At 36.5% G+C, this 144,179-nt stretch overlaps 6 protein-coding genes across 9 annotated transcripts in view; 3 read left to right on the top strand and 3 right to left on the bottom strand.

Annotated features, from left to right (window-relative positions):
• Atg14 (autophagy related protein 14) overlaps window positions 1–32,452 on the top strand; it is a 246,955-nt gene extending 214,503 nt beyond the window's left edge. The window contains exons 2-9 of the mRNA XM_071597727.1: window positions 15,592–15,697; window positions 16,050–16,131; window positions 18,436–18,736; window positions 21,429–21,691; window positions 23,105–23,264; window positions 26,136–26,312; window positions 27,489–27,633; window positions 29,763–32,452. Of these exons, the coding sequence (XP_071453828.1) occupies window positions 15,592–15,697; window positions 16,050–16,131; window positions 18,436–18,736; window positions 21,429–21,691; window positions 23,105–23,264; window positions 26,136–26,312; window positions 27,489–27,633; window positions 29,763–30,002 (1,474 nt within the window). The 3' untranslated portion in view covers window positions 30,003–32,452. The remainder of the gene's footprint in view (window positions 1–15,591; window positions 15,698–16,049; window positions 16,132–18,435; window positions 18,737–21,428; window positions 21,692–23,104; window positions 23,265–26,135; window positions 26,313–27,488; window positions 27,634–29,762) is intronic.
• A 3,395-nt stretch (window positions 32,453–35,847) lies between these two features.
• Acf (ATP-dependent chromatin assembly factor large subunit) lies at window positions 35,848–85,510 on the top strand. Of its 3 annotated transcripts, none has more exons than XM_071597466.1 (26): window positions 35,848–36,391; window positions 36,619–36,757; window positions 36,841–36,980; window positions 37,105–37,185; window positions 46,430–46,643; window positions 47,278–47,687; window positions 49,431–49,626; window positions 49,986–50,163; window positions 50,363–50,461; window positions 53,030–53,231; window positions 54,673–54,788; window positions 54,960–55,125; window positions 56,997–57,786; window positions 65,006–65,182; window positions 66,481–66,582; window positions 66,687–66,732; window positions 66,823–67,074; window positions 68,057–68,137; window positions 68,809–68,931; window positions 71,991–72,130; window positions 73,464–73,612; window positions 73,720–73,913; window positions 80,839–81,078; window positions 81,533–81,804; window positions 82,129–82,292; window positions 84,904–85,510. In XM_071597466.1, exons 1-26 carry the CDS (start codon window positions 36,279–36,281, stop codon window positions 85,013–85,015), a joined length of 4,896 nt encoding a protein of 1,631 aa, XP_071453567.1. In that variant the 5' UTR covers window positions 35,848–36,278; the 3' UTR covers window positions 85,016–85,510. The 3 variants fall into 3 exon arrangements, with proteins under 3 accessions (XP_071453567.1, XP_071453566.1, XP_071453569.1); XM_071597465.1 differs by having other exon boundaries at window positions 49,428–49,626; XM_071597468.1 differs by lacking the exon at window positions 80,839–81,078 and having other exon boundaries at window positions 49,428–49,626.
• A 9,552-nt stretch (window positions 85,511–95,062) lies between these two features.
• LOC139698818 (cytochrome c oxidase assembly protein COX18, mitochondrial) lies at window positions 95,063–100,145 on the top strand. 2 transcript variants are annotated; one of them, XM_071597743.1, is made up of 6 exons: window positions 95,063–95,599; window positions 95,674–95,811; window positions 95,887–96,034; window positions 96,122–96,246; window positions 97,485–97,595; window positions 99,685–100,145. In XM_071597743.1, exons 1-6 carry the CDS (start codon window positions 95,138–95,140, stop codon window positions 99,973–99,975), a joined length of 1,275 nt encoding a protein of 424 aa, XP_071453844.1. In that variant the 5' UTR covers window positions 95,063–95,137; the 3' UTR covers window positions 99,976–100,145. The 2 variants fall into 2 exon arrangements, with proteins under 2 accessions (XP_071453844.1, XP_071453845.1); XM_071597744.1 differs by having other exon boundaries at window positions 95,419–95,599; window positions 95,687–95,811.
• A 4,598-nt stretch (window positions 100,146–104,743) lies between these two features.
• On the bottom strand, window positions 104,744–113,550 carry LOC139698973 (claspin-like). Its single transcript, XM_071597967.1, has 6 exons — window positions 113,271–113,550; window positions 111,884–112,005; window positions 110,749–110,882; window positions 107,042–107,269; window positions 105,981–106,214; window positions 104,744–104,878 (listed from the first exon to the last, which is right to left on the bottom strand). Exons 1-6 carry the CDS (start codon window positions 113,342–113,344, stop codon window positions 104,783–104,785), a joined length of 888 nt encoding a protein of 295 aa, XP_071454068.1. The 5' UTR covers window positions 113,345–113,550; the 3' UTR covers window positions 104,744–104,782.
• Window positions 113,551–115,295: 1,745 nt separating this feature from the next.
• On the bottom strand, window positions 115,296–123,001 carry LOC139699067 (otolith matrix protein OMM-64-like). The gene is made up of 6 exons (XM_071598068.1): window positions 122,862–123,001; window positions 121,153–122,427; window positions 119,861–120,102; window positions 118,589–118,903; window positions 117,842–118,219; window positions 115,296–115,615 (listed from the first exon to the last, which is right to left on the bottom strand). Exons 1-6 carry the CDS (start codon window positions 122,999–123,001, stop codon window positions 115,296–115,298), a joined length of 2,670 nt encoding a protein of 889 aa, XP_071454169.1.
• A 6,969-nt stretch (window positions 123,002–129,970) lies between these two features.
• On the bottom strand, window positions 129,971–131,705 carry LOC139698830 (PITH domain-containing protein GA19395). The gene is made up of 5 exons (XM_071597763.1): window positions 131,308–131,705; window positions 131,182–131,225; window positions 131,022–131,099; window positions 130,619–130,723; window positions 129,971–130,329 (listed from the first exon to the last, which is right to left on the bottom strand). The coding sequence occupies exons 1-5, from the start codon at window positions 131,500–131,502 to the stop codon at window positions 130,116–130,118; spliced, it is 636 nt and encodes a 211-aa protein (XP_071453864.1). The 5' UTR covers window positions 131,503–131,705; the 3' UTR covers window positions 129,971–130,115.
• Window positions 131,706–144,179: the final 12,474 nt, after the last annotated feature.

Here is a 144,179-nt window from a genome sequence, read left to right as displayed (position 1 = left end):
AGCCCCAGCCAGCGCTGCAAGTTTCCTCCATACAGTGCCAATATATTACCGGTGCATAACTCGCTGATTTCAATACTTTTGTAATCAAATTGATAACACGGTTAAAAAATTAACATCAATTTGAACTTGGAGCATATTTTGTTGACGTTAGGATTTTAACGGTTTTCTCTATGAGTAGTCATGGAGACGACATTTGGCATCCAGTCCTGCATAACAAGTCCTACGTTCAAGTGAACTATAAGTTAATGAGTAGTCATGGAGACGACAGTTAGATGTAGTAATGCACATACAAGAAATGTTTTAATTAAGGCGACGGAGGGGTTTATGACAGGCACCTCAAATGAAGGCGTTAACAAAAGACTATTTAAAAATTTTATATGGAGCGTGGTGTTTAGTGGATCGGAAACTTGGTGATTCAGGCAAGAGGATAAGCCTAATAAATTGGAGGCTTTCGAGAGGATAGAATTAGCCATAACTTTAAGGATAGAACTTTTCCGGTAAGATAAGTCTTACGATGATTCTACAGCGAAGAAACATTATTTCAAAGGAATAGTTCGCTCAAGTGTCGTAGAGATGTGCTTTTGGGATTAGTGTAAAGGTTAGTTCGTTCGTGGGTTTTGTGTTCCGTGGGCTGGCCGAAAAAATGAATTCTTGCCAGCAGCGGAGCTATTTGAGCGCAAGGCGGAACTATTTGAACGCGCTGCGGAAACGTTGTGAAGTGCCCGACTCGGGACGCCATCTGTCGTTGACCATGATAGCTTCGTGAACGTTGGGCCGGGTGGCGGCGTGCCGGTCGCGTGTGCTGCTGCCTTTAGGTCGTTTTGTTTTCCCGTTGCCAGGTTTGTTGGGAAACGTTGCCGAAAAGGACAAACTCGAATGACGAAGTTAGCGAACTATTATCCCTTCTTCCTCGATCGCAAAGGACAATGCGACAATATAAGAGGACGACAGATGTGCGCTTGCGCGGCAGGAATTAATTTTGAGGAATGAACCCGCCTCCTGGTGGAAAATGTGTAATCGCCCTTTTTTTTGGCCGAAGGTCAAGGGCTTAATGAATGCGAGACGCATGTATAGCGAAAAAAAAGAAAAAAAAACTATGTGAATTCGGTGAAACATACTAATGCGGAATACGCGATTATATGAAGCCTGCTGAAGCTGGAACCTTCTAAATCGAATTTAATTAATAATAACCACAACTTAACCTCGAGTTATCACCTCGTAAATACGGAACCTTTGTGATTTGGGAGGAGGGAACTCTCGTTTTGAATCTCCAGTTTCAATAGTTTGTGTTGGACTCGCTTAAGTTGCGTAGATAGGAATTGATTAAAAAAAACGAGTAATTCATTTTTTTCATAATGTCTCTTTTAAATTGGTCGCTGTTTAATTTTTAAGCAACACTTGCGCTTGAGAACTACCCATCTTATTTAAAATTATACTTTTTTACCGGACCAACTTTTTTGAGATAAAAAAACATTTAATCGTAGTAAATTTAGTCTTGCATGTTATTATTATTTTTTAAATTTCTCACCAAAATATCTATCCTTTAATTTACTCTGTATCGTATGAAAATCTGCTCATGCTTGATGCATTAAGTGATATTGTGTAAAGAAACTCATTTTTACCGGTTAAACATTCAAATAGAATCGAACTTTTTTCGTCAAATTCTTTCGCCGATTTCTCAAATCGATGCATTCAAATCCTCACGAGAACTCCCTAGCCTGAACATGAAGAAAGATATCCCCCCTGCCAGACATCCCTTGCCAATCTTAATACAATTTGAAATGATAATTTTAAGTTTTAAAGGTTATTATTATTGGTCCATACGCCAACTTAAGGACTGAGAGTAACTTAAATTTTTGGCAAGAGTCGTGCTATTGATCGTTGACAAAACAACAGCAGCTACACTGCGTGACGTCACTGCCGTGATCTCCTCATCCCCCTAATTCCTCCACGTCACACTTTGACGAACCATCTTCGCCCCCCCCCACCCGTTCACATATCTCCGTGTGTGACGTAATATATGGTCCGTTCCTACTTCATTGTTAATGAAAATGATCGCGGTTGCGAATGCTTCGCCGAATGAGCGGCTCTTGTGCCCCTCCCATTCGCATGCACGTCGGAACGAAATATTTCTATTTCGTCGAGTTATGAAGTCTTTGGAGGTCAAGGTTAATGAGGCATTAAACTCCTCCGCCACCATTCCCAATGAGGTTTTTTCTATATCTCTCTGAGAGTCGTGAATAGTCGGGGTTGACGAATGCACTTGATCAGGGCTATTGAGATAGTTGTGCTTGGCGCTTGCCAAGTATTTCTGACAACTTAAGCAAAGGTGGCGTTGTATTGCGAGGAAAATATCCTGTCGATTGGAAAAACACAGGCCTGGAATCATGGAAACACTTCATTAAAAGATTTATTTGTATTTTTAAGTTAGATGTTAGCATTAATAGCAGCGGAAAAGAGATATTTAGTTGTCCTTCATCCTCATTATAAGATGCTATCTATTCCCAATGTGTCAATCATAAAAGATATTCTACCTAATAAAGTTAGGTTATGGACGAGCCTTTAACCGAATATTTGCTCTACCTATGGAGTGGACTTTTGATATAGTTTATTGCTTTCATCATTCATATGTTGCACGATTCAATGGACATGAAAACATAGGTTGGTACCATGGTTGGTAACACCTGTTCTGAGGTACCGAGGTAATATATACATACATTCATAGCTAGAAAATAGGTACATATCGCATTATAAAAGCTAAGCAAAAGTTCAAGGGATGACATAAAATATTAATTAGGAAGAAAAATGTTTTTTTTTAAATTCGGGGTCTTAGTTGGTCCATATCCAAGATTTTGTCATCTCAAGTGTGGGAAAACGGTTTTCTTTCATGTATTTATTTTTTTATAAATGGAGTTATTTGTGTATTGGTTTATAATGAAGGTTTCCCCAACACATTTTCCCTGAAATTAAGAAATTTACACTGTTAAAAAAATTCGCCTTAACCGGGATTTGAACCCGGATCCCTCAGCCTATCCAGCAATCCAGCTGATTTCCAACCGATGGCTGCAACTCATCGAGCTACCTAGACGGACCACTTACACTTTGAATATCTGAGGATCCGAGTTCGAGTCTCGATTAAATCGAATATTTTTATACTTCGAAATGTTTGAATTTCAGTGCATAGCAGCGGACGGATGACTCCGTTTAAGTAACTGACGAGAAATCTCCCGCAAGTATTTGAATTAGACTCTTTTTCTTCTTTGCCAAACATCATTTCCTATCAGACCTTCGTACCTTACACATGCCTTCGTGTTGTCTAAAATGTCTCCACCTTCCTGTGCTCGGGATATTTACCTTTCTACTTTCTATCATGGCGATAATCAACATCCCTCTAACTTTCAGTATTTCCTCCTACGAGCTTATCTAAAACTTCGCCTTTTGTCCTGTCCAGGTCTGACTTGAATAAGGCTTCAGAGAAGGCCGAAAGCTTAACCTTTTTGGAAAAAAATATATATATATATTTATATATATATGTATATATATATATATATATATATATATATGTATATATATATATGTATATATATATATGTATATATATATGTATATATATATGTATATATGTGTGTGTGTGTATATATATATATATATATATATATATATATATATATATATATATATATATATTTATTTATTTATTTATTTTTCTGTGCGATAGATGTGGGTTGAAAATCAATATAAATAAAACAGAGGTTATGCGATTTTTTAGGAAGAAAAAGGCTAAGCTGAACTTTAAAATAGGAGGGCAAAAACTAGAGCAGGTTGAACAGTTCTGGACCGACACGGTCAAAGTACGAGGGTCATCCGGAAAGTAGTACCCGTTCGTGAAATAAAGACACAAAAGTAAATATTAACAAACATAAAAAATTTTATTTGAAAGAGGATACTTTAAACTACTTCTCAACATAATCTCCAAGCAAATTAAGGCATTTGTCATAACGTGTGACAAGTTTCTGTATTCCTGCTGCATAGTCCTTCGCCGCCAGCTCATTGAGATACGCGAGGGACCCATCTTGCACAAATTTTTGCATAATGCAGATGGTGTTTAACAATTTCATGAACAATTGTTCGAGAAACATTGGGAAAATGCTCACAGATGTCATCAATTGTGACGCGCCGATCGTTCCTCACGAATTCGTCAACTGAGCTCACCAGTTGGTCTGTAATGACAGACGGTCTCCCCGAACGCTCATCGTCGTGTGTGTTCCCCCTCCCCATGTTGAAGTTGCGACACCACCGCCGAACAGACGACTCGTCCATTACATTGTCTCCATACACCTCCTTTAATTGGCGATGAATATCACATGGGCGAACGTTTCTTGCATTGAGGAATTTAATCACTGCCCTCACTTCACAACTGGCGGCGTTCTCAATTTTTTTAAACATTGTAAACAATCACAGAAACAACACAGGCAATGCTAGCGTCACGCAACTTGGCTCAGAGAAGGCAGACAAGCCACTGAAGCTATCTGACCTCGTCCAGCGGCTACTCGCGTCGTCAGCACTTCATGCGGCACGAACGGGTACTACTTTACGGATGACCCTCGTAATAGGGACGTAAGGAGAAGAATTTCGCTAGACTAAGAGGCTTTCACAAGGAGGAGGGAGTTGATGGCAGGGACGTTGAGTTAAGGCGAATGACGAATGTTACCAAAAGACTCGTTAAAACTTTGATATGGAGTGTAGTTATGTACGGCGTAAAAATGTGGTCACTGAAGCAGGATGGTAGAAGCACGTAGATCGGAGGATTTGGAAATGTAGGTGTGGAGAAGAATGGAGAAGGTGAAATGGATCGAAAGGAAAACAAATGAGGAAGTACTAGGTACGGTGGGCGAGAAGGGTTTGTTGGGAGGAACCCTATGGAGGCTGGAAAAGTGGATGAAGGACATATTGATCGGTAGTGGGATGTTGAAGAATGTAATAGAGTGGAGAATGTTAGGTAAACGAGGAAAGGGAAGGAACAGGATAAGGATGTTGGACGGGATGAAGGGAGGAAGAAAGTACTCTGAGATGAAGACGGACTTGTTTTAGAGTAAGGAGTAGGTTGCTGAATTGTTTTGTTAGGTGTCACAAAATATTTATTAGGTAGTTGTGTTCATCCAAAAGCTACCTTAACCGGTATTTTACTAAATAATGTGTGTGTGTGTGTATATATATATATATATATATATATATATATATATATATATATATATGCTTTCGTAGACGTAACACGGAAGTGCCGAATAGTACAATACACAGTAACACACAATATAGAAACACAAAAAAAGAAGAACACTCACACGTTATTTCTTGATATTTCGACGGAAACAATCCGTCTTCCTCTGAAGATATAGAAGTAATGAATGATTTACTTCTATCATCATTACTTCTATATCTTCAGAGGAAGACGGATTGTTTCCGTCGAAATATCAAGAAATAACGTGTGAGTGTTCTTCTTTTTTTGTGTTTCTATAGTGTGTTACTGTGTATTGTACTATATATATATATATATATATATATATATATGTATATATATACATACACACACATACATATACATACACGTACACATATATTATATATATATATATATATACACACACACACATACATATACATACACGTACACATATATTATATATATATATATATATATATATATATTCATCTTTGTTTCGAGTTATTTTATTTTTTTCGGGTTAAGCAAAGCATTGTAACATGCATCAGAACTATTTTTAGTCGAACGAAACAACTTTGGCAACGCCATGCGGAGGAGGGATAAAACTTAAGTGTGTGCCCAGGGATCTATCTTTGTGTAGACCGCACATACCGGTGCAGTTGCAGTCTATTTTGGTGCGATTTTCGCAAACCTAAATTCTGTGTTGATATAAAAGGTCAGTTTCTTTTAAAATTCGAGATTTTTGCGCGAAGATAAACTCGAGATGGCGGAAGAAAGAGCCAGCAAAATGGCGTTGGTTCAGGAATGCATTAAATACGTTACCCACGCCTAAGCTACGATGGAAGTATTGTATTATGTTGGTGTCGAAAAAAAGGTGATTATATTTCCATACATTTAAATTCTTAATATTTCTATTCATGTATGCCGAATGTTGATTGGGTTGGGTTGAGTTGTTGTTTTAATTTTTATCGTGTTAACAATCACTGAGAGTTATAGTAACTGTCATTTCCTTTATGCCCGAATAATTTGAATGTTTCCAATTATATTGTTTGTGTTTTGTTTTTCGTGGCTTTTGTGAACTATTCTAACATCTAATGCATATTTGGTCATTATTAGTACATATTTGCATGCATGAATTCGTATTTAGGAGTTCTGTGAATTTATTGTATGCATTAAGCATTCCTTAGGCCATCCAAATTTATTGATTCGAATTGTTTGTTAGAAACCAGTCAAACAATCATTTTACTCTGGTTCTGTGAATGTTGGGACACAAATGCCTGCTCTGAAGGGATACGTAAACTTTTTTAATCTAGCGTCTCACTTGAAATATTGTAAAATATTCCCAACTCTCGGAGCGAACGTTAAGTACCTGTGTGATTAATCCTTAATCTTCTCCGCGCCCGCCCCACCCCACGCCCTGGCAAATAGACCGAACCTCCTCATCTGAAGTTGAGCGTGCCACTCAAGACATAGGGAAGCACTGTTTTAACCCAACTTTTATCTTAAATGAACCAGTAAATAATGCTGGACAATTTTCTTTCATGAAAATTTATACCTTGGAAAGGTTTATTTTATTTATTGATAAAAAAATGTCCAAATTCAGCATTATTGCCAATTTTTTAGTGGCACATGTAATAAAACACCGAAAAAGGGTCGCGTGCATACAAAAACGTACAAGAACAAAAGTGAAAACATTTTTAAAATGTTCAAATGTAAGATTCTAAAACTCATAGGGGAGATGAGTTGGGCCTTAGGTGGTTAAGGTTCTTGAGAATTAAGAAAAAGGAGCAGTGTACTCAGGGAGTGACTAATGGAGAGAAGAGATGCGGAAGAATGAACCTTCGTTTAGTGAGTGATAATCTTGGAACGAAGGTAGTCTAGAGTGAGTGGTTACAGGTATGTCGATATAGTACTTTCATAGATATCAATTTTCTCTTTTCAAATGTCATTATTTGGTGTAGAACTCTCTGTGAAATAGGCAGACAGAGTGATTTCCATTCATATTTTAGTGGCAGTCTTTCCTCCTTATCGCGTCCACATGAAATGCGACATTTTTAAGTATTTATTAGAAGAGGCGACCCAAAGCTGAGGGACATTAGGGATAGGTAGGTGATTTGATGTAGGTGGGGTGCACTGAGGTTGAGGGAAGGAGAGTGGAAAAAGAGAGAATCCGGTATTCTATATTTAACTAATCTAATAACAAAAGACGCCAAGTGGTCACACATTTCGACGTCCCATCCGACGGACGGTGTACACCACTCGAGGTGCTCTCATTATCCCCCAAGTTAGGATACCGTCGATAAATCCTGACGCGGATGATTTACTTACCCCGGGCCATCTTGTGGTTGGGAAGCCAGTACGCCAACCACTGCGCCATCACGATGAATGAAAGGGACAAAGCTTTTCCTCTCTTCATTCTTTTCCGCCCTCCGCACCCTTCTTTTTGCTCTCGTGCCTCTTCTTATCACGGTTGAAGCGAATCTCGCAAACACTCGTCTCTCCGCCGTAGAACTGCTCTCTGCTTTGTCCCCAACCCTTCGGAAGGCCTTCAAGTCGTGGCTAATCGATCAGAGGCCTCCATAATGGAGTGCCCTCCACTGTCAGCGTAAAGGAGTCAACCTCTCTTACTAGATATATTTTGTGTTTGTTCCTATCCCTTGTGAGTGTGTATATATACAAAAAGAAAAGAAACAAGTTTTCGAATTTTCAGTGGTCAAGCCACCTTTCCAAAGGAAGGAAGGGCTTGAACACCGAAAATCCGAAAACGTGTGAGTTTCTTTTCTTTTTTTTGAGTGTTTTTGTTCGCTAGTGGTGTATATAAATGTATATAAATAATATATAATATATATATATATATATATATATATATATTAATTTTTTCTATATATTTATATATGAAGGGTTCCATAAAGCCCCCGCAGATCTCAGTGTAAATTACGTTTCCATGGTAGCTCAAGTGGTTAGAACGTCGGCTCGGAAAGTCAGAAGATCCGGTGTTCAAGTCCCCGTCAGAGAAATATTTTTGCGCTTGTGATCTGCTCAATTCCACCTTCCCCTCTCCTCCTGTGTTCGTCCTTTAAACGGGTTCCTAACCCTATTCCTTATATCTATTTCAATGTGAATAAATAAATAAATATATTTATATATATATATATATATATATATATATATATATATATATATATATATATATATATATATATAAAGGAGAGTGTTTGTTTGTATGTATGTAATTTGTTTACTTTTTTGCTGTCATAGAAACAGCATTTTTCCAACTATGCCAGCAGGATACTTTTGTAAGAACACTATTGTATTCAGAATTGCCGAGATATTATACGTGGAATACACCAAGGAAAGTCTTTTGTAGAAGAAAAATGGGCAACTTTGATCCTGAGAATAATATTTATTCATGTGACGCATTGGGCCGAGTCTACACAGTCCATCCTAACAACGCCGAATGTTATTTTTAAGAATGCTTCTACATACCATTATAGGACCTCGCTCATTTGCAGAATAAATAACGGTAAACGGAGAAATATGTGAGACATTCAGAGAAGCTTGCCAGAATTAGGGTTGCTAGAAGGAGATCAACACTGGGATGACTCATTGCGAGAGGCCAGTTTGATTTCTCTTCCAGGACAAATCCGAATTTTGTCTGCCATCATAATAACCTCCTGTAATCCATCTAACCCAAGAACATTATGGGAAAAATATAAAGAATCAACGAGTTCGAAGTGAAAACCCTACATTGGATATTACGTTTAACTCCGACATTTTTAATAAAACTTTGATTATTTTGGAGGAAAAGTGTATCACCATGGTTAACAAGACTTTAGTGGAACTCGGTCTTTTTGCACCTGTACAAGATCAACAGGGTGTATTTTATCCAGATTATATACGTGAAACTAGCTACAATGTCTTAGACTTAGAAGCATACATCGCGGATAAAAAGCCACTTCTTAATGAAGATCAGAAATTCGCGTACGAAACAATAATAGATCAAGTAGATAAACAAGAAGGAGGTATCATTGTTCTTGATGCTGCTGGTGGCATGGGAAAAACATTTTTCATTAATTTAGTTCTCGCTGAAATCAGGGTTCATGGAGAAATTGCTCTAGCCGTTGCATCTTCAGGTATTGCAGCGACATTAATGGAAGGAGGAAGAACAGCCCACTCTGCCCTTAAGTTGCCACTTAATATTTCCCGACAAGAAAATCCCACATGTCATATAAATAAAACAAGCGGCCAGGCACAAGTTCTTATAGAATGTAAATTGATAGTATGGGATGAGTGTACGATGGCTCATAAAAAATCTCTTGAGGCCCTCAACGCAACACTTCAAGATCTTAGAGGAAACTGCAGTTTAATGGGAGGAGCTCTGGTACTCCTGTGTGGAGACTTCCGTCAAACTCTGCCTGTCATTCCAAAATCGACTCCAGCCGATGAAATTTATGCCTGTTTAAAACATTCTGTTCTATGGAATCATGTCCAAGAAATAAACCTTAAACAAAACATGCGAATCCTCTTAAGAGATGGGAATGCTCAAAATTTTGCAAATAAACTTTTGGAGATTGGAGAAGATAGATTAGTGGTTGAAGCATCTGGTATGATAAAATTGTCATCAGATTTATGTGTATCGGTGAAAACTGTCCACGATATGATACAAGCAGTCTATCCTATTGTTAATCAAAATTATAAAAATTTAGAATGGTTGCGAGAAAGAGCCATTCTTGCTCCTAAGAACGATGATGTTAATGAAATTAACAAGGAGATACTAGCCATGCTGCCAGGAGACGTGATTGAATATAAATCGGTTGATACCGTAGTGGATGCTGACGAAGCCCGCAATTATCCAACGGAATTCCTAAATTCACTTGATCCAGCTGGATTGCCACAACATCGCCTATTACTTAAAGTAGAATCTCCAATCATTTTATTGCGAAATTTAGATCCACCAAAAATCTGCAATGGGACACGATTGTGTGTGACAAAATTAATGAAAAATATAATCCAGGCAGTCATTTTAACTGGAAAAGGTGAAACAATTTTTATTCCACGGATACCTCTAATCCCAACTGATCTTCCCTTCAACTTTAAAAGATTACAGTTTCCAGTCCGGCTAGCTTTTTCAATTACCATTGATAAATCACAGGGACAGTCTTTAAAGTTTTGTGGTGTTGATCTAAGATCGCCATGATTTAGCCACGGGCAACTTTATGTTACTTCCTCCAGACTAAAAATTTATATATTCTTTCTCCTGGATATGAAACAAAAAGTGTAGTTTATAAACAGGTGTTAAATAAAAAAGATTCTTAAATTTGTATGAAGTAGTGTATTATTGTACTTTATAATTTGTTGTTTTTATTTATGTAGTATATTTATATTATTGTTTCTCCCTAACCCGTGCAAAGCCGGGTATTCAGCTAGTATATAAATATATACATATGTATATTTATATATAAATATATAGACACACACACACACACACACATATATATATATATATATATATAATTTGTAGCCATGGCCTCTCGCTTTATCAAGCCCACTTTCATATATGTGTTATTTCTGTTTTTTAAATGCTCAATTTCCTCCGTGATCTCAAGTGCCGTAAAGCACGCTGACCATCCAAATGGCCGCCTCGGGGACGTTGACAACGGTTCCCGGGGGTTCCATTTTTTACATTGAGTAGCACATTTGCGTGAGCTCAATGTTTTTTTATCATCTGTCACGAATCAATTTTGTGGAGATAAAGGAAGGTATGTCATATATGGCCTACGATAAAGCACTTATATCATAATTCGATGTAAGAAGAATAATTTTCCAACTGTATGAAGACTTTAAATAAACCCCAAATATCAAACATAAATATTACAGCGTAATGAAAACGTTTTTGAAGCATTCAAAAAGACAACTCTGCGGTTTATATGAAGCGGTATAACCAAATGAAAACGGAACTGTATGATAAAGAAGAACCAGACGCACTGTAAGGCGCATTGGATTAGTTAAGAGACGTGGAATGGAATATTGAAGGGAATATACCTCGAGGAAAGTCGAGAGTTAGATACGTGCATATGAAGGACTTAAAACGTAGATGTTATCATTAGGTGAGAGGGAATGAACACGGAATAGAGAAGATTGGATGGTTACAGTTCATCAATTTTACGATCGAAATACTGATGACGGTGTTGAAAACCATAATCTCAATATATAGAAACATTTTTTGATTGAATGACAGTTTCTATTGTTAAATAATAAATGTTGGAAATAAAACAAAATTTTCTGATGGCAAACAGTTTTTAATGATTGCATGTCTCCGCGAAATGCTTCGAAAACATTTTCAATTTATTTTATTTGTTACCCCCGCCTATGATTTTTGTCTCTCTGCCAAATATGTCGGGAGAAAATCATCTGAGGTTCCTTGCATTTTCTTATCGATATTTATTTTTAATTTTAACGATCGCCCATAGTCTTTCGTCCAGTTTTGTTGTTTGATGTCTTGTTCAAACGCGCGCTCATAATTTCATGGAATTGCTTCGTAAACATGTCAATTAGTATAGGGAGGATGTGTTATATTTTTGTGTCTATGTAAACAATGCAACACTATTTCTATAAACAGCGCTGCATGTCAATCATACTCGTATAAGGGAGAATCGTTTCCTGTAGACCAAACACTACTAGATTTCGGCTGTAGATCGCATGCAAACCTTCTTAAGTTCGGACGCATTTTTAATTCGAATACAGTCCTGAAGCTGGAGGAGAGAGAGGAAGAAAATTTGGGTCAAATTCGAAGAAAGCAGGACAAGTGGATGTGGGAGAACCATGAAGGTTGGCTGAGGGATGCTGAAGACTGTGATATACATACTCGTACATAGGAGGGAGAATGCTGGGAAAGTGAAGTTGAAGGAATTCATTCAGATCCCCCATATTGGCCTTGGAAACATACTTTAGGACATGTTCTTATGCCATTTTGAATATCATCCCAACTCTTCAGAAACTCTTTAAATGTATTATGCCTTGCGCCCCGTAGCCATGTATTAAAGTGCTTACTTGTGATCTTGTATCTTTGTAATAAATTATTCCTTGTATTTCGCGTATCGACCGAAATGTTTGTGGAAAAATAACGCGAAAGAAATGAGTTTTGATGGCTCTAATATTACCACAGTATTTCATAATAAGCGAGCACCATGGGAACTTCGTTGTTCTTCAACGTTCGCCCGCGGTGCATAACTGCCGATTTTTATCTGACATAAAGGGATTTGAATTCGGTCATCATTTTTCATTGCTATTGTTCAATAACCAGACCCAAGCGCTGCCAACTGAGCAGTTAAATCAGTTAGCAGTCACCCGTCCTTTCACCAGACCAATTATCTGGACCTTGTTGAATTTTTCATCGAGTATTTGCTTCGGAAAATGATTGCCCGCCACTCATTTCTTCCTGCGGCGCGGTAGCCTAGTGGATAGCCTAGCGTGGCTGCTCGCGAATCCCTGTGATATCTCTCAGGGGAATAAATCCAAACCCTTGCGTGATTATTCGCACAAGCTTTTCGGATAAATTTGTTTCCAATCAGTTATTGGTCCCAGACTGTCCAAACTAAACTCTTTGTTATGGAACTTCAATGAGGGTAATGCCTATTCGAACTGCACAGGATATGGACACTGAGTGTCTTCAATTAATTTCGGTGAACTCCCAACCATTCGTCCTTCCTTTAGACGCATAGAAGTGAAGCAGGAACTTCTATGACAGATCAATTAATACATATGCATAGGACATGAATCGATCGATGAATTGGTCGAATCTTCCATAACAGTGACCACGTTGACCATTTGAATCCGTCGTGAGCAATTTCCGTGCGTTGAATTGAACTCAGGGCCGGCGATTTGAAATGCAAGTTGTTTTTTTTAGTTGACTTTTTTTGTTGGTTTTTTTTTGGCGAATGCGTTCAAAGAGTCCATTTTGAAATCGTGAGTTTTCCAACATAAGTGGAAATTATTTTTGCAGCGAAGGACACGAAAACTTGTAAAAACAAGGCCAAAAAAAGCGGAGGTTTAAACTCTTCACTCGAAGAGGACAAACGGTGGGTCCTCTCTTCCCTCCCTTTTAATTCACAGGCTGCGTAACCCCGAAAGGATTATGAGATTTTCATTGGTCGAATGTCAACTCGATCCCATTTCCTTGAATAATGCACACAGGTTCGTAGCTGACCGGAAATTAACTCCATTCGAGGCCTCATGGATCGTGATGATTTCATGATAATCCATCGATTCCATTCACGTCCTTATCCGTCCCTAGCGCGGTGCTGTTTCAAAATAATGGAATCTTAAGTTGACCAATAACCTCGTTTTGAAAACTTTAAGACATGATTGATTCGGTCTAATGATTATGGGGGAGATCGTATTTTCCTTGATGTGCTTTCATTGAATTCATGGGAATATTTCAAGCTTCTCAATGATGGGGGTTGCTAACTGATCTCGTCCCTCAAATTTACGAACTACCAAAAAAACTCTGTCATCAGTCACATTGAAAACAGGGCAGTGCATTTAAAAGAGTAGTGCCACATTTAAAAAACTATAAAAACTTTCCTACGGGGGATGCTTTCCGGGTCGCGTGCTTGAATTTCAAAGTGATCCTTTGTTCAATTGAAATTCACTCAAATGACTCGTGAATTGCTTGAAAACAAAAATTGCTTAAATATTACGATGCGGTTGTTAGAGAATTCCATTGATGAGTGAGATGAATATTTACATTTTCCAAAACGTTTCGAAGATGCGCTCTTTTTCCCCGTAGAAAAATTTAGAATATTTTAGAAAAAGATTTCGCTCGTAGGATAAAATGTTGATGTTAAAAGTACGCCTCCCTAATTTCGGAATTTTCATATTTGGTCAACCTGATGAGAGTTGATTGTTAACTTAATTCTATTCCTATATTATTTACAATATATTAATGTTGGTACTTTTTATTTCATTCTTGTGTTTTCCCAAATCGGGTGCGGCGATGAGTCGAAAATCATTTACCAACAGTGCTACTCCAGTAGCGTAAAACTTTGATATCAACTATCTGAACCAAGCTGATAACAACGATATCAACGTAAAACGAGCAGGCTAGAATAATTATATTATAGAATAAGTGTTTAATCCACGTTAATTGCATGTGATCGTGCCAATTTAGTCTCCATAGAGATAAAAATAACGAGCCAAATTTTCCGGCCGGCTTCTATAGACATGGACAAGAGAAGTGCCCAACGATATCTGTGAGTTGTGCCTACCGTGTGTGTTGTTTCCTATTGGTTTTCCTTCATGTTCATTGTAAGTATTTGATTTGTTCAAAATTATTCGGTATGTTTTTCGATTTTATATGGTTAATGTCGTAATCGTATCGTATTTGTTGGCGTATAAAATAATGCCGACACGGTTGAAGTAAAACAGTCCGGGTTAAGTGAAATGTCTCTTGAATATTTAACTTTTTTACATACGAAGATTGAAAAAATTAACTTATATTCTTCTTCTTATATTTATTTTTTAATCTCTGGTCTGAGTAAAAGTTTGACGTACATCTTCATATATTATTGCACTGCAGATTGACTACTATGGTTTGGACATGGATTGGATGAGAGACAAAGATTCATCTTGAGTAGATGTTCATCTACATAACACCCCGCCAGCCGCCACAAGGCTGTGTGGCGGGGGGTGTTAGGTCACCACCCGAATAAGAGAACAAAAAATGTTACCTCTTCATATTGCCCAATTATGTAATCTTAATTGATTGTAATTTGGGGATCGGGTTTGTGTGGGGCCTAGCATACTGGCTGCCCGCCCTGAGGGCCCGGGTTCTAATCCTGGAGTCGAAAGATGATTTTCAGTGTAACCCAAACCCTATTTGAGGTGATTTGTGGAGTACCCTTCAAGTGAGTATGCTGTCTGTCGGATGGGGCGTTCAACTGAGGACCCCTTGGCACCTTTTGTTGAGAGTAGGCTAACGTCAAAGCTGGGTTTCTCTCCGCCCTTCATCCTTTCCCATCCATCCCTACTAGCACAAATGACCTTAGCTGTTGGTTGCCTCCCATAAAAACTACTACGACTCGATTGTGATTCAATGATGCCGTGAGATGGATTTTGAGTTTTATGGATTTCTCATGTGGCTATAGCAATTTTTCAGACTTATAGTAGTTGACTTGTAAAGATGCTTCCTGCAATTTTGAGAGTAACTTTTAGCTGCAAATACTTTATATCCTGCAAAACTTAAAAGACACCTTTGCTCAACTATTTTATGTAATTTGAGACCCCATGCATTCACCTAATGAATATGATGAGGGCCATAATGTATGCATGCCTTAATACTTCATGGATTTTGTTTTAATTTATCTTTTCAGGTTTGCCGAAAAGCAGCTCCGATTGTGTCGATTGAAGAAAGAAAGACTTAGAGTTCAAGAATTGTGTGAAACACGAATTAGACGAAAACTGGAAGCTGATCATGTTGTGAGTGGATCTATTCTAATATTTCCATCTTTTTTGAAATGAGGGAGAATCTATACATTTCTTCCAATTTTTTAAAATCCCATCTATTTTCATTCACCATTTGTTATTCTTAAAATGTACTGTTTTTTTTATCAAGTTTCATTCATGTATTGCTGAAATCAAATTTTAAATTTTTTTGAAATGAAAATAACCATAATGTGTCCATGGAAATTCTGTCAAACTATTTTATTAACTTTCTGTCAACTAATGCATTATTTTATTAATGTTATTATATCATAAAAATTTTGATTTCTCTTCAGTCTTAAAAAGAGTATTGTTTTATCTGGTTATAATTTTCCACTTAAATTTACAGCTTTGTGAAATGCAAGCATGCCAAGAGAGAATTCGTCTCCTTAAGTTGCTTATACAGGAAAAAAGGGATTTTGTTTTGCAAGGTAAGAAATGGCAACTGATCTCTTTTGTAACTGGTGTTTAATATATGACTCTCATGAGAGAAAATGGTTGTGGTCTTGCTAGTATTAATTTTTAATGAGATCATGTAGTTGTATAACTACGAGTATTTCATAAGAGACTACTAGGTTGAGCTACCTCATACCTTTATAAATAATGTCGTCACCGCTCGGAATAATCCCTTTGTGCATGAGGTGTTGAAAATTTACTTTTTAAAATAAGTCACCCTCAACCTTCTTGAGACTAAATTGGAATTCAGCAGGAAATCTTTTATTGATCCACCCATCAAATCCCACAGAGGAGTGACTGTTGAGAGGATAATGATCTGTGATTCGATGTTGAACAACAGTGCAATTCAAGGGTACCAGCCTTGGGGATTAATTCCTTAATAACTTCGAGTTAAGTTTTTGGCCAACATTTAGCTCAATAAATTGATTTTATCTTCTTTAAACATTCAAACTCAACCCATTAGGTTTTTTCCATCATTTCACATCAGCGTTTACATGGGCTGAAAATTGGGTTTCATATAAGACAATTTTAAATGTTCCCTGGCTTATGTAAAGTAGATGTGTTAGGGTTGGCAATATTACATTCAAAAAAATGTTCACCCAGATGGGAGAAAGTAAATGTATACTTGATAAAAATTATGAAATGAAATTGTTATTGAATTGCAAGAAATAATTTTCAAAATGAATTATTCTTTATTCATACCTTTTTACTTTGGATTGTTAAAAGTTGTTAATCAATTCTCTTTTAATTAGCTGCAACAATTATTTTATGGTAAAAGTAATAAGTATCGATATTTTTTGCAATGGCACAGGTTTATATCACAAAAGAAGACATATTTTTAGTCTTTGTGTAATTCACATTAAGTATTCAGATTTGAAAGTTTTGGTTGGAAAATATTATAAAGGATGAATTAAGTCATCCTTGGGAACTTTGACAATTAATAGTACTGCATTTGAATTTTACATTGGTAAATATTAGGTTTCTATTGCTTCCGGCTTGTGTGAATTGAATGAGATGTATCAATTGTTTTCCAGAAACTATATATATTGAACAATCAATCATTTAACATAAACAGAAGATGGATTCATCCGCAATTATTATTTTTTGCCGGAACAACGATTTTAACATTCTGCTTACAATGTAGTAATGATAAATTGACTTTTAACTGAACTTAAAAGTTACTTTTGATTAGTGTAACTGATCAAAGCTAGTTTTATATATATGGTCAACTTTTAATTTTACTTCATTGATAATAATTTGGGTACATTTGGCAGTCCAATGGGTAGAGCACTGAACTACTGACTAGAGGGCTCTGGTTTGATTCCCAGTGATGTTTCTGGGAACCCTCAGCTTCATGCAAGCTGTGGGATTTTTTGGGTATCAGATCTTCCTGGGAAACCACAGGTGGCAGAGTGAATAAGGAACTGGCCCTCCTTATTACCCTGATGTATGATATTTAACTTGCCTTATTTGGTTTAGTATCAGCTGAGCTCTATCCTCACCCAGCAATTCAGCTTGTGGGTTGGTGACTGGTTAATAATAGTGATAATGGATGCTACTTAATTGTAAGGTTGACTTAATTGAGTTTGTTATTTAAACAAACTTTCAAAAGTCTGCAGAGAGAAATTATCTTCCGACAATAATGCAGCAGGAAATTTGTTGCATGGGAGTGAATCATATGCTTTGCGAGACAGGTGAAGTTATCTACAAAGGAAGAAAATTTATTGGTTTATCATAACCTGCTAGGGGTGTTTTCCTACTCATGGAAACTTAGCATGAGATGACTCTAGAAATAAATGCCATTAGGCCATAACTTTAAAATATAATTTAACAAATGTAAAACTAAACGGTCATTAAAAAGATTCACTTTTGCTTGGATATCGGTGTCTTTTTTATAAGTTCTGACAGCTACAGAAATTATGCTTCAAATGAGAAGTACTCGTATGTATAAGTCTTGTCTTGATAATATTTTCAAATTATCATTTATGAACTCTCGCATGCCAAAATTTCTAATTTTCCTCATGTAACTATTTCAAAGAACAAATAAATTTATTTTGAAATTACTTTTTAAGTTTGTCCTGAATAATTAAGCCTTCACAAAATTCCCAGCACATTGGAATATTTCATGATATTATCGTATCCCTACATCGCTACCTTTAAAAATACGGCTTTGTAGAATGTTTCCTTTGGGTCAAATGCATCATTAATTAATGCATTGGCATTACTGATATATTCTTTTGTCATGAAAAAATTGACCTTGAAATCGAATTCCTTAATAGGCACAGTGGAGGTGTTGGCATTGCAAGAAGCAAATGGACGTAGATGTTCACGACTGATGGTTGATCACGGCAAGGTTCAACGCAGGGAGAGATGCGTGAGCGAACTTGCACGCAGGACAGAGCGCCAGCGCAAGAAGGTGGAGGAGACGCAAACCCACCTCAAGAAATGGGTGCGCTGCAGTGTACAGCAGTTGGTGCGTTATGTCTTCCCCCTTTCTGAAGAAACAGTTCCGCCTGGGTCACCCAAGAGCAGCTCTCCTCCCTCACCTCCCCCGTCTGGTTTATCAGCGCAGGCTTCTCGGTGAGTTTCTATTTTCGTCAATATTCATCAGTTGTTATGTCCACAGTCATGGACATATTTTTTTATTCCAAAATTTACGTATGATTTTATTCTTATAAAGTTTTTATTACTGCTAGTCTCAATTCATTGCATCATTTTTAAGAAAACGCATTTTTATCAATTTTTTCAATAGCACTAGTCTTAACATTCAAGTTAGTGTGATTATTCAGAGCATGAAATTGACTTCTGTATTCACTGCTGTACTTTTCAGTTAGACGGCTAATTACAATGGGCAAAATAAAGTCAGTGCACAATGTCCTTTGCCCTAATGTATTATTCAATAGTATTCTTTCAGTCAACTTTGATAATTAAAATATCAGGAAACTCCATAAAACTGGTACTGAATGCTCAATAGAAAACTGGAAAACCTTAAGTTTTTCAGCGGTATGTCCAAATGAGGTATCGGAAGGTACAGACAAGTACTCTCGGGTCACAACAATGTCTAACAGAGAAAGAGCAAGTGAGAGATGCCAGAAATAATTCCCCCCCCCCCCATCCCCCTTTACTTCACCATCTCAAAGGCACTGATGTTACCATTGGTGCCGTGGCAACTTTGAATCGGAGAAATATGTGTGGAAACTTGCTTGAAGTAATATTTTGCCACTTAAACTAGTCCTGTATGTATCCTTATGCTATGAGACTTTTTAAATGTGACACTCTTGCTCGCTGTATATTGATAAGTTTGGCAACAAAAAGTGGACTTTTCCCATTATTATTTTTTGCTGTGACAGCAATTTTAATATTCTGCTTACAATTTTGGAGCTATTGTTTTTGTAATGTTCTCAAGGTCTGAAGTTTGTCACTTTTCAGTTTATGGTTGGAACAATGGAGTGGACACTCCTTTGCTGGTATGCCCTTCCCATATGGACATTTGATGTCCCAAAACCTCACATTATGATAAATCATTTTTTTTTACCTTGCATAATTTTGTGGTGATGTTGAATAGTTGGAGAATTGAGACATTTCAACTCAGTGCTATTCTCCATCAAAAATCTTCCAAGCTAGGGTGAATGACTGTCCCCATGTTTATATTGCCTTGTAGAAGAAGGATGCGTCCTTACTGTTGCTTCTTGTCCCATCAAGGACAATGTCCTCTTATTATTGGCAAATCCCTCCCCTGGCTAATCTTCAGCCAATACACTCTGTGAACTCACTATATAAGGAGTTAGTTCCTTTCCCCACAGTTGATCTACATAGTTCTGTCCATATCCCTTGGTATAACCCCATGTTGGGTCACCACTCCCATGATACCACCCTTCTTGCCAAGGTGCCCACTCCCATGGAGTGCACCCATGTACTTGGTTCACATCCCGTCCCTGTCCAAATGATTGTTCATCCAGTGGGTGCATTTTATTGAAGCCCTATTAGAGGAAGAATTTTATTCTAGGGAATGGAAAATAGTCTTCTGGTGCCAAGTCGGGATTGTAAGGGGGGTTGGGGAATCATCGCAATGCCGTTGCGGAAGGTTTTCACAAGCAGACACTCGACTCTGCTCCTGGGCATCCATTAAGAACAATGGGACAAGTTTAGTGCAGATAGTTAGCATCACAATTTTCCGTGATAATGGTGTGCACTGTCATATTATTAATACCAATATAAACTGCGATCTTACACACCTTTAATCAACAGTCTGCATTAAGCACTTCAGGCACATGTTGCACGTTGTTGTCGGTTCTTGATGTCGATGGCCGTCCAGTGCAGGGTTCGTCCTCCACACTCTCTCAGCCATCTTTGAATAACTTTTTCCCTAATAACCACCACTATTGAAACTTCCTGGTTGGTTCCTTCTACCCCTCCTCCTTATTTTCCTCTCACCCTCCCCTTCTTATCTGGAAATATATTCAAGATGCCGCAGAGAAGGCTTATGTATGTATACTTGAAAGTAATGAAATAAATTGAAGGTAATTAGGGTAATATATTATCATCCAATTCGAAAACTGCACCTTCCTTGTCACAATGGAATAATTCTTCCTCATCGCACTTGATGATGCCATTATGTGTTGTCATGAAAATGGCTTTGTTTAATTAATGTTTACTGTCATGTCTGGCACACTGGGTGGTGGTAATTGTTGGTCTAGGGGGGAGGGGAGCCTTGAACAGGAGCCCTGAGCACTTAGACCTCTTTGTCCATTGTGCCAACCGATGTTTAACCTGCCAGTCACATGCGGATAGGAGACAAGAGTACCATGATAAACCCATCGCCCATCCAGGGTCAACATTGCCTAACTTCAGTGTGTCACTGTGGCAGGGTCCATGCCCACACTGAGTGGTACATGCCATTAAAGGAAAAGCATTGGAAAGGATTAGGACAACAAGGACAAGTTTTTCCCTTGTATTAGTCCAAGTGATGAATATTAATAACTGGGGAAGGAGTGGATGCAAGACAGGACTGAATGGAAATTTTAAGTAGCGGAGGACAAATGCCATCCAGGAATGTTGTACCACAGAAGAAGAAGATGCCAAATCTCAGCAAATTTTATCTTACAAGGAACCTGCCAAAAGCTTCACATTAATTTTGCTCATAAATGTTGCAGAAATGAAGTATTCAGTACTTAAACATATTGGTGATATGAAGTATTGCATGAATTGTTCGGGTATACTGGAACGTTGTGTGATTATTTCTAATCTGTCTGTTCAATTTTGTGTTTTCTAGTATGGGAGATGTTGCTGTGTCCATGAAACAGGTTTCAGAAGAGCAAATAATGGAAGGAGAGACTGTTGTTTCAAGCCGAATGGAGGAGGGTGAAGAGTTGAGTAGTGCATTAGCAGATGCATCACGCATGGCATATGTAAGGGGCCAATGGGTTCTGACAGATACGTTGACCTCAGGCTGTGGGTCACCAGGGGAATTGAGGAACGTTATTGTTGCCTCATCCTTACCACCATCTGGCGATTATTCTGCCTATGGGCTTTGGGGTAAGGAAAAATTCAGAATATTGCTAATGAACTTCTAGAAGTAAGATTAATGCCCAGATGGTTAGAATGTTGTCTCTTTATCGGGAAATCATTCTACTGAGTGGAATTTTAATAGATTGCATTGCACATGTCTAGTTTCTGATATAATATGTTTCCATCTGCAAAGATTTGCACTGGTTATATATATATATTTGCATTAGCACGCATGAAATAAAGAACTGTGTACCCATGTTACCTCGTGAATTTCACACAATATAGGGCTTGTTGGGTGAACTTAACCATCATTCATTAGACCAACCTTTGGGTTCACTAAAGCTGTGGTAATTAAAAATATGTTGAGACCCCATTTCCTAGCAAGCGTTTTAACGCCGTTGACATTTTATTCCTCTTTACAACTCTGCTGCATTTCTCTCATGATCCCATGCAGCAATGGCCTATTCCAATAGCTAGCTACCTTAACTCAATTATCAAGTCTTGAAATTCATCCCATTTTTTTCAATTATTTGATAGTTACTATCATTCTTTCTTTTTATATATATATTCTTAAATTTCAATGGGTAATTGCCCGTGTATGTGCAATACATGTATGTATGTATGTATGTTGTGTTGTGCAATAAATAAATAAATTCAACACTTCATAGTATACATCCAACTAACATGAGGCCACAGGTTTTAATTTGAAAGTAAAAAAGTGTGTTAAGTGTTCACTGCTTGAAGTGTATTCCCATAGTAAAAAAAGGGATTGGGTAACAAAATTCTTCAATATTTATATTTCTGTGAACCAGATGATCAGCATCAAGGAAGGGAAAGTATGTAGATGGAATAGAGAATGTGTGTGATATATGAAGTCTTTCATGTGCCTTTTCCTCTCTGTGATGATGGTGACTTTCCTGACTGAAATGCTCTAATACAGAATTTCAGCATCTATAATTTGCTCGCAACTTTATTATGCAGAGGATTTTATATCTTTTGAAACTTGGAGGCTAGATCAATTCATGTGAGTCCAGTTTACCTTCAATGGCTGATATATTCTTTCCATGTCCAACCTACAATGACCTAGAATATTACCCAGCTAGTGTTTAGCTAAGGGTGTTCAGAGACAATAATGGGATTTGATTCCATCCTATCGGTCAGTAATCATTTGACCCTCCCAATGTAGATCTCCACGTTGCCAGTATATGTTTATATTCGTGAAAAGGCATTTATGTCATTATTTCCTTGAATTGCCTACAGATGCATATATGAGATCAGATGCATACATCACATTCATGCATACATCACTTTCAACCTTTGCAAAATTGATTGATGATAAAATCATATCTTTATAGGGAATTGCATTTTTTCTGTTAATTATTATTCATTTTTTTAATTTATGGTTTACAAATATGTTGTAATGTTTTTTTTTTGCTATAGTGGCTGCCAACAAAGATGGACTTACTAGTGGGGGACCTGAGACAGTTATTAAACACCATCCAGCTTATACTATAAGTGCGGCTTTGACGTATACAACTCAGCTTGTGAATGTCTTGGCCTATTACCTGGATGTCAGATTACCAAAGAAATTGTGCTACAGGTGAGTAAAATGGAGAAACTCAATTGTATTCGAAGAATGGATGAGAGTGGGAGTACTAAACAAAATAAATGGGAGAAGAGTGAATAGTTTTAGATGAAATGATAGGCTAAGTAAGTCAAGGATAAATATGACAAAGTCTAATATATGAGGGAGATCTGACGAGTTCTCGGCCTGATGATGAAATGCCAGTGTATATTTTCAAAAAAGTTTTATTTTTCAATATAATCGCCTTTATTATTGAATTTCATCCAGTGCCATCATCCCATCTCTGAAGCATTCTTCCATAAATGCTGCAAAGTACTAGTCAAGTCTCTGTAATGTTTTGCTGGAAAGGAAACTTTTGAGTTCTCGGAAGAGACGAAAGTCCAAGGAAGTCAAATCTGTGGAATAGGGTGGATGTTCCGGCACTTCTTGGTGCAAATTCCTCAATTTTCCCATCCCAGGGTCATCTTTGTGGATATGAACATTGTCCTGATGGAAAATTGTTTTTTTTTCTCTGCAAGCTAGTCTGCTTTCATAACTTTCAGTGTTGTTTCATTAGAAGGTTAGTTTAGTACTCCCCAGTTAGTGTTTTACCTTTTTCAAGATAGTCAATCAACGGATATCCTTTCGTATCTCAAAGAACCGACACCATGACCTTACCCACCGATTGCACTATCTTTCTCCTTCTCTGGAGCTGAAGAATCAGCTTTGATCGACTTCATGGATTGTTGTTTCGATTCTGGTGTAATAACAAATCCATATTTCACCCATTGTCATTTATTGATGCAGAAAATCACTTTTGTTTTTCATAAAGCATAACAAGCCCTGTTGAGAAAATGTCATTCAAATGCATTTTTGATCCTCTGTCACACTCTGTCACATTTACCCACAGTAAGCACGTGCGGCACCCATCTTGCATGAAACTTCATCATGTGCAATTCCTCTTGCAAAATGTAAATGATGTATTTATGTTCTTCTTATATCCCTGCATTAAAAGCAATATCACCAACCGTTCATCATATCTTGCACTTTTTCAATGATTTCCTGTGTGATTGCACTTCAGAAAAATAAATACTTGGTTATTCCACTTATATTTTTAATTAATCACAACCTGAGTTTCGACTTATAAAGTCATCATCAGGTTGCACTTTGATTGCTCTTTTCGGACATCCTAGTAGGAGTAGTATTTAGGGGAGGCGACTGACAGCTGTGGTCATTTGAGCCATAGGGGATGGACAGGAAAGGATGAAGGGTGGAGAGAAACCCGGCGTCGGCATTAGCCTTCTCTTTACGAAAGGTGCCAAGGGGTTCGTAGCTTAATGTCCTATCCGACGGACGGCGTACTCACTCAAAGTGCCCTCCACAAAGCACCTCAAGTAGGGATCGAGATACCACTGAAAAATATTCAACACCGCCGGGATTAAAACCCGGGCTCTCTGGGTGGGAAGCCAGTACATTAGCCCCTGCACCATCTCGATCCCCTCGGACATCCTTCATTTGGATTAACTTGGAGGCTTTCACAGCCAAGTTAAAACTCTGCTGCCCATTTCTTCATGTTGGAAATTGAAGGAGAAAATGACCCATACACATTTATAATCCTGTAATGAATTTCAGTCAGTATTTAACCTTTTAGGAAGAATTTTATAACTGCATGATACTCAATTTTTTTCCTTTTCTAACATTTCGCACACCATAACTGATTCAAATCACTGCCTACAGCAAAACTGCTAAATGAAATGGCTTGCAATTTTGCATAGCATCTACTCACAGTTGTGCCAATATGAGAGAGAAAAAATCATGCGAGTAGTAATGCCATTCATGGGCGAGGTTGAGAACTTCTTAGCCCACCCTCGTAAGATATGTGTCTAAGGATTAGTTGGAAGAAGAGACTATCCAGTCTCAATCTTGCCTTATTAAAGACATTTTTATTATTATTATTATGCATAGCATGTATGGAAGAAATAAGTTTAAGGAAGTAAGTTTTCTGAAATAACTTTGAGTTTTTTTTTACATTTATTGCCCATTCCAAAATGAGAATTATGAAAAAGACCTGTGTGTATATATTGGTTACTCATTGCTGATGTTTGAAGAAGATAGCTCAAGGAGAAAGGGGGAAAATTCCATGGCGTAGTTCCTGGAGTTAAGCACCAAATAAGGTTCTTTAAACTTGATAAATTCCAAAACCCTTAAACTGTTTTTGCATTCATTCTTAAATTTGATCATTCAGTAATGGAAAAACCCTACTGTCAATGCTGTAATGGCATGAAGACTAAATAAGTAATTTAGAATCGCGCACCAGGGCGGTAACTTAAAAGTATTCCAGTTTTGATGGAAGTTTATTTTTGAGCATCGAAAAGCATTGAACAATTGAGATAAAGATTATTTTAGTAATTCATTAATCCAATGCAAATTTAAATTGTGATGAAGCAAGTTAGATATAATGGGAGGTAAGTAAAAAAGTGCGAGCAGCATGGGGAAAGGAACTGACCCCCTATTCTACTGTAATGTGTATCTTTCGTATGCAATTGGACCTGGTCCCAGCTTGGTCCTCTCTTCACAAGCCAACCTTTATGTTGATTACTATGCATGCTTACAGTACTCACAACAAGTTATCAGTACTCATGTCTGAGGTTTTGATAAGTGTTACACCCGCATTTATTATGTTGTGATTATTTGCTTAAGTAGTCATTCAAATTTTTATTATAGTTATATACCATTTATATTCTTAGATGGGTTTTCTATGGTATTTTCACTTGCATAAATTACATCAAAATGGCAAATGTTAACTGAGAGAGTTTCGTTTATCAGGAGAATGGGCAGTGAAAAATATTTGACTCTAAGAAAATGGTGTACTCATTTGTTTCTAATTAGTTTTTTTTTACATTCTAGTGACTTCTGTGGCCATGAGATGGGTGAACGTCGCTTTGCAAGGAAGGTAGCGAAACTGAATGCGAACATTCTTCACTTGTGCTTCTCTCAGAATGTTGACCCAAAACTACTCCATCCACAGCAAACACTTCGGAATCTATTGCTACTCCTCAATCCTAAAGTTAGTGATCTTGGCAGGTGAGTTGTCAACATCTATTATTCTTTTTACTATTGCAGGGTGCGGCATGATAACTTCCCTTTTTTATAAAGCATAACCCCTTTAAGTAAGGAAGTTAAGTTGCTGCAACCTGTATGTATTTCATTAATATCATGTATGAATTCCCAACCAGCAATCTGATATTTATTATTACTGATTATTAAAATATTTTCTCTTAAATCATGTACCTGCCTAAAAGTGTACCCTAATGTTTATAGGTTTTGTTATCCCTGGAAGGCAGGGCACTAATCTGATTCATTCAAAACTTTCCACTTTCATTTTTTTTTTCATTGTGAATAAGGTCAGAAATATTGAGGAAATAATTTTATGAATTTCAGAAGTTTTGAAGAAGGCTAGTACAACAGAAATTTGAAATAGTCCATTTAAACTGTGGAGCTATTTTCTCTCTCATTATTAACTATGGTTTTCATTAAATTAATTATTAATGGGAGTATTTGGATGCCCCAAAGTGTCTTTTATGAAATTTTTATCAGATTTCACGTGTCGGTCTAAGTGTAGCTGGCCCCAATTGAAAACATTCGTCTAAAAAAGTTTGGAGGGGACTCGGACGCAAAATGTTAGCATTCATTGGAAATTAGGGTTCAGTAATGGGGAGAAGGGACAAATCCAAAAGAGGCAGAGAAGACGTATGCAGGGCATTTTGATATGCTATGGGATGTTGAGAGAGAGAAAGTTAGGCAGAAGAGAGGAAGGGGTAGGAATAAAATAGGGATATTGGATGGAATGAAGGGAGGAAAGCAGTATGCGGCATTGAAGTGGGCTTTAATTTAGTTTGGTTGTGTTTTTTTAGAAGAGGAAAGTAAATGTATTATTGTACCCTTATACCCTGATATCCTGTGTCCATCAAAAACCTACCTTAACTGGTAGAATACCAACAATAGCAGTATTGCATTGAAACTAATATCTGATTACATTAATGGCCTATGTTGTAATGTATAAAAATTCCTATTTTAATTCACTGATACTAATTTAAGCCATTGAAGACACCCATGATAACACACTTATTATCTCAAAAAAATGTGAAGTTTGTCTAATGTTTCTCTCAAAGAGTGTTAGGCTTTACATGCTTGAATCAGTGAATTTTATTTTTGATAGGGGCAAGATTTGATACAGGAAATGATGGATTTTATTTCCAGGCAAGGCCCTATGGAAGTTAACCCAGACTTGGCTAAGTCTTTGGAGGATCAGTTAACGTCAGCCCTTGAAGCACGGGATGGTACAGATGACGAAGACTCTGGCTCTGATGATGACGGTGATGCCCTTACAGGAGAATGGGAAGCTGTGAGTAAAATATTACTTTTGATGTACATATTTATTTTATTCATGATTACATGTGGATATACCCAAGTTTATTTAAATGGTAGATGAATTGAAGAGTTTAGTGGTGGAATCCCCATTGTTTGATGCCTTCGCTGCTTAATGATCAAAACTGTTAATTAGCATATGTTAGTATGCACAATGCTCTCGTTAAAAATACCATAGTTTTTCCAACTTCTTCACGGGGTCAGTTTTTTCCATTGAATTTTGTATCCATATCCTAGAAATAGGAAGTATTATACTTGGGAAGGAATTATATTTTTTCCATTGATAACAGAAGCATGGCCAATTTGGACATTAGTCATTGGTGGTAGGTATACTACCTTGATCAAAAAGTTCCCGGAATAACCACCGTGTGGCGCTCCCATCGTTCCGATTTGAGTTCTGTTTTTTTTTGTTAAATTGGTACATCTGTTGTTGATATTCCCGTTAAATCTTAGTGTCATAACTTGACATTTGAAAAAGTTACGTAGCCAAGAGTACATCTATCTCTGTGTGTGTTGGCGATTTTTTACAATTGCAGAAATGGATTTAAATTTGCAACAACGAACTTGTATTAAATTTTGCGTAAAAAACGGATTTAGTGGCGCACGGACGTTGGAAATGTTGGAAAAGTGTTTCGGCAACGATTCTCTAAAAAAAAACGGTCGTTTACCAGTGGCACGAGCGGTTCAGAAGTGGTCGTGAGTCAATCGAAGATGATGAACGCAGTGGCAGACCATCGACATCGAAAGTCGGTGAAAAAATTGATAAAGTAAAAGAAATGTTGGTCAATAACCGCAAATTAACCATCAGAGAAATAGCGGAGGACTTGAACATTGCCTATGGATCCGCCCAAGACATTGTGGTTAATGATTTGGGTTTCCGTCGTGTAGCAGCAAAGTTGGTGCCAAGAGACCTCAATTTCATGCAAAAAAGAGACCGTGTTGACGTCGCAAAAGACATGATTTGCGAGGCTGAATCCGATCCCACATTCATCAAAAGGATCATTACTGGAGACGAGACGTGGGTTTATGAGTACGACACGCAATCAGGCAAGTGAATGGCGTTCACCAAATGAGCCGAGACCAAAAAAACCACGTCGTTTTCAGTCAAAAAAGAAGGCAATGCTGACGGTTTTCATGGATTACAACGGTGTAGTGCATCATGAATTTTTGCCAGAAGGCCAGACAGTAAACAAAGAGTATTTTTTGGGCGTTATGAGACGTTTGCGTGAAGCAATTCGCCGAAAGAGACCAGAAATGTGGGCAGAAAACTCGTGGATTTTGCACCATGATAACGCACCGTCGCACAGTGCTATCATTATTCGTAATTTTTTGACGAAAAATGCAACAAATACCATCCAACAGCCACCGAATTCACCTGATTTGGCTCCCTGTGACTTCTTTCTGTTCAATCGAGTTAAAAAACCATTACGGGGAACGCGTTTTAGCAGCCGAGAGGAAGTAATGGAAAAATCGCAGGAAGCACTGATGGACATACCGAAAACCGAATATAAAAAATGTTTCGAGGATTGGATCAAGCGCTGGCATAAGTGTGTTGCAGTCGATGGGGATTACTTTGAAGGGGACAATATAGATTTAGATGAATAAACTTGTATTTTTAATTTTCTGAATAAATTCCGGGAAATTTTTGATCAAGGTAGTATAGCTAAATTGCGGTCAGTTTGAGATGGCACACTTTGCATTTAAAACAAGGTTTAAACATTCATATTTAAGCATTGGCAATGAAAAATCTGAATAAAATAATTAACCAAAAAAATTCTTCCTGTTCACATGATGGAAAAGCTGGATTATTTTAAAGTTAAACATCGTTTTGATTCTTGCTTTAAATTTTCAAGAATGGTGCTTAGGACAAGACACCTAGTTTCAAGCTAGCAACTATTCTCCAATCATTTAGCACCGATGTATTTTGTTGAAGTTAGGTTTCAAGATTGGCTGTGGAAATAGATAATTGTTCGTTTTTCCAGTATTTCAAATATGTTTTATGGCAAGGAGGCTTGTGTCCACATAAGCATATAATAATGTTTTTCATAGTGATTGAATATGTATATTAGGATTCTAATAATCTACTTTTATTCTGGTATCGCTTAGGTTCCCCATCTGCCATATATGGAGGCCCCCCATGGCCATTTGGTATCGCGCTATCCCAGTTTCATGCCAGCCTCATCATCCTCTTCCTCATCTTCATCCTCGTCACCTGGGGGCAGGGGAGGGCATGGCCAGGGGGGGCAGTATGTTGGCCACGGGACGACCAGCATGGCTGGGGGCCTTGTCAACAGTGCAGCCGCCACGATTGCTTCCTTCTGGCGAGGAATGACCGGCCAGCGGTGACGACACACTTGAGATAGGGTCACAATCAATGGCAGTCCCACAATCACGCTCTCCTTTGCCTGCTTTCTGCGAGTTCAATCTCTTGGGCAGTTGATGAGATTTCTAGCTCGTCAAGGATCTTAGGCCCTTGGAAGACATATGATACACCCAGGATGGTGTGCTTTTTATATTGTTCAAGTGTCTAGCTCTTTCGGAAGCGTTTGCTTCCTTGCAAAAATTAAGGCGAAAAAAATTAATAAATTTTTATTCCCTAGACTTTGTAATCATCATTACGTGATGAGAGGAAAATTTTGGGCTGCTGTGGGAAAGCTAAGGAGAATGAGGGTGGTTTTACTTTTGTGATATAATTTCATTGGGATCATTTATTGCTGCTTGTACTAACTAAAATGTTATGAAAAAAAATCCAATATGAAAGAGAAGGAAGCATTGTTTTATGAAACATTTTTGCGGTTGTAGGAATTAAGCTTTTTTTTTCATAATATGTATGAGGAAGTTGTTATGAAAATGTCACTGATTGAATTGTATATTGGTATGTTTTTAACTTCACTGCCAATGGTGGGCGTTTCATTCAAAGTTCAGAAAAAAACAAGTATATTGGATCAGTGCCAAGATGCGATATTTTGTGATAATTTAGTCGCAAAAAAAAGGTGTTATGTTGTGCTTCTTAGTAAAGACCAGTTTGGCTTTAACTAATTTTATCCTTTTTGTGATTGTAGGTGGTAATTCAAGGAAAACTATTGGGTAACATAAATTTAATACCCAGGAAAGGAAAAAATGTTATAATTGAAAGGTTGCATTAGCTTATTCATGAAGTTGGCCACGACTTTCTCTAAGTATAAGATAAATATTCAGCGATGAAGCTAACTTAATCTAAAGCATCACTGCTCCATGCTCACTAATTGTTCCCATCTGGCTGCCCTGATGAGCTCATGAATGATATAAATTTAATTGTTAAATATTTGTTGAATTCATTTCATACTACGTCAGTTCATCAGAACCTAACACACTTTTACATTGCATAGTGTAAGCACTTTACCCATGAAATCTTTTTCATATTCACAAGCATGCATTTTTTCTTAGTAATTTGAAGCTGTTGTAAATATACTAATTTAAGAATGAACAAGTTTTACAGTTTGTGACTTACCAATTGTTACACACTGTCCTATCATATAGTATCTACATCTCAATTGCAGTTTTTTTTTAAAGTGACTTATATTTGTGTTGTTTTTCCTTGAACTCCGCATTACCTCATTACAACTAAAATTTCATCTAGAATATTATTCATTATCTTTGGGTCATTAAATTGTATTTTTTAAATTTTTTTTCATATGCTGTATAAAGATATCAGAATGTTGTATGTCATCTTCAATATTTATATCTATACTTGGCTGTCTTAATTAGTCAGTTAGTGGTAAAAATACGCCCAATTTTCCTGTTAGGCTGTGAGTGGCTTAGATACTTTATTAAATGCACAAACATTGAGGTCAGTATGCCATTATACATATGGATATTTAGTGGGTGATGGTCTTAAATAAATTGCAATATAGTTTCATTGGCATGGAATGCTGTGCCTTTAATTAAACTTGACCATAATAAGCTGGCTTTTACTCTTTATGCTCACATGTTTTGCCTCCCATTGCATGCCACAACGGAAGGATAGAATTCATTGTGTTCCTATTTTTTTTCATATAGAAAAACTTTGTATTTAATTGATGCGTTGTTCTTTCAATTACCACTCTTATATAACCTTTTGTGTAGTGCAGTATTCAATCATTCTCCATGGCATCCATAAAATGTGTGTGATTGTTTGTGCCAAAAAAATATTTATTAGTTGGAGTAAAGTTTGTAAGAAATGTGTAAGTTTCAAATCACTTCATGTTGCTTTATGGCATTGTGTTATTGATATAAAAAAATTGACTATTGTGTGGAGTTCTTTCAAATAGAGTTGTCTGTACCTATTCACTACTATGCCAATTTTAGCCACAAAAGTTGCTGCAGGGACAATGTGTACAAATATAAATATTCTTTTTTTTTATTTCATTTTATGTTGTTTGATTGTGAATGATATATTGCTCACAAAATTGTTGTGAAATACAAGGCCTGAATTTAATTGTTAACGTGATATGGTATTCAAAACCAATCCTAAGCTTTGCAGTTGTCTCAATCACTTGCTGGGGTGGAGCCCTTTTAAATGAGTGTATACTAGTCTTAGCAAATGTGTGTGACTTGGCCGAAGGCAAAGAGCAGAGTGATTGTGATGAATGAAATTTTCTTTTTTTTAAGTGTATGATAAAAACTGGACATTATATTTGTTATAAGCTGTTTCAAGTGACTTGAATGGTTAATGTGATACTATTTGAGGGTAATTTTTTAAAATGAATAATGTGCAAATTCCTTTTTGAGAAAATTTGGACTTGTGTTAATTTTCCTGAAAAGGAGTGTACCAAATACATTTTCAAGAAAATGCGAAGACAATCTTAATTATTTTAAGTGCCCTACATTTTGTTGTCTTAAGTTGAAAATATATGAGCAACATATCCCTGTTCACGAACATTCCATGGGATGATGAGATTTAGTCAAAATTTTTTACTCTAATACCATCTAGTAGTAAGTTGTTAACAAGATCGACAAGTACTTCATGGAAAAAGGAATGACTCCTTGTTTGATATAGAAGTATGAAGTGTGGGACAAATTGCACCCTGGCAACCCTTACTCAAATTAAATTTGTGTCCACGTGAAGAAATGCACGATAACCTGAAGATGGTAGGAAACAATCAATCAAGAATTGAAATTATGATTATTTCATTATATCAACTAGAAATACAGAAAATTCTGATGAAATAAAATCAAGTCATCCTTCACAAAATATTGGACATCTTTGCAACTATGACATGTTTCAGAGAAGAAAGCTAAGAACCAAAATATTTTAAAAAGATTTTTCTTCAATTCCCCAACTGGCCAGGTTTGACCAGTAGGTGGCAATGCTGGTACAGATTGAGAATCAATGCAAAGATGAAAAACCAAATGATGTTCTTGAGAAATAGAAAGATTACATTGATCATTAAAATTTAAAGGATTGATGGTATGAGGCCTGACCACATAAATATTAATTTTTTATTGGAAGAAAAATGCCTAGTTTTCTTCTTTCATTCGGAATTAGAGGGCAAACAATAGAACGGTTAATTCATCACGTTCATATTTTGGATGAAGATGGTCAAAGCAGTATGGACACAAGAAACTTTTAGAAAGAGATTCAAGTTTATGACCTGGACCTTTAGTAAGGATTCAAAGAGATTTGTGAAAACTTGGATATGGAACATAGTTTTTTATGGAATGGAAACTTGGTTAATGTGAGAGGATAAGCATATGAGATGTGGTCATGGAGAAGGATGGAAAAGGTATGAATGTATATAATGTTCCATAAGTATCAAAAATGAATGGAAAGAAAAACATGGAGAATAACCAAGTATGTTGGAAGAGGAGAAAGTAGACACTGAAGTCATGTTGTGATACAATGTGTGGTGCCTACAAAGCAATGAAACCCTTGAAATGTAATGAAATAATTGACTTTGTAATTCCATACACTTTATTTAAAAAACACGACCCAGGTTTCGATGTTGAACGTCATCATCAGGTGATGATGACGTTCAACGTCGAAACCTGGGTCGTGTTTTTTAAATAAAGTGTATGGAATTACGAAGTCAATTATTTCATTACATTTCAATATGTTATGCAAATTCCACAAAGTTACGCCTGAGACAACAAATTTCAATGAAACCATGGTTTATTTATAAGAGTACGGCTGGGGTGAACTCTTCCCATTAAAACCATGGTTGTGAAAAATAAAAAATCCAGTGGAATTTCCAAGTTAGTCTTCCCTCATTTCCGTGGATACAAAGGTCTTATTACGTGGGTCAACTCCATAAATTAGGGCTGACCATCCACTAAAAGTGATTGCTACAAATAAGCAAGGGCCAATGACCAGCACTTGAAAGTCAGGATTAGCTATGAGGAAAAGGGACAGCTTTAAAATCTCAAGGTCGGGTATGAAAATGAATTACAGAGAGTCCTCTGTATCCTAATACTCATAGCCTTGCACCAAGATATGGAATTTTCTGTATCATTAAAGGCACAATCGCCCACGAATCTAGATACTGGTGGGATTGTAGGTCAGGATATCACATTTAGCAACTCTATGTAGCATTTGGGATTTCATTTCACCAGCCATTTTCTTCTATCCGACCTTAACCAACTAAAAACCGCTTTAAAGGTAACTCTTATGTGATTATACTTTAGGTAAAACCAGAATGCAATTATTATTGACACTGCTAACAGCTTGCAGTTATGCCTAGGGGTTCACCTGATAGCTAAAAAATAATAGAAACTCAAAAAAATATGAAATTGCTTATCTATTTCTTTTCTTCAAACTTGATCACCATAATCTGGGCTGGTGATACAATCTGAGGCATTAATGCTTGCTTAATTGTAAACGAATAATGCAGTGTAATGTAGCAACCAAAATCTGCGGTAAAAATGGTTGGAGTAGTATGTGTAGTCTAATATCATGAAATCACGAAATGGAATTCATTAACTTCAGAGGCTTCCCTTCCCTTTGAAAAGAAAATCTCACATACTTCTTGCGAAGTGCAAATTACTTAAAACATTGGACAATTGGAATGCCCAAACACACAGGTATTCATACGAAATTGTGATACCGGGGGGGAAGTGGTAGCCCACAGGGAAAGAAATTAATAAGATGAGCGAATAGCCCTAATTAGATGAGCGAATTTCACACTCCGTTGGGATTGATACCGGGTAAACACATCCCTGGCTCAAACCAACACTCGGTTAGATGACTTTGGTTGGATAGCTAATGATCTACTCTGGGAATAAAAACGAATTTTTTAGCCAAGAGAAGAATTCAGCAGAATTGCCGGAACGCGCAGAACTTGTTCCGCAAAAAAGGAGATGAAGAAACCGTTGAGATGATTTTTTCCACTAATACATGATCACTCGTAGGTTCAGTGGCCATGCATGGGTAGATATGATTTGCTGTCGGCCGTGGTGGTTACATAGAAATAACGCGTATTTCATCTGACTTACGGAAAAAATAAGAACCTTACAATTAAACGACAGTAATGTTCACGCGCACACATGCATGCACGTCGAACAAAGCACGGTAACGTTTACGACTACTGGTTATCACATATATTCAGAAATATTAGACTAAGGTATTTATCACTTTTGATAGTGACTACGTAACAACGTAATACGAAACGACAACCGAAAATCCGTCCTTATTACAAACTGGCATGGGTGTTTCCTCGAATCATTTTGATGCAATGACATAATTTGAAGCTCACTCAGTGCATATCGTTTCATTTACATTGAGTAAAATATTCTAATATCGATAACGCAATTGACTAAATAAGATTGATACATTAGAAAGTATTTGTAAAAGTTAACCCAAACCACAACCTACTCGAGCTGAGAGAAATCGGGCGTCAAACAAGTAAGTTTCTCCGATCGTTATTGTCGTGAGAACATCGACATTAATTCTCGTTATAATCTCAAAATAAATTGCGAGCGGCTTTTCCTCATGATCATCGTTTCTTTGCTAAAAAAATGCTTCCTAGTAAATTGTCACTTAAGTATCTTCGTATGTACCATCTAGTTTAAAGCCTAATAATTACTTATTTGCTTGATATCAATAGTTCAGTTCGGTCCTTATAAATTAGCGCGGGAAAACGCGCCCTACGCTTCATATGTCTACAAAATGGGTAACCATGGGACGCTCTTAGCCAATCAGTGGCCAGAATTGTGTTTTCGTCTTCTTACCCGAAAAAGAGGTTAGCATTTGCCAGGTTCTCCAAAAAAGAAAATTGTTGCTGCTCGGTTAATAATTATAATTGACCTTCAGGATTTTGTACTAATCTACCCGAGTCTGCCTACAACGTTTCTGGAATCATATTTGATGGAATTTTGCTTTACTATCGGCACTGCAAGCAGATAATCTGAGTGTTCCCAACGTGTTCGGGCGCCGTCGTGCGTTAAATCGTTACGCAGACATTCGCCCTGTGTGATAGGATGTGATTGTGAAGCTGGAGTCATAGTATGTTGGCATGTAACGTCGAAAATTTCATAGAGAAGCTGTGTTAATGGTGTCTTGTTCATCTGAATGCCATAACTTGCTGTCATTAACAGTTTGTTTTATGATTATCTGGTTGAAAGTGATTAATACGTGCGAAGCTCGGAAATTTCCCTCCAAATTTCAAGATGCCACTGCTGCGTAAAAAGCCTTTCGAAAAGAAGAAGCCGCCTCCCAACCTTCGGCCGGACGAGGAAGTTTTTCATTGCAAATTGACAAATGAACTTTTTAGGGATTATGAGTAAGTTGATTGCTAAGTATTCTTAGCTCATAATGGTACGTCGGCCATATGCTCGGACAATACCATGAAATTTGACCTTTTCACGTATGATGACATACTTATTGAGAGCCATTTGCTAGATAAAAGTAATTGGTCATATTCAATGATATTTTTATTCAAGGCCTCCTTGTGGTCGTGTATTTCTTGTTGTAAGTCGATGAAGTAATAATGAGTCTTATATCTTTCAGTGAATTTTACGAACGTATTATACTATGCAACTCGCTGATATGGTCATGTTCAATAACGGGAAAACCCAACATAACGTATGCGGAAGCTCTAAGAAGTGAAGCCAGCGCTAGAAATACGTTGAATGAGTACCCTAAAGCGGTAATTATTGATTTTTTAATAAATTTAAAGAAGATTCTGATTTATTTTAATGAATTTGAGCCAAAACATGTTACTCGTTTCAGCTTAAGCTGCCAGTTATCTACTTGGCTTCTAAAACTCGGCGTACCTGTTTACGGGATTTAGCCGACGATGTTTACAATTTCATCAGGAATAGATATTTTGCTGGAGAAACTGTGGAAGTAAACTTGGCAGATGGACAGTGGTACGCTCAAGTAGTGTTTTTCCTGCATTTCAAAAGCTTAAGACTGTCGATAATTAAATTTATATTGAAATTTTCTGAATATCTGCATGGTAATATATAATACCGACTCATTTGTGTTTTATAGGTTTGAGTGCCAAATCTTGAATGTTATCGCCCCGTCATCTAATGAAATTGAAGAATTTGTTGCCAAGGAAGGCAGTGGAAGGTGAGTTTGGATCATTGGGCCTTAGGATGTTACCATATATTTTGTAATCGTTCATTTAGAAGTACTCACAGCTTTCCCTTTTTTATATCAATACCAGACCAATGATCTGATTCTACTTCTGAAGTTATTAAGGTTTTGCGTTGACAGCTAGAGATAGTTATTAATTAGTTCTAGCGTATTTAGGAAATCACATGACATAGTAATTTAAGTTTTAATTTGTTATGTAACCATCCAGATTTTGTACTACAGGATCTTGGGTCAACTAGGTCCCTCTTTCTTTTCCACCATGTTTAGCAGAAGCTGATTTATCTGTATTTGAACAACAACCATGGCCCTATGCCCTATTTAAACATAACACTGAAATCAGATGGTGAGCATGTGACCACTAGAAGAATGTGGTAATCAATTTGGTATTGTTATTTTGCAATTTGATTATATGAAATGCAAGGAGATAACAAAGAAATTAGCTGACTTAGCTCAATTTTTGAACTATTATACCACCAGTTGGGATGTATTTTGACAAGAATTGATGCTTACACAATACAAGCATAGCCATATTATAGTACTGGTTATCTCCTAAATGGATTTCCATTGTGTTAATGATTGATGCTGTCTCATTCTTACAGCAAGTGAGCAGGTTAAACAATTGTATATTAAACTAGTATAAGGTGACACCTCCCTATTTTTACAATGAGGAAATGTTAAAAGTTTTCTACCATATAGGGATACCAAGTTTATGCTAATCCCTTTTTCCCCAAAGGCGATTGAAAAAATCAACTTGTTTGCTCAATGAAGTGTCATATTTGTTGTGGCTCTGTGATTGGGTAAGGTAGAGGATGAGATTAGAATATGATGTGTATTTAATGCCATCCTTGTAATACAACTGCCTGGGCATAACTGAACAGATTCTAATGTAATAGCTGCAGAAAATGTTTTATGCAGGTTAATTGGTTGTACATGTTGGCAAAGGGAGTGAATTTATGAAACCTCAACAGTTCATTTTGTGAAATCTTGGTATGTTGACAAGCTAAGTTCAGCCTAGAATATTTAATTATATCGTCGCCATGCAATTGTGTTATTATTTCATTAATCAAAAAGTGACAATATTATTAATTATCTAACCACAGTAATCAATCTGTTGGTTTAATCAATCAAATGTCTCGGTGAGTATATTTTATCATTACCTGGGTTATTCTACGCCAGTTCATCCAGGTCAGGACATCCACTGCCTCAGGTTTTCATTTAATTTGTTCACAATGCTCTACCATAAGGTTGGGTACGTAAGCATGTGCAAATTTTCCTCCTCTCTAAGCCACAAGTTCACAGGATTTAGGGTTCATTGTTCAGTGAAACTATCAATAAATGCATTTTCTGATATTTCAATGAGGGCATTCATAGCTTGGTTACCCATGAAGCATATCAATGCCTAATATTTGTTATATGTCAATCGAATATGCATGTATATTCAGTTAAAAAAGTGCTTCATTGACCGTCCCTGGTTTTGAGTGTGTCTATTCATTCATGGTTATTTAATCGTTCAAGTTTTCAAATTTGAATACATTGCTTCACAAAATAAGTATTATCGCTGTAAGCCAAGAAGTTGTTGCCTGTTCCTTTTTATTTAGCACCAAAATGTATGCTTTGGAAGGTGAAGAAAAGAAAGAAGTGCACTTTTGGTTGCGAATATGATTAATTTTAAAATATATTTTCCCTGGCTACCAACGGACAAATTAAAACATCTTTTGTTCAGTAAGTGCCACCCTCACTTTACACAGTACTCTGTAAGTACTGTGAAAAACCAAGTGAGTATTGTACTAATTTTGCATAAAACAACTTCCCCAGGTGATGCCCAACACCATTAATTTATTCACTGTTGCCATGGGCCATTAGAGGCCCTACCACAATAAGATAACCTTGGCTAATGCAAATGAAAAGTATTCTAACAAAATAAAATTAATATTTTTATTAAAAAAATATTCTTCCTGCTTCATCTTCAAAAAAACTGTGAAGTGAGGCGAGTTAAAATTTTTTTTGTGTTATCCTAATGTACTCTCAAAATTATTGGGATACACATGTATGCCTATCAAAATTTATACCCCAAACTAATTTAACCTTTGTAGAAAAAGAAGTTTGTTAAATAATTTGTGTCTTTGAAAGAGTCTTAAGAAGTACTTCCTGAACTCACGCAAGGAACAGTGAAAATTCTGAGAGAAAAAGCTAAAATTATCTTGTGGGAATTACGTGGATTTGAGAGAAAAAAAATACATTGCTACAATAATAAGTCATCAGCATGGCTGCCACTCCAGCCCCAAAAATGGATTCCATTTTCAGCCACAATCTTAAAAAGGACTTAATTTTTAAAAGTCTCCTAAAGTTGCTAAAATAGCAAAGAATGTTGTTAGCCTGTGGACAGTTTTATCTCCTTTGGTAATGTACATAACTTTAAAACTTCCTATTCTCTCTGCTTTTCTCAGTGCTTGACATGATTAAGTATGCTATAAGAATGTACTGTATCGTATTGCTGGCAGGGGAGGGGATCAGCCCTGCTGTCACATTACCCTATGGTTTTTCAACAAAGTGGGTGTCAGGCTTGACAAGAATTTCTTCGATTATAAAAATGGAATAAATTCAAGTTCTTTCTAAGAATTATATCTTTCTGATGTGACACTTGTATTTTGACATCATTAAAACTACAATGTAGCTAACTAACTTTCTTTGCGATGCCTCCACACCAGTAATGCAGGTATTGGTGTTGTTTGATTGGAATGAAAACGGGTGAAACTATTGGATAAAGGGGGTGGTAGTGCAGCAGGGTAGATTGCTGGCCTACTGACCTAGGGGCCTGGGGAAGTCTCTGGGTACCCTCAGAATTACTAATTACTATTATTGGGTATCAGATCTTCCTGAGAATCCATGTATGGCACAGGGAAAGGAACTGGCCAACCCTTGGTTGCGCTTACTTCTCGCTTATGTCTATCCTCACCAATCAAACCAACTTCAGGTGGATAACTGTGATTTTTATTCGATAAAATGCTCTTTGGCAGTAATTGCTGAAAATTTAGGCCGGTTAAAATCCTATAAGTTAATGAAAAATGTTCCTAATTGACCCTTTAAGTTTGAAATGCTCATAAAATTGACCTCTGCAGCAAGTTTCAGCCCCTGTCGTCTTTGTGCGTGAAGCATTCAGCCAATGCATTTCTTTCCCCCCAAAACCACCCACCCTTCTGCACTCAATTTACCCATTCTCATTTTTTAAATGTATATACCGCAGCAGACTTTATAGCCTACATTTTGTACCTGAATATGCCTTGTCATTACTAATGCAATGATGCAATAAATCATCATGGAACATTATCATCAACTATTATTTGAGTCCATTACTATGCCTATGAAAATCTGAATTTGAAGTAATTTTCCTTTATGTTTTTTCCCATAAATCAACCTGAAAGTTTTTAGTTAATTTTGTTAAACTTTTCTCACAAATGCTTTATCTAAGTATCCTCACTCCTTTGATTAGAACCATTTATTGTTACACTTCATTGACTGTTTAACTGTTTCACACATCTCTTTGCTCATTCATTGCTACTCCTTTACACTCTCTATTCCTGAATTCTCTCAGCTGGATCTGGAATTGACCATCTCAGGAATTAATATAATTATTCAGTATTAAGGTCCTCCATTACTATCCTCAGGCTTCCATCTATTCTTTGTATGTACAGACGTATCACACTCTTCTTGCAGCAGATGTGCCATATCTCAATGTTTGTTTTATTGTAGTGGCTTCATTAATCTTATCAAATGAACGTATTTTACTTTCCGTCTATGGGGAACAGCTCTACATTGTTTCTATCTTCGGCCTAAGGTCTTGTGCTTTGATCAAATGCTTTTACTTCATCATTTCATAGTCTCATATAACTGGCTTTAGAGGACTCCACCAACCTCCTGGTGTTATCATTGTTTTGTATCTTCTCTCCTAGATCCATCAATATATTATTGATGTCTTTCCATGTGTACAGTCACTATTTACAATCATATGAAGTCCATGTCGGGATTCATCTACTAGTTCTAAATCCTCATAAAATTCTCTCATTTCAACTGGCTCATCATCATTTGGGTCTTATTCACACATGACCTCAGTTTTAACTGATCATTCACTTCCAGGTGATTATTTCCATTTTATTTTGGGGTTTGATGCTGGGTGATGCCTATAGGCACACTAAGATTCACCCAAACTGCGTGATTATACTGGTGTCAGATCTTCCTGGGAATTCATTTTTATTAGATTGTTGGTTGGTGGAGGACCTCTCAGGCCCTAATGTTCTGTTGGTCCATTGTGGCCAGTAGCTATGTCATGTCCTGACATTGCTCTCTACACATTTCTGCTATTCTCTTGTTCTCCCATACTATAGAGCAGTACAGCTGGCATGGTCTTACTGTTGCTGTATTTAACCATTGCATGGCTTTGGCTGAAGTACTCAGGTTTTACCCAAAGTTCTTTGACTTTTCCATGGGGTAATGCGTCACCATAGTCTTGTTTCTAGGCGAGCACACCAGTTGAGTTTTGACTCTAGGTTAATCCCTAGATGCCAAACCATTGTACATACCCCAATTATTTTGTCTTTTGGTTAAAGATGTAAAAAGCCTCTCTTTTTTTGATAAATAGAATCATTTCTCTCATCATTGGATTCACTGTGAGTTTTGTAGTTTTGCACCAATGCTGAACTCTGCCCAGGTCCTTCAGCCAGTGAATGGAATAGTTACATTGTCCACATACCATGTATATGTGTATATGCACTGTTCTTATTTAGTGTATAATGGATAATATACCTCCCAAGTTCCAGAGGAATGGTGATAGCACAGCCTCAGTCACATCCAACTTCCTCATATTGTCCATGGGGTAACACATGCCTCCATAGCTGTTCTATCTTGCATCTCACCCATTTTACAACATGTCCATAAATGCCATGCCATTGTGCTGGTAAGCATTATTGATCAAAGGTCATATTGTTGAAGGCACCTTTAATACAAGAGATGTTCTCAGTTCATTCCCATAGACAATCTCCAGTGCCCCAATGATGAATCTGGCCCCCTTGAAGGAGAGCTGTAGAAGCCCTGATGTAACTCCTCTGAAATCATGACCTCTTTGACTTGTCTCTTTCAAAAATGAAACTTTCTTATACTCTTGGTTTCTTCTGCATATGATTTTCCAGTCTTAGCTTTTTTGGGGTCCTGAACCATTTCTTGGAGGGTATTCTGAGAGGATCTTGACCTCTTTGTAGTAGGTGTTCACCCTCCCCTTCCACCCATTGTGTGGCTCGGTGTACTGTCCCACCATCAGCAATGACTTTCAGCCTCCTCTTCCTGGCAGCTCTGCTTAACTTGGTCCTTTCCTTTTTGATAAGAGCTTGCCTGTGAGATGCAGGACCATTGAAGGTTATAGCGAGTGGCATTTTTATCCAATTCTCTGTCTTTTCGAGGGTGAGGCAGACTTTGATGCCTCTTTAGTGTTGAGCCCAAGGACTTAGTTATGTGGTTGTCCTCCTCTCCTCCCACGGGATTTATGGGGGCAGCTTGCAACACTGGATGTCTTCACTTGGTCATCCAGAGGTGATAAGGTAATTGTTGAGATATTCTAATGGACTCAATGTATAGTCTCTCTTTCGTGGAGTGCATTGGAGATTCATGTCGAGAGGTTATTCTTCAGTACCCCTCAAATTATTCAATTTTTTATTTGGTTTCATTGTTGGTCTTATGAATACTAGAGAAAAGATGATCCACCCATACAAAGCCGCACGTGCAGGTAAAGCTAAATAAAACGAAAGAGTTAATTTGGTATCTGGAGTTTTCCTATTAGAGACTTTTTACCTGCCTCCTAGAGATTTGGTCACCTTGGCACAGGAAACCATCATGGTAAGGGGGTCATTTTATCAGTCAGCCAGCTCTAGATTTGTTGTTCTGTGGTAACAAGGGGTACCTAATAGAGGGTGTGGCTGGATCCATGCTGCTTCCGGGAATAACCATCGTGTAGGTGAATTGATGGACAACTGTTTGACCTGAAGACACCCCCAGTCCTGGAGGTGTCTTCAGGTCAAATTTCAATTACCTACATGGAAATAAAATTCATGCTTATCATTCTTTTTAATTACTTTTTATTGATTTTTAATGTTTGCACCACATGGGTTAGGTACCTTTTCCTAGTGACATATTTTTTACACCCCTCATTGTTTATGGCCAATTTTTAGAAGTTCTAAGTCATTCTTCAGTCTATTTTCACTATATTGTATGTATTCTGTATAGTATAGTTGAAATCTGGCCGAACTCACATTGATCCTTGTGTTATTCCTACCAATCTCCCGGTGAAAATCTCTTTTAGCTTTGTTGCTACTAGTCGTTATTCCACCTGATTTCCCGTATGTTGTCATCTTATGATTTGCATTGGTCAAGGCCATAGTTCAACTTACAATATATATGCGCTACTATTTAGTAATTGGACAGGAATGTGAGTTGTGTGGAAGTTCAACTCTGGTCTTCCAGTGGGTGTGTGTGTTCATTCAGGTGGACGTTTCGATACTCGACTGGGGCATCAAAACTTTGCTCAGAATGGAGTCCCTGACCAGGTGGAAGGCCTGAGATAAATTTCTAAACTTAATATGCTGGGAAAGCACCAAATCTTACTGTAATTGAAGTAATAATTAAAATGTCATGGTAGCAGGAGTTAATAGCTTGTAAGAGAACACCAAATTCTCTTGGATTCACTGCTTTCACTGCCTCCTTTCCATTTGTGGCAAAATATTGTACACTCAAGAGAATCAAACACCCACCCAACCATTGGGTGGGTGTTTGTGTTCTGTGGCAACAAGTAACTAAAACTTTTGGTTGGAGTTGAAACATTGCCTATCTCAATGGAGATGGTACTTGTACTGTGTCGATTCACAGTTCATGTCATAGAAATAGAGCAAAATTTTGGTACCATAATCTTTTTGCTTTTGCCTTATGATTAGTCATTTTTGTCCTGTGACAAGTTACTTTTGGTTTTGGTGAGTTAGTGAGAATGTTTATAAGTGTGCTGTTACTCTCAAGTGACAGGGGGTTGAGGGGAAACTTTTACATAAGCTTCATTTACTAAGACAGTTTTTAAGTATTTTATTTTCTGTAATCTTAAATAGTAGCCGAGCACTCTAAAAAATTTTTTTTGGTGTTGTAAAATTAAATGCTAATGTTTTAAGCCTGAAAACCCATTTGCCATACATTTGCATACCATTTTTAGCTTCTTTGCTTCAATTGTGTGTATATTCACCATTTATAAGCTATCTTATTTCCCTGTCATGCAACCTAAGCCTTCGTGGATTCTCATGTCCACTGCTTATAGCCTCTTTGTTATCTATCCCATTGTTTTCCACACTTCTGATTCACGGTCTTCGAAAAAAATATATTAAAAATCCATTTAATTAGCAGCCAGATGAATTAATCCTCAAAAAGTTAGAATTATTTCATTGTGTTTATAGTATTTCCTTTAATTTGATTTTGTTTTGTCTATCTTTGATAGTGTTTAATGTAATTCAATCTGGCGTGGTACTTTCTCATAATTTATACCATCTTTATTAAAATAGTGTAAATAATGACGATTATAATATAATACACACAACATATGAAGTAGCACTGTACAGCCATACAACCATTTATGTAATGTCCATATTATGAGAATTTGACACCAATAATGATGGAATATAAGATCAACTTGGCCTCCCACTGAATTGCCATTACGAGGAGTGGGTAAAAATACTTCATATCATTATTTCAGGTGTATTTTTATTGAATTGATTTATTTTGTAATTAATAATAGTAACTTAGTAGACTATAAATTTATTGAAAAAACTTGGTTTCAATGTTCAAGGTCATCATTAGGTCCTCACCTGATGTTGATGATGGTTGACCTGAAAGTGACATAGCATGTCAACATTCAGATATTGTTTTAATAGTGGAATTACAAAGTTACTATATTTCAGAACCCTGTTTCAACATTTGCACTTTTGTCCTTGATTAGTTATTTTTTGAACTTTCGAAGCCTCTCACTATGTATTTTTGGTTTTCACTAAGCAATCTCTTACAGTATTTTTCATTGCCTGTTTTCACCAAAACTTTGTTGCTCAACTCTTTGGCCCTAAAATAGTAGCTCTATGTCCCTTAAATAGTATCTCTACTATGTTTTATGAGTGCTACATTTTTGGCTTTTTCATGAATGAAAAATGCAACTACAGGTAGATTTCTCTTTGTATTTTAATCTAAAACTTCTTTGTCTGTGCCTAGTTGTTTTTTAGTACACCTTGTTGGTTGCATTCATGTTTTTACTTTTGCTGAAGATTGAGAATTGGTAAATGGTGAATTTTCATATGGTATTCTTTTGAGCCAGAGTAATAATATTTAAGTAACCTATGAGTATTTTAACATGACATAGTGTGTTAGGTAGTGTGATTATACAAGTCAGCCATACACCAAGAGTAATCATCAGAACATATGCCAGATTAAGATTTGGGGAAAGAATCTTCTAGGTTATTATCAACATTTTAATGCAACTTGGAAAACTTATTGCTGGCATTTTAAAGTGACCTCCTGTTGGGATTTGAGGAGCTATGAACATGGTTGTGCAATTGAAGTTCCATTTTTATTAGAAATTGTAAGATGGCTTGTACATATATTTTTGTCCTTGTCATTTATTCAATATTCTTCGTGTTGATATAATCCTTGAAGAAAACTAATGATTTTTCTTGGCAGGTACAGTGGTTACATTGGAAGCAAAATGCATATGAAAGAAAGATATTTTTACAGTTTTCCACTTAGACTGTAAAAACACCTTTCATAATGAATTTGTTCCGATTTGTGAGTCCTGACTTGCTATTATTTGCAACCATTTGTTTCCTGTAGTTTTATTGTTTTTTTTTCCTAAATGTGTTTCCTTGTGGCAGTTATGTAATGGCTGCATGCTTCTGGCTAATTTGTCTCTTCTGGTTTTTCTTTTAAATTAGAATCGCTTTTTAAAAAACCTTCACAAATATGGCACTCAACAGTTGTGTTTCTTAGTTGCAATCAAGGTATTAATTGAACGTAGTAATTTTATCAAGGGCAAATTGTGACTAAAGTTTGAAGGTCTTACGTATATTTGCCAGTTCAGGCTGAGTGCAAATGCTCTTGGATGCTCCCATCTTGTTGGAAATTATATTGAATGCGTTCTCTTTACTTCCTGTAGCACTGTCCCTGAGCGTGACTTTTGGCCGCCAGCTGCCCTATATCAGTATGAAGTACGAGACATAAGTAATAGGCACATGGAGGATGTGACACGATTTCACAGTGTTAGAGGTGAAAAGGTGAGGCGTCGCAAAGGGTCTTTCACCAGAGAGCGCAATCGGCTCTTCCTCCGGCAAGTTGCTGTGCCCTTTGAGGATGGTATTTGGGGAATCAAGGTATGCCCTTCAATCTTTTCTCTTATTGATATTCTAATGACTCTTTACTTAGTAAGAATTGATACATAACAATAATATGGGCATGTAATGATGGTAATCAGTTTTGGAAAATTTCAATTTTATGGAGTGTGGGCTAGCCATTTTGGACACCCTGGAGTTCCAAGCTGTATATGCCTCGAGTTAAATATTATAAATCTTTGACTTGAGGCAAAAACGTGAAACTTTTAACCTTCAAAATATTCTTAGAATTGTTGTTTCATTTTAAAGTAATTGTTGGCAAAGAAGTCAAGACATGGTTAAAGCCATGGTGTTTAAGGGGATAATGGTCACTTAAATAAAATAGTGCTCAAACTACTCAGCAATTAGAATTGTGTTATAAAGATTGATTTTAAAAAAATTTATGGCATCAAACGTTGTATCTCCAGGTAAAATCATGCCATCAAACCATCACATAAGTTCCCATCCACAGTTCATACATGTATATGGCTTTCTGAATCTCGTAGAATTTGGCTGTTGGATTAAAAAGATGTAAAATTATATCTGAAATTTGATGCCCATATGTCTTTAAAGCATATTCAAATTCAGTGTTGTATATATGCGATGTTCTAAATCTTGTTTAATGCTGAAATTTCAGGAGGATTTCATAAGCAAGCATCAAATTACCCATGCCAGATACTCCCTCCTCTTTTCTGGCCCAATGCCTGCCTTCCAAGATTCATCGAAGAAGATTAGGATACCTCCAAGTCCCACAAAGTTTGTTGGCAAATCAAAATCTCCTAGGAAATCTGGTGGTGATTCCTTTGTCAAGTCTCCCACCAAGGAATCAAACAAAAAGCTTAAAACTATGGAGCTTCATCCACCTTCAAGTAAAATAAAGAACAGTTCAGTAGGAGGAAACAAAGTGAAGCAAAGGAAGAGAAAGATTAAAGATACAATGAAGGGTGGACAGATGGTGACAGAGGAGGGTGTTGGGCCAAAGAAGAAACGACTAATTCAACAAAAGTTGACAGCCCAAGTTATGGACATGAGCAAAGTGAAACATGAGTAAGTATAAAAACATTCAATGAAAAGTTACCTCATAGTTTCCAAATGATCCCATGGATAAATATACATGCAAAGTCTGTAGTATGTACTTAAAGTAATGTTAAATATCTTCTTTGATGGCTCCCTAGTTTCCTTTCAAGTTTTCCATTGGAATATATCTGGCCATTAAAGAAGAGGGTGCTTTAATCTGCCTGTGGGAAGAAATTAATTGGTGATTATACATATCTGGCTCATAATATTCTCTTTTGTCAGATGATGTGTGGCTTTAAACTGGAGTAGCAAAGGAATGAAAAAATCAATTTAATTTCACCATTTACATTACAGTAGATAATGGATTATAGTTATTCTTAATACAAGGATACCATGTTGCTGGCTATAATATAAAATTCCTGCTGCAAGGCAGTGCATTTAGTGTGTATACTCATCATAGCCATTTGCCGCAATGATTCCTTAAAAGCAAAATGTTTTCAAGCACTTCTAAAGTAGTAGAAAGTATAGAGTTGCAATTATTTAGATCAAAGCAAAAAAATGAAAATTTTGAATTTTGCGTTGCGTAACTACTAAACGTTTCAATGTGAGGATGATATATACTCTTTTTAAGTTGTGATAAAAACTCTTATGGATACGACATGCATCAAAGGCCAGGGTGTGTTTAAAGCCCTCTTAGCTAGGGGAATATTTTCTATTTTTTTAAATTGAGGTTGAAGTGTACTGGCCATTTTTTTTATTGAATTTCTTTCAAAATGAGGGGGGTGGTCTTTTCCAACCAGTTATATTTCTGTTCTGATTCATAATAATGCACATAATATAATATAACATAATAGTAATGTGACATAAAATTCAGTATAAAGAGAGGATCAAGATGGTGAGGTGGCTATCGTACTGGTTTCCCACCCAGAGGGCCTGGGCTCAAATCCCCGCGTCATCGAATATTGTATCTTGATCCCGATTTGAGGTGCTTGTTGCTGTGGACAGCATACTCACTTTGAGTGAGTGCATCCGTCGGATGAGACCTTAAGCTGCAGACCTCTTGGCACCTTTTGTTAAGAGTAGGCTAATGCCGATGCCAGGTTTCTCTCCGCCCTTCATCCTCTCTTGTCCATCCCAAATGGCGTAGATGACCTTAGCTGTCGGTCCCTCCCCTAAATACTACTATTACTACTCATTGTAAAGAGTTGCAAAAGAGACTTAAATGATATTCACAAATTTGAATTTTCCTGACTTAAAGTTGTCAAAAATTATTCTATAGTCAAAATGTAGGCATAACGAAGTTTCTTCGTTTTTCTTTTAAGATTTACATCTAGCAGCAGAGTTAACATCCTGAAATTTTATATTCTGATATGATCTGCCCTTATCATTGCATATATTCACCATTAGATAAATTTTACACCCCCATGGATTTCTAAATGACGTAAATGATTGTTCAGGCAGTTTCAGTGACAGGCATGTGTCTACGGTTTAAAATATTTTTTTCCTGGTTTGTAGTTGTCTTTGTTTCCTATTTGTAAGAGTTTGGATGAATTTAATTTAAGAATTAGGTGTGTAGTACTATCTGAATCTAATTGAATAATGTATGTAGTTGATTTACGATGAGTTGCTTCTTAAATGAGTTTAGGCTGATAAGTGTGTTTCCTTTTAGGTATCAATTATTTTATAGTTCCCGTTATGTTTCATGAAGTATTTTGAGTAATTAGTTTGCTAGGCATTTTTTTCAAATTTGAAACTATTCTGCTTTTGCAGCAGAACACATTCAAGGCCACCACCCCCGAAACCACTGACAGAGGAGGACAGGAGAGCAATGGCATTGAAGGAGAAGCAGCAAAGGATCCAGGAGCGCATGAACAAAAGACAGATGATTAAGGAGGAAAAGCGTCGCCTTGCTGAGCACCTCAAAGAGTGGAATAGGCCAAGGGAGGATCTGGAGTGTGAAGACTTGAAGGTTTGTGGGAATTTTTGTTTTGGTATTGATTTTTTTTATTAAAGAAATGGTATGTGTCATTCAAATTTATTCTTTTGCCAGTTGTCAATCTCTCAATTTTGTGGCATTATCCTGTTTTAATGTTTATGAAAATAAAATTTCAAGGCCTTTGTCATGGGCATATGTTGCCAAATACTGCCTACTGTTTGGAGGCTGGGATTTAAGTTATAATATTTATCTCGCAAATTGTTACTGTTTCGTTAAAAGCCTGCATTTAAATTTCATTATGTTCATTATGCATGCTTTCTAGAGATTGTGTTTAGAAGAAATCCTTGCAGAATGTAATCCAGTTTTGAAATGCCTCATTTTTTTCCTTTTAGCATCTTCCTGCACCATCTGCAATCCAGTGCCGCATCCCTAACCAGTTGTTTGGTGACTTCTTAAAGATTCTCGAGTTTGTGTCCTGTTTCAATAACCTCCTCAAAGCAGAGGATTACTTCCCTGGGGGTCTCACGTTTGATGTATTGGAGAAGGCCTTGATGGAAAAGGAAGGATTAGGTGGGTGGTATTAACTCTTTCAGTGCAGAGTGATCAAAAACCTTAAAAATTGGTTTTGGGTGTTGATTCCTATTTGGTCATATTTATGCTTCTGAAATGAGGGATTTTAATGTCATGCTTGAGGGATTTTAATGTCATGCACTTCTTAACCATCAGGTAACTTAAGTTTGTTTCAATTTATTTCTTTTATTTGTTCCAGAGACATTTGCTGATGTTGTTCAGCTTTTGCTGTCATCTCTGTTTAATCTCCAAGAGCAAGAGGATGATGAGGTGCTTGAGACAGAAATTCAAGCAGTAGGTGAGTCACAGCAGTGCCATGGCAGTTTACCTCCAAATATAATTTAAGACACTGGGCTTTCTCCCATATTTTAGATTCAATTGAGTAGGTGCTTTTCTGAGTGCTTTTCACTTGTTTCTGAGGTTTCCTACCATTCTAGAAAAATCTTCAATTTCCACAACTGTTCCTCCACTCCAGTTGCATAAATTGATGATAAATATTTTGAAAACTAGAGTTTGTATTGAAAATGATTAATGAATTGTAGAAATCCATCAAATTGCAACTAGTTATGTAAATTTTCACTGTATCAAAAATTTCTGGTTTTGTGGCTGGATTTGGCTCCTATCTTTCATCTCTTCTTAAAACTATGCACTAAATATTTCTAATCGGTTGCCCTGAAGCAGAATCTTGTTTTGAACACCTATTTATAACATTTTGACTAGCCTCAGTGATAGTTAGTAATGTGATGAAGTGAAATTTCATGAATTAGAGTTGTTTTGTCGATCACTTAGTAATATTCAGTGAGGTGACAGTGTTCCTCAATGTGGATGTATGGATATCACTATGCTTCAACAGATGGAACCCCAAGTAAGCCGTTGAAAGTTCATGGTAATGCAGATTTATTACTTAGAATATTAGCCTTTACTTATTATTATTATTATTTGCATATTTTTTTCATCGCTCTACCTATGTGTATGTGAACCCAGAAAAATGGGTATTGGGTCTGACAGGAAACAAATCTGTTATCCTTCTCAATTGTTCTTGGTAAGATGTAGGAACTTCTTTAAATGCAAGGTTAAAAACATCTTGGGCTTTTTGTGGCGTTGAATGCCATAAAGTACTGGCTGTTTAGATTTGAATGGCAGACCTTGTTGAAAGAGTGGTCGGTAGGATTGGTTCAGGGCCAGTGAGACCAGGGCTGATCTCTGCTTAAGTTAAACAGCATCCTTGTCTCCGAGAATGCTTCAATATGGTGTTAATCACAGGAAAGGATGATTTTATTATTATGATGGGCCACGTGAGTTAGTGCATAGATGTCACCCCCATGATCAGAGTGATTTGTGCAATGAAGAATGGCTTACCTCTTTAGTGCATATCTTGAAATGTTGCTATTTGTTAATACCACTTACCTTATTTTTGCTATGACAAAAAACTTTTGCCATTTACAACCCCAATTTTGAAATCAGCTCTTAATGCATTTCCTAGCATATAGTAAAATGTGCATAAGACAAGCTCTGCAAGACTATAAAAATGAATGTTTCATCCAGGCTTTCTTCAATAAAATAAAATTAATCATGATGATATCAACTCAAAATTGAACCCTTGGGAATATTCATTCAGGATTTTAAGCCACTGTTAACTGTATTAGTTTATCTTTCGTCGTTTGATATCTGATTAAGTACATTAACCTATCCTTCTTCAACCAAATTTTCGTTCAAAGTTTCTCAAAAACCTCAAATAAGGCCATTTGAACTTAATTTGATATTTTTTGTTTTTGGTGGCATGCTTCAATTAAAGACAAAATATGCCATTTATATTGCATTCAGTTGATCCCAAGTTTGTCATTTACTGTATTTCCAAGCCCATAAGATGCACTATGATTTTTCGGGCCAGAATAGGTGAAGAATACTTGGATCAGACGGAAAAGAGAAAATATTTTGATGTTAACACTTAATTCAAAGAAAATTGAATTGTTACTGTAAAAAATTAGCGGAAACACATGTATCAATGATTATTCATTTTAGAGTCCTGGAAATTAGTCATTGTTGGCCTAAATTGCTGATTTAAGCTTCCTTGTTCCTGTGTTCTGAAATGTTATTCACGAATTCAAGTTTAAATGCAATATTGTGTGACAATCTTCTTTCTTTGTATCCCATGAGGTTATTATCATTTTGACTTTTTATGCAATGCATAGTTCATTATTATTTTGATATTATCAAAATTTATATCGAAAGCAACCATTTTCTATGCCTTTCCGAAGCTCTCATACCACTTTTGGTTGAATCCCTGTATACGCCAAGTTTATTGGGAGAGATACAATGTATTTATATATTAGCAGAGGAGCGATATACCTGTTAGCCTAATGTATATTAAGTTTTGCAGTGGCACCACATGTGGGATGTTACTAAATGCGTTACAATATATGAGTACTTAATTATATGCACTACAAGGTTTGTGCTTCATTTATGATTAATTGGGGAATTTTTTTAGAAAGCACTTTCAATGAAATGTTAAAACTAAGTTGTTTACTACTCACTCAAATTAGGGATATTATCGATATTTGTAACAACAGCAAACATTTTCTATGCTTGATGTGGGAAAAAATATGTAATAATGAATAATTCTCTGGTGAATCGGCTTGCTCTTACGGGTAAAAATCATATTTTTTACCCAGCTCTTAATATGCAGTCTGATTTTAGAGCACATTTTGGATTTTAAAAAATGCATCCTTATGGGTAGAGAAAAATGGTAATGTAGCTTTGTACATTACCAGGAAATAATGAAATCTAGTTGCTAATATGTAGCATGTTAGTTTGTGAATGTAAAACCAGGATATAGTTTACTGAAGCATGATTTTTCACTTTGCAGTGGATTTGGATGTGGCTGGCTCCACAGATCTCACTAGAGAGGATGCTGTACAAGCAGCAACGGTAGCAACCTCTTGGTGCATGGCGTATCAAGGTGCTCCATTGAAAAATCTAACCCTGGATTGCGCAACTTTGTCGGAGATGGTCCGGCTCCACATTTTAACGTCTGGTGGTCGTTGCGGGGAGAGGAGTTCAAAGTGGAGGTAGGGGTCACAGTTTCTCCATGTTGTTTATATTTTTGTTTAAATATCCCCTATGGCATGTGTTGCATGGCCTTAACTTTGTGGGCTCTCCAGGAGGTTTGGAGATGGTGCTAATTTTCTGGATTTCTCAATAATGTCTCGTATTGAAATCATAACTTGTTAAGTTATAAATGGGGAATCATTTGTTATGAACTAAAGAACTCAGTTGTGACGTTCATGTGACATCCAAAGCAGTGACAAACAGTTGGTATTTTTTTAGTAGGATAGCAAGTTAAAGTAAAACTTTCATGCTGTGAAGTCACCTCGGACCAAGAAAAAGGGGATGTTTGTTTTGGGCAGGTTCATAGTGTATACATCCTTGCAGGTTGAGTAATCCCAGGGCAGCCATCCATTCTAGAGTCAAGCATATTCATCATGGTCATGTCCGAAGATTCACAGCCAATATAGTGAATGTTTCCTTAAGATTATATCAATTCTGGTGTGTAATGACAAATCCATTTTTCATCCATTGTTGCGTATTGATACAGAAAATCACTCCAGTTTTTCGTAAAGCACACCAAGGACTGTTAAGAAAGAGTCATCCAAATGCATTTTTAATCCACAGTGCTGCACCCATCTTGCACAAAGCTATGTCATGTAGAATTCCTCTTGCAAAATGTAACAATGTATTTTTATGATATCCCTATAGTTTTAGCAATTTCATGTGTTTGTTTGCCAATATTCCAAAATCATTTTGTTCACGTTTTCTATGCTTTCTGGTGTGATGACACTTTTTGGACATCAGTCATTTGGATTAACTTGGAGACTGTCATGTCCTCATTTAGACTTAGCCACCCATCTTCAAGGTGAAAGTTGAAGGAGAAGAGTCCCCATACCCATTTATAATTCTCAAACTAATTATGATCAACATTAAAACTTCTTATGAAGAATTTTATCACTGCGCCATTCTCAATTTTTCGTTCATTTCTAGCAACGCATGCACCACAACAGATTCAAACAACTACCTATGGTGAACTGATGGATTGAATGGCTTGCAATTTTTCATGCCCTCTAATCACAGTAGTGCCAACTTAAGAGAATAAAATCCTGCGTGTAATGATGGGGGAGGCTGATAACTTTTCAGACCACCAGAAAGCAGAAAACTCCTTCATATTTTAGTTTATTATATTTGTTTTATATTTTCCTTTATGTTTGAAATTAATGTGATAATTTTAATTTGTAAGGAAATCTTGCAGTGAAACAAATTCCGTATTGGTTACTGTCGTTTGAAAATCTCTAAAACTAATTAGCTTTCGTTAAGTTGTCACCTATTTGGAATATGCTCCTAGGGATTTGAAATTATTTTCTGTTATTTTACTGTAGGTTCATGATAGCCACCATCATTGAAGGTGTGTTTATGTTCTGATACAATTGTTCTGATATGAGTTATTGTGCTTCACAGGTACCAGCAGCGAGGAGGCTATACAAATATGGATGATCCTGGTTTATTACTAAGACTAGAAGAACCCCATATACTTCGTGCTCTCAGTGTTCGGAATATATTTGATTTATCTCTTGGTAGGTTCAAATTAAATCATTTTCTCTCCGGAATCTTTTATTGTTGTTCCAAGCATGCATTTGTTTAAATCATATGATCTCATTGGTGTTATCTTTTTTCTGGCTGCCATTAAAATGTGCCCAGTGAGCTTGGTGTCCCACCATTTTCAATTGTTGTTTACTTTCATCCAGGTTCTAAACTGAGAATTCTGAACTGCCTAATTGACCAGATTTTAACGTATGCTGCAGTGAGAGATGTGATTGATGAGAATGTGGAAAAATTGAAGATGGCCAAGGTCAGCTTGAGGCATCACCAGGCCGGAGAAATTAAGAAAGAGAGAGATGCTGCTGCGGCCAGGTAATGATTCGTGTTATTCGTGCGGGTTGATATTCACTTATTGGAGCAGCTTATTTTTGCCACTGCAGGGAAACTGCCAGATTACAAATATTTGAAGGGAACAATCGATGCATTTGGCATCGGAGAAAAAAATTATGCAAGTAATTTTCATGTTTTTAAAATGAGATTCTTCGAAGAAATCAAATAAGTAATTCAAACAAGTTTTTTGTGAAATCGGGTGCAAAAATTGGAATGAAAAAGTAAAAAAAAATATTGGAAATGAAGAAGAAAAATAATGAAAAATTCAATGTAAAAAAACATGGGGGGGGAGGCATCTCATAAACCATTTCACTGTAAATGTTTCAAACTTGTAACAACTTATACTTCTGGGTGCTTTTTCTGTTTTTAAAATCTTTGTTTTGGTTTAAATGCCAATGAAGAAGTGATAATAGAGAAAGTGGTGGATATTCAAGGGTGAAAAGTTGCATAAATGATATTTCAAAAGGTAGCTCAAAACTTTGAATTAAATCGTTCTCATGATTTAAGACTTGACGCTATTGAGATGCAAAATTATTAGTAAGCTGTTTCAGTTGTACATTGATTAATTTCATGCTAATTATGAGGCCATATTGATTAATTTTCTCTTTGTAATGATTCATGACAACCTTGCATAAATATAATCCATTAATGGAATACATAGAATAGAAAATTAAGGGGCCATTATGTTTCCTACAGTAAAAAACCACTAATGGAATTTTTTCCCTATTTATTTTATGTTAAAAACATGCGTATGCCATTTTGCTTTTAATTTCATGTTGATATATTTTTAAATGCATTTTAATTTGCTCTGATATTAAAAACAACACCTTACTCTTAACTAAAAATATGCATAAGAGGCTTTTGCTAGTTCCGTTTAGTTCCTCCATTTTGCCAAACATCCAGAACCTATTTAGTTAACATCTATTGGAGGTCATTTCTATTGTTCATCAGTAAATGAACACCACTGGTACTCTGTTCCCGAGAACTTAAGTTCTTCCGTGATGGCCAGCAAATAGCAAATTCATTTGACGTTAGGTATTGAAAGAAATTTAAATTTCAATTTATGAATGGGAAAATATTTTTGTTTTTAATGCTAGTGGGCTGTTTGAAAGTAAATGATATGGACTCTTTTTGTGTTAGACGTTCAGTATGATGTATGGAAATCTTAAAAATATTTACCTTTGTATTGATAGAAATTTATGTTAAGGAAAAATTCAAAAGATATTACTTGTCTTTTACTCTGATGAAAAGAAAATTTGATCTTTTCTGATTTTTTATAAATTTTATATTTTCAATTACATTGCTTTTAAATTAAGTGAATTAATATAATTGATTTCGGCCTGCAGATGATAGTGGCATAGTAAAATGTGAATGTATTATTCAGTTGAAATTCATTTGTCACAAAGGATTTTTCAGTCATTATTTCTATCTTCTCATTTGATTCTCCTTCAGAACTGTTGACAATACTTAAGTGTAAAGTTTTTCTGAGGAAATAGTATCCTTACTATATGGCACATGAAAATGAAATGGAAGGAACGAGAAAGAATGAAATAAAACTTTGAATAACGTTCTCTTAAAAATAAATGGCAAGCTGTCATGTATTCAGAAGGCCTTTGAAAATAATCTTCTCGTGTGTGTCAAGGCTCGCCTTATCCAACAATTTCATCTGCTTCAGGTTTTTTATGTCGGAGACTTAGAAATTGCCAGATTTGAAATAAACCTGCAAAATGCATATTAACGCAGGCCTCTGTCACAATTTTTATTGGTATATATTTGAAATTCATGATGGTGTGTGTTTGTTTTGACACAACGGGAACTTTTGATGTTGATGAAATGTGCATGAAATTTTTCAGGCGCAAGAAGAGGAAGGAGGAAATGCAGAAGATAAAGGAAGGGAATGCAGCACCAGAAAAGCCACAGCTGGACCCTCAAAGCCCAAAGCGGGACGAGGTTCGTCGCAAGCAGGAGTTGCTGAAGAAGGAGAAGGAGTTGCAGGAGGCTATTGCCAGATACCAAATCCTTGCCCGGGCAACACCCCTGGGGCGAGACCGCGCATACCGTCGCTTCTGGGTGTTTCACTCTCTGCCTGGGCTCTTTGTCGAGGACATAGAGGAGTGGGCAGGGTCTTGCCTGCCTTCAGCCACTCCCCACAATCCCATGCTGGCCCTGGCGAATGACCAAGAAGAGGCCTTGGCGTGTGTCCAGCGGCTCTTTGAGGAGCGTGGTGGCAATGGCAGTGACAAGGAAAATGAGGGGAGTGAGCGGGGACTCACGAGTGGTCACAAGAAGCAACCGCCCCCACTCAGCCTGAAGAACGAGGCGGAGAAGAATCGTGGGACAATGGTGAGTCGGATGCCCGACTCTCACACAGGAAGTGACATGGAGGAGGACGAGGTCCGTGTGAAACTCGCAAAGAATCTAGTGTGCGTCGCGGACAGTAAGGCATGCCATGTGCACTCAACGTTCCTGCCTCGCACACAGTGGGCCTTCTACTCACAGGAGGCGGAACTGGATTCATTGGTTGGTGCTTTGAACCCTAGGGGTTTGAGGGAGGGACATTTGCGGCAAGTGTTGCTTCAGCAAAGAACTCGTATATTAGCATCAATGACAAAGTGTCCTGCGCATAAACTGGATCACACAAAGGTGAGTGCAGTTTCAAGTCTTACATTATCAGATATATAATTCTTTTGTGCAATGCAATTTTGTCGTAGCTGTTGAGAAGTGTTTTCAATTTATTTGGACTCAAGAAATACCTTAGGTTTCTTCAAATGAGTCTGTTGTAAGAATTTTCTGCTAATATAGAAAAATTTGCAATTTTTTACAGTTTCGCACAGAAAAGAATTAGTTCACATGCATCTTGTTTTGTAGAAAGCACATATTTGTTGGTGATTCGGAAAACTCTAAATTTAACTTGGAGTTTGTCTTTTTGAGCTTAAAAATTTTATTGATTTTAAATCGTTTATTGGTGTCAATTTTTCTTCGGGTTGTTAACAAAATTTTCTATGAGGACTCAACAGTAACCTTCAGTTTTTGAAAAAAATGCCTATTTCATTGGAATGAACCAGGAAATATTCATGCCTTCGTATGTGCATTAAGATATGAGTATGTTCGAGAACAAGTCAGAGTATTGTTGCAGATTGTTATTTTCTTGTTCAGCATATTTTTTCAGTTTTGAAAGAGGGAAAATCTAGATCAGGTGAAGGAAGAATACTTCATTAACCTGTTGTGGTCAACACCTCACAGCCCTTACAGAATGGTCACCCAGGGTCTATCTGGACCCCAAACCAATAACCAGCTGTCATTTATTTGGGACTTGAGATAAAGCCTTGAAAATTTAACTGAATATGTTGTAATATGTACTTCCTATGAAACCGTTTGGTAGGATTTTTTTAAATGTTATAAATTTACAATTTAAAAAACTACAAAAATTCCCTTTTTTATCAAATCATGTTAATATTAGAAATTTCAATATATTTAAATATAAATGTAAGGCCACCTTCCCAAGATACTGCCATTTTAAAGGAAATTAGTTCAAAAGCCAACTCAAGAAAAATTATATTTATTCTGATGAGTTGAATTGCTGAATTTTAAACAAAATTATGAAAACAATCCTGGGGTTATTACAGAGGTAAATTAGATAAGTAATTTTGTGTATTCAAGAGCATTAAATTTAATTGAAAATGGACTGACAAACATCGTATAAAATTTATAAATTGGAATGAGAGCCTGAAAATCCATTGGAACCATGGCATCTGATGCATAAGTATGCGTCATGTATGTCTGTCACATTAGGCCAAGGCATGTTGGCCCCTCCATCTTCGATTTTTACCTTCATTTCATAAATATGTATAATAAAAAAATTCATACTATTCTATTTGTAATACTCGCTCCTCAAAACAATGGTAGATGTGAAATATGTTAAAATAAAAAACCAGGCTAAAAAAGAATTTTGTGATTATATGTTCGAATGGTAGGTGCATGCAGATTAAGGTGTACAGGCCAACTGGCATGATGCCAAGCTTTGCAAACTTGCACCTTTAGTTTCAGTTCAATATCAACTGCAGATGACTGCACAAATTTGATTAGCTTAGCTTCTAAGCTATGAAGCCGCAAACTTTTTGGGGTTTTTTAGATCCTGGATGATCACGACTGGTCAATATTTTTCTCTTGTTCTTACTGATCAAAATGTTAATATTTGCATGACATTGTTTCAAGTAAAGGTGCTGTTAATTTGATAAGAAGTGTCCTAAATTTGTGTTTCAGTTTTCTCAAGTACATATTAACTAATTAAGTGCTGGTGCCTTGAATTAAAGACATACCATTTGTTTTTGGACAATGAAACCATGATGTGCAATGTGCATAGCAATTGATGGCTTGCATCAGGGCTGCCATGCCACATCTTTTCTATGTATCAAGTGAATAGTCCGACATGATCTTATAAAAATTATTGATCGTGATTAATCCTATCCAGTGGGTCCTATACTAATGGTGTTTTGTGAGAGCTTGTTTCCTTTACAATGGAAAACTTATTATGTGCATGCATCCATTGATTTTATTACTTCAGGAATTCACTGTGTCCATTTTAAACGTTTCTACATTTCATACCACTTTGACTATCATGTTTATTGCTCTAGGTATTTAATTACTGCTATATTATAAATATTTTCACATAATCCTACATCACATGCAACCTGTGTAATTATCTTAATTAAACTGATAAGAAGATTTTGCACCCGAAGAAGTATGCTGTTTCTTTCTTTATAGTTGAAATTGTTGCCTTTTTATACCATCTCCTTTGATTGAAGGAGGGCTCCTAAGGGGCAAATTCCCTTTTGGAGGATATCTACTACGAAGCATTAGTATAAACAAGAATAAAACTTGAATGCTTGTGTGAAAGAGATGGGCTGAATACAGATAACACAATTTTATGAGTGAAACTAGAGCAAGTTGAATCCTTCATCTACCTTGGCAGCAATATAACTTGGGATGGGTAAAGTTTGACCAAAATCAAACAAAGAAAAGCTCAAGCCGAGAAGGCATTTATATAGGATGGATAATCATGTTAATTTTGGGATGAGATTGAGACTATGGAGTCCCTTCTACTATTAAACCCATAAAGGAGAGGCAACTGCTTTGTCCAAAGAACCTGAGATTGCAAGTAAGGGTGTAATTCATTGAAATGTTCAAATGGAGCATGGTACTCATGGATCGGAGACATGGAACAGTAAGAAAGTGAAACAACAAAGAAAAGTAGCTTTTGAAGCATGGTGCTGCAGGAGAAAGCAGAAGATTAAATGGACAGACAAAATAAGGAATGGCCAAGTATATACTAAATGGATTCATTAGAAACATAATATGTGGGAAAATTGAAAGGAAGAACAAGGGACAAGTACATAGAACAAGTTAAGAATGATATGAAACAGAAAAGTGATTGGGTTAAGTGGTGAAGGAATTAATAGTGAAGAGTGGAAGGTTTCAATAAAGCAATCATAGGTTTGAAACACTGGTATTAATGATGGAAAGGAAACAAACTATGCAAATTTCACTTGAATATAGATTTATTCACGACCCGGGTTTCAAACACTTAATGTCATCTTCAGGTGACTAAACAGAGTTACATATACTGGTATTAATGTTAATCTTAAGTGTAATACATTGCTTATAATATTAATACCCAAGTGTAATCTGTGCGCGCTTGTAAACATTTTATGGTTCTGTTGTGCCTTTTAACACTTGACATAAATTCACTCCAGTTGAATGGAATGCCCAAAAATAAATCTGAGGATAGTTGTGTGGTTCTGTGAAGCTAAATCTTGAGAGAGTCATATCCATTTCATTATAATTGTGCTTATTTTTTTATCAAACCAATGAATTCGAAACATTCAAGTAAAGGTAAACATAACCCACTTGTAAAATTATAACAGTTGCTAAGTTTGTCCTGTAAATGTCTCAAAGTATGTAAAATTAATTCCTGTGAGTCCTCTGCTTCAATGTAATCTGTAAATTTACCTGTCGAATTCATCTCTTATCATTCTAACAAACTGAAATCCTAGGATTAGAAACACACATGAATTAATTCTCATCCCAGTTATTTATTGTTATGGGAAAGTAAAGTATAGTGAGAAAAATTTATGCCTTACCTTTTTGGATTTTTAATGATACCATAGCCTAGAATGTTGAATCTTGAATTTTATACTAATGCTGAGGCTCAAACTGAAAGCGGCGTAAGGTCATTTTTGCATTTGCTAGGCATGCGTCATTGTAAGCCAAGACAAAAGGCAATCTTAAATAAGCGATTGTTGGTTTTGGCCTGAATTTAAATATTCAGTTTGTGATCTCGATTACTAGAAAAGAGCTGCTTTAGAGTGAATTCAAAATGATACAGATTTGGTATTCATGTTAGCCAAAGTATGCTAACACATGTATGTCAATGCGAAGTTATCTCGCTCCATTTCTCCACAATGCCACATTTTGACAAGTTCTATAGTTCTATCATTGTTATTGACACCTACAATCAGACAATTTATTATTGAAGTTTTTCCTGGAAATTTACTTAATGTATTGTTTAAATGTTATGCAAAGTACATTTTTGTTATATGCGTTGGTAGAAAAAGGAATTCTACCCTTGGGGCTCACACTAACGGTGGCTTGTAGGGTACTAATATAAATAAATAAAAATAAATTAGAAATGTTTACCCCATTTGGAATCCGTTCCCAAAAGATATAGCAAAAAAATCTTTTTGTATGCATTTTTCTGTTGTGGTTTCAATAGGTATGCTCGCTCGTACCTGTCTTGTGGTTGACCCTGTTTTAAAGGGTACAAAACCATTTATGGGATGAAGTTAATGCTCCTCCAATGTTACAGTGCAATAATTTCAGAGTGTAAAAATTATTCTCTTTACCGTTTTTTGAATCTGGATCCCTTGAGGTCCGGTCGAGTGTTTTAGCCAGTTACGCAACCGAGGCATCCATTTACACTCAGAGATTTGGGGGCTTTAAAGGAACTAGATGTTGTGACAGAATACCGTGCATACATTGTCACAGTCAGTCACGTGATGTGCCACAGTCCATAAGATTAAAGCCAACTTTGAACGCTAGGGGTGTTTTATCTTTGGTAATTCTTAGAAACTGTGGGAGATGCCGCAACAGCAATAGGGACAGGGATCCAGGTTCGAATCTCGGTTAAGGCAAATGATTTTTACACTCTGAAATTGTTGCATTGAAATGCACAATAAGCGGATGGCTCCGTTAAAAGTTCCTGTCGAGGAATCCCCTGCAGTTACTTGGAGTCCCATACAGGTAGACCTAGTCTTCCATGGCCTCTTCACTCACATACTTCTCTCTTCCGTGATGTATCACTTTCAACTTGATTCTTCTATGTAGTGTATATTTCACCTCTTCATGATGTATATACAATTGTAGATCTGTGAATTTTTACTGCTGCATTGTGCTTTTAAACTATTAATCCAGGACTCTTAGGAATATGATAGTTAACATTTCTGTTAAACAAGGGAGGAACCTTAGCAAAGTGGTTAACCTTTTAATGAGTTAAACTTCTAACAACCATCATCAACATCTATTCACATTGTGGCAGGCTTTTCATTTGAAATGTTGGTACAATTATTTAATAATATTTGCAGATCATTCTTTTTCCCTACTGAAAATATTTTATCTTAAACGTTCAGATAGTCTATGGATTTTATGGTGCAATGCTGTCATTGTTATTTAGACAACCACCATTGGTTTTTCCCAATTTAAATAAGAAACTTTGGGATCGGGTTGATGCGATGGCTAACGCACAGGCTTCCCACCGAGAGGGCCCTGGTTCAAATCCTGGAGACAAATATCTTTCAGGGATATCCCGATCCTTTTTTGAGGTGCTCTGTAGAGAGCAATTTGAGTGAGTACGACGTCCGTCAAATGGGACATAAAATGCGGACCCCTTCGTGCCTTACGACAAGAGTAAGCTACTTCTGATGTCGAGTTTCCCTCCACCCCTCCTTTCCTACCTATCCCTAATGGTGCAAATGGCCTTAGCTGTTGCCTCTTACAAAAACTACTACTAATAAATAAGAATCTATAACAGAAACCTTATTTTCTTTGTTTTTTGTCTTATTGTCTTCCTCCTGCTGATATTTTTTACCGTTTCTTCATTTTGAATGTCCATCATAGCAGGAAAATTACATCCATAATCTTCAACAGGCTCTGGAACCAGTCCCTAAATTTCCTATTATGCAGTGGAACTTCGCTTAACAAGCACCTTGAATGGCAATTAATTCACACTGCAAACAAAATTATTTATCCTGAAAATGACTCGCTTAACAAGGGACTTTTTGCATAACAAGTAGCGAGGAGAGGTAGATTCCTGGAATAATTACACGTCTGCTACCTCAGTTTTTGTTGAACATGCCTTTGGCTATCATCTTAGTGTCACTAGTGATCACACATTTTTCTGAACTTGTGTTCAGGCTTATTATTAGTGATTCTTTGGGGCAAAGTTAAATAATATTTTGTGCATAGTTATAAATATTACCCAGAAGAAAGGAAAGCCACAAAAGAATAAAATTACAATAGAAATGAAAGGTGAAGTCATCGAAAATCAGGAATAATGTGCAAGCATGGCTGATCTAGTACACCTTTCAACGATTGGTGGGCATCAATGATTTGCATTTTTTTAAAGCACAAGGATAAAATTAACAAGATTCATTCTTTAAAGAGAGTGACGAGAATATGTACTCAACAGGCACATATTCTAAATGATGTTGAAAGGTTACCTCCCTTATGGATAAAGTGGAAAGTGATTTTCTACTACCTTGTTAGAAGATGTCAGGATCATCAACAACTGAAGAAGTATTTAAAGGGAGCCGTGCATGGTCTGAGAAGTTTATGAGGAGAACCAGCATCCATGGCATTCTGAAGCAGCAAGCTCAGAGTCAAAGGCAGCAGAGAACTTCATGGGTGACTTCCAAGAAACTCATAGATTCTGAGGTTTACCAGCCCAAAAAGGTTTTTAATTGTGACAATACGGGTCCCTTCTTCCAGAAGAGACTCGTCACAATCGCTGAAGGGAACCTATATTTGTACACAGCAGTAGAAGAGCCATTGCCTAACCCCTGTTTGTTTTCCGTTTAGAAACTCAAAGAGCCTTAAAGGGTATTAAGTAAGTTCCAAAATAGCAGGATAAATGTGATGTGGAGATCATGGAAAACTATTGTATCATACAATGTGTATGAGCTTAGTGCAAAGAGCAATAAGAATGTGGCAATACATGTCAGAAATTTATTTAATGATAATTCTAAGTTGGATTTTTATGAAATTTTGAAGTGTCAGCAAACACAAATATGTCCAGACAAGTGTTTTTTTAATTGCTCCTTATTATTCATGATGTACATCATGAATATTAAAGTATTGATTCAATTTTTTTGTTTCTACTAATCAAGTTCACATTCCCGATTACTTCATTCCACATTAGAAGAAAAGTTGAAAGTGATTCAACATCCTAAACATTGCATTTACATTTTTTTTCAATAGATCTTGTACATAATTTATTTTTTTGGGCATGGTCGTATTTTAAATTGATATATTATGTGTGAAAAATTGTTTCACTAAATGAGCGTTTTGCTTTGTGAGAGAGATTGCGGAACAAATTATTCTCTTTTGACATGGTTCCACTGTACTTGTTTTTTATAAGATTTTTGTCTTTTGCGGATAGCTAGAACATAATCCCATACAAAAGATGAATTATACATGTGCATATGACTTGGGAATATATGCTTTATTATTCTATTCATAGTTAAGGATAATTCTTTCTCATTACCTTGGAAAATATTAGCATTATTAATGTAAAATGTATTCTCCTTAGACTCCAGAAATAATCAATGAACCTAGGAAGTCTGGGCGTCAGCAGACAAAGAAAGAAATCAGCGGTTTCAACTTTAGCTCTGGTCTACCTACCGAAGAAATATTTGAACTCACATTACGTGATTACATTCTGGACATGGAAGATAAAATCACCATGGGTGGTTTTGGAATGCTTAAGGTTAGTTTGATAACTTTGTGCTTGATACATTTTAATTTCTGGTTATCAATTTATTGTATATTTAAGGAAAATGAGTGCATGGACTTTTAAATTTTCATTTTAAGTGTATTAAAATTTTCTTGGAAGGATTGTGGTTGTCTTAAATTATTACAAATATTTATGGAGATCAAAATGGAATTTTGGAAAACTTTCAGTATTTCTAAGAATTATTATGTTGGGCAGTTAATAAGTCAGGTACCTGAATCTGTGTGTTAGTGTGTTTTGAAGTGTTTGGCCTACTTGCTGAAGACCATGTAAATTGAAATTTTTGAGCAGGTGGTAGCTTTTGCATAAAATTCCACAGAAAAATTGTGAAATCCCTTTTAGGGTCTCTTATACTCCATAGGGGGTAGAGGAAAGTATTTTCATTCGAATGTGTGGGAATCACTTAATGCTGTTACTAAAAACTCAATGAAGCCAAGCAATCTGCCTTAGAGGTGGATATTAAAATACTTATCTATCTAATACAATGGAAAATGTTGGTTTTTGCAACACAAAACACGGAAAATTATGATTTGGAAAATAGTTTATTCTGTTATGGAGTATACAATTGTCAGGGCAAATGAATGTGAGGGTAAACAAAATGGGAGAGTATGGATTGTTCGAAAATTTTTAAAATTAAAACATTAAATACCTTTGACAACCTTTGGTTTTGTGACATTAAAAACTTTTGAGAGAGGAGAGGTATTTCAATGTTGCATTTTTTTTAAAGTATGTCTTAAGGTTCAAAGCATTTAATTGGCTTTACAATTATAATTTTATTCAGGATGTTGGGAAGGGAGAATAGCATGGATAATCCTAAAAATGAATAATTCACATGAATAATCGAGAGGTTACTTTTTTCAGGGATGGAAGGGATAAGATTGAATAACGCACGGGAAACAGATTTTCTTGATTAAATTATTATATACCATGAGATTATCTCGTTGTTATACGATTCAAAGCTCTTATAACCCCATCTACTTCCCATGCACAAAATTTCAAGATTGATAGTTCCCCTCTCCCCCTTCACAATTGTGCTGCTTTTTATAAATCCCAAGTGAATAGTTCTGCTTTAATAGTTCTGCTTTAATAGTTGCGGTGTAGTTGACTATCATTCATGCCCCAATATGTTTCCACCTTGTTATTTGTTCAAAAATATGTTTGTAGCTCCTCCTTGTGATATAATATACTATTCCATATGAACTAATGCTTGATTGAATATGCTATGCTAATCTTTTAAACAGTATGAATGACATTCCTTCTCTGATTTATTGTAGGTCAAAGATGCATATGCGTGGAGGGAAGCTCTTGGTGCTGGAAAATATGACCAGCAGTGTGATAAATTAGTTTGGGGAAACAAGGATTGCGCGAAAGAACTTGTAAGCTGGCTTATGTATTACTTATGTACTGGAAAAAAATGTCAGATGTGAAAATTGTATGTTGACGTTATTCTGATGTTGCTTTTGTGATGATTGTTTTACAGAAAGAAACTGCTACCGACAAAACGGTGTACAAATTGAAAAATGAAGGTAATAATAAATGATAATTTTTTCTTATCTTTGAGGTTTCCTGCATTTGTTATTAGAATTCAATGTTTAATTATTCACCATTTTTTTCAGGCAAAATAAGCAGACCTGATACCCCAGACACCACCAGTGTCTCATCTGATGGAGGAATGCCTAGCTATGAAGATCCTGGTGGCCACTTGAGCATAATCAAACTTGAGGAGGGCCAGAATGAAGAAGATGAAAATGGCACCAGTGGGGATGGCAGTAGTGACCTTGTGGTGAAGCCAATAGTGAAGCAGCTGGCCTCTGCGATACTACAGGTGGCCCAGTGCATTGAACATCGCTACCTGAAAAAACCACTGGGTGCGTGTTTAATAGTAGATTAAAGAAAGAGGTATTTATGCATTGATTGCATTAAATGTGTCTGCAATACTCATTGAGGTGTTGTCACACGTTTAGGAATTGTGCTGATTTTATAAGTCAATTCTCTTGTGTTTTTAATCGTTCGTACATTTATGCATCATCACCATGGTTAAAAATGCTTGCACAGGTCTTAGCTGTTTGTCTACTGCTATCCCTATCCTTTCACCATCTCATTCTCCTCTACTTTTATCAGTTGAGTAAATTTACCGCAAATTTACCTTGACAAAATTAACATTCATTAGCGTAAATTAGATTGAATAAATTTTCCATATTCTTATAGGGTGTTGTATACAACTTTCCACGAAAGTTGAAATCTCAAAAAGCAGAAAATGGGCTTTGACATTTGCAATATAAATAGAATTCAATTTCACATGTTTCAGCGCACGTGTAACTTTGCTTCATGTAATAGTGAATTACAACAATACATAATTCTGCTTTGATGTATTTAAATTTGTTTCGTAAGTTTTAGTGGCATTACATCATAATTTTCACTGTTATTCAAATTGAAAATCAAGTTTGATGTCATAAGTGTCTATTTGTTCTTAGTATTTTGGAACAAGCTGAATAAATGAATTTCATTGTAATTTTTAAAACGTTGGTCCTTGTTTGAACCTGCTGTGCTTTGAATCAACAAAAAAGTTTTTTTATATTTTTTTGCTCCTTATTTATTTGTATATATTAAACCCACTCGGATGTTTATTTTGTATTTATTAATTTCACATTAATATGTAAACAGTACTTTGTCCATCGCATCGGACTTTTAAATATAGAAACAATTACACACACCCAAGCTGTAGATAGAGAAAAATCCACCTGAGCGGGAATAAAATCTCTGGTTTGGCAGGCGAGGACATTACCTCGCCTCCACCGGGGCCAGCAAGTATCAATATTAATATGGTATAATTTTTCAACATCATTGCAGGTGAGGACCAGAAGAGTCAAGAGAAACGTATGAAGGCTATGCTTTCTAAAAAGAAAATTAAGGAAGAGGAAGGAGATGATGGTAAGTAATCTGTGGCTGATTGTTGTTTATTAAAGTGAACTGTATGTATGTCAAGACAATATGCTGAATGTTTGGATGACTATTTAATAACTTTTATTTGCTCATAAGTGGCATTGATTTCAGTGATGTTTATCTTTAATGTATTTGTTGTGTAATCAAAATTTAATACAAATCTCAGAAACCTTTCACTCTTAGCTACGACTTATGATTTATCATATTTTGAAAAATACAAAAATACACAAAGTTTCAAAATGACATACATGCATTCATTTACATACAACCTCACCAAAACATTTTTGTATTAATTGAAATGATAAATCTAAAAAATATGTTTTTATCTCAAGTAATGATTGTGCTGCTGTTATAACTGTAATGCTGTTTGCCTTTTCCCATGCAAGTTATTAAATTGACAAACAAATGTTCTTCATTCTTAATTTGAAGTAAAATGACAAAAGTATTCTTTAAAACATGAAAGCGTATGCTTTTAAGTGAATGATGGCAAAATTGGTATTGCCACTTAAAAATTCTGCCGTTTAAAAATATGAAATTGCTATTCATTTTATGTATGGTTAGAGGACTGATTAATATGGTTCTGTGTAAAAATTATCTTCTTTATAAAATAAATGTTCTGTTTTTAGCATTCACTGCATAGTTAAAATTCCATTTTTCAGGTTCGGAGGATGGCAGGGACAAGGATGACATAATGTCGATATCATCACCAATGGAGAGGTGGGAGACGTCCTTAATGGCCTCAACCAGCCTTTCACAACTGTATCTTCATTTTTACACACTTGGTAAGAAATATTACCCAATTAGAACTGTCAGTTGCAGTTTACTCTCAGAACAGGTCAATGGATAGTTAAATGAATGAATGTCCTCCTGGTTTTGTTCAATTAGTAAGAATGCCATACTTCTCAGTCCTAAATATAAATTTTCTCCTAAAAAGTTTCCATTGAGAGTACATATTACTCATGGTAACAAATTCGGTGATCTTTCAAAAGTTAGTCATATTATTGTTCATTTTTATCCAGTTGATGCCTTGTTTTAATGTACTTAGGTTTGCAAATCAGTGAAATAGTAATCATTTGGTTTCTAGAGCAGTGTTTCATTTTGATCCTGCTTATTTATAATTAATTGCTGTAGCATTCTTTGAATAGGCATATACCATAATAATGGGATATTGTATTATATTTTAACACGGACTGCAGTTAAAGGAAGTTCAAAAATGTCCGTTATGAAATTCGGAGCCATGATGGCATTTCTGCAGAGTAGTAGTTGAGAGTGGAGGTGGCCAACAATTAAGGTCATTTGCACCATTAGGGTTGAATGGCAAAGGAATTGTTGAGAGAAACCCGGTGTTGGCATTAGCCTACTCTTATTAAAAGGCACCAAGGGGTCCGTAGTTTAATGTCCGATCAAATGGGGGTCATTCTCTCTGATTGGGATACCACTAAAAAAATATGTTGCCTTTGGGATTTGAACCCGGGCCTTGTTGGTGGGAATGTTAGCCACTGCACCATCTCAATCCCTGCATTTATGAAGGACTATAAATGCTATCTCTTCTTAGTTTTCTTAGATTTCTTCATTATGCCTCAGTATGCTTTTCACTCAATTAAAGCCTTTCAAAAATGAATTTTATATTAGCGTGATATATAATGAATAACTCCATTTACAGTATCATACTACCTTGATCAAAAATTTCCCGGAATTTATTCAGAAAATTAAAAATACAAGTTTATTCATCTAAATCTATATTGTCCCCTTCAAAGTAATCCCCATCGACTGCAACACACTTATGCCAGCGCTTGATCCAATCCTCGAAACATTTTTTATATTCGGTTTTCGGTATGTCCATCAGTGCTTCCTGCGATTTTTCCATTACTTCCTCTCGGCTGCTAAAACGCGTTCCCCGTAATGGTTTTTTTAACTCGATTGAACAGAAAGAAGTCACAGGGAGCCAAATCAGGTGAATTCGGTGGCTGTTGGATGGTATTTGTTGCATTTTTCGTCAAAAAATTACGAATAATGATAGCACTGTGCGACGGTGCGTTATCATGGTGCAAAATCCACGAGTTTTCTGCCCACATTTCTGGTCTCTTTCGGCGAATTGCTTCACGCAAACGTCTCATAACGCCCAAATAATACTCTTTGTTTACTGTCTGGCCTTCTGGCAAAAATTCATGATGCACTACACCGTTGTAATCCATGAAAACCGTCAGCATTGCCTTCTTTTTTGACTGAAAACGACGTGGTTTTTTTGGTCTCGGCTCATTTGGTGAACGCCATTCACTTGCCTGATGTCTGGATTGCGTGTCGTACTCATAAACCCACGTCTCGTCTCCAGTAATGATCCTTTTGATGAATGTGGGATCGGATTCAGCCTCGCAAATCATGTCTTTTGCGACGTCAACACGGTCTCTTTTTTGCATGAAATTGAGGTACTTTGCTGCTACACTACGGAAACCCAAATCATTAACCACAATGTCTTGGGCGGATCCATAGGCAATGTTCAAGTCCTCCGCTATTTCTCTGATGGTTAATTTGCGGTTATTGACCAACATTTCTTTTACTTTATCAATTTTTTCACCGACTTTCGATGTCGATGGTCTGCCACTGCGTTCATCATCTTCGATTGACTCACGACCACTTCTGAACCGCTCGTGCCACTGGTAAACGACCGTTTTTTTTAGAGAATCGTTGCCGAAACACTTTTCCAACATTTCCAACGTCCGTGCGCCACTAAATCCGTTTTTTACGCAAAATTTAATACAAGTTCGTTGTTGCAAATTTAAATCCATTTCTGCAATTGTAAAAAATCGCCAACACACACAGAGATAGATGTACTCTTGGCTACGTAACTTTTGCAAATGTCAAGTTATGACACTAAGATTTAAAGGGAATATCAACAACAGATGTACCAATTTAACAAAAAAAACAGAACTCAAATCGGAACGATGGGAGCGCCACACGGTGGTTATTCCGGGAACTTTTTGATCAAGGTAGTATATTGTGTCTGCATGTTGCATTGGGAGATTCATGGTTTTCCAGGTTGTTTAAATGCATTGAGTCTTCATATGCTTAATGTTTCGAAGGCATTGTGGCTTCCATCTTCAGGTCAGAAGATCTGCAATTCCTCTGAGATGTCATCGCAAGAATGAAAACATGATTTAGTGAAACGTCCTGGAAAACTCTGAATATCTGCGTTTGCCTTGAAATCATTCAAGATATTGAGTATAGGAAACTTTTTGTGCATGATTGTGCAGCTCTTGAAGATTTTTGGCAATTCAGATACACTCTTCATGGGATCAGCTGATGTAGTAACAAAAAAGGTCGTAAGACGTGTGAATTTTTGCCCAACCATTGAGGTAACCCGTATTTAGTTTTCATAGTTATTTTCACTATGGCTCAGTGTGCTTATCACTAGTTTTGAACTATTCAAATATGAATTTAATGTCTGCAGAATGCATAATTCAAGGAAATAATTTTTTTTAATTGGATGACGAGGCAGATTAGCTATCTTCCTGAGTCAGAGGTGAGAGAATTTTGACTTTATATATGTAGTTTCAACAAATATATGATATGGGGTTGATGATGTCATATTCCCATGTTTGTCTTGAATGTCTGTACCCAAACACAGCCCTCAATGAGGCTGTTGTATTGGAAAACCTACAGCAAGTATCAGCTGTTCAGAAATGGCAACACAGGCATCCCATGGGCTAATGATAAGGAGGCATAAGGAGAGTGTTGATGTGTAAATAGCACTAATGTTCAAGTATGTGGAGATATATTCTCATGTGGTAGTGTGATATATTGACATGTTAATAACATTTATGTCATATTTCTTTATAAATAGACAACAGTATCCAGTGGTCAAAGTCTGCTCTCTATGCCCGGTGCAGGATATGCAGGAAACAAGGGGACGGAGAGAATATGCTGTTGTGTGATGGCTGCAACAAGGGCTATCACCTTTATTGCTTAAAGCCAAGGTTAAATGTAAGTTGACAGCTATTTCATCTTAAGTCTTAAAATCTTGTGATATATATATCAATTTTCTTGCCACCATTTTCTTTTCACATTTGCATCAAGTCTAACAATTACATTGGTTCATGTTTTTTATCTCCACTTTCCCTTGCATGCCTAACGCAAGAAGCGTGAAAAGGTAGAGTGTGAATAATTGACATTAATTTATGGAACAGATGGCCTTAACATTGCATGATCATAAGTGAACGTAATTAGACAATTGGCATTCAGTGCAGTGTATAGGGTAGTAATTTGTCAGTGTATGACTGTGGAGAAACATTTAAAGCGTCATTGAGCCCACTCTTTTGATTGAGAATCTAGAGAGAGAGTGCTTTGTTTAGTTGTGATGTATAAGCCCAGAGGTTATTTTAAACCTTTCACGTTCCTGCGGGAAGTGTTTGGATTTTTGGGTTCTTCTGTTCTTGCTGTGATCAGCCTGCATTGATCCTCTGTAATTGTGATGATGTTTCGTACCTGTTGCAGAATGATATCTTTGAATGTGGATGGTGTACTGGTACGAAATTGCAAAATTCAAAAGTGAATGATTGCAGAAGAAGAACCCAAAAATCCAGAACATAGCTGCACCACAGGGCTGCAAAAGCATTTAGAAGGACTTCTTTTGAAGTTGTGCGCCTTGGTTATATGTTCTATTTGTAAAGTACAAGCTTGAATATTTAGTACAACATGCCATGAAATAAATTAATTAGGTATGAAATGGATCTTTAATAAGAGTTACTATAGTGTGCCAATCAAAACTCGTTTTTTAGTACTCTTTCCTGGTTGGCACTTAGTTTTTGTGTACCCTGACTTAATTATGTAGTTATTTTATGTAATTTCTGCTTTTCTTGCATTCTCTGTCACTCAATTAAGGTCTATAAAAATTCTGCTGTGTAGGCTGCTCTGTGTCCTTTTATTGAAATTTCAAAATGTCATTCATTCATTATATTTATTTTAGGCTAGCATTGTCTCTTTTGTTTTCATTTTTGTTGGCTAGTCTTATAATGATGTATAACAACTTTTTCTGCTTTTTACTGTTTCATCTGAGCTTAGGCATGTTGGCAAATTCTGTGTAATGCCTGTATTTTTGTTGCTTTAGTAGTTCAAGTTTGTTCATTTTAAGTTCCAAAAAAAGTTGGCTTGTAATTGAAGCAAATATTTTGTTGTTAGTTGCAAGAGATATGACTGCTGTGAATGACAGGGCTAAATTTTAATTTCTAAATATCCCAAACAAATGCTTATTATTAATTTAGAGTTTAGTAAAATAGAATTAGTTTGTTTGGTTGAAAATCATTTTGTATTCTGTTAGACCATTCCATTGGGAGATTGGTTCTGCCCTGCTTGCCGCCCTCTCGAGAAGGTGCAGCCTCCAAGAAAGTCGAGAAGACTGTTCTCTGAGGAGTCTGAAGAAGAGGCGGAGGAAGAGGAGGAGGAGGAGTCTGAGGATGAGGAAGAGAGGTGTGTGTGTGTGTGTGATTATGTTAAATAACAAAGGCTTTTGACTGTGGCTGAATATCTTTTCATTTGTGGTTAACTCATCCTCTCTCTTTTTCAACTTTTGACAGTGAGGAGAGCTCGATTCCTGCCAAAACATGCTACAAGTGTGGTGGGGATGGAGACATGGCATGCTGCAGTTCGTGTCCCTTGGCATTCCATATGAACTGCACTGATCCACCACTTCGCAAGATTCCACGGGGTTCCTGGTCATGTCCAAAGTGCAAACCGCATCACTTTTCAAATCAACCGATGGGGAAGAGAGGTAAAGGAAAGCATTGACTCCTTATGTTTGTAAGCATCCGTGGTGTTGGCACTTGAAAATCATTCATATTTTCTGGGCTGTCCATGTGCAGGACACCTAAGTGAACATCACTTGCAGCAACCTAGAAAAGATGTTTTATTTTTGGCAGCTTCTTTTTCGTTTTTGTTGAATCGGAAGATATTGCCAGATGCCAGTTTCTGTTAGTAGTTAAAAATTCCTCAGTAGATGGTGCATCTGTTTCCTTGTTTATTAATCATTTATTCTGTCCAGATTTTTAAGTAATAAAAACATAAAACAAAGTTCAAATCTTATTTTCCACTCAAACTTCACCTTTTTCTCTCTCAAATTATTTGGCATTTATGCTTTTCTGGTGATGTATTGTGCCTACCTGTGAATTGCATACCTATCTTATCCAAATTTTAGCCTAATAAGATTTTCCAAAATGAGTTCTTTATATTCCAAAATTATGCTTTTATAAGTCTGCGTTGAAGTATCAGAATCGTGGTGGTGGTGCCAGTTGTGATACAAACTCATGGCAAAGGTGACCAGTCTCATTAATTGTTTCATTTACAGAAATGGCATCTCCAGGTCTATCTTAAATGGTGTACGTTCGGTGCTTACACGTCCTAATATCCCACTTACATTTTCTGACATGCCTACAGTGTGTCACGGATCATTCAATGCCATGATCTTGCATGCAAGGAATGTAAAAATTTTGATGATTTGAAAATTTTCTCCATTTTTAACTTCATGCGATGCTTAATATTCATGTAAATTTTAGTAGATAATTCATGTTAGAAATGCACTCCTTTTGTGTACTTAGAATGTTTTATTTGATGCTTGACTCTCTTAAGAGAATTTAATAGTAAATGTTAGTTAATGTTCTATTAAATGTTGACTCATTCAAATGTTTTAAGAAAAGGTTCCCTGAATTTTTTTGCGATGCATACATTTGGTGCTTTGTTTTGTTTGTGTGTATTGTTACGTTATTTCATCAAATACCGAATGAAATTTGCATGATGCAGCATTAAATACTTACTTAAATTCCTTTTGTTTTAATGAGTAATCACAGATTGCTTGTTAAATGATAGTGAATTGATCATTAATTTATCCTAGTGGGTCTTTGTGTTAACATCTCTCTCTTGCTACGTTTTCCTTGATGGCATCAGTCAAGATTATGTGATTTATTTCTTTCTCTTGTTAAGTTAAGTTCAGTTATCCACTGTGGCATGCACCTTCAGCAAACTCATGTGAATACTATATCTTTGTCCGAATCTTACTGCATGTTATGCATTATCGCACACATGCTTAAGTATTGGTAAAAGTAAGGAGTTTTAATTAAAATTGTACCCTTTCGTGCTGTTAATCTGCTTATCTAAAATGGTATTCTTCATGAGTACTTCGGTTGGTAAAAAAAAATATTTCAAATGAGAATATATCATCCATGTTAATGTTTAAATTGCGAAAGATTTGATTTTAGGTCGTCTCTTTATTTGTCTGATTGTGCTTGCTTTGTTGTCATAGACTGTTTGTGTGTGCCAGTTGATTGCAAACCTACATAATACATATCATTAGTCTCTTACTAATCCTTAGTGGTTTGTCAAACTAACTGACATTTTTAACAAGTACATGTATTTTTTCATCAGTACTTCTGTTAACATAATATCATATTGACCCCTTATTCTTTAAAATTATCTTTATTTAGAGTCAATTTTTGCTAGTAGTTGCAACAGTTTAAGTACTTCCTCCTTTTTAAACATGTGTTGAATGTTAAGTTTTTATGTCAATAATATGGTTGTTTGTAGCCTCCAATTTGATAAGAAACTCATCATTCTTAGAAATAATGCTCGCCATATTTTATATATTCACACATTACATCATTGATATCAATTTTATGATATGTCATGGTTCCTGTATAATTGTCTCACTTGTAATATCTATAAGCATCCTCTTAAGTCTCAAAAATGTGGTCAAACAAACCTGTTGGTTTTTTACTGCATATTCGACCATGAACGAACATGAAGTACTAAAAATAAGCATATGCAATGCTCATGCATTACTAATTCAATGCCAGGTATTAATTTAGCTGCACAATTTTTCAGCTGTGACAGTAACATGTTTTGTGTGAAAATGTTTGTACGTATTTTAAATGTGTGTAGTAATAAATGTTATTTCTTATTTTTTAATGGTGAGTGAATTCTAAAATTCCGTGATAAAATCTTTCTAAATAATCGGAGAAAATTGCTTTATAAAATTCATGATTTAATGGGATTTGAAGCTAGATCTCTCATTTATTCAGGGGGAACTTCATAGATCTAATAACATATGAGCATATGCTTTTGGGCATATACACTTTAAATATTCTGTTGGGAAATAATGAAGTCAATGTCAACCTGGCTGTGAGTTAAGCGAGTCCTAAATTATGATTCAAGACAGAGCGTAAGGTTCTTAGTGACAGTTCAGTTAAAGATGTTTTGACCAGATGAACCATTAAATCATTGAGTTTTCCCCAATCTATTTGGTATTGAAAAAACTTGAATTTGAACTTGGGAAACTTTCAACTAGTTCTCTGGTGCATTTGCTAGGTAACGTCTGCACCCACGTATTATGCAATAAATAATACTACGGATCAGAATACGGAATGGATTATTCATTTTAGGAATGACTGATTTGGCACATGGCCACCTTCTTCAATACTAAATTACTTGTGGGCATTCTATGATATATTTTTGTGTTTCACACTTAAGTACAGACCTAGAATTACAAATCTCTCCTTTCAAGATATGAAAATTTTTTCATCATCCATTTTTTCCTCTTAAATATTAAATTATTCTTGACATATTGACGATGGTTAGTGATGTTTGCCTTATAATACGATAAAATTTCAAAGACATCCACTTCCATTGTTGCTGTGTCTTAATGCACTTCCCATTTCGGTGCTGTTGCTCAACTTGTACCGTAGCTAATATCCATGTTCATTACTAAATATTCTTGTTAGTTTGATAGTTGTTGCCTTTTTTGCATCTAGTGTGTGAGATACATGTAACATACATACAGTTTTGTTTATTATTTTTATATAAAGGATGCTTTGGAATATTTTCTATAGGTTTATAAGAAAATAATTAATGGTATCTACAACTAGAACATAGGGGTAAACCATCTTAATTTCTTTTATTTTCCCAAAAGTTTTAAGTCTAATGCAGTGGTGGCCACCCTTAAGCATACCAAGCACCAATTTTTTTCACTAACGAGTTCAGATATGCCATACAACTCAGGATTGTAAATTTCTTTTATGTTTGGGGGTTGTAAAATAGGAATGGGGGTAGGATCTGCTTTGCCTTGAGGGATGAAAAGGAATAACTCAATCACACATTTGAATTAATTAATTTATGCCATTTCAGAAGACCAATGTTTATTATGTAGAAGGGGTCCTGGAATATGATTTATAACAGTGGTGTCCCTTAAAAATAAAAGTATGCTTTTTGGCATAATTTGCATTTTTAAATGAATTTATTATTGCTTGAAAAACAATAACTACTGCAGCACAAACACATTACTTACCTTTATTGAAAGCGTGGATTTTGCCCGTTTTTTAATGCTTGGTGTTAAATTTGTCACTGAAAGCAGCAGGGAGTTCTTCTAATTTGGGTCAGTTATTCGCGACCTTGTTTTATTTTTAATCAATTTCATGGATGAAAATGCTTGTTCACATCTGTATATCGTTCCAAAGTGATACATATTTTTTTCAACTTTTTGCATATTTTCTTAGTGTTGGGAAATGTTCACTGGGTAATTAATGACAGAAATTAATTATATCAGAAGCGTGTCGATCTGGAAAGAGGTTGTTTAATTTAATTTTCAAGAATGAATTTGTTTTTATATTAATCAGTTCCATTTGTTTATTACTAGGCATCTGCATTACGATCTGTTCATTTCACGAAAATGGGTTTATAAATGCAAGCATGCTGTCTTCTTCTTAAGTGAAATAATGAAAAAACTTTCAGATGACTCTTGCAATCATAACAGTTTCAGGTTTAACTTAGTGGAATTCCACAATTATTTCACGGCCATGGTTTTTCGATGCTGCGCATCATCACCTGATGATGATGTGTACTATCGAAACCATGGTCATGAAATATTAAATCCTTTTGGTGGAAATGTTAAGTTTCTTTTTACCCTCATGACTCTTGCAATATCTTAATCGGGTTCAAATCCCGGTGGTGTTGAATATTTTTCAGAGGTATCTCGATCCCTACTTGAGGTGCTTTGTGGAGGGCACTTTGAGTGAGTACGCCATCCGTCGGATGGGACGTTAAGCTGCGTACCCCTTGGCGCCTTTCGTAAAGAGTGGGCTAATGCCGATGCCAGGTTTCTCTCCACCCTTCATCCTTTCCTGTCCATCCCCTATGGCGCAAATGACCTCAGCTGTCGGTCGCCTCCCCTAAAAACTACTACTATATCTTAATTTTATTCAATATATATTTTCAAACTGCTATTATCTGTAGAACATAACACACTGCTCTTTCAAGTGTGGACTTTGACTTAAATCCTAATTTTCTCACTGGGAGATGAGCAGTTTTAATTTTATTTTAAATGAAATGATGCTATTTACTAAGCTAGGATGTCATTTATTCTTGCATTGTAGCTCTAAATTTAGTTCATTGAGATGGCTAGTAACATCAATTAAAAATGCCAAATCAAGTAGTAGTAGTTTTGGGGGAAGGTTACCAACAGCTAAGGTCATTTGCACCATTAGGGATGAATGGGATAGGATGAAGTTTGGGGAGAAACCTGGCGTCGGCATTAGCCTACTTGTAACGAAAGGCACAAAGGGTTCCGCAGATAAACATCCCATCCGACGGACGGCGTACTCACTCAAAGTGCCCTCCACAAAGCAGCTCAAGTAGAAATCCTAATACCCCTGAAAATTATCTGATGCCTCCGGGATTCTAACATGGGTGGGTGGATGGAAAGCCAGTACATTAGCCACCACACCATCTCGATCCCCACCAAATCAAATAGCCAGTTATTGTCAAGTAATAGGGTTCTTTCATCTGTTCGTTCACTTTTCTGTTCCAAAAAAATTAGGAAAGACAGTTTTCAATTTCCAAAATCTACTCGGAACCTGACCTCTAGAAAGCCAGTGTATTTCACAACGAAGGATAGGTTTACCATGTTCCAAATGCAGTAATTCACAGTGTTCTCTGAATTCTCGTCTGTTTAATGCTGTTGCTCTAATTTTATTCACAAAGTTCACAACTGGTAACGTAATATGTCGCTGGTGATTACTGTAGGTAGTTAATTTTGCTACAGTAACATGATTACAAATACAACAAATAAAATAGATAAATTATTGTAAAATTGTTCCTATTTTTTTCTGTATTATGTTCAAATTCCACCCACATTACACCTGAAACTACTCAATTTGTTTACAAATACAGTGGAATCTCATAAAAATGAGTAATTTGCATGACACGCAAAAATATTGGTCCTGAAAATGGCTCTTTTAACGAGGAACTTTTCACATAAGGAGTGATGAGGGGAATTCCCAGTTTCATTGCATGTCTGATACTGTAGTTAGTCTCTAACGTTCGTTCCGCCAGCATCTTAATGTCGATAGTGATCACACATTTTTCAAAACTTGTGTTCAAACATATTATCAGTGATTTTTTTGTGCTTAGTTTTAAAATTGACCCCGAAGAAAACTGTTAGAAGAAATCCATAAGAGAATAAAAATGATTGTAGGAATGAAAAGTAAAATCATTTAAAATTGAGAACATGGTGTGAGCATGACTGATGTACACACATCAACAATTGGCCTTTTCTTCACGAACACAGACTGGACTAAGGAGATATATTCTTCGAATAGAGTGACAAGTGTGTCTATGCAACGGGCACTTTTTCTCCACAATGTTGAAAGGTTGCTTCTCAAATGCATAGACAAAAACCAATTGCAATGCAAACACCAATATTGAGAGCACAATTTGTGAGAAGGGGAAAGTGATTTATGCCAACCTCATGAATAAAATGTCAGGATCATCAACAGCCAAATAAGAATTGAAGGGGAGCCATGCGTGGTTCTAGAAGTTAATGATACAAACGTCATCAATGGCATCGTGAGGCAATGGGAAGCAGCTGCTTGGTAACTCTGAGTCAAAGGCAGCAGAGGACTTCATCGGTGACTTCAAAAAGCTCATAGATTCTGAGGGTTACCTGACGCAACATGTTTTTAATTATAATGATACAGTTCTCTTCGGGAAGATGATGCCGAAGCAAACCCATGTTGTGTATATTTGTGCACAGAACAGTAGAAGAGAATGCATTTCCCAACCACAAGGCAATGAAAGGCCATATCACTGCAATCTGACACGTCTGTTCTTAATGCCAATGAAAGCCTGGTAATGGGCCCTTCTGCTTTTAACCTTCTTTCTTGAGTGCTATCATACTCTTAAAATTTTATAAAAATATGTTTGTAAAAATAAATTAATGAAAATTTTCCATTGAGTAAACAGGGAACCTAGATTATTTTTATTATTTCCCCCATTTTTATTATTTAGATTATTTTATTATTTCAGGAGTCATAAAGGTTACAGAGACATGATACTCTCAATTTTTGCAGCGTGGGAGAAGTAAGATTCTGGAGAGTGAAACCGTTGGCCCCTTAAGGCCGATATCAATGTTACAGTGAAGAATCTTCATAACTTTTTGACAGTCAAAAATTCCAAGGATATGTTTTGGACATGTTGTTAATAAATTAAAAGGATTCTTACCCATAATATTTGAATGGGTTTCACACATTAATGGCTCAGGAATGGTGATTCACCATTCCCTTTGTGTAAATGGTTCATTCCACATCCCCAGGGTGTGTGTGTGTGTGTGTATGGGTGCATGCATGGCTAATGCGCCATCTCTCTCCCGTGCGCAGAGAGGTCGCCATGTGCGCCACAGCGCCTCCCCATCACCGACGACGCTGGGCTGCACTTTCCCTGGAGGGAAGGGAGACATCGCAACAGGCGGTGGGGAGACGAGTGGCAGGGATGGGGTCAGGGCACTGGCCCCTGGTGGGATGACAGCAGCAGCATGAGCCGAAGGAGGCAGTGTGCCACGGCAGCTGTCGCCAAGATCTCTTCAATAGCCAAGCGGTTACGCAGCAACTCCTGGGACGGTCTGTCCCTTCTCTCTCAGTGTTGTCGTGTACATAGTTTTTTTTTGCCTTGAGGGGGATGAGATTGGCCCTGCCTCTTTGCTAGAGACGCCAGTGGCACAGGAGAGGAAGTCAATTGAGGCCCCACAAGTGTCTTGCCCGATTACACTCTTTTTTGATTTCTGATTTGCCTTTAGGTTGATTGGTAGTCTTGTAGTTACTCATTTCTTTTTTTTTCCTTTTTTTTTGTAGTCAATGGAGTTTTTGTAGGGTGGTTGCAAAATTTTTTTTTTGGGTATAAATTGTTTTTGGCCTTTGCCAATCATCTCTAGATCAGAAAAAAAAATCTTCGTTGGGAGTGCCCATATTGGTGTCACCAATGAAGGGATCGCTAAGAGGTTTTGGCAGGCCATCTACTGCCCCCCTCTTCTCCCGACTGCATCACTAATTCGGCTCTTTCTCTCTTTGCATTCAGACACAGACAGCAATGTCAGTGGGGAGGACCGTGCGCAAAAGATGGCTACGCGCAGGAAACGCATGGATGAGCAAGAGGACGATGACGAGGATGATTTGGAGGAGAGACGTCGGAGGTCAGCATCCCTACGAGGGCAGCGGAGGATGAGGCGCAGTGAGTTGTTTGATGGCATCCCGGCTCCCCTCGATTTGGACGTGCTCGAGAGTCTGCTTGCCGACATCTCTCGTCATGCTGATGCGTGGCCATTTATGCGTCCTGTGTTGAAGTCTGAGGTAAAAATAGTCGAAGGAAATGAAAAAAAAATTTAGTTTTTGTAGTACAGTGTGTCGGTGTTTTGGTCGTTTCTCAATGCTTTTTATCTTTGGTTTCTTTGCAATTGTCAATTATGCTGTCCAAGTAAAAAATTGCATGCATTAATTGTTTGTGAAATTTGTGTAGATAACGTTTATGATTTTATATTAAGGAAAGGTTATTCTAATTATGGATGGATTTTTAAAGTTAATGGCAAATTGCATGGCCATATCTTGTGACCAAATTTGTTACACCTGAAAGAATGCTGTAAAATTTTTGATTATGTTGTTATTTTTTTTTTGTAGGCACCTGATTATCATGTGATAATTAAGCGGCCAATGGACTTTGGAACAATGAAGTACAAGCTAAAGATAATGGAATATAAAAATAACAATGAATTCCTTGCCGATGCCTTATTGGTGTTTGAAAATTGTCAAATGTACAATAACAACAGTGCAGCAGAGTACAAGTAAGTCAATACTTTCCAGTTCTATTTTTAATTCATGATATTTTAATACTTTTGAATAAAATTGTGCATACATGAACACACACACACACACACATGTACAGACATCATTGGAATTGCTGGTAGAATAATATGTTCTAATGACCTCAAAAGCATACTATTTTAATAGTGTTTTGGTTTATGGTCATATTTTTTCATGAAAACCTTCCTTTTATACTAAGGATGAGGAAAGAAAAAGCGACAGATGCTAGTGAAATAATGATGTCTACTAATTAAGTTTGAAAGTATTTATTTACTTCTGAATGAATTACCCTTTTGTTACCTTGCACTGTGCACTTTTTTCTGTGCAATTTTTATGTAATTCTTTATTCTAAAAATATCCACAAATAACTTGTCAGCACATTTTACGCATGATGATTCCCACCCCAGGGGTGAGGTATAGGTTAATATTATACCAAAACTGCTGAATTCATTGTACTGGGATATTATCCTTTACCATAATTGAAATGAGGACTGGGGCCTTGCCACATAGACACGCCAGTTCACTTTAGATCACCGAATTAGAGCAATGTTGGCCTACTTCTGTACCTTCACCATGGTGCTCTTGTCCCAACTGCATTTGACAGGCAAAAGTATAAAATCCAACAATATTATGTTTTGCACAAGAAGCAATTGGCTAGTATTATCATTGCTTTCCCTAGCTAAAGAATGAAAAAGCATGCTCAGGTAATGGACTTTGAGAAAATAAATTTCATCACACCTACGCCTAGTCTCTTGACTCTACGTCTACCTACATATAGCTTTGATATATATTCAAATTTTGAATGCTTATGTTGGATTGCAGGAAAATGTTTCTAGATTCAGTTTAAAGCCTAGGTTTTTTTTTGTTTTATTTTGCTTTTGCTAAATTCAAATAATTTTAAACTTGATAATTTCTTGTTGTTAGCTCTTCTGGCAACTAAAAATTATGTTTCGTGCAGAAGAGAGTGCAATGCACAGGTTTTGATTATGACAGGTGCTATGGTCATCTGTAGTTTAGTGTTTACTTTTGAGTACTAAGAAGAGCTCATTTTTTTATTGGCTTTTGTTAAGACAACAGCAAAATTATTTAATATAGATAGTTGAGAACTTTTCAGTTTGAAGTTGGAGTTATGGGAAATGAGGACTGTTTCACAGAAGACATTATGCCATATTATGAGCACCATAGTCCATCTTGAAATAAATCCTTTGGGTGAATTATGACATTTTTTCCGAGCCAGTCAATGAATTTCCACTGTAACATGGAGGAACACAAAATTTTACCTGTACAATTTTTATCAATAAATTTGCCAAGCATACTGAAAGAAGCAAGTTTAGCGCCTTAGGGTATAATTGGATGATAATTCTTTGTATAGATGTAATTGATCGAGTAAAAGTTTCTGCCCATGGACTTGGCATACAGTGTTATTATTAGTCCTAGCATTTATGGAGGGAATGGACACTGTATGGTGTAGCTATGTATGTCCTGTATTCGTAAAGAGTCCTCACGTATTTTAGTTTCAACCGCAACTTTCTTCCTGCTCTCAGTCCGAAGAGGAAAATTGGCAGACCATAGAACTTTGGTCCACTTCATATTTTGGAATATATTACATATTCATTAGAACCACCTGCCAAGAGTTGCGGCGCAAGTTAAAATAAGGGGAAGGGTCAGATACCCATAGCATGGTAGAAAGCATTGCAAGCGCAAGCATCAATTCATAGTGCAGGATATGCAATGTGGCATTGCAGTGATATAGAAAGAGAGGATAACACAAAGTAATAGCATTCAATTGCACTCATGCAAGCGTGCCGTAAGATGTGGTTTCAAAGTAATGATGCGGAATTAAAAAGGGAAGGTGGCAATGGGAAACCGGCGAGCATCCTCCAAATGTCATTAGTCAAGATCTTTTCTTCTGCTTTTTAATTGTTTCTGAAAAAATATTTCTGTTGTAGCTGGTTGATGTGTTGTGCACCATAGGGCAAACCATCTCAATATTGTGTTAAAAAACAATTAGTCAAACATCATCTACTGATATATTCTATTGTTTCAGGCTTCACTTTGTGGAAGTATTTAATAACCATACTAAAAAGAAAGACTTGTACTTTTCCACAGATTTTATTATATCGTGCAACGCGTTTCACTGACTTGCGGCGTCATCAGGTACAATAAATTAACATTAATAACTACATTATCAACATTAATAAAATCTGTGGAAATGTACGTCTTTCTTTTTAGTATGGATATTAAATACTGACTTCCTCAAGTTTGGGAGAGTACAATGAAAGCATGTGATGAAAGTTAAATTAAATAAAACAGCTATATGGTCATAATTACAACTATTTCTCACATTATCCTGGTAAAAATGCAATGCTAAGAGTTTTTATGTTGCCTATTCATTCCTGGAATGCTTCAGCTCGGTATTCTTCAAAAATGACTTTTTTCTTAACTATTTAAGTATATTGGAGATTTTTTAGGGTGGTTGGGGGTAGGGAAGATATAGTCATTTTCCCGTACATGTGTGGGTTTGTGTAGTTTCATTCAGTGTAAATCCTTCTTAAACTTTCATGGCTAATGTGTGTTCTTTTTTCCATGCAGAGCTGGCGTCCGCCTAAGCCGTTACTTTGAGAAACGGTGTAAGGAGTTGCAGCTGACCCTTCACGAAGTGGAGAGAAGTGGCCAGAATGGGAAGTTCTCCCGTCGGAGCTAGTTCATTGCACCTTCATGGTGACATCCCTCCCTCACTTCCCTCTGCTGGTCAAGCAGACACATCTTCCCCCCCCTTGTCTCTTCTGTAGTGAAGGACCTCTCTCTCTTTTTCTCTCTCCTCCCTCCCATCAGCTCCTATTCATCTCAAGCACATCTCATCACGCTCACCTCACTGTACATTTTATGTTTAGGAACATAAATATTTGAGCTGTGGACAAGAAGTATTTGCATCTTTTTTGGTGAATTTTCAATCAAGCTACAGAAACGGGACCATTTGTTTAAGTAGTGGTGAGCACCATGCATTGAGATCATTCACGTCAAAAGGATGGATGTCTACCTTTTTTTAATCCTTGTGAAAAGTTTTTTTTAATTATTTATTTGAAAAAAAATTGGAGGCCTCAGCCCAATGGATTTTGAAAAGATGTTATTGAAATTATTTGTTGATATACAACTATTCACACCATGTTTGAATCCCAATAAATTCCTTCGCCTTCTATGTTGTACAATTATTTGGGTGTTACCAAGTGATAACCTCTACCACAATTGGTGGTTATAGTTTAGGTACACTTTTTGCAGCAGCATTTTATTTGCTCTCTGTAATAACCATTGGAGTAGTAAAATTATTTATTTCAGATTGTACGGTGGTTATTTTGAGCTGGTGAATGGGTACTAAGTAGTTTTTAACTCTTCCTCTGTGTTGTATAAGGATAGGATATTATGATTTGCTGTTGCTTTAGACATTGGTAGATTTTGAAGTATTCTTCAACCAAATATTTTAGCCACTATCACCATATTGTTAACCTAATCATTAAAAAAATTATTTGTTCTCTCAGGATACCCTGAACATCAGTATTAATCTTGTTTTCCCAGAACATCATAGCAGTTTCAAAATGTGAACCAAGTTCACTGTAATTTAAAAAGTGTCATTAAATGGAAAGAATTGTGATAACTTGATTTGTGCTCCTGCAAGTCATTGTTTGTGATCTCAGCTGTTGAGATCTTAAAAAGAATTGTGAACAATATTATTGAGGACTTAAGGAAGAGAAGCTGAAGTTATGTAGATCATTCTCAAATACAAGTGAAGTGTTTGGTGGAGTAGTTATAATATCAAGTAAGCAGACAGAATGCATGTATTTTCTTCTGAAAAGTTTGGTCAGGTGTAATTATATTTTTGTGGCATTAATAAATCAATAATGTACCTTTTGTAATTGTGTAATTTACTTATTTTTATTTTATGATTTGTGCATTTGCTTTCATATGCTCTTTAATTGATTATCCTGCCGAATAAGGGTAGATGAGTGAATTATTTGCATTTATCTTTAATTTAAATTACTAGATTTTACTTTCATTCGACTGATGCCTGATCAAAATGCTCATGAGAGAAATAACTACCTTTTAATTACTGCGTATTACTATGTCAAACTAATTTCATGGTAGATTCATGGACATGAATTTGATTACATATTCACAGATATATATTTGTATTCGTGTGATCCAAGTATTGGCTGTGTGCACCGAAGACTGGAGTCATTGGGAAAATGATTCACTAATGTAACGATTGTCGGAAAAGATGTTATCATGAAATTGTTATACTCATATTTGCCATTTAAATACTCTCTAAATGTTTAGGCCCTCAAAGAGCTAGTTAATGAGTAATTAATTTGAAAGTCTTCAAGTAGGACAGAGTTAACGCAAAAGAAAATACTTAGTTCTTCCACATGTATTTACAATAAAATATATGTGGAAGAAGAAAGTATTTTCTTTTCCTATATGAATTGCTTCCACAAAGTGATGCCTCAAACCATTTTTGTACAGAGTAAGTTATTTGTTTAGAATCTTTTTTTAGTTTTTAAGCTTTGGAATCATTTGTTGGAAATTCCTCCTCATTAAGAGGAGAAATGATTTTACGTACAAATGCACCAAGTATTTCATCAATACAATATAGGTTTCAAAATGTTGTATTACTCACATTGATGATGGAAAAACCAATCCTAGGTGATGTTCAAGCAAACATTTGTTCCAATGTGAGTTGATAATAATACTTGCTCTGTTGAAACATTTTGTTTTGCCTCTTAAGAATTAAGGTTTTCCTCTCATTACAGTTTGGGTTTACAGGAACTTTCCTTTACTCAAAAATTTGCTTTTGTAGCAAAGGGTAGAAATTTCTTATATTTTACCTGATGCTCTGTAGATTTTATTTATTTTTTTGCAAACATCCTTGGCCCCATTGTGCTAATCTGGCTAACAACACAACTGAACTGAACCAGTTAGGTCCAAGGGTGGAACTCGGCCCACCGAGGGAAGCGCATTTTGTAGATACTTGTGTAAACTGGTTTAAACAAACTCCTCTACTTAGTGAGAGGAAGGGGAGTAAACCAGCCTCTTTATGCTAGTTAAACTTTCAGATTCTTGTCCACCCATGTCTCCCATCTGTGAAAGTACTACCTCAATTTTTATACGAAACGTAGTACACCGGCAGAGTAGGCTACAGTGTCAACCAGCTTGTCCTGAAGGGACTGTTCTTGGTTAATTCTGTGCTGGTAATATCAATTGGACTATTGCTAATTTGGTAAGGACCCAAAGGCTGCTTACCTGCTCTAGCTTCAGCATTGAGTTTTTGTAGCACACACTTCCAATCTACTTGTGCACAAATTTTTGTTGCTTACTTGTTTAGCTAGCTTAGCATGCATTTTCTAAGATGCCACTTTTCAAGAAATCCCTCACCAAATTTGCAGTGTTATGTAGATGACAAAGTGTTTGGTAATCCTGTGCAAGCATTTTTAAGATACGCAAAATGGTATGCAGGTGATACTTTTTTGTTCTCCGGCATGCAGATATTTTCATTGAATCTCAAGCAATAGCAAAAGTCAGCAAGGCTGACTAAGGCTATTGAAAGAAGTCAGCCACTCAGTTAATTGGCACTGTCCAAACCAATTGTGATGTAACAATCAGCTTCAGGTATTCAATATTACGTGGTACGTAATTATTTAAATTCAGTTAATTGAAAGCTATACTACTATTGAATTGTCTTCATGAATGACCTTGCCTTTAAAATCCTAGTGCCATGAAGAGACCTCATGCCACCAAATGTGATGTGGACAGATGGGCCATAACTGGAAATGTTGCATAGTGAAATGCTGCGATTCTATTCTGACAAAGAATATTATTACAACAAATCAAAGTACAATAAATGACATGACATTACAGCAAACCAAGAGTCCTTGTTAAAAGAAAATAAGTCATCGAAATGAAAAACCACATCATGCCTTATGCAGTTCTTTCAAATTTTAAGTCTCCAGATTGGGAAGAGGGGAAGTGAAGGGATGAACCTATGGTCTCTTCAATGTTTGTGATTCTCATCTGATTACTACCCCCTTTTTCCTCTTCCCAGACGGTCCATTCCCCGATTGTGAGGTATTTCCTTCATTCTCTGAAACGTTCTTCCCCCTTCCTCAACGGCCATTTTTCTGTTGGTTGCCTTTCACTTCCCCTCCCCCAAAAAAGTACGCTCAACGTTTGTGCTAAGCTTCCCCTTCACTTCTCCTCCCTCTTCACCATCGGTCATTTTCTTGATCGTGCAGCTCCCCCTACCCTTCACAACATACCCAATCTTTTCAAACTCCTCAACTGTCAGTTCAGCCTATTGGCTCCTGTCTTTTTCACTCCCCACATTTCACACCTCTTTGGATGCCTTTAACCCATTCTCACTTCAACTTGTGTTGTCGTGACGATTCACATTCAGTATGCTGAAGAGGGCTACTTTGTCTTAGGCTAGAGCTAAATACACGAATTCGTATTCACCTTCTCATCCCTTTCCTTTTTTACCCTTCACCCTATCCTTTGACGTGTGGCATTTGCCAACTAATCTCATTTGTACTTTGTTTTGAAAGGTTAACTGTTTATGGCTGTTGGACTTTTTTCATTTATTCAATACTAATAGCCGTAAGAGCTCAATTCAATCAATATAGTTATCACAGTGTTAAGAAACTCAGTATCAGTGGTGGTAGTGCCGAGTGGGTCCTCTGCTGGAGATGAGTCATGGGTGTATGGGTATAACCCAATAAAATCAACATGTAGCTGAAATCATTTGCACCATTATGGGTGGATGGGAAAGGAAAAAGGGTGGAGGGAAACCTGGGGTTGGTATTAGCCTATTCTTAATGAAATACAGCTTAATGTCCCATCCCATGGATGGATAGCGTACTCACTCACAGTGGTCTCCACAAAGCACCTCAGTAGGGATCAGGATATCGCTGTAAAAGATCTGCAGCATTCAGGATTCAAGCCTGGGCCCTTGGTGTGGGAAGCTTAGCTCTGCACCATCTCGATTCCCATACTGTTCCTACCCATGCCTCACTTGCCTTACACCCACCCATCTATTACAGTCTTCAGTATTCAATTGACAGTCAAAAAGCTCTGAATCCATCTTTCCCACCCTTTTATTTCTCCAAACTCTCCTCTCTTCCCCCTCCATTGCAAGTACTTCTCCGTTTGAGTTCCTATCCATCTATTTTACTTTTTCCATTCTTCTACACATCTGCTCCTTAGAATCCTCAAAATCTGTATGCATCATATTGCTTCAATGATTGAGTTCTTGAGCCATACAAAACAACACTGCTTAGCAAAGTTTTCACCAGTGTTTCTTTTAACTTCCTTAATTATCCCTTTTATCGATTCCCTCCCAAAACCTTTGTGAACAAATGATTGTTTTCCACAAAGAAAAATAAAGCATAGCCTAAAATTGCATGATCCTTGTGGTATTTACTGGTATTGACTAACCAATGTTCCAAAGACCCAATATTTCATCTCCGAATGAGTCAATCTTTCATGGTACCCATTGAGGATTTAATAACCTGAGATATTATTTTGAGCATTAAAAGGTATGGTGTGCAAGGTTATCAAGCATGATGATATCCAAGTCACATGCAGTATTTTCTGCTAACGACAGTTACAGCACACTTCCTGTCCATATTGGCATATTTTCATTGTCATGCTAGAGGTGAAACCTGGCTAGTAAAAATACCCAAGGCCCACTTTCACGGTCTTAAACTGGTTATTATTCATAGAAACTGCAGTAGATGCCACAACAGTAACTTTTAATGGAGTCATCTGCTAATGCACATTAAAATGTTGCAATGTTAAAGTGAAAATCATTCACCTTGATCAGGATCCCAGTCAAGGCTTTTCAAGAAGGATCATCTTGATACCCAGGGAACCATTGCTCATGTTCTACCACTAGCGTATCCTTGCCAGCAGAGCACTGTCATGTCAGAATGTGCAAAAAGTAATAATATAGGAATATAAAGTAATAATATAGATACATATGAAATAACATTTTTAGTGTTTTTGCCGGAAAGTTGTTTGACTGTTTTTCATATTGATTCCATTTTTAGTAGTGAAACCTTTTTCAATATGACCTAATATTTTGCAGAGGGCGTCATGATTTTTTCAAAGTTCAATACTTTGTATGATATTCAGTTACCATTTAAGCTCTCCAGTAAGGTGCCGGAAACCAATTGTTACCGAAAGCAGTTTAGCTGCTTGCAGTAGCTCTGGAGAGTATTTCAATGTCCAATTTTGCTGTTGAATTAGCTCTGTGGTTTATCATGAATATTTATATACTTGGAGACAATAACTTCATATCGGCTTGGCGGGCCTAGTATTTATCACATGAGATTTACTGGTTGGTAGTAAAATCAGTATCTTATGGAGTGCTTCATTAGGTCAACAAACCTACCTCCTGAGAGCTATGAGTGAAACAGTCAAGTATAACATACACCCCCTCACATTTCAGAGGGTCCAGTACATGATGAGTTAAATTCCTCATATTCCTAACATGCATCATCACTATTTCTTTTTTCCATGTTTATGTGTAAGATACAAAATGTGCTATTTTTTACTTATACAGATGCCAAAAATATGCCCTCTTCTCCTACTCTTCCTCCTCCCCCTATCTCTTCCTCACCCTTTTTGAAGGCTTTTGTCACCACCCCCTTTCGCTTAAAAGGTCTGAACGCATGTCAATCGTTTGGAAGCTTTCGCAGTTGGCTCGAATTCGTTCGCATGTGCCCTTGGCTAGGCACATGCCTTCTATCTTGCATTGGCCATCACGCGCAGTGTTATAATTCAGGGTTCCTCTTCCACCATTAAATTGTGCGAAACTTTGCTTAGTTTCAACTAAAGCGTCTGTTGAGCGTTGACTGACAATCCTGTCATTGTTGGTTTGCCGTTGCAGTGATGATTAGTATTATTGTTGTGTTTACCTACGCGGAATAAAATGCCAGATAAATCATTTGACATATTTTATTCAACCTATTTCATATTATCAGTGTAACTTTAAAAAACTGAAAAGCCATCAATGCCTGACGCTACAGTTCCCTAGAGTGTTAATTTTATCAAGAGAAATCATTGTTCGAAACTGTAAGTCAGTGCCCCTTTCGGGAAACGAACCCCAGACTATTGGGTTAAGAGTCGAGAAGGTATACTCTGGAATAATTCAGTTTGCCCGACCTCTTTGAATGATGCTTTTTAGGACATGTTGGTACTTTTCACCGACATAAAAGTGTGGTGCACCTGCGCCAGCTGTCTTTCTGTTAATAAAGGGTGAAGACTGGATTCATATTGCGATAACGCTGATTATTCTGTGCTAAAATTATCGACCTTCTCCCGTTTTCGCCCAATTAATTTGGAATATCCTACCTATATTTTTTTTGGGAATTGACCACCTCAAATTCCTGTAAAAAGTTTTTTTTGTTCATGCTACAACCCATATGCTGAATTTTCGTTTGTTACGAGAACTCAAATAATCGTAATCCAGGTATTCTGTTACGTAATCTATCGATACATCGTTGGCCTCTGAAAAAAATGCATCAATAGGGTTCTGACCATAAATACTTGTGATCACGGTGGCTTCGATTATTGAAATTGTATTCCGAATTGATTTGATTTTTGAGGCATTATCTAGTGTCCGCTTAATCTGTACTCGGTTCATGATCATTATTGTCCTTCGGGAGTCATGATCTCGATGTTTCGTATTCGTGAGTAAAATATTTTAGGTTACGGGTGGCTTCGGACGGAGATTATGTGCGCCTATCTTTTACAGGCCCATTACTATTTTGAGGTGCCTTGATCTGAATTGAGGCCTACTGTCGTCTCGCATATATAAATAATAGCTTCTCATGGGGTTTGCAAAGTGTTAGGAGTGGTAGGTACCACAGCTTTCAAGTGCTCACCGCGCGACATCCAACCAAGCACCCTGTTTCCACGGCAAAACCTTTCATCTCCCAATAGAGGCATGTAGACCACCGAGTTATTTCTCAAAAAGGTATTTTAATTCAATAGATAGGGCGTGAACTCAAACAAAATCATCACGTGAATGAAATATAACAGTTACAGGCTTAATTGAGCGGAATTCCTTCATGATGAGGGTAGAAAAAGAAACTTTGCACTTCCAAGTAAAGATTTAATGGTTCACAATACTTGTGTGAAATATTTATCTACGTGTAGAAGTGTAAAATTTCTTTTTCTATACTCATCATTACGTGAATTGATTGTAATTTTAAAATATATTTTTTAGGAATACATACGAGGGTCATCCGGAAAGTAGTACCCGTTCGTGAAATAAAGACACAAAAGTAAATATTAACAAACATAAAAAATTTTATTTGAAAGAGGATACTTTAAACTACTTCTCAACATAATCTCCAAGCAAATTAAGGCATTTGTCATAACGTGTGACAAGTTTCTGTATTCCTGCTGCATAGTCCTTCGCCGCCAGCTCATTGAGATACGCGAGGGACCCATCTTGCACAAATTTTTGCATAATGCAGATGGTGTTTAACAATTTCATGAACAATTGTTCGAGAAACATTGGGAAAATGCTCACAGATGTCATCAATTGTGACGCGCCGATCGTTCCTCACGAATTCGTCAACTGAGCTCACCAGTTGGTCTGTAATGACAGACGGTCTCTCCGAACGCTCATCGTCGTGTGTGTTCCCCCTCCCCATGTTGAAGTTGCGACACCACCGCCGAACAGACGACTCGTCCATTACATTGTCTCCATACACCTCCTTTAATTGGCGATGAATATCACATGGGCGAACGTTTCTTGCATTGAGGAATTTAATCACTGCCCTCACTTCACAACTGGCGGCGTTCTCAATTTTTTTAAACATTGTAAACAATCACAGAAACAACACAGGCAATGCTAGCGTCACGCAACTTGGCTCAGAGAAGGCAGACAAGCCACTGAAGCTATCTGACCTCGTCCAGCGGCTACTCGCGTCGTCAGCACTTCATGCGGCACGAACGGGTACTACTTTCCGGATGACCCTCGTATTATTACCAACATACCTTATTGAATTTTCTGTGCAATGCTCTAAGGGTAAGTATCTTAGTCATGATATTAAATCATCAAATTTTGAAAATTAGCACTGCATTGTAAAACACCTGGAAAGGCAATGCTCAAATTATTTAACCAACCATACTAATGACACAAATTTAATACCTACTAGTAACAAGAACAACTAATTGCTGGAGCTGGAGAATGTTGATAATTTCCTAGCACTCCTAGGAGACTGGTTTACAAAAAATTAGCTTACAATACATTTTGAAAAGCAAACTTATAACAATTTAAGTAAAAAACAGAAGCCCCTGAAATGGATCTTTACATCAAAGATAATCTTCTGAAGAAAGTCAGCAGAACCACATTTTTAGGAGCTGCAGGTGCCCAGAGAGGCTTGCCCAGGAATTGAACCCAGGCCCTCCAGTCGGTAGTCCAATGCTCTACCCCTGGACTACCATAGCCCACGCATACATATATATAAATAAATAAAACAATTTAGACGGCACAATAGAATATAAAATAGATAATGTGTAAAAGGACACTCACATTTTGGACTGTTTGAGCTTTCGGCCCTCTTCGGGTCAGACTGGTCTTTGGGTCTCGGAAGGGCCTGACCTGGAAGATGGGTGGGAATTTTAAAAGATCAGAAAGCTAGTATATATGCAGAATCGTGAGTTCTATATTCACCTCTATATTGTTAGTGTAATCGGTTAGAGATTCTAGGATGGTTGGGGAGAAACACTGGTCGACATATCTAATATTCCACCAGTATAAAGAAACAAGATTAAATAATAATAATGATCCTTACATTATTTACTTGACCATTTGCCTCCCACAAGTTTATCTGTCTCTGTACATTGGTATTCACATTCTAATTGTAATGTACTGTTTTGGTCAGCAATGTCTGCAATCAATGTGATGTGTTCCATCCATATAAAGGATTTTTTAGTAATCAGCATAGATAGGAGTGAGGGAGAGAAGAGAAGGCGTTGCAACATCACATTTAATTGTTCTTCGTTCTCAGCAAAAGGGATCATACCATCAGCAAACCAGGTGCACACAATCCTTCCTCTAACTGCCACTCCTGCAGCTTCTCCCCAGCACATCCTAACCATGACTTCCACATGAAGGTTAAAGAGAGTTGGGGAGAGACAGCACCTCTGCCTTACTTCGCTCCAAATATTAAACCAACCCGTCCTCTTTTCATCAATTCTAATACAAACCTCCTGGTTTAAGTACAAATTTTCAATATCTTCTGTTTCTCCAATTCACACCTTTTTCTTTTAGGATTTTCATAATCATTTCCCATCGTGCACAATAAAAAGCTTTCATCAAATCAACAAAACGCACTCACATACAAAAAATTTCCCCTTTTCCAGACATTGCTTTCCGAGGGTGCACAATAATCATTTGGCATCTCTTGTGCCTATTCCTCCTGAAGAAATACTGTTATTCCGCTGTGCTATACTCCGTGTTTTTTCAGTCTTCTATTCAGCACTCCTCTCATTTATCGGAAAAGAATGTCATTAATAATATTACATTTTAAAAGTACTATATTTAGAGACATTAAAATCGTAATCACGTACTTATTCACATTTACCAGAAATCTCAACCGAACCTTCGCGCCCCCAGACCAATGTGGACTCGAAATAATGAGTTCAACTGCGTGCATATCGTCATTTATTTGTTTTCTGCCAAATTTGTCGCCGGCAAGTTTCTGACTGACTTGATATTTGTTATTATTTTATGTTTTGATTTTGAATTTTTCTTTCAATTATGAATTTCAAAAGACTATTTTATTCCCCTAAGCATTGTTGCTATTTGTCCGTGTGCAGATTTAAAATGGCTAGTTATTCATCTTGTAAATTTTCCGTGACTCTGTCGCTCAAGTTCGACAGAAAGGCAAGTGGTCCAAAATTAAAGCAAGGACCATATAACGAAAATTGCTGTCGTGTACCGTTCTTAGGAAAATCGCTTCTGTCAGCTGGGAAGTCTTATGGCAGAATAAATGTAACAAACAGTGTAAATGTCGATTCTAAAAGATACATATCTTTCGAGTCAGTCGCACGTACCCAGTCCAGTTTCTTTACATATTTATCTGAAAGTACGCCGGTACATCATGCACAAATGTTTTTTGAATATGTGCACGAGTCAACAGGATTGCCATGGTGGGCGTCGATCATTTTAAGTACTGTAATTGTACGGTCATTAGTTGCCTTCCCTCTAGCACTGCATCAGGTTAGTAGTTAATTTTTCTGTTGAATGTGCCGAACTTCACAGGACGTCAACGTAACTGGATGTTTTTCTTATAGAATTATATTCTAGCTAAAGTGCAGAATTTACAGCATGAGATGAGAGACATAGCGAAAGCTCTCGCGATGGAAGTTTCGTTGGCAGTGAAGAAGTATGGATGGTCGGAGAAAGACGCCCGAATACATTACAGATATTCTGTAAGAATTTCACTTGGTATTTGGACCATGAATAATGTGGTCTTAAATTATGCCTTTCTCCGAATCTAATTGCAGCTCAGAAAGCAGTGGGATAAACTGGTGGTACGAGATAATTGCCATCCATTTAAAGCAAGCCTGCCTATATGGTTTCAGATGCCACTGTGGATATTTTTGTCAGTAGCGCTCAGGAATATGGCTTACATGCTCCCTCACCGTGATACAGGTGACTACTTCAAAAACATAGTTCGAGCTTTGTGTATATGTTGTACTTTTTGACCTGCGAAGCATTGACTGTCACGTCTCATTACAGCGGCTGAAATGATCTTCCTACAATTGAGCCATGGTGGTTTCTTATGGATTCCAAATTTAATTGATGTTGACCACTCCTTAATACTTCCTGTTACGCTAGGATTATTGAATTTGGCAATTGTTGAAGTGAGTATCTCACAATAAATGATGACAGTATCCCAGAATCCGGAATTTTAAAAGCCATTTTTCTAAACTTTTAAGTTGTTCCACAGAAATGTTGTCTACTCCCATAGCCTTATTTTATTGAAGCTATCTTTCTCTACGCCATGTTCATTTTCTATGTCTAACCTTGTTGGCCTAAGTTCTTTACCACACAGTTCTTTTATATATTCCTTCCATCTCTCTAGGATATTTTATGTTTCTGCTGTTATTTTACCTGACTTATCTCTAACTTTTAACACAGATCTTCCCTTCTTACTTCCCAATAGTGTTTTAACCTACTTATATAATGCACCAATTTTACCATTCCTCTGTAAACTTTCCATTTCCTCACACTATGTTTCTTTGGCTCTATTTTTTACCTGTCTCAATTTATTATGTGACTCTTTGTACTTCCTTCAACCTAACTCTGTATCTACATTCTTCCATTTCCTTTTCTCATCTATCTTTCTAATCAACTCATCTGTTCCATTGATCCAACCATACATTGATTTTTATTGCACTTGAACCTGCTGTAATTAATCCAAAGGTTGGTTTTGAAAAGAGAGAGCAGAGCTTATCTCGATCTGTTTCCCATGAAGTTCTGGCATAGAGAAGTTTAAATTACTTGTGTGGCATATTGGTGTTTCCATATAGTTCTCCCTCTAGGTGAAAGTGTACCACATAACCCCAAACAGTGGTGAATTGTATGCTGCAGTGTTGATTGTAGTTGATGAAAAAAATGCTTCGTGATACTTCCTCAAGAATGCCATCATACATTTTTTTTCTGGAAACCGACTAGATTATTAGATTACTAATGTTTGCTAGAACCAAACTTTTCCAAAGGACCTTTGTTTATCTAAAATGATCAACTCCTTTCTCAATTTTAGGAGCTATCAAATGATTTAATTTGATAAAATTTAATAGAAGTGTGTAAGGTTTGCTTGAAACCATTTCAAACAATAATTATTCTTTGAATCAGATTTATGAATGCAATAGTACATTTATAATGCAATCCTGCTGACAAAGTATATGCCAGTCATTCCTCTTTATGTGAATGAATCTATTCATTAATATCTTGCTAGAAAATACTTAATCATTGTTAAGGTCAATGGCAATTTTATTTGTAAACCAAAAAATAGTGTTGTATTTGGAAAAACAGTACAATCCTTCTGACAGTATATAATATTCAAATAGTTCACTTCGTGTGATCTCTTGTCTTTCAGTTACAAACAATTACCAGACTTAGAGAACCTACGAAGTTTCAGAGGTATTTGACAAATTTTATTAGATTGGTGAGCATTGCACTGGTTCCTATTGCATCAAATGTCCCAGCTGTAAGTATTATTTTTTCTCTTTAATATTAATTAAAAAATTTCTCTTCACTTGGTGCAATCAAGTAAATCCTTTGTCTTTAATGTTGGATAGGTGAATATATGAATCACTCATTTTGTTATATATCATTTTATGCCAAACATTACAACATCTTTGAAATGTATTGATAGAAATGAGCTCTTACGGCTAGTAATATATAATAAATGTGAAACTCCAATAGCCGTAAACAGTTTATCTTTCTAAACAAAGTAAAAATGAAATTAGTTGGCTAGCACCACAAGTCAAGAAGGGGTAAAAGGTAAAAAAGGATAATGAGGTAGGTAAAAGGGGTAAAAGGTAAAAAAGGAGAGGATAAGAAAGGTGAATACGAATACGCGTATTTCGGCCACAAAGTAGCCCTCTTCAGCGTACTGAAGGGTAATCGTCACTACAACACAAGTTGTACTGGAGAAACCAAATTTTATTTCAGTAAATTTGATTGCTTAATAATCTTAAATTGATATATGATGGAGTGTTATTTTGTCACAAATATTATAGGATGTCTAATTTAAATATCAGCTTGAATTAAATTGTCAGCTTCATGACTTTAGAGGTAGTTTTTCGAAAATATGGTCTGCAAGCCTTTCCAATCAGTGAAAAAGAACATCCTATTGCTGTGTGTAAAGCTGCATGTTCTGACTGACTAACAAGTCTAGACATCCAGAAATGCTGGAATTTTCACACGGGGACAATCATATTCCACCATGAGAAAGCACAGGACACAATAGAAATTTACCATGCATGCCATCTTTTTGTGTACTTGAGGAAAAGAAAAAAAGTAATTGGGGGCTATGGAATTTGGCTGAAATACACCTAAAGGATGGAACTACTTAATTCTTACCATTGTTTATTGTATCTCCATTAAAATCAGCAGAGAGAACTTTCAAATGCAATGGTTTAATTTATTACTCATTCTTTCAAGCATGGTAACTATGGTCACAGTATTGTTTTGCTCTCATTTTCCCCATATTAGTTGAGTTTGGTAATAATGGTCACAGTATTCTTGTACCTCATTTTTCCCCATTTTGATTTGATCCCTCCTGCTGGCAGAATGCAGAACCTTTCTATTTGACTTCTTTCCGGTTGATCACTTGGAACCTTGTTGTCTCAATAGATGCATGAATGATTTATGTGTTATATGAAGGAGGGCTGCAGTTTATTATAATGAAGTCTGACTTTGAAATCATTAGCATTAGGGAAACATTTAAAATGAAGCATATTTTTGATGTCTTCTTGCCTAAGATCATACACTAATGCCATGTTTTCCTTTTGATATCGATGAATTTTATTAGTGGACTTTTTTGTTCATCATGAAACTCCCAAACTCACTCGCTCCCTTTGGATTTTATTGTCAAGAAGTGGCATTTCTTTTACCTTAATGTGTTGTGTGAGATTGAAATACCTTGCTCATTCTTGCATGTTGTGACCTGTTTGCTTTGTTGTTGGTGCTTCAAGGTGAATCCATATCCTTGTCTGCATGTTTGGTTTTTCTATTGTTTCACGTGGACTTCAATTTAATTTTTATTCCGAGTCAAAATAGTTTTGTTGAAGGATGTTGTTGTCTGAGGATGATTTTTTGACCTGAACTCCTTGTGAAATAATTATTTCAAGTGAAATATTCATAAAAAGTCAGCTAGTTGGAATTAATTAGGGAGAAAAAGCACAAACTCATTTCTGCTTGAATATAAATTCTAAAGTTCTAATTTACTTTATAATGCCATTTTTTCTTCTGCTCAGAATTGTCCTTCTTGTAGTCCTCTTTTCGACCAAATCAAACCTTTTGAGCATTATTTTGGGCATCTATTAATAATTAATTTCCTCTCCTCTTATGAGTTCATTCTTCATTCTCCAAGGCAAAAAGAGATCTTTCTCAGTCTTTGTTAACTGTGTGACCTTTGTAAAAACTTATACAGAATCAAGTTTGAGCCCATGAAATTTGTTCACTTTACATTCAACTTAACTAGCTTTTGCTTGGATCGCATCACATTTATTCTCATGTATTCTGATTTTTATATCATGATGTGTTAGTTACTCTTGCCCTTTTGGTTTCAGTGCATGAGTCTCTATTGGGTTTCATCGAGTGCCTGTGGCCTTGTACAGAATTTGTTAGTTCTCTCACCACGAGTCAAAAGTTGGGCTGGAATCCCCAAAGTAATGCCCGCACTTAGCGTGATTGATGCTAAGAGTAAACAACCATTTGATGTGAAAACTGTTGAGAGGAAATCCTTGACAGTGGAGCAGCATGAGTTTCTTCACAATCATCCTTATCGTTTCATTGCATCAGAATTGTTGGATCGAATAAATCGTCTCGGTGCAAGATTTGGTTTAGGAAAAGGCATGTAGGTTGAAAAGGTAACATCATTTATCATCTCTTAAAGTGTGCAGTGAAAGATGCTTATCATATGGATTGACAACATTCACAGCTCTGCTAATAAGTTCAAACTCAGTCACTTATATGTATTGGGTATTGTATAGTTTACGTTTATGTGGGACATCATTTATGTAAAATGATTGGAACCCAACAGATAACCTTGTATTTTTTAATAAAACTAAAAGATATTGTCTACATTTTCATTATGTACAAAAACCATTAAATGGTGCTAATGTATTTAAAATTAATTTCTTTGATACACAAACATTCAGACCATTAACTTAGCCTACTAAATGTAAATGTAGTATACTTATTTCTAATGATCATGTAGTTGTACTTTAATTATGAATATAATGGATTGAATAGTATTGCTCTTCCTTCTAAACTAGCCACATTTAAGTCTACAGTCTATACATAATAACTTTTTTAACAATTAATATGTCTCGGGACTAGGTTTGGGAAGCAGGACATTGAATAAATATCTTGACTAATCCTACATCAATTGTGATCATCGGAATGAATAAAGATTACTATTATTATTTTATGCAAAATTTTGTTTTGCCAATTTCTGTATTGTAGTCAATCTCTTGTCTAATATTTCTTACAGTATTAACTGATACACCAAAGTTGGAGGTTGTGAATTAGAGCAGGTTGGATACTACTCTTTTAAATGCACATATTATTATTATTTATTAATTTACAGGTTAAGATAGGTTTTGGATGGACACAACTACCAAATAAATATTTTGTGACTCCTAACAAAACACAATCCAGCAACCTACTTTACATCAGGTCCCTCTTCATCTCTGAATAATTCCTACCTCCCTTCATCCCATCCAACATCCCCATCCTGTTCCTGCCCTTTCCTCGTTTGCCTAACATTCTCCCCTCTATTACAGTCTTCAACATCCCGCTGCTGATCAATACCCCCTTCATCCATTTTTCCTGCCTCCTTAGGATTTCTCCAAACAAGCTCCTCGCCCACCATACCTAGTATTCCTCATTTATTTTCCTTTTGGTCCATTTCATCCTCTCCATTCTTTTCCACGCCCATATTTCAAAAGCCTCCAATCTATGTCTCGCCCTGCTTCAGTGACCACGTTTCCGCACCATACATAGCTGCACTCCATATCAAAGTTTTTACGAGTCTTTTCTTAATATCCTTACTCAAAGTCCCTCACTTGATTAGTCTGTGACATGTACAGGTTGCAGATTAGCCTCCTGTCCATCCAATCTATTCCTATTTTCTACACTATAAAGAGTTTTTCCCAATTCACTCTGTCAAACACCTTTTCAAAATCTACGAAACAGGTAAATACGTCCTCATTGCATTCTATATTCCTCTCAATTAGTGATCTCATTACTGCAATGGCATCGAATGTGCCTCTCCCCTTCCTAAACTGGTCATCCCCTTAGTAATCATTTGCCTTGCTCTCCAACCTTTTTGTTGATGATCCTAAGAACCTGCCTGGGAAATCAAACTTTATGATCCTGAGAACAACTTTAGCTGCGTGGGATATCAAACTAATTGTCCTGTAGTCCTCACATGATGTGGCCTTTACCTTTTTCGGAATAGGAACTAACACTGATCTCACAAAGTCTTCTGGCCAGATTAACTCCTCATAGATACTATGAATCAGTCCACTTAGACTCTTCCTCCCACATTTTCTTAAACCTTCTAGTAGTTCCGCAGGAAAGTTGTCCACCTTCATGGACTTATTTGATTTCATCTCCCTTAATGCCCTTTCAATCTCATCATTGATAATGCCTGAACCTAAGCTATCTTCCTCTACTTGATGTTCCTTTTCTATGTCTAAGCTTGTTGGCCTAAGTTCCTTACCATACAGTTCTTTTACATATTCTTTCCATCTTTCTTGGATCTTTTCTGTTTCAACTATTATCGCTAACTTTTAGCACAGATCTTCCCTCTTAATTCCCGATAGTGATTTAACCTTCCTGTATAGCACACCAGTTTCACTCTTCTTCTGCAAACTTTCCATATCCTTGAACTGCGTCTTCCACCATGCTTCTTTTGCTTTATTTGTTGCCTGTCTCAATCTATTATTTAACTCTATTTACATACATATATGGTGGATTTATGCATGAAAATGGGCTTAGTATTAGTGGTATTAGGAATTTTACATATTAGTGACACAAGCACGTAGCAAGAGGAGGGAAGTGATGACTAGAATATATGGAAAGTATTAAATATAGTTGCAGGGTTCAGAAACCTGGTATTTGAGGAAGGAAGATGTGTGTAGATTTGAGGCTTTAGAATTTTAGTTGGTGGAAATTATATTAGATAGAGGGAGTTGCCAAGAGAAATCCAAAGAAGTTGACATAGGAGATACTGAGAGGAAGAGGGAGGTTGCAGTCTGTGATAACATGGAATAGACATTTTGGATTGCGTGGAATGGTGTAGCCATAAAGGCACAATTTTTAGTCTCCTTGTATATTTCAATTAGTAAATTGTTTATGGATTGATCATGCAATGCCAGTGAATTTACCCTCGAAATTAGTGTGAAATGAAATATATTTTGAGCCCTGATCTTTTTACATCCACTGATATGTAGGATCAGTTTGGCATTTGCCTCCAGAACAGCCTGGTTTAACTTAATGTGAAGTCTTGATACCATCTTCAATAAGTGCTAATGGAAATTAACCTGCAGCTACAAATTGGCTACAAGCTATTCCAGTGTATTGTTTCAGATTATAAAACAAAAGATTTCCTAAAATGACCAAACCATTGCCAGCTGTGGAATGAGTCTTGTATGTCTCATTCTTTATTAATGTTTTTTATTAACTCTTTGTGTTCCATTGAATAATGGCCATGGGCTGAGGGTTGGCCTGCAGATTTGGGTGTTATATCTATATGGCCTTTACGTTTCCTGTAATACTTTGAGGTGAGCTTTAATAATTCTTGTGGTGCTGAGATCAAGTGATCATTGAGGCATTTTACAAATACTTTCATTGCCATCAATTGTTCTTATGGTGGAACCAATAATCCATTTTTCCTACTGCAGTCAGAACCCATTTCCAAAATACCTAGGTAAGAGATTTTCTAGTCTTTTCCGCATCACTGGTCGCTTAAATTCAATACAAGATGATATACATTGATGGATATCATGAAGTAATGTAAAGCTGCATCAGAAAGAGCAACATAAAAATCACTGCTCTACTGGTTTGTGTGTGCATATGTCCAAATTTATCATTTCTGATGGTTTTGTATATTCCACTTAGTATGCTAATGAAGGAAACTACCTACATACATATTATATTAACTATGGGCTCCATCCATATAATTTATATTGATCACTTTCTTGGCAAATAATAGGATCTGCATTAACTGTAACCTTTAGTGGTAAATTAGACGAAGAAAATGGGCTTTGTTTTAATCTCAGCTTGGTGTGTTGGTAAAAAAAATTTCATTTACATGCATTATTCTTTGAGAATGTTATTAAAAGGAAAGCATATCCGTAGGATTGGTGTAAAATCAAGCATTGACTCTACCGGCTTTGAACTTCATTTTAATTGATCAGAAATAGTATGTATATTAACTTTGAAACATTCTAACAACATTGCCTCGTTTTAAGTATATGTACAATTTATTTAGTGTGGCACAATAGCTTGATTTCCCATTTTTTATTATGATGAAGGACACTGACTCTTCAATTTTGGATACAAGTGTAACTGATTTGAATTCGTCATTGAATTTCTATGCAAAATACATTTCTCCATGCAAACGTATTTAGCCTGTGAATGAATAAAGGTATTACTGAAGTACTCTGCATTGTCGGGTTTCACCGCGTCGTTGTTTGATTCAGACAACAGTTTCGCCAAAGTTGCATTCGGCGTCTTCAGGTCGAAGATGAGGGACTCGGAATTTTGCCACCCTTATATAGGTGGTCCCGTCTAGTGGCTGCTCCCTGATTGGTCCGTTCTTATTAAAGGTATTACTACTGTATGTCATTTCATGAGGTCTTCAAACATCATCCCTTTTTCTCCTCTGTGACATTCCCTTTCTTAGTTGGCTGTCAAAATGTCTAATATATGGGTTTCCCCAAAAAATTACTACCTTTCACTAATATGATGGCGGCTACCAACGAATTAGCTCATTCAGTTGGTCTAAAAATGTATTAGGATTGTTGATGAAGAACTTTGGAGGGGAGGGCTTCATCATTAACTTTACTAAAGCAGGGACTAAGGATGTTCATTCTTCGTCACTTGAAATGACTGAAGTAGTCATTACTGTATGAATCCAGTGGCACTTTACATTCTGTCTGTCACTTTAGATGAGAAAAGTATTTGGTTATATTTAATTTTCATAATTTTAGTGTGATAAGAAGATTGCCTGCCAAATATCCATTAAAACTATTGTTTGTTATGATCGAGTGATATGTAAAATTGAATGACCCCTTTTTTTACCTATTTATTCGTCACACTCTATTTGAGCAACTTCATGTGGGGGGAAATATCGTATATTTACTAACTTTACATTCTGTCTGTCACTTTAGATGAGAAAAGTATTTGCTTATATTTGATATGACCAGTCGCCGGTTGCCCTAGGCTATGGATGAATTTTTTAAAGCTTTTTTTTTAAATAGATGTTATGCCATGTCAAAATAAATGACAAAATACAACTTTACAAAATATAAGTCTTTATAAAATCTTCATAAAAGTAATTCCCTTTTTTTTACATAGTCATTCATTAAAAACAAAATATACAATACATACAATTAAATTACATTTATACACTTCATTTACAATTTGTTCAGAATTTTAGAGAAATTGGAAAATACTAGCTTCTTTTCCAAGTTTGGACTTCTTAGCAGCTCCATCTGCCTGCTTAGGATCCCTCCTTTTTCTTTTGGTATTCTGAAGATAGAACAATAAGTGAATGTCTAGCAGCTAACTAAAACACGCAGAATGGCATGCAATAAAAATTTTCAATACAAATTTAGAATATCCGAAAAATGAATACATTTTGTTTACACATGAAGTGACACATATTTTACCATTGTGAAATAATATTAAATAAATAAATACATGTTTATCACAAGCACATAACTTCCATTATGTACCATCGTTTGTGATCAAGCAAGAAACTTCTTCCTAAACAGTAATGCTATGATGGAGGGAAAACTAACGAATCACTTATTTTAACACTTCTATCATGAAGAGGTGCTTGGAGATCTTTTGATTGAAGCTTAATAATAATAATAATGATTTCTTTGCCCGGAGAGCAAAGCATTAAAAAAATATCTAATACACCACGCACAAAAATGGCATTTGATAAGCAAACATAATAACCAAGATTAGATAAAGACATTAGAATCCATTCATTCTCCAGAAAATCCCGGATTTAACAGTAAAGGAAGGTATGTAGGAATTTCCCAAGGTTTTAAAAAAAGTTAGAAAGAATAAATAGCTTTGAGTTCTTCACTCAACTTATTAAAAGAGCACACTAATCTTATGGGATTTAGTCCAATGCAATTTCACCTGTTTACACATATGGTCTGTGAAAATCTTTCTGGGATCTAGTCTCTTAAGAATGCACACTTTTATGTGAAGTTGAGACTTCAATATGGAAGTACTATTAATAGTCGGTCGACTGAACTCATCTAGCCAATGTGCGAGATAGTATTTCGGAGATCACCTTCCCTTGCTTCCCTCTGGGATGGTGACTAGGATTCTGATGCATGCCTTTCTTACGCACACCTCTCCCTTCCATACCCTCAGGGGACAAGTGTGAGGAGCATGGGTGCAAAGGAACAACTAAAGTAGTTGGGATGTAGCCTCAATGGTGAAAGCATGGTCTTTCTTTGGGCACGATAATGAATGGATTCCTAAAATCTAAATGCAAAAATGATTCCTGTAACCTTTTCCTACGCATTCCCTGAATGATCTTCCAGTGGACCATTTAGCTGTATTATGCTATTTACTTAGGAAATTACCCTAATATGCAACAAATACTCACTTTTTTCACCGGCAACGAGACTGCTTTTGGAGCTTCTACACTGGCTTTGAGGTCTTTTTTCTTCTCTGGACTCAGCATGGTAAACACAAACTTGCGAGAATTCTTGGTCTTGGCAACAACTGGCGATGAGCTTGTTAAACATTCTGACTCCATACCACCACCACTCCTTATGGCAATCTCAGCCAACCTCTCCAATGTCCCATCTTTGCGAGCCAGGAAAGAACCTCTCTTACACTGGAAAACATGCAATAATATAAGACAAAAAAAACACTAATTGAAATTCTTGAGAAATCAGTATGCCAGTTATCAAGAATTAGCATCCAACATCACTACAATATTCAACTTGTGTGCCCACGAGTTGGTAGCAACCAGGACTGTTTTAGAAAATTAGTTTCTTTAAAATTCACTTGCTTAAAGGAAATAACAGTTCCAATGTATTTTAAACGAGTCAATATACTTGTTTTTTTGAAAATTATCATCTTTATAAAACATTATAACAACAGTTGTAACAGGAAAATGGGGTATATGCAGCCAAATACTTTAAAAGATTCTTTTATTGGCTGATCAATGTTTGTAAACCCCATTAAATATCTTCATACTAAACTGCAATTGATCTTTCCCACTTCAATCTAAAATATTATTAAGTGAAAATCTGTAACAATTTCTTTTCCCAGATCCTACCTCAGATTTCCTTTCCCCTCCCAATACACTTCCTATCCTCTAGGACAATTTGACTAATTTGTAGAAGGAGAGATTTCTAACCTAAGAATTCTGCATTAAGGAGAAAAGACATTAAGACTCTCCCAAATTCCTTCTCTATTTTGACAAGTTCAATTGGAGTAAAAAACAATGATATAATTTAGTAAGGATTGCATGAAAAAAAGCGACAAATATTGTGAAAATTTAAATAGCAGTGGAAAATACTGACAGAGACTAAAAGTTTAGTAACAAAATCCACAAAATTGATAAACCATTCATGGACACTTCTGAGTTTCATTTGCCATAATTTGCACATTCCTAATTGTGAATAAGCAAAAATCCCCATGAACATATACACTTACCAACATCTGAAATCGTCTTTTGACATCGGGTGATTCTGGCTCTTCTTTTTCTACATTTTTATTATTTGATTCACTATCCTTCGACTCTGCAGCAGGTTTCAGCCATTTTGTGAGTGCATTATTGGGAAAGGAATTGGTTCTGCGAAGAGCTGCCCTTCCCAGCTTAAGGAGTTGACTGTCCTCTTCAAACTCGTTCAATAAAGACTCTGAATCTTCAATTTTTCCATTCTGTAATGAATCAAAATCGTCAATACACAATTGTGAAAATAAGGAATGAGATAGGAGCTGATCAAGTCAGGGAGGATAGCACTGGTCTGCCTGTTACAAAAACAGTTGCAAAAGTAAACTTGAAATAAGAAATATTTGGTGAAGTGATGATGGTAATGTGAAGAAGTTTTAACCATTATCCACCAATTGCAATACAAACCCTCCCATCCAGTCTAACTTTCACCACCAGATTTACCCTTTTATCCCTTCTCGAGTTAGTCTCTTCAGGAAAGGAAATAAATGGAATTTTGTTTATTAATCTGACATGAGTTATGGAAACCTGAGGAGAACATTACAAGACTTGGTAGAATGAAAGAAAACTAAAAATCATGGGATCCACACATATGCTTTGAAAAATCATTCATTTGGACAATGTATATATTAATTTGGAATTTGAAATTTTCTCATGTTATTACCTGATTTTACATGTGTCAAGAAGTAAAGCTACATTTTCATATATCTATATCACATAGGGTTAAAAAAAAACATTTTCAACTTGAAACATATCATAAACTATGAACTAATACACTTTTTCAAAAATATTATTTAATTAATTTTCACTTTCTTTCATCTCATGACATTTGATTAGAATTTGAGACTCATCCCTCATGAATCTATTGAGATTATTGAGGGTATGGAAAATGATCAATGATAGAACAACAAACGTAAAAGAAAAATAAATATAATTGATATGAATTACCCAGGAATCAAGGGGAATTAATTTTGTAATTTCAGGTAAATCGTTGGAGTATACAATATACAGTATTTACAGGACATTGTGGCCAATAAAAAAACTAAAGAATTTAAACAAGCCATTGCATTTCAATGCAACAATTTCAAAGTGTAAAAATCATTCGCCTTGACTGGGATTCGAACCCAGATCCCTCAATATCCGGTCGAGTGCTTTAGCCAGTTAAGCTATCGAGGCGTCCTCTTAAACTCTGAAATTTTAAGAGAACGCCTCGATAGCTTAACTGGCTAAAGCACTCGACCGGATATTGAGGGATCCGGGTTCGAACCCCAGTCAAGTTGAATGATTTTTACACTCTGAAATTGTTGCATTGAAATGCACATTAGTGGATGACTTCGTTAAAAGTTACTGTTGCGCCATCTCCCACAGTTTCTTTGGAAGCCATTGCATATTCAATTGTTCCCAGCTCAACTTTGTGGAAGTTTATATTTATTAAATGAAGAACACAATGTATCCTTTCCACTGTCCTTTGTACCTAATGATGACGCTTAAGCGTTGAAACGCGTTGCATGTGAATAAAGGACAGTGGAAAGATAAATTGTGTTCTTCATTTAATAAAGCCATTGCATGCTTGCATAAGCATGTTGTAGTGATCACTACCGAGAGATTAAGTGACCTTAAATGTTGAAAATTATTCACATACAAGGGAAAGAGAAAAGGCACTTCTAAAGTTAAAGTTGAAATCATTGAGGTTTTTGGACTCTGACCAAAATAATCTTCTTTGTAAGCAAAGGGCGTTTAATGAGTAATGTGAGAAAATTATACTACAGATATTGTGAGGATAAAATTTCTCATAATAGACAATATAAAATAGCCCCCTCCTTACTAAATTAACAAACAAGGAGGTCATTCCCCCTGAGTCTAAGAAATACTTGAACATGTAAAGAAAGGAACTTGTTTGATTTATTCTTGACTATTCTATTTTAGAAGGCTTTCTGTGTTTTACTACAGAAAATTTTAAATAATGATCATTGGTCTACTAACTGATAATATATGCAATGTATTTAAAGTTGTAACTCTATATAATTTTAAGAAAGTTTATGTGGGCAAGTTGAGTTAACTCTAAGAATGGGCTCAGCCAAACTGTTGAATAATACAGAAGTGACTATCACACTGGTATCATCAGGATGTAAGATTGTTTTACATGGGATTTTGGAATAGATTTGACCAGAGAGCTTTCATTTTACTCGGTACCACTTTTTAACATGGTTACATAAGATTGAAATCAAAATTTATGGAGAAACACTAATGAAATTTAGATGTACGTACAAGGTGTACGAGTATGAAATGCAGATTTCAGACAACAGATGGTGCACCAATGCAGTTTATGTTAAAAAGATTTGACGATTATGCCATTTTATTGAGCCATCAACAAGTGTTAGACGTACATGAGTGATAAATTGAAAAAAATGTTTGCATAGTGTTGTTTCTCTGTGTTCAATATGTTGAAATTTATACCAAACAACGAGCATTCGTGAGCAGCATTATTTTTTTGTTTTCGTTTGAAGACAACTGCTGCTGAATCATACCAATTACTTCCGAGAAGCTTATGGTGAGCATGCTCCATCGCAAGATACATGTTAACGATGGTTTCAGCATTTTAAAAGTGGTGATTTCGATGCTGCAGGCAGAGAACACAGAAACCCACCAAATAGGTACATAGATGTGAAATTGCAAGCATTCTTGGATGAAGATGATTCACAAACACAAAAAAAAATGTGCAGAGCAATTGAGTGTTTGTCAACAAGCTGTTTCCGATTGCCTGTGAGAGATGGGAAAGATTCAGAAGACCAGCAGATGGGAACCACATGAGTTGAACGACCAGCAAATGGAGAGGTGCAAAAACACATGTGAAATTTTGCTCACATGATATGAAAGATGGTCGTTTTTGCACTGTATCATTATTAGGGATGAAAAGTGGATTCATTTTGAGAATTCCAAGAGCGAAAAATCATGGGCAGACCCAGGTGCACCATCCACATCGACATTAAGACCGAATCACTACAGCTAAAAGGCAATGCTGTAAGTTTGGTGGGACCAGAAGGGTGTGGTCTATTATGAGCTGTTAAAACTTGGTGAGAAGATTAATACTGAATGTTACCAACAATTTTTTGATTTGAACTTTTCGCCGCTTGAAAAAAGACCAGAATATCAAAAGAGGCAACACATGGTCATTTTTCTTCATGGCAATGCTCCATCAAATATGGCAAAACCAGCTCGCGACATGTTAGAAGCACTCGGCTGGGAAGTTCTACCCCATGCGGCTTACTCACCAGACTTGGCTCCTTCCGATTATCAATTGATTGCATCTGGGTCACGCCTTTGGTGATCAGCGCTTCGGTTCGTATGGAGATGTGAAAAAATGGCTTGATGAATAGTTCACGGCAAAAGGGAAAGATTTTTACGAGCGTGGTATCCACAAATTGCTCAAAAGATGAGAAAAATGTCTGACTAGCAATGGAGCAATTTTGAATAAAGCTCATTTTTTATCATTCTTCCAAATTTTTTGAAAAAAAAAAAAAATGCATTTCATACTTGTACACCGGATAATTAAGTGTGTATGCAAGGCCCCCCATGCGTATGCATTATCCCCATTCATTTACTTTGACCTTAATTTCATTGTGTGCACAAAAGTGATCAAGGGTGTCATGAGAGAAAGAATGATAGAGAGTGAAATGCAAATGGTTACCTCCTTGTGCTCTCTTAGCCACATCTCCCTCTCATGTCTCAAGCGACGCCACTTTTCTTCATTTTCATCTTCATCCTCCACCTTCTCCTCATCACCAGAATCCAATGGCCGTAAATCTCCATCGTCCATATTATCTGTGAAAATAATATCCATTTTTACATAACAGACATGACATAAAAGGCTTAATAAACTCAGCATCTAGGGTGACATGTCAATTGATTCACATCACCTTGGTTGATTCCAGAAATGGAAAAAATCACAGGGAATGAGATCTGACCAGAGGATATACTGTTGCTAAGCATTTTTTTATTACCTTGGTAGAATAATGATTTATTCCTCTCATTTTATTAGAAAAAAATTGAAGGCATACTGATAAAATTCTTTTTGTAGGACATCAAAATTTTATATTTGACTTGTGTTAGTAATTATGCAAATAATATTTTGATTGACAAAAAGGCATACTAGTAATCTTTTAAATTTCTTTCAATTTTTCTGAAATAATGGTGAAAAATTGGATTGATTTCAATTTTAGTGAAAAATTGGATTGGTTTCAATTTTAGTGAAAAATTGGATTGGTTTCAATTTTTCACTAAATTACTAGGCGAGTATGGTTATTTTCAAACTTTTTTCTCGGATGTCATTCATATAACTTTCCTTATACATGTATTACAGAAAAATACAGCTCTACTGCCCTATAATTTCCTGTTGGAATACAATAAAACGTAGCAGCTCATTATGTTCTTCTATGTCATATGTTGTAGATTGACAGTTTCTTTGACACACCTGAGAAACTTTCACTACATTTTTATTAACTGCTGCCTATAAAAAATTTTATGTTTCACACTCCTGTAGGAAGAGCCAATGGTGTGCTGGGCAAGCAAGCAACATAAAAAAATTCCCTAGATACACTGAATTCCCTTTCTCATTCAATGCTATCTTGCTTGATATTCATACCATAAAAAAAATCTTCTTTTCTTTTTCACCTACTTCCTCAATTCTATTTCAATTTTAATGATAAATTCCCTACCTTTTCGTTTGAAATGCCTTTTTGGCTTTCAATAAATGGGCAACTTAAATGCAATTACAATTTCTTTGAAGGAACTTAGTAAATAGTTTAAATCACATCATCACTTACCGACATTCTTCCATCTGAATCTCCTTTCTCTGCCTTGGCCATCTGTGTGTAGTTCTCCATCTTCAAGGAATATTTCCTGAAGCAGTCTAACATCTCGCTTGTCTTCATCCAACACTTGTCTCCTGCAAGGAAGCATTCAGTAGAAAATGATCTTTCCATCAACAAAAAATTACTTTATTCTTATCAAAGGTCGATTCAAGAAGTCTGCCATGCAATATACTGCTATTACAACAATGATATTGAAATAAATTTAGGAAAAATCACACAAAAATTGGTTTGTAATGTATTTCAACATTATATTTATGCTACTAAAATATCATTTATTTGGCCAAAGCAGAAATGGGTATTAAGTAGTATTCTTCACAATATTTTCTGATCAAAAGAATAATATTTATACGACTGGTGTCGCAAAGTGTTGTATCATATGTTGCTTGAAGAACTAATTATTATTGTTAGTATTGTTGATTTTTCTACAACAGCATTAAAATACCGTATTTTCCCATCGATAATGGGCATCCAAAACTTTGTAGTTATCATGAATTTGTATAGATACAGTGTGCACAGGGCTTCATAGTTATCTTGAACGTTTATAGATGCCACACATCTGTATTAACATAAATATATACATGCGCGTCAAAATTAAAAAGTGTGTAAAAATACGTCTATATCAGATGTGTGCATGTAAAAATACGTTTGTTTGGATTTTTTTCAATTTTCATTACATAACGCACATCGTCATTTCTTCGATCATCTGAAAATTTTTGTATAGATAACATGCACATTATTGATGGGAAACTTATTCCCATAAACTTATACTAAATATTACAGTAATTGTGACCTAAAATATAATACTTCTAATTAGAATTTACAAAATAACTCTATTTTGCTATTCCTAGTAAGAAAATAACAATCTTTCGAAAAATCTAAGTGCTATTATTAAGTAACTTTGGTATTGAACTTGAAACAAAATACACATCATTGTAATAGATAACATGTTAAAAATTTCAGATAGGGAAAAGGATTGAAAATCGTACTGGAAGATAACTAACATTCACAGACTTGAAATAAAATATTAACTCTCACTTTTACCTTAATATACACATGTTATCAATTCACTCAGACATTTATTTTTTTGTTTTATTTTCGCAATAAAAAGGTTTCCTATTACAAACAAAAATATCGACTTTAATTCAATCAAAATTTTAAAATATATTTCTTATAGTCTTTTAATGATTAGTGCACAACCCACTATTTAGTCTTTCAAGTACTTTGATCTTGTGACCACGTTTTAAAAATCGAGTTTAATATATCTTTTTAAAAATTTCTCTCCTTTTTGCGATTTATTACCACACTTGGTGGATTGGAAGGCAGGTTACTAAGTACTCACATGTGGATTCTTCCCAGTTCCCTCCGCACTATCTCGTCATCCAGCTTATCAGCGTCACCTTCTTCCTTCTCCATCCGATCCAGTCCATGTTCGTCCTCATCACCGCTCCCAGCCCATTCTTCCTCTCCCTCCGAGAGCTCTGCCTCTGCCTCCAGGAACTCTAGGCCCCTCCTGGCCCCCCTCGACTTCTTCACTGGCTTCCTCTCCACCACAATCGCATTCTCTTCTGAGTCGTACTCCACAATCTTCACCGCTTCGTCTTCTTCTTCATCCAACTCACTCTCCTCCCCCTCCTCTTCCCCACCACTCTCACCTTCCGACTCTTCTTCATCAACACCCTCATCCTCCTCTTCGCCCTGTGGTATTTTATCTTCATCCCCCTGTGCATTTTGACTGTCATCCTCATCATCTGCAAAATGAAGCAGTAAAACATTAATGGATGCAGTTAGTAAAAACCTCATCCAAGTAATTAGTCAGAAGATCGGATCGATAAGAGAGAAACAGGTTCACTTTAGAATGTGGTGTGCATGAAATTAACTCATCATAATAGGGGTACCCTATCCTTTCCCTGAAGATTCTGCATAAAAGTCAATGTTTTTAGAGGTCAGTCCCTTTCCCTGTTCAGATTTTTCTTTCTCGGAAAGTTTTGCTACCCAGAACTACAGCTTGGGCTCAACTACTCACAGGAAGTGTAGGGATAAGAAGTCATCTGCTGGGTTACCATTGTCTTGAGTTGTTAGTTACTAAGGTCAGTCATTTTTTTGTGCTATGTCACATGAAATATTTCTTTAAAAAAAAACTATACATTAAAGTATAAAACTGTATGAAATGGCTGAAAGACTATTCTTAGCCCTTCATTTTGCCTTGCAGAAGCACAAAGTGAAATTTTTCCTAATCCTGAGTAGTGCAATAAGTTACCATCACTTAGTGATGCTGCTGTTATCTTAGTGCTGCTGCTGCTGAAAGGAACTTTGTACAGCGTGATCTCACGAATAACTTACCAGATATATCAAGCCGCTTCAACTTTTTGCGCTTAATGATTGTTTCCATGTCATCATCTAAAGCAACCTCCTTTTCATCATTGTCATCATTCTTGTCATTGTCATCATTGAATGAGAAGTTCAGTTTACTCCAGCTGCTGTTCACAAAATTCTTGAGTCCTCTTTGGGTATGCGATAAAAAATGTATTATTTTAAATTAAATAGCATGAGTAAGCAACAAAATAATTATACTTTATTACTTCAGCCCTCTTCTTAACAATGAATATTAATAGTGGACATGAAATTTGATCCCATTATCCTGTTTTTATTGATGTTAAAACAGTTGTTTAAATCGGCTATATACTTGAGCGGGTCCTTTAAATTACAACATTATTTACCTGCTTAACTAGTATTAATCAAAACGTATTTCTTTCCTTTTGTCCATATTTGTCCCTATTGCAGGGGGTGGCAATTTGCTTTATTGTTAATGAAAAAAAGTCTCTTGGACAAAAACACTACATAACAATGGGAAAAAAGTTATCATCTCATTAATCCCATAAAGGAAACAACTAGGAAATGTATCAAAATAAGAGTTAAAAACTTAAATTAGCCCATCACTTAAATGGAATATAAATAAATCTACAGTTATCAACCTTAAGGTCAATTTGATAGGTAGGGTAGAACTCGCCCAGTGCTAAGCCCAATAGCATGTAAAATTCACACATCAGGGTAGAGGAGGTTACCTTTTCCTGAACATTCTTTTTTTCCCCAGGAAGATCTAGAGCCCAAAAAATTACATAGCTAGGGGGCAGCTGAGGGTGCCCAGAGACATCCACGATAACTGAACCCAGACCTTCTGGTCAGTAGTCCAACACTCCCCCCGAGACTACCATATCTCCATTAAAGGATTGTATTTATCTTGAGAGTGCTTGTCAAAGAACCTTACAACATTTCTAATTTGTATTGATACTTATAATGACCATTATCTGATCAATATGTCCTGAAATAATTTGCACCGATATCATCTACTTTATATCAATAATAATTAATGATAAGAAACTTTGCAATGTTCACTAAGACAACCGTTGTCCACAGCAGATATTGTGAAAGTAACCCTTTGTTGCTTATCACTTCCAATTAATACCGACCTTTTGTCATCATCCATCCCTTCTTCTTTGACCTTTTTTGTTTGCAACTTGTCAAAGACTTCCTGAGTGTCTTCAAGAGCCAGAGAAAAATCATCCTCAGCATCGCTCATCTTCTCAACTCTTGAGAGGAATGCACCAGACATTAAATTGAGCAATTCATCCTCAGCGACCACACTTTCCTGTGACTGGCCAACCAAATTGATGAGGGCACTTTTACCTGAAAGATATGACAATTAAATCTGTTCAACTCGAATGAAAATGAACACAGGGAACAGGATATTTGATATACATAACTACCTCTCCTAGAGCTCATTTAGGCTGAATACCTGATTTAAGAAAACCATAGCATTCAATACAAACGTTGAAAAGGTAAGGATAGAGCACACCTAGAGGTGCATGAAATTCAAATATTGACACTGGGACAGCTGAAATTTGTGAGAATCCCTAATATGAATTGCTGCAGGGGTACAAATGTGCCATTGGTAATGAGACATATATTGGGCAACTAATTATCTGCTTTCTGAAGGAAATAGGTGTTTTTTTTCAAGTACCTTTGATTCAACATTTTTCATCTTAAAATTCAAGCATGAGCAACAGATGGGGTATGAACTATTATTGGGTGCAATTTTTTTTAGATTTTGAGAAGGAATTTAATAGAGTGCATTGGGCAGATTTAATGTATTGCAAAAAATGAGCAGATAGGCGGGATAGGAGACTAATCTGCAACCTGTCCATGGTACAGACTGCGCAGGTGAGGGTCAGATGAAGAGTCAGGATAGGCAGTGTAATGAGGAAGAGTAAGGCAGGGTTGTCCATTATTATCTGTGCTTTTTAATGCATGCAAAAATGATACGCTTAAAGAGGCATGGGAAGAACTGGAGGTAGGAATGAAAATCGGTGGGGAATTCATAAAATCAGTAAGATTAGCGGATGACCATGCTTTAGCTTGTTAGTCAATCAAAAAGGTCATAAACTCTGCCGAGTGCATTGGAGGGTCAGTGCGATAGGAATGGGATAAGAATAAAATAAATAAAACAAATGTTATCTGGTTTTTGAGAAAAGGAAAGGCTGAGAAAAGCATTAAAATAGGAGGGCAAAAACAAGAGCAAGTGGAACAGTTTACCCATCTTGGAAGGGATATGGACCAAAACGGTCAAAGTAGTAGGGACATAAGGAGTAGAATTGCATTAGGCAAAGAAGCTTTCGTAAGGAGGAAAGAATTGATGATGGGGACATTGAGTAAGAATGTTAAGAACAGGCCTTAAAACTTTTGATACTGAGTGTATAGGTACAATTATTATGGTGAGGAAACATGATGATTGAGGCAGGATGATAGGCATAGATTAGAGGCTTTTGAAATGTGGGTGTAGAGTAGAATAGAGAAGGTGAAGTGGACTGAAAGGAAAATAAATGAGAAAGTGCTAGGAATGTTTAGGGAGTAGAGGCGACTGATAAGAGAAATCCAAAAAAGGAGGCAGGAAAGATGGATTCATATAATGTTGTTGGGTGATGGGATGCTGAAGAATGTGTAAGAGAGAAGAACGTGTGGCAAAGAGGAAGGGATTTATTTATTTATTTATCGACTTCATTGGGCGAGGTTGAGACTAATAGTCCCTTCTTCCACCTAACCCTACATTACAGACATTATATTGAAGACAATCACAAACAAACAAGCCCTAGATGAATGGAAATCCACCTAGGCGGGAATCGAACCTGCGACCTTTGGGTTGGTAGGCGAAGACGTTACCCCACCGCCACCGAGGCCGACAAGGATAGGAATAGGATAGAGATATTGGATGGAATTAAGGAAGGAGAGAAGTTTGTGGAATTGAAAAGTGACCTACTGTAGTGCCAGATATTGTGTTTGTGTTTTGGAGAAATTTTATAGACTGTGTCCATCCAAAACTTACCTTAACCAGTGGAATACAAAAAAATACCACCATTTCAGCATCGAGTTTCAACGCGATCAATAGAATTGATAATGAATAACAATGCACAATGACTATAAGTGGGATATATTGCTCCACTATATTCATCAGAGGGAAAATTGACTGAACAGCTGGTTTTGGGTGCATTGTTTTTTCTAAAACCTATTTACTTGAACAATTTTTTTCAACATGGATTACCACAATGGGCACCTCTTTTTATAGCCTAATGGGAAAAAGATACATGGGCTGTCAATGCCCATTAACATTTGCCCTATTCAATAATATTAAGAGGTCTAGTGTTAACAGGGACTGGTTCTATTCTGTTTTTCCAAAGATATGGTGTCCAAAAAAATTGATATAACTCAGGTGAAGCTATGGATGCACAGAGTTTCCACCTGGAAATGAACCAATGCCCCCTGGTGAACATTACAGTACTCTATCCCCTGGACTATGTACCTTAATATGGACCTGATATCTGTATGAATTATATATGGCTACTAGCAAACACAACTCACCTTTCAAAGGATCATTTTCATCCTTCGTTTGCTTTGGAGACTCCTCATCACCATCATTATCATCATCCGAAAGCTGTTTCTGAGTGAAATCCCAAGATTGACCACCCACTGGAGAGTTTGTGTAACGTTGTAATGCAGTAAGTGGCAGGGCAGGCGAAGGCAAAGACAGGCGACCTTTGGACCCATTCCTGTCTTTTGCGAAAGGCGTTACAGGAGGACTTAACAACTCAGATGCTGAATTGTAGTCGCTCACATTATCATTGTCGTCTTCTGAATCAAAGAGGTCAAAGGTTTTGAAGCGTTGAAATTTGCTTTTCTTCCCTGAAGCAGCAGGAGTGTCAACTTTACTGCCGTCTACTTCATCTATACCTGATGAATCTACAGGCAAGAATTAAAAAAAAAATCAAGCTTGATTAACACTTACTCTTGGTAAAAGACAAAAACAGCAAAAAACAAATGACACTTTTCCACTAAGACATTATAGTGTTGTAAGCTCATATTATTCCTAAGGCAGAATGCTACTTCTGGTATCATAATTTCAAAAATTAACATGTGAAAGACCCAGGGAGAAAAGGTCGAATCAAATAGAGAGACTTGTGGAGGCACACGATACGAACTTATGTGCAACTACTGTAGTCACAGGATGACAGCGATAGAAAAAAAACTTTTATTTCAGCTCACGGCAATTGTTATGACAATCATGGCTAATTTTAAAATCAGAACTCACCGCCAAAAAAAATCACATACCTTTCACATCACTGGATACCTCCCTCCTTTCAACTGGTTCCTCATTTTTCGAGTCATTCTCCAATATTAAAGCTTCATCTTCTTCATCTTGATCAATATCCTTATCCTCTGTTAAAGATTCCTCATTATCTCCTGCACCTAAGTCTTCCTCCTCCTCCTCATCCGATTCCTCAGCTTCATCATCTACATATTCGCTCCTTGGCCTTGACTTTGTTGACATGTCCACATCATTCTCTTCCACTTCTTCCTCCTCTTCTTCTGACGATGAGGACTCTGTCAATTCTTCCTCCTCTTCATCATCAAGGTTACATTTCCCTACTCCCACAAACAAATTAAAAAAACAAGAAACAAAGAAGTTAAAATATTGTATAAATATTTCTTTTCACTTCGGCATGACCTTTCAACTCATTTCAATTTGAAACTTGATTAACCCTTAAAGAGTGCCATGCGTAATCGCTAACTTTTGAGGGAAAATTGCCAGGTTATTTTGAAGAGAAATGCAAAATTCATAAAATAAAGTCCGTTAAACAGTATACCTAGAACAACGCTATCAATTTGGAGAAAATCCATCAGCATTGTTCACAATGACACATGCACTCGAAGGGTTAAATTCAATACATAGTTTACAGTTCTTTGCACTAAATTCAAGCAATGTCTTTTCAATGCTTTTCTTCAAAGGAAAACATAAACATTTAAAGTTGAAATACTACTGAACTGGCTTTGTGAAATGCATGGGATGAGTTGAACAGTTCTTTTTTTATCCCAATGGTGTGCATACAAATAACAACAGTAACTATAGAATTATGTAAAATATCCATTTTTAAGTGCTTTACAGTATTCACACTACAAATCTCAAGCATGTTTGCATCTTTAATTATTATTTTTTACATATGAGGAAAACAATGATGCACTAGAGTATTTGAGGAAACTTTTTGAGGGGACTAAGCATCTGGCAGGAATTTGGAATTATATGAAAATGATTAATGCCATAATTATAGCAATTCAGGATCTATTGAGATATATTAAGTGATTTCCGATTGACGTTAAGCCTATAGGTGACCAATCTGTATTTGTTTTACTCCAAGGAGCAATTCAGTTGATAGTTGATCAATCAACATGTGAAGATAACTCATTCCATAAGGGAACAGCCATAAAACATGCAAGGCTCTTTGAGTCTGAGATCCAATGGAAACACTAGCCTACACCAAAAACTAATACTGAGCACATTATGTTATAGAGAAGGGAATGTTTGTAGAAATCACAAGTGAGTACCTTCTTCACCTCCTTCCTCTTCATCGAGGGAGTATTCTCTTTGGCGCTTTGCCCACTCTTCATCCCTCTTCCTTGCTATTTCTCGCTGCAATTCTTCTCGTAAGCTACGCAGGCGGGCCCCTGGACGCTCTGTCCCAGGGGATGCATTCTTGATAGGGTCACCCCCTCCCAGAGTGACTGACATCACTTCCCGTTTCACCTTCTCGGGTCCTCTTTCCCCTCCCCCTTCAACAATCTCAATTCTGAAAAAAAACCAGTTCCCAATTGCATGAAGTTAAAAATAAAGGCTGTTGGATCCAAAATACATATATACTTCTGATACACAACTTTTCACAGGTAGGGAAGAGTCTACTATACCCCACAATACATTTTTTTGGGTCTTATATAACTCATACTTTGCTAATAAAATTTCCTTTTACTACATGCCTGGGCTTTGTTATTTATCAGGGGATGAGTCACCTATAATTCTTTCAGGATCTTAGTGAGGTTGGGGAAAAAAAAGCAGTAAAATCACAAGAAAGACATCCAAAAGATAACGGGAAATGCTGCAACAGTAAATTTTGACAGAGTCTTGCGCTAATATGCATTTCAATGCAACAATTTAAGTGCATAAAAATCATCGCCGTCAAGGCGAATAATTTTTACACTCGGAATTTGTTGCATTGACAAGAAAGACAGTTTAAAATTTCACCGATACGAAACTGATGAACCATAAAGAAATGATCATGAATTAAAACTTGTTTCATTTTCAATCTCTAAAGGGTGAAAAATATACGGCAACAGATACCGGTCAGGCAATCCATCACTAAACCAAGTACCTTAGTATGACTACTGATTAAGGTTTTACTTTGGCAAAAACTTTTGCAATCACCTTTTTTTTATTTCTTGGACAGAAATGATTTTGTCTCTTCTCCTCGGTTTAGCTAGATTGTGACCTTCATTAAAATTTCATCATCATCATCACTGATGAGAGTTTCAGTAAAAAAATTATTGGAGAAAGCTATAAATTTAAATTATTTCCCATGGTATAGTATCAAGGTATTCAATTATAAAAAATAAGAAATATGAGTTTCATGTAAATTTTGACGATGTACATTACAAAAAATGACATGCTGCATACCGGTTTGGAAATTGTTGGATTCTCCCATTAAAAATATTACATTTAATTATTTTCTCTTCATGATGATTCTCTCTTATTTATATGTAGGGAGGGGCATAAAAAAACTACATAATATCTGGCCGCAGTTACGTGTACCATTTAACAGTTAAAGAGCTAAGCAAAAGTCTCTCACCCAATATCCACCTTCTTCTCCTCGCACACCACCTTTTTGGGAATGTGGTGCCTGATGAACCTCTGCATTAGATCCCGCACACCCACTTCCTTTCTAGGATTGGTCCTCACGTCTTCATCTAAGTCTATCACATTGTCTGGATCCCCTTTGAGTCGAATGGGTGAGATAACAGAAGGGTGCAGGACAGCAGTGGGAAGGGGAGAAGTATTATGATGACCTGACAACACTGCTTCGGCCTCTTCTGCTGAATCTCTATTATTGGCGTCCTCCAGTTCCATTAACATTCTCACTGGAGTTGACACCCGTGGTGGATCAGCCTCATCCTGAGTTTGAGGCTCGGGGTTAGCAGCATCTGTTGGTGATCCTTGAAGTGTGGAGACATGACCGCATTCCTGTTTGGGCCCAGTCTCATCAACGGTGTCATCATCCAGTCGTAAGCTGATGGATTCCGAGTCTTCCATTGGAGGCGGTGATGGGATTTTAATCTTGCTACAGCCAGCGTTCACTTGCATGTGCAACTGCTCAGTACCAGTCGACGGCCCATCCTCACACCTGTCAGTCAACGTTTCACTGCCGCAGTCATCCACCTGCAATGCTCCATCCTTCTTTTGTATTTCAGTTTTGAGAAAGAGATTACTAAAGTCAGTGTTGCTGGCAGTTGGTAAAGTAGGCTTTTCAATTTGAGAATGCAAATGGTCACCATCACTTTTTTGGATGTTTTCACACACGGCTATATCACAGATGTTGTTTGATATGCTAGAAGTATGACAGGCTAGCTCAGTGTCATGAGAACTGTCTACATTGTTCACCTTTGAGTCACTTTCTTCTTTGTGATCACCTCTCTCTTCATTCAATTTAGCATTTTCCGAGTCACTTAGAACATCAGACACCTCACCAGATACAAATACTGCTTCATCAATGTCCTTTATACCTTCAACTGGTACATCAGTTACCTTTTCTCCCAGATCACAAACTGACGGAGTTATGGACCTGGGAAATTTTTCATCAGAGGACTCCTCACATAGCAATGCTTTCCCAACTTCTGCCACGACTTCCTTGTTAGGATCATCACTTACTGAATCAGCTACTTCACTGATTATTACACTATCCATGGCAGCAGGTGCCTCTCCTTTTTTTTCAAGCTCATTTTCTCTGCCATCATCTTGTTTTTTGTCCTGCTCGTCTCCTTGCTTATTGCTCTGCTCCTCTTCATCTGACCCTGAATCTGATTTGTAAAATTGTTCCGCCTCTGTTACCTTTTTTTCTAAAGTCTTCCTGTTAAAAAAAAATTGAAATGAGCAATCAATTATAAATATGGAAAACACTTTTCATGAGTAAAGCTGGCTCCCTCCAAATACCTCAACCTGTCTAGCTTTCATGACCTTACGAAAATATTTCATTCCTTCCTCTTATCAAATCTCAATATGTAAGTGAATTGTTCCATCACCTCTCAATGAGTAAAAGATTCGATGCAGTTTCCTAACATCAAACGTCATGGCATGATGATTTGCATGGAACAACAAATTCCAAAAAGCTTCAAAGACAATTGATTAATTCCATCAATCTTTGAAAAAGGAATATTATACCGAGAATTAATTTACCATTGCATTAAAATATCAATAAACGCGATTAACATTTGCCAGCTTTCGACTTTGATATTATCTAATGTATAACTTTACAAATAAAATTATAAAAAATTGATTTCTTACCACACAGCACCCAGTTTAGTAGGCGAAGTTTTCAATGACTTGACCGGAAGAACAGTATGTTCTCTTCTGTTGAGGAATTCAGCCAAAGTTCTTTGACGTGGTCGATGATAGGGCAGTGTTACTCTCGATTCTCTAAGCATCCGCTGCGATTCACTGTGTATCTTCTGAAGTTCTCCTTTAGACGATTTCGCCTTGGGAATCTATAAGGGATACATGATCACTTCATACCCAGTGCTATTGCCGAAAAAGACGAATTACAAAACATTCAAAAGTCCAACCTTTTTCTCCTTCGGCTTCTTTTTTTTCGATTTTTCTTCAGGAGTATGTTCACTTATTGTTGTTGGGCTGTCTTCATGTTCAGCAGAACTAGCAGGATGGGTATCATCGTCTGAATCTTCTGCATCATACAGGTCACTCTGAGAAAAAAGGCTCTTTCCCTTCACAAAGGAAAATAAATTGTCAGAAACCCTAGGGAAAAGAGATATCAGCAATATTACAAAGCTTATATTACCTTATACTCCGACGATACTTTGGCTGGTGCTGTTACTGAAGACGTCCTATTTAATTCTATCGATAAATCATCTTTTTCATCATTTAATAATGAAGTATCGTTCACCTTCGTCAGATCATTACTACCGCCTTCGTTTTCATCAGAGTCACTCCCCAATTCAGTGAGGATTCTTTTTAGATTTCCTCTTTTGGTTATCAGCTTTTCATAGGTCCTTTCCTCCACATCACCAGTGTTTTCTTCATTCGCAACTCCTGATATATTTTCCGATATCTCTTCATCGCTGTCTAAAAATCTTGTTTTTATTGTGGGCCTCTTTAAGACAACATCTTCATCATCAGAACTGTCCATGTATTTTATTGACGGTAAATTAATAGGTTCATGAATTACTGGCTCCATAATGACTAAGACAAAGATCTAAATTCATCTAAGTTTGTCAGACGGAAATATTTTCTGCACTTTCAACACAGCTTTACGTTATTTTCGTAGCACACGAGTCACAATATTTTTCCTCCGACTTACCGCCAACTCACTCTTTCCCGCTATTTAAGGCAAGGATTACCAACATCGTGGTATTTAAGCTTCATAGGAAAGGGTTTCTCTGTGACATATTTAGGGAAGAAATTTCCTTCTTATGTTGTAAAAATCTTACAAAAATAAATTATATACATTTTTAATCACTCCGATTTTATAATATTTTGCGATTAAAAGTACCTTAGTATTATTTTCAATCATATGAGAGTACCTACCTAATTCGGCTAGGTTGGCAATTTAATAAAACATAAACCGAAAGCGCACGATTGGATTACGTGCTTAAAGTGAGTGTTTGAGTACAGTGTTGAAGTTTGCCAACAGATTCAACAATTGTTTAGTCAATGTCATGTAATTGCTCTATTACTGCCACTCTCAGCAATGAAATATGTAAGCTTTTCAACCAAAAATTGACGCATGGAAAATATGGAATGCTGATTCTATTAGAGAACGATATTTGGTTTGTTACGGATAATTTCAACGGTCTCTAATTTAGTGGAGCTGTTCACTCAGAAAAGTGATCGCCACATCTTATTTCGAAGCAGATAATGCGGAAATTGAACATTATCAATCATTCCCTCCAGAGGAGAATTTATGGACCCTACCTGATTAAATGCCAACTAAGGATCTTTGCAATTTGTTTCGACTTGTTTAAAAATTTGATTTCTCAGTTCCTCGAATGAGGCACGTTCTGCTTCGAATTCATTAAAATAATACAATCGTTAAATGAAATTTTACCCCTGGATCAATGTGTAGGGTCCCATTACTTGGACTCATAGCTTCCATTAGCTTCATTGAAACGCCGACGTCGTTCCTTGTGTGAACTTACGTAAGTAGTGGGGGAAATATTAAATTTAATTGATTTTTGCTGTACTGTAAATTTGAGAACCAATGGTAAGGGCTCGCATAGAACAGGTTAGGTTTTAATAATTTAGATGGATGTTCTCTTTGCCGCAAGTCATGTGATTATAGAAAGTAGCATTCATCGGGAGCAGAGGATAATTTTTACAAAAACAGTTGTGTATGGTATCCATAAAATGGAGAAGAAGGATTTTACCATGATCAAATAACGGCCTACCTGGAGACATAAAGGATACCGCAAAATGGCTTCAGTTGATTTTTTGTAATGAGAATGATTAGATGTAGCTCCTGAATTACTGCAAAAGACTATACCACATATTCAATGTGAGTGAATTATAGCAAAGCAAACCATTTTATAGGTGTCAATGGAGGTTATTTGAACCAACTCTTTTGGCATGTAAATACCTAAGCAGTTTATTAGAAAGATGATTAATGTGAGCAGTCCATCAAGTTCCTCATATCAGTGAAGGCCAAGGAATTGGACTATTGATGTACATACATTGGAGTGAATTGCTGTAAATTTTTAATATTGGGCTGATTAATGGGGGAGATATTGTTCAGTCTGAAATACACAATCTGTTTGCATGAAACAGGTTTCGTTATTATTTAATAGATTTGATTTAAAATATAGGTTTCTTGACACCTAATGGACATGTTCCTAATAGTATTTTGTGCTTATTAATAGAGTAGATGGAATATCACCAGCATTCAGGGTGGGCATATTATCACAGTACAAAACTAAATAGCTATTGGCAAATGAAGAGGTAGGTCACTGATAAATAAAATAAACAAGAGGATCCCAAGGATAAATCCTTGTGGGACAGCCTGGCTAATTTCAGGTGGCACTGATCTCAAGGTACTTGTTCCCATGCATAACCTTCATTAAAGCTGTACAATGAATTGAAAGGTAAGAAATATGCCATGAATGGGCACTGCCTCAGAATCCCATGCTTATTAATTTTTTGGATAATATTGAGTGGTCAATTTTATCTAAGGTTTAGCTTAGATAATAGTATGTGACCATGGTCTGATAAGGATTTTTTAGTGATTGGCATATATGTTTAATTAGATCAAAGGCAGCAGAAATTACAGATATACCTTCTGTGAACTAGGTTGAGATAAAAGTAGGAAATCAAAATGTTGCAGGTAATTCACCGAATGGTTGTACATAAATATTTCAAATATTTTAGAGAGAGTGGACTGCACTTAGATTGGCCTATAATTTTATGAATCATGACAAGGGCCTTTTTTATAAATTGATGGTCCAATAGTTATTTTTGATTTTAAGGGAAGTAGCCTTCATGTGGCAGCATATTTGATGATTGGCATAGGGATTTCATTGTATCCTACAGACCACTGGCTTGCGAATGAGCTAATGACATTTTGGATTTCAGCAGGAACAAAAGAAAAATGGAATGTGAACTTTCCTTAGGTTAGTATAAGGATTAGTAATAAATGGATTGGCATGGAAGACTTGTTCAATAAAATAGTTTTCCATTGCCCCTGGATTTGAGATGGTAATTTCATTGAAATTATTGCAAAAGGGACTTAAAGATATTGAATTTGGGTTAAGTATGATGTTTAATTACTTCCCATTTAGATTTTACCTGGTTGTTGGTAGAGGATATATGAATGGCATTTTGATATTCAATAAATTCTTGCATAGCCTGCTTGCAGTCAGCTAGTATGGCAAGCTAGACTTAACAGAGGGGAAAAAGTCAAATAATTTGCCCTGAGAATGCAAATGGTACACATTTTCTCTTACCACATTAAATATTTCGGAAACTTTATATTTTTTATCATCCTTTAGATTAAGTGGTGCTTAGGGGAAAACCTGGTTAAAGAACATTTTGAGTTTCTATTTATTAAGCAATCTACTGATTAAGGTAGGTTTTGGATGGATGCAACCAAAAAATAAATATTTTGTGTCCCCGAACAAAACACAATCCAACAGGCTCCTCTTCAACTCTGTATCCTGCCTTCCTCCCACCCAACATCCCTATCCCATTCTTGCCCTTTCCTCGTTTGCCTAACATTTTCCCCTCCACCTGAGTCTTCGACTTCCCTCTGCTGATCCATATGCTTTTCATCCTTTTTCCAGCCTCCTTATGATTTCTCCCAACAATCCACTCTCTTCCACAACCATAACTAGTGCTTTCTCATCTGTTTTTTTTCTGTCCACTTCACCCTCTCCATCCTTCCCCACACCAAATTGCACCTGAGCTGTCTGAGGCATTGCCAGGTAGTGGATTAGCTTCCTGTCCCTCCCAATTTATTCCTATTTTCTGCAACATACTTAATTTTTCGCAATCCACTCTACCAAATGCTGTTTCAAAATCATCAAAACAGACAAATGCGTCCTGATTGTGTCTATATTCCTCTCAATTAGTGATCTCATTAGTGCAATGGCATCACACGTGCCTCTCTCCTTCCTAAACCCAAACTGATCATCCGCTAAGTAATCATTTGCCCTGCTCTCTATCCATTTGTTAATGATCCTAAGAACCACTTCAGCTGCATGGGAAATCAAACTTAAGGTTCTATAGTCCTCACAGAGTGTAGCCTTGTTTGGACTACAGAACAATAAGTTTGATTTCCCATGCACCTAGGTACCTGAGGATGATGCCGTAGCGTCGAAACTAGTCGTACCTGAAATAAAGTGGTGGATTGGAACAAAGTTTTTCTTTTTCATTTATTAAAATGAACCTCCACAAAGTTGAGGCTGAAACTATTGAGATAATCTTGATCCCATCTCGAAAAAGATTCCTTCAGTCCTGCAAAATACGTTTACTTCAGCTGTAAGTTCTTTGTTTGAAGAGAATCTCCATCCACAGGAAGGAACATTTTGAGCTTGGGGAAGAGATTGAAATCTGATGGAGCTGAATCAGGTGAACGAGATAGTTGTGGCAATAATTCGAATCTTAGTTCACGTATTTTTGCCATGCCAATGACACTTTTGTGTATGCACGTATTGTCTTAATGAAAGATGATTTTCTTCCTTCCAAACCTGGTCTTTTTCTTGTATCTTTTGCTGTACTTGGTCCAGGAGGTTGGCGTGGTATTGTCCAGTAATTCTTTGATTAAGGGAAAGCATATTCCCTTTTGCATCCTAAAATACTTAAGTTAACTTTTTTGGTGGACAATATTTCCCGATGTACACTTCCTCAGGCCAAATTTGGCCATTTAGAAGTTGACCTAGAAATTTATGGGGCACATCAATTTTGAAGGAGCTAGAATTAAATTACAGAGAGATGAAACATCAAATGCAAAAGGTACGAAGAGGGAGAGTAAGAAGATCGAATGAGGCTGAAGAAGTGAATTTGCAAAAAGCTCATTGGCTGGAGAAATAGTTGGGCAAGGAGCTGATATGTAGTATTTGTTAAATTTATTAGCTGAAGATGAATAGCTAATGGCAGTGTTATTTTCAGGGTTACAAAGTTTTGGGAGAGTGAGTTGTGTATTTTTCTTACCACTACAGTCATTAATTATTTCCCATGCAGTTTTGGACTTATTATTGGAATTAAGTAACTTATTATCATTATAAGTTCTTTTTGTGGTAGAAATCAGTTTACGGTAATACTTTTGAAATTCCTTATAGAGTAATCTTTGCTCATGAGTGTTCGAACTTATACTGAAGATAGCAAATTTTTTAAGGATGGTTGAGTAGTAACGGATCTTGTCAGTTAGCCATGGCTTACATTTTGTTACATGAAATATTTTATGATGTGTTACTGGAAAACACAATTCAAAATTAAATAAAAATAATTGAAACCTTCGTCTACTGACTTGAAAACTGGAACAAGTACATAGACATTGTTCCAGTTTTGGGACTCTAGAAGGAACAGAAAATGCTGCATATTTCCAAGAGTAAGACACCGACTTAGGTAAGTTTTATCATTTAGGCTCTCCATTGGTTGGTTAGTATCAACACTTATTTTCACCATACTATGGTCTGATATACCTAGGTCACTAACAGTTGTTACTACTTTTTCTTGGTTAAGGTTGGTCACAGCATAATCAATTAGGGCGACGGATGTGGGAGTGATTCTAGTAGGATTATTATTGAAACATTCCATGCCGTAAGTTTTGAACAAATTCAGCAATTCGGATCTGTGAGGGGAGTCAACTAAGAGATTACTGTTGAGGTCGCCGTTCAACACGAGTATCCGGTTGTTTGCATATAAGGAGCAAAAGAGTTGGTCCATTTTTTAATGGATTTATGAAAATCACCAGTTGGTGATCTATAGATGTAGATGAGCTTGAGCAATCCCACTGGAGTTTCATGGGAACACGCTGCACATTCAAAAGTTTTTTCTTCCTTCACAGTCACGTCAATTGAGTTAATAGTACCCTTTATTAAATGAGTGTGTAGTTGATCAGAATGTGATAATATCCAGAGTTACAGATGCAAACAGAAATTAACAAAACTCTGATGGGAACACCAACCATTCTGCTCACATAGAGGATATATATTAATAAGAATGTGCCATCTATGACTTGGGTGATTAGGCCACAATGTTTGCACACTACCAATCAATGAATTTCGCTCTACAACATTAAAGAAATAAAAATTTTTTCAAGGTGATTTCATATTTTCACATGCAAGAAAATGAATTAAATCTTCTCCTAATTATTTATTGAACTTTATACAGATTCTTGGAGCCATATATTTATGAATGGCATAAGATTGTATAATAATTAGGTTTTGCATGTAAGGTAGATTGCCATAGAAAAATAGCCAGGCAAGTTCAATATTGTTGTAAAATTCTTGGCCTGATCTACCTCGTCCCTCTTTCCTGATGAGAATCCCATCTATCCACTTTTCATAATCACCAATAAATCCCGTAAGTAGTGGAGTACAGATGCTCTCAAGACAAGATACATTTTTCATATAAACAAGAGTGATTATTGCTCAGTTTTTATTGAATCAGGGTTTGAAAAAATCCTGCAGTGCCTTGTGACAAACTAGATCATTCCTTAGATTGTCCATACCCTTGTAAAGGAATAAATTGGATTTCATTTTGGTCTATCAACCTACACTAACTTATTTGTTTTCCAACATGAAACTTACTCGGTAGCGTAATCAAAGCCAGAAATTGATTTAAAATTTTCCAACCTACAAAAATTACAATACGAGTGGTAAACTTAAAAAAATAAAAAAAAAGTTAGGAGAGGTTTCATATGAAAACAAATTTTAATTGTAATTCCAAGCATACATAAGTTTCTTAGTAACAACTCTTTACGAGATCAATTATTCAAGAATAGTTAACATTACAAATGCATAGCTGTCACATCACTCTGATCACGATGGAGACAGAGGATGTGAAGACTGAAAGCGACTGGGTTCAGGGCTGTTACATTATTCCATGAGTTAAACTGTCAGAGCTGACATCAGTCTTATGATCAGCAACATTTGGGCGTGACTCATAGGTGCAAATGGTCACTCCATGATGATGCGCTTCTGTCCACTCTCCTCGAAGGCCAATGTACATTATACGGGTGGTTTCAGAGCCAAAATTCTTTGGAAAGTGAATGGTCAGATGGTACACTGAAGAGAATGTAACCACCCTGTAAGGGGGCAAACATGCTTAGTAGTTAAACTCTTCAATCAACAAGTAATTCTTAAATGTTGACTTTGAAACAATTAAATTGAGTTTATTAAGTTTCTATTTCACGATCTCACAGCGGAATCTTCTCCATTTGTATCAATGCTTTTTTGCAATCCAATGACTAATACTGAATCATTACTTTATTTATGGAAGTATCAAACAAACTAAGCCCAAGCCCACAAAACAAACCTTGCCTATCTATAATTCGTGTTTGGAAGCTAAATACCCGCAATAAAGTTATAACTCACTTTGTGGCATACTCCAAAAGAGCTTGTGTGTCATGATGTAAGTCGAACTCTTGATCTGCCTTGATTCTTGCATCGTCATACGTCATATGAGGTCTGTTTTTGAATCTAAAATAGAAAATGATAACCGATAATCAGAAGGCCTTGTAGGCAAAATCTCTCAAGGAAACAAATCATGGTTCCAAGAATTTTTTACTTATGGTAAGACTTTGCGAAAATGACGTTTTCACGACTAGTTTAACATTAATAAAGTTAAGCAATAGTTAATTCATTGGAAGTGAAAATGAGGTAAGAATTATTCAGCATTCACAATCACACCATTGCGAGATAGCTTGAAATACAATTTATCTGATTATTAAACACTACACTAGAAGCACATAACACAAAAGTAAATCTTGATACGTACAACCTCATTTTTGAAGGATGGGATTCATCGTCATTGCCAGCAACGATTATTCCTTTTAGTTTGATATTACCGGTGAACCTGAAGAAAGTCAAAGTCAGCCTTGAGTATAGGTAACGAAACGTTGAAGAAATCACTTCGCGTTTCGAATGATGCTACTCACGGGATGTTAAATAGCAGCTCTTCGTCGACATCACTTTCAACAATCTGTAAGGTTTTGATAAAAGTGATCGGTACAGTAATTCATTAGTACATAATAATTATCGTGACATAAATATCACCGCCTTACCTTTTCACAGTTCAAGCGATCTTCCCACGTTTTAAAGATTTCTTTCCCTGATCCTTCAACTGCCTCATTCAAACATTCTAAATTTTCTCTATCAATCTTTTGGTACAAACTATACTGAAACCCCATTTCCGGAGTTTCATCGTGATCATGATCCCCTTCACAGCTATGTCCATGCCCATGGTTATGGCCAGACATATTTACACAGGACAAGCAAATCGCAGTCAGTTAACTGAACTTGGCCCACGACACTCTCTGCCGGTACAGATTATAGAGTTTTCAGTAATACCAAAACACACATATTACTCCACACAGTATAAGACTATATCTCCTGAATTAACGCATTAACCTCCCTATAATTGACACTAGTCTTATATAGTACCCCCTCTATTCGCTTGCATGCGCAAACCCTATGTTGATGACCTAGTATTGGATCCAGAGCCACCAATCATGACGACACTTGACTGAAGTTAGCCAACGGCGGCAATCGTCTTTTTTATTGGGTTTTCCAAATAATGGACGATATCTCCTAAATTAGAACATTCTTCTCGTGAAAATTGTCGTAGTAAAATAAATAATACACCCATTATTTGCCTGCTTACGCAAACTCTATGCTCATGATCTAGAATAGGTTCCAAGGCCCATTGTTCGTAACGAGAGGGGTCTTTTCAAACATGATTCACAAAATAATATACACTATCTCCTTACCTAGAGCATTTTTTACCTTGAATATGAAGAACTACACTAAACAGTACTCCCTATCTTTGCATGTGCACGGCAACTATATTCTCAGGGTCTAGTTAAGAATCCAGGGCGTGACAACAATCATCTTTTCAATCAGGATTCATAAAGTACTAGATTATCATCTCTTATAGCAGAAAAATTTTTCCCCTGGAATCAAAACAATACAGTAATTAGTACTCCCGCTATTTGCCCGCATACGCCAACGCGATGCCCATGATCTAACATAGGATCCATCGCCCACCGACGGTGACGATACTAAACAGAATTTGGCTCACGACAACATTCATATTTTACAGCGGATTTTCCATGTATTCGATAATATCTCCTTATCTAACTCATTAAAAAAAATATGCGTTTAAGTTTTAGATAACTTCCTTAACAGTTAAAATCTCTGTCAGCTAATCGAAACTTTCAGGTAAGGAATCAGGTAAAGGTCGCTGGAGACCACATCTGGTGAATATAGTATGTTGATAGCTCAAACAAGCCAAAGTGCTATTCGGGAATTTTTGCCTTGGCGACAACCGAAGTATGAGTTGGTGCGTTCTCCTGATGGAAAAGCACTTCTTCTTCTCTATATGGGGTCGGAAACCTCTCCGCGACTCACTTAAACGATTGGCAAACAATAACTTAGTAATCTGAATGCCTGAAATTTTAATGAGTCCCTTTTAACGCATGCGCAAACATATATCCCATCTTTCGTTGAAGAATGCGACCATCTTCATGTTGAGGTGAAAAAGTTTTCAGATCACCAATGTAAGTAGATTTATCATGGGTTTACAGCCAAATATCTCAGACTACCGACCTCAGAGTTAAACAACAATATTATAATTAAGTAATTAATGCTTAAGTGTTAGGAAGTATTGACTAATTTGTATCATTAGGATATGGGAAATATATATAAACTATTCCGAGGAATTTAAATGAAATATCATTTTACTATCGAGGCCCATAGAGTTGTACTGGCAGGAGCAATGACAATTGCTCATGGAGGGTGACCTTTGCCTGATAAGTCGAAGGTTACGATACAGACGATATGTAGTACGCGCAGCGTCTGTTCTTCAGTGAGGCGGCTGCAAAGTCATTTGACCCGAGTGGGACGTCCATTGAATGATGGTGTCACGTTAAAAACTCTATTAAGGAAGTGAAGGGGAAACCACCTCAAATATTAATGCTAAGATTTTTATGATAGACAGTACAGAGAGAATGAGTTTTGCGACTATGGGACTCGGCCCAATCTGCCGTGTGTCGTGGCTGGCAGCGGGAGATGCAAGGCTTCCGCGGTCGTCATATCACGAAATCCTCGAAAAGCAATATTGACAGCAGCATCACAGAAGACCAAATTAGTTTGAATAAGAACTTGGAATGTTGGAACAATGTTGAGGGCAGGAAAATTATAGAATATTAAACGATAGATGGAAAGAGAAATCATAGATGTTTCAGGTCTATGCAAGGTGAGTTGGAAGGATAACGGGGATCACTAAGCACTTTTTAAAATGTAAACACACCAATCGCCTGCGAGCGTTCGTTCAGGCTAGATCGTGTTTTTAGTGGAACTCTGCCGAATGAATCGGTGCTAGCGCTAAATGTAGCGAACGATTGAACAGCGGCACTCCATCAAATTTTGTGTTGGACTGGGGAAGTCGGGTACGGAGACGTACATGCTTTTCCAACTGTTCAAGAATGAAAGCATTTCACAAACTGCAGTTTTTAAATGGCACAAGCTCTTCAAAGATGGTTGAGAAAGTGTGGAGGACGAGCCGAGCCGAAGTGTGCGGAAGATCGTAGATCGTTTTGGCATTGATGAGATGACAGTGGACACCATTATCACCGAAAATTTGGTGCTGCGACTGATCTGCGCTAGACTTGTCCCGAAGGTCTTGATGGACGACCAAGAGTTTAGTCGAGTGTCTGCTTGTGAATTCCTTCAGCAACGCATTGAAAAGACCGTGTCTTTTTGGACGTTTGGACAAAAACAGACTGTTTCCTAATTTCACAAAAGGGAAATCCATCCTCTAAGGACACCACCATGAGACCCTAAGTGCCGTCAAATAAGCTTGCACGCGTACCATTAAAGACCTTCCGGAATCCATCTACCAGGGAGCCTTCGAGTTGTGGAAAAGCTCCTGGCAAAAGTGTATCTATCAAAAGTGTGTATAAGGGGTGTACTTCGAAGAATTTTGAGGCATTCTAGCTGAAATATCTGAAATAAATCTTAGTTTACCGAAACTTTTCCCAATACTTTTTATTTATATCTTGTAATTCAGAGCATTTTTGAGAAAAGAATCTGGCCGGAAGACTTTATTAGAACAGTGTTAGTTCATACTCCAAAAGGGTTAAAGGCTATTTTATGTGAGGACTAAAGAACAATAGGTTTAATTTCTCACCAAGCTAAACTAGTTCTCAGCATCATCAACAAATGGAGAGTAGGGCAAATGAACAGGGGTTGATCAGTTCGGCTTCAGGAATGGGAAAGGTACATGTGATGCCATTGCAGTAATGAGATCATTAATGGAAAGGAACATAATGCAGTCAGGGTATATTTTCCTGTATAGTAGATTTTGAATAGGCTTCTGATAGAGTAAATTGGCAAAACTTATGAATATATAAGATACTTTGTACCCAGCTAGCCACTGCCAGGGTGTGTGGCAGGGGTCGAATACACTCCAAACTAATGTTGACCCAAATGTGACCCTACTGTGGTTGGGCAATGTTATTTTCATCCCTTATCGTTCGTGTAGAAAATGACTTAATGATCATTTCATAAAAAAATGATCTGTTCTGCACCTAATCTCTCCAAATTTATTGACATGATCTCTTCTACCGTAGTATGATGGGGATAATAATACTTTTACAACATCACTGCTGAAGAGATATCCTTCCAATTTATGCAAGAGATTAAATCTGTAATTTAGTGTTCGCTCCATGAGTGATTCCTAACTTGTCTCCTCTAATATTTCGACATTGCATGCGATCCAATTCAGCAATTAGTCCAACTTCCTGAGGATCCCATATACTTGCAGCATATTCTAGATGAGACCTAACCAGCGAAAGATAGCATTTCTCTCTGACCTTTTAATCACATTTGCCTAGTACCTTTCTAATAAATCCTAATTTTTTTTTAGCTTGTCCACATATTCCCCATATGTGTTTCACCCAGGAGAGGTTGTCAGTGAGGATGACACACAAGTATTTAATCGAGTCTACACATTTCATTTCGGTTTTCTGGATGCAGTGGGTGTTCAGGAAGGAATAGCCCCTTTTCCAAAAATTCATCACTAAGCACTTTTTTAAGTTTAATTCTAATGGCCAAGGGCCGCACCTGTGCTTTATAGCATTTAGGGCTTCTGATAAAGCCACTGTATCCTAAGGATTACAGATATCATGGTAAACCACAGTATCGTCGGCAAATAAACGTATCTTGGTAGTGACTACTGAGTCAATGTCCTTAACATTAAGGAGGAATAAAAGAGGTCCGATAACACTTCCCTGGGGAACACGTGAAGAAACTTCTACTGTATTTCAGCTGACTCCATTTATCACTACTATTTGTACCCGACTATTTAAAAAGTCTTTCATCCAACCCAGGACATTTTTATCTATGCCATATGCGTCTGGCTTTGCTAGTAGTTTACTATGAGGTACTTTGTCAAAGATTAATAACTGCAGATTATCGAGGTGTCTCATGATCGAACTAACAACTATATGTCCCATTACCTTGCATGAAATTGATGTGAGGGAAATAGGTCTGCAATTGCTCGGTACCTCCCGGTCTCCGTATTTAAATGTTGGTGCTATAACCGCTGTTCTCTAATCTCTGGGGACCTTTTGATCTACAAGTGACTTCTTAAATTTATAGATACAGTGCAATTTCTGATGCTAGATCCTTAATTTTGACATCACAATTCTTTTCTAACATCCGCATTGTACCATCTAGATTCCATGTTATCTTTTATAAATTTATTGGGAATGAACTTGTTGACTGCTTAGCACGTGATCTCAAGGATCCACATATCCTCAGTATTTTGGTGATTAAAATTCCATGTATCCTCAGTAATTTGGTGATTTAAATTTCACATATCCTCAGTATATTGGCGGTCACATGGCACATCCAGCATTATCCTTGTGTAGGCTTGAATGCTCTGCTTAAGTGGTGAAATTTTTTAAATATTTATGGAAAGAAAACGTTCATACGTTATCACAATCTAGTTGTATTGTGTATGGAATATTATCGCTGCCTATCACCATCTGCAAATATGTACGTGTAGCTGAAAATAGCCTTCCCTTCCTGGTTGTATGCAAATGAATTTTCAGTATTTTTCTTGTTCTCCATCGATACCTGGCTCTGGCTAAGACATGATGATATAAATATTCTACTTGCATCATATCCTTGTGACTCCTTTTCTCCCCATAACCACAAGCATACTGACGAGATACGAATATTTGATGAACTCTCAAGGGGATAAAAGAAATAATTGAAAGTTTAGAACGTCTAGGCCACATATTGACGAGCATTTCCACTAATGTATTGTAATCGAAATCTGCCAGCTGCCACAAAGGTACTTGCCAGGAAGTGTTGTATCATCACCCATTTCATTAATCGGTTATTATTTGTGTTTTTAAATTGAAGAATTGTTTTATTTAGTGTACATATACTTTCATCTTCTTCCGTAATTCCTCGTGCTTCCTTGCTCCCTTATTTCTGGCTGACATGTCTATTCCATTCCTTCCCTTTCCTTGCTCACCTAAATTTCTCCCCTCCATATCACAGTCTTCAACATCACATTGCCAGCCTAAACACCCAGCCCTTGTCTCTCCTGCTAATTGAATTTCTCGCAACGATACTCTTTGCCTTCCCTACATTGGTTAGGTATTCAGTAGATTAGTTGGTTTTCCATTCCTCTCCGCACCCACTATTCAAAGACCGCTAATCTACACTTATTCTCTTGTTTCAATCACCATATTTTCGCATTATGATAAACCACATTCAATATCAAAGTTTTGACTAGTATTTCCTTAACATCCTCACCCAGCATCCCTGACATGAATTCCTTTCTCCATGTGAATTCTACTTTGCCCAGAGCAGTTCTTGTACTTTATGTCTTCACTACCCTGACCATTTCAGTCCAGAGCACTTCCAAGTTAGGTAAACTATTCCACCTCCTCTAGTTTATGAAATACTATTTTAATAGTTAATTTAGCTGTCTTCTTTCTCACAAAAATGCATAATATTTGTTTTGTGTATGTTATTTCTCATCCCATATCTATCGAACTTTTTTTCCACTGTGCTTAACAATGCTTGCGACCTGTTGGTTGACTGAAAAACTAAAGCTTAATCATCCACAAGCAACTTATTTTATGGATTCCCCTCCCTCCCTTGACTTTCATTCTTCTTTGTAGTTCTGCCTATCAGGGGCGTATTAACCCCATTTGCTGCCATACGCTATAGTCAATGTCTGCCGCCCTACGCTGTAGTCAATGTCTGCCGCCCCCTTAAGGAATTACTTTTCTAAATAATGCGAACCAAATTCAATGTGTCCACAAGGTCCTCGCGCCTAACAACAGCAACTAGCAAAAAAAGGAATAGCGTGATCATTCGCAAGACAATTACTAATGTAAACACAGGATTTGTGCTCCTGGCGGCCTATGGTGGAACCTTTTTTCTAAAAAAGAAAACGTGCGGGATTTTGAATCAATATGTTCGCATTAAAAAAAATTGAAAAAACTGATGAAATAAAAATTCCGGGACTTGTGCCGCCCCCTGGGAGCTGCTGCCTTACGCCATGGTGTAGTTGGCGTACTGGTAAATATGCCCTTGCTGCCTATGCCTCATTACCATTTCCTCCACATTTATGTTGAAATGGATCACTGAAAATTAACATCCTAGTTTTAAACCCTCTTCCCTAACATTTCCACTGATTATTTTCCAATATTTTGTTTCAGTTATTATTTCAGACCATCCAAATATGAAACATTCAAAGCACCATTTATAGGTCATTAGTGACATAGCACTACTATATTTTATAACTAGTGGTTTCATGTTGCTTAATTTAATAATCAATTGTTAAAAGAAGGTAAGTGAATGTGATCATTTTCCAACATTGTTTTCACAAGTATATCATTATGAAAAAATAAAAAAGAAACTCGTTTTAACAGTTAAATTATAATTTTCTTCAATCACTGCACCATCTACCTCGGTCATTATAAATAGACAGTACTGAAATATTCCATTCTTACATATTTAATGAATGTATTTCAAAGCATTTTATTGATTAATTGTATAAAAAGGAGTATCCAGTGGGTACTTCATTGGACTACTGACCGAGGGACCAGGGTTCAAATCCCGGGGACTCCTCTGTGCACCTTCAGCTTCACTCATGCTAGGTGTTTTTTCAGTTACTGATCTTCTTGGGAAATCAAAGGTGGCATAGGAAAAGGAGCTGCCCCCCCCCCCACCCATTGTGAATTACACATTTCCTTAGGTTTAGTATTTGGTGAGCTTTACCATTACCTATCATACCAGCCTTTAGGTAGAGCAATGTGGTGATTGAATTAAATTGGCTTACAGGGTAGTTTGATAATTGAAAAAAATAAAAAAAATGCCAACAAGTGCCTCCTTTATTAAATATGGGTCATCTTAAATTTATTCGGATAAATAAATGACTCCTAAATGCGTTTTTCTCATATAAAATTCGCTATTCTTTGCCTGTACATGAGAAACCATGAAAATTTGAAGAAAATAAAAATAATATTTTGGTGTTAAAATTCTTTGTAGGTGAATGATCAGTGATTGCATGTTTTGTGAGTTGCAAAAAATAAGATGGCCCCTAATGATGGAATAATTTAAATATAGCATTATGTTCTAGTAGTATATCACTGCAAGTGGTGCCTCAGTGCTACTTCCATTTAAAGCCAACCTGAAATGATAGTTATACATATTTTAGGTAATTAGTGCGTTTTCCTACTGAGGTTTTATTACTTGCAGTTTAATATTTGTGAAGGCATTATTTTCAAGTTTTGCACAAGTAAACATTTTTACTGGATAAGGGTAGTCAATTGAGCTGGTCAAGAGTAGTAATTTTTTTTCACAGTTTTATTAAAAAAATATCTTCTGTGGTTATAATTTGTTGTAAATGCATTAGACATTTCCTAGGGTACAAAATGAATTCATCGAAATATTCTCAACATGCATTATACATAAAATATTAGAAATTTCATTGTATTACACTTGTAATGAAATGAAGTGATTTGAAAAAGTAAGAAAATCATCCTTAATTTGAAATATCAGAAATGGTTAGGTAAAATTATGAATATGCTATGGCTGCTACACTCCATTATTCATACTGTCTGTATAGATAAAAATCATTTGTTGATACATCGATGTAGCAATTTTATGTACCACATATATTATGTGCCATGCCTGTGGTTGAAAATTCAGAAAGCTACCATGGTCTATTTTTTACCTTGGGATATAATAAAGGACAGGTGTCATTCTTCATTAGGTGATCATTCATTACGATCCCAAAAGAATTGATCAAATATTTGGCAAATAACAAATATTAATAGCAGATCACCTAATGAGTTCTTTCGGATAGAAATTTAAGAATAATAACACCCAATAAAATATGATTGTTTCCCTTCAAAACCTGATTCTAATTCATCCAATCATCTTTTACAAAGTGGACAATATTTCCTCTTGTAAAGGAGCAGCCATTTCCGCTTCATTGATACTACATCTGAAGCCACCTAACTTGTAAAACTATCCTATTATCAAGACATTGCTTTCCTGGGAATGAGTAATTAAAGCTGCTTTTCATGGCAAAGGAAAGAAAGAACTACCAAGCACAGTAATTTTGAGTTACCAAATCATATAGAGAACTAGTGCAAGAAAAACCAACTGGGAAATCTGCAATATGTTAATCCTTGACAACAAATTAAAAAGAACCTATCCTATCCAATATGAAAGACTAAAAGAACATTGTTCCAATAGTCAATGAATTAATTAGAATATTTAAAATAGATTAATTATTTAGTAGTTTATTTAATTATCATTTAACTAATAATTAAGTTAATTAATTCATCTCCTGTGTTCGTCCAATTTCAACAAAACAATCTCATCCACATTGCTAGTTTAGGTAGCATTTTAACCAATTAGAAAACTATTCTTTTGTACCTTAATGTCCTTTTTTCATTCCGCAAACTAACTGCATAAAAATAGAATAAATCGCAAGGGATATGTACGATAAGCGGTAATTTGCTCCTCAATATTCCTCTCATTTGATTGCCCAGTCATGACAAGTGTAAAACTAACACTATCATTTTTTAATGCCCAGAGAAATAACTATGTTAGTATGTTTGGAGACAGGCTGAACTTTCCGGGGGATGTGGGATCTCATGATAAATTTACATTTGCAATGCATGCAGTATCTGCTAAGAGTGGATTTGGACTGACCATTTACTCTCCATATGCAGCCCTTATTAGGAGTTGAGTAGAACTTATGAAATGAATACTTTTTACCAAAAATTCTTCTACATGAAAGCTGCATAGCAAACACATTGCATTCCTTGCATTGCCATTCCGTGGCTCTTAAGCATTGCATTCCTTCTTGCTGAAGGAATGCAATGCTTAAGAGTCACATTTATTTCCAATTTTCGGTAGATCAGCAAGGCAGGGAAATATGGGAAAAACCAATAGTATCAATGAAGTCATTTCTTTGGAAGATGTAAACTTGAGATCAGAGAAAGAAGGCAGAGTTTCATGCTGATTTAAGGAAGAATAGGGTTCTATCGACCACTTTGGGGAATATAAGAGTTTTAGATATTAGACCCATATGATTTCCTATAACATATTTCAAATTTTGCAGATTTTCATTTTCTTACAAAGAATTCCCTTAACTTTCCTATGCATAGACATCACAGCTGAACATCTTATTTACAAAAGTACTTCACATAGCATAATATATTTTCATAGGTTAGTTTAGGGTAACAATGAAGTTTTAATCAATCGGTAAACATACAGGAATATGCATATGTGAGAATATGCAAGAATGAATTTGTTAAATATGAATAAATGGACCACACACACACTCAATCTCATCTAATAATCTGAAAACAAATGATGAACAATGAAACAATGACTAAATGTCTTTAGCATAGTGTATATTATGCATATGCAAACTACAATAAATGAAATGGCTTGCTGAGATTGCATTAGAAGTTTACAGGGGGAGAATGATTGAGATGATTTCAGTTTTCATACAATAAATGGTGATACCATCCACTAGGACAAAGCCTGAAACTAAGAATGCATGGCCTAAGTTAACTATATTTGGTTCAGAGATATTACAAGTCATTGTGTTTTGTTCATACCAAAATATGTAGAGATAAGCCAATTCTGAACTGAGGTAACTTAATCATGGTTGCAAATGGAATCACCTAATTTAATTAAATGTCCACATTGCATACTTTTTATTGAATGATTCATGTTCTCATTCCATCAGTGAATCAATATTGTAATGACTTTGGTGAAAATAAATAGTCCATAAGATATCACTTTTACACATGTCTGCATAAAGATGCACAACAACAGTACTTTCACATCATTATTAGGATCATATCTCCTTCACGATGAACTCTCACTATTTTAGATAACGGCACAAATTTAATTACAGCTTAATATACATGCACAGAGGGTACACTGTGAATCCATGCATCCTCTCCTCTCCCTTTGCATGCATGGGTTCATTCATGTATATTATCAAACACATTTTCCTCATGTATTGAAACAATGTATGACACAAGATAACATTATCTCAATATTGTATTCTTATTTCATAGCATATCAATTCTGATCATTTTCTACTGAGTCTACCCTCTCTCTCTCTCATCTTGCCTTGTGTTTCTAGAGGGTAATCAAAAGTTAATGATGAGCAGTTGGCAATTTAAAGAACGCTTCATTGTTGGTTTTGAGAATGTAGTGCTATTGCCTCAGTAGCTTCCTCTTCATTATTTTTTTCATTTTCCTGTAAGAATAGAAAATTATTTTTAGGTTTGAATATGTGGTCACAGAATTAGACATAATGGCTAGGGTTTAACATTAAATTTACAGAATGAATACAAGAAAAAAAGCATTAATTTGGTTCCTTATAAAATTTGATGAGGTCAAGTCTGTAAACATCCAATTTAATTTTTATTCATCACCTGTGTTATGAAATTTATTCATTAGTGACATATCAAGCAATATGTAAACTAATGCTTAAGAAAAATATACTTGGTAGTAATAATATTTAATCATACCATACCAACATAAAATTAAGAGTAAGGTATCTAAAAAAATGCAATTATACGTGGGTTATTCCATAATTCAATAGAAAATCCAAGAGATGGTGCTTGAGGTATCCAAAAAGGTTTGCTTTTTGTAAAAATTATCTTTCACTAGACTACTCTTAAAGTTTTAGCTATATCCATCTTGTGGTATCATACATACATGGTCGATTGAAGCAACAGACTTTTGTTTATTTAGGAAAATGGAAAAAAATTATTTTAATTCAGAGATTAGACACTCTTATTTAAGGGGTTAGCATCGAAAGAAATCAAAGCCGAGTTGGTTTAAGTTCATTGTATATTTGCTCCTGTGTTTGTGACTGTTTACAGTTGGGTAAATGAATTTAAAGGTGGTGTACATCCACAAATGAAGAATATCATTCAGAATGTCGAGCGGAAATGACTTTCTCTGAAATGATTGACAAAATCCATGTCATGGTTTTTTTAAGTGATCAACGATTCGAAGTTCAAAATAGCTGTGGCCACCGGCATATCACAAGATACAGTGTTTTCAATTAGAAATCCTGACTGAAAAATTGAGGATGCATCGAGTCACTGCCAAAATTTGTGCCTCGCCTGATAACGGCAGACCAGACACAACATTGAGTTCATGTCTGTTAGGAACTGTTTGATTAAGCTGAAGAGGATATAACCTTCTTGTCTAGGATCATAAGAGGTGATATGCCATCAAAACAAAAGTGTAATCTTTACAATGGTTTGTTGAAACATCCCCCCATCCCAAAAAAGCTCGAAAAGTTTGCTGAAATGTCAAGGTAATGTTGACCTTTTTTTTTGATGGAAAGGGGGTTGTGCTTTACAAATGACTACTTTAGGCCAGGCAGTCAGCACGAAGTACTACCTGGGGGTTATGAAATGCCTAAGAGAGAGAATCAGGGGAAAATGACTCAAACTTTTGAATAGTGGCGAATGGTTTTTTCACCACAACAATCATAGTTGGTTATCCCTTCATCATTGTTGGCTCTATCATCTCTCAGAACTCATGAGTTTTCAGCCAAAAACTAGACTGGTGTGCTTCCCTACCCACCCTACTAATCAGACCCATGTGACTTTTTCTGCTCCCAAGCTAAAAATCCTGCTCAAAGGAAAAAGATTTGACACCATTCCAGAAATAGAGAAAAATTAGATGGAGGAGCTTATGAACATTCTTGAAGAGCATTCGAGGACTGTTTCAAAAAGTGGAAACACCACTCAACAAGAGCATACATTTGGAAGGCGACTATTTTGAAGGGGACCTTGACCAATAATTTTTTATTGGAGTATTATTTTTGTTAATAAATAAACTTTGGCAAATTTTTGAACAGACCTTGTAAATGAAATCGTGTGGTTGAGAGGGAGGATGTTTTGGTGCTTTTCCATTGAAACCCTGATGAGTGTCTGTGTATCCTGATGAGTGTGATTGCAATCCTGATGAGTGTGTATGTGTATCTACACATAACTATGGATGAAACATGGATATACTGCTACATTCGAGATACAAAGGGACAGCTGAAACAGTAGGTTTCTTAATGCAATCTGGCTCCGGAGAAGGTGAATGAAAATGGTGAAATTGGCCAACAGCCTGATGGCCGCTGTTTTTTTTTGGGATACATCATCTGCATTAATTAGTTTCAAAAAGGACACAAGATAAATGAAAGAGTATTATGCATCGTTATTGTACTGTTTGATTGGAGAATTCAAGAAAAAACTTCCTCATTTGGCAAAGACAAAAATTTCTTCCAAGTCAATTCATAGGTGCCCACCTGTGTAATTTTGATGGCAACAATTATTACATTATCCACCGTCTGCCCATA

The sequence above is a fragment of the Hetaerina americana genome, unplaced genomic scaffold (genome assembly GCF_022747635.1).
Source record: "Hetaerina americana unplaced genomic scaffold, ioHetAmer1.1.p SCAF_9, whole genome shotgun sequence".
Taxonomy (NCBI): Eukaryota; Metazoa; Arthropoda; class Insecta; order Odonata; family Calopterygidae; genus Hetaerina; species Hetaerina americana.
Note: the sequence above shows the minus strand (reverse complement) of the source record. Positions and strands in the feature narration are given on the sequence as shown.

Bases quoted from the DNA above. Each gene is read 5' to 3' on its own strand.
- Acf (XM_071597465.1), top strand. From the start codon at position 36,279: ATGCCACTGCTGCGTAAAAAGCCTTTCGAAAAGAAGAAGCCGCCTCCC. The intron at 67,075-68,056 runs GTGCGTGTTTAA...ACATCATTGCAG, and splicing joins CTACCTGAAAAAACCACTGG to GTGAGGACCAGAAGAGTCAA. The intron at 82,293-84,903 runs GTAAGTCAATAC...TTTTCCATGCAG, and splicing joins AACAGTGCAGCAGAGTACAA to AGCTGGCGTCCGCCTAAGCC.
- LOC139698818 (XM_071597743.1), top strand. From the start codon at position 95,138: ATGAATTTCAAAAGACTATTTTATTCCCCTAAGCATTGTTGCTATTTG. The intron at 95,812-95,886 runs GTAAGAATTTCA...ATCTAATTGCAG, and splicing joins GAATACATTACAGATATTCT to CTCAGAAAGCAGTGGGATAA. The intron at 97,596-99,684 runs GTAAGTATTATT...TTTTGGTTTCAG, and splicing joins TTGCATCAAATGTCCCAGCT to TGCATGAGTCTCTATTGGGT.
- LOC139698973 (XM_071597967.1), bottom strand. From the start codon at position 113,344: ATGGAGAAGGAAGAAGGTGACGCTGATAAGCTGGATGACGAGATAGTG. The intron at 106,215-107,041 runs GTAAGTGTATAT...CATGTTTTCCAG, and splicing joins AAAGACGATTTCAGATGTTG to TGTAAGAGAGGTTCTTTCCT. The intron at 104,879-105,980 runs GTGAGTATTTGT...TTCTATCTTCAG, and splicing joins TCTCGTTGCCGGTGAAAAAA to AATACCAAAAGAAAAAGGAG.
- LOC139699067 (XM_071598068.1), bottom strand. From the start codon at position 123,001: ATGCTTAGAGAATCGAGAGTAACACTGCCCTATCATCGACCACGTCAA. The intron at 122,428-122,861 runs GTAAGAAATCAA...TTTTTTTAACAG, and splicing joins ACTAAACTGGGTGCTGTGTG to GAAGACTTTAGAAAAAAAGG. The intron at 115,616-117,841 runs GTGAGTTGTGTT...CATATCTTTCAG, and splicing joins TGAAAATGATCCTTTGAAAG to GTAAAAGTGCCCTCATCAAT.
- LOC139698830 (XM_071597763.1), bottom strand. From the start codon at position 131,502: ATGTCTGGCCATAACCATGGGCATGGACATAGCTGTGAAGGGGATCAT. The intron at 131,226-131,307 runs GTAAGGCGGTGA...AAAACCTTACAG, and splicing joins ATCGCTTGAACTGTGAAAAG to ATTGTTGAAAGTGATGTCGA. The intron at 131,100-131,181 runs GTGAGTAGCATC...GACTTTCTTCAG, and splicing joins GAGCTGCTATTTAACATCCC to GTTCACCGGTAATATCAAAC.